Below are 121,896 nucleotides of genomic sequence, written 5' to 3' on the forward strand. Positions count from 1 at the left end.
TCTTTATGTTTTTAAAGTGGAGTCACGATCACTTTAAAGCCTCTTTGCAATGTTTTTTTTTCTTAATCTTTGCTTTGTGCTCTCGGCCTTGTGTTCATACTTATGTGCTAAGAGAAAGATGATATGTGTCTCCTTATTAGGATAGGAATTTCTGTTGGTTGTTGTGTGGGACTGTAGCCTATAAGTTTTTATATTGGTAATTATGAGACAATGAGTAACAACAACAACAACAACAACAACAACAACAACAACAACAACAACAACAACGCGAAAGTAATGTAACAAGTACTATAACAAATGACTTTCTCCTGGGAGTAATTAAGTAACATTCCTTTTAAGAAAAAATGTTTTGTGTAACATTTGTAATACATTATTACGTTTGGATAATTACACTGACCACACAGCGTGCAAATAATTTGCACAAATGTGATGTCTGATACACTAGTTCACAATGGTGGTGAACCCAATGAGAATTGATAATAGAATTGATTCAATTAGTGATATCTCGAACGGAATTCTTATTAATTCCCATTTCTAACTCATGCATAAGCTTGTATTAATATCAAGGCCCACAAGTGCGCATATATGAGCATCTGTGTGCACTTAGATTAGTACAACTCAGCCATGCAGTGTGCATGGGTATTGTGTGCAGAGCCAGAGTGTGCAACATGCAAGTTCATTTATTACAAAGGTAGTAAATTAACAACTTTAAATGCCTTAAATGATCCCTATAGAGCCAAACTCTGATGTTGTTGCTGGACAGTCCAAACATCAGGCTTGGTGAGAAAACATGACAATACAATTAAAATGCGTTTAGCTGCAGGACACACAGACCTCGAAATGAATGCTGGTGATTCTTATCTGTTAAAAAATAAAATTTTTGTACCATTCTTTTTGCATATTCCTAAAATGTGCGAGTTTTTTTGTCTTGTCCGTCAGCCTTATCACCAAAGCTGAATCATAGCCAAAATAAACTCAAAGTTTTCAGTACCTTGATATTAATCATCTCACACGTATTTAACAATTTTGTGGTGGAGGACTACAAGGAGACAAAAGATGAAGTGGGATTTCTGGGGCAAAAACTAAATTGCACGTGTGATAGTTGCTAATAAATGAGATATAAATAACTGCAGCCTTTAAAAAAGAGCTCTAAAACTAACCTAATTGCCTGCATGGCATTTCTAGCTACATCCAAGTGGCATTCGTCAACAAAGATAAAGTATTGTGTTATTTACTCAAGATTGTATAAACAAATTTTATATATGCACATAACTCTAAATTAACCTCCTAAGACCCGAACTCTTTCATGGAATGCATTTTTAATTTTTCTTTGCTATTTGGGTTGATTGGGACCTAAAGAATGTAAAAACAAAGATTTACCAGATTTTTTTTTTTTACCTCATTTTTGTTTTTTCAGAAAAACGAGATCCACATATGAGGACATTTGTTTCAAATTTTGATAGAACAGTGGCAGTATAATGTCCTCGTAAGTGGATATCAGGCCCTTGTAGAGAAAAATTAAGTATTTTGGTCTAGACGTCCCAAAACGTGATGTCCACATATGTGGACACCAGGTCCTAGGAGGTTAAAGCCAAACATTTCAGTACTTTGCAACCTTTGAAGTCTTTTAAGCACAACTTCCTTGGGTTAAATAAATCTTACAATGTGGTTATGTCTTTAACTTAAGTCTATTCTGGTAATACTACCTTTACAATATACACCATCTTCAACTGAGAACAAGAAGATTCAAAATAACATAGTAGAGAAAATGAGCAGATGTATTGCACATATCGACAGTTAGGTAACTACAAAAGAAAAAGGAAGTGTTAATGCTCTACGTGGCTGGAATTCACTCTCTCAGGGGAAAAAAGTCAAAGCAACTCCAGCTGCTGAGCAACAGCTGCTCACATAAAATCTATCTTAAAAACCATAAAAATGAAATAATTGAAACCAAGTTTAAAATATATGACGACTCAAATGAGTACTTATGTGCATTTAGTGCAATGCTTTATGGATCTCTGAAGTTTGGATAATCAACTTAAAAGATAACCAGACTGGCTTAAAACAGATGTCTTTACTGGCATTTACTATGTGACTCATGGCTGTGAGCCACATCTTGATAATTACCAGTTACAGGTTTGCTTCTCTCCAAAGCTGATGAAATGTAAAAATATGTGTTTACAGTCACTTTATTAGTTACACTGCCAGTCTTGGGTTGGATCCCCTTTTGCCTTCTCAGATTTAGTAAGGTGCTGGAAACATCCCTGACAGATTTTGGTGCATACTGACATGATAACATCACTAGTTGCTAGAAATTTCATGTAAATCTTACATGTGCAGCTTTGTTGCCACCACATCTCAAACGTGTCGTGCTGTACTGAGATCTGTGGAGGCCATTTAAGTACAGTGAACATACTGTCACATTCAAGATATCAGTTTTGACATGAGCTTTGTGATATGTTGTGTCAGTGAGTATAAAGAAATGGACGTGGTCATTAGTAATCTTCAGGTGGGCTGTGGTAGACATTGACAAAGCATTTTCATTTGCTTTTTCAGACATTTTTTTTTGTTGCCATATGCAGGAAAATTCCAGTAGCTCAGCGGTTTCTTTGTTCAGATTAGAGACCAAGGCATTCAGGAACCAAAAACCATTCCGGGTTCAAAGTCATTTAAAAAAGAAAGTCATCGTTCTTCCCCATTCTGATTCTTTGCTTTGAACTTCAGCAGATAATCTTAAGACTGCATACTTCCCAAAATTAACTGAGATGCCGTCATGTGCTGTAAAAATACAATGGCCACAGTAAAAAATGGCAAATAGTGTAATTCTCTAAATAAAACTGTACAGATTTTCCTAAGCAGTATGTTCTTCTTAGATGTTATCATGAACAGGAGCCTATCCCTGGAGCCTATTTCAGGTACCATAGAGAGGTGGGGTACACCCTGGACAGGCCACCAGTCTGTTGCAAGGCTAAGATATATAAACAGACAACCATTCACACCATGGGCAATTTAGAAGCACCAATTAACCTAACCCCACTAATTGCAATGTCTTCGGACTGTGGCAGGAAGCCGGAGAGAACCTGTGCAAACATGGGGAGACTATGCAAACTCTAGTTGGAGTTCAACTCAGAACCTTCTTGTTGGGAAGTAGCAGTGCTAATCACTACGCCACTGTACTACTCCAATCCCTATTCCAGCATTTGAATGCTAAAATTCACAAGGAAAGAAAGAAATTTGAAAGAAAACACTGCAAGGAAAACTTTAACTTTAACAACAAACTGGTGGCAACCAAATCTTTCACATAGTTCAAAAAGGATTTCCAAACCTTTTCACGTTTTGTGTATTTCAATATATAGTGACGTACGCTATTCCTTTCGGTGGAAGGCTAGCCGTTCTTTGTTTTATCCAGTTCATAACACATAGTCTATGAGTTTGTTGCCACATACTTCCCCATATTTGCTGGCCAAGTAAGCCATAAATTTGTTGGTGCAAGACCCCATTCTTGTCCACCTGCAATATCCCTTTACAACATATACATTTTCATGACATTATGAAGAAACAGATGCAGACTGATCGTTATTTTATTAGTGAAGAAATCGGAAATTTGTGCACTGCTACTGAATCAACATGAATGTTGGTTGATTAATATTTTTCATAAATGTTATATAACACACAATAATTGAAATGTTTCGTCTAATGAATTTCATATAATGAATATGTTTGTGCTGTTAGTGCATAGCAACGGGCTGTTTTTAATCAGGTCTAGCAGGTTGATATGTAAAGCGGGTTGCTGCAGTGAAAGGGCTCAGTCAGCAATCAGACCACACACACGCACATACATATGAACAGCAATCTGACTTCCTCTGTTCAGTCCACTATCTCTCTTGGCTTCCTGCGTATCTGACAAAATAAGTGAAAAACATTCACTTTCAACATACTTTCACTTCAGCTTCCTAAAATCTCTTGGGTGCTGAACAAGCTTGCACTATACAGAGAGAAAGAAAGATAGCATGGGAAAGAGGAATTAAAAAGAGATGGTTCATTATTACTCTGCAAAACCATATTCGGTATGCTCTGCACATCATTTACCCAGAGAAAAGTTCAGGCTGAAGATTTCCTTTAAATGGTAAATGGCCTCCACTTGTGTAGCGCTTCCTAATTGTACTGCTTCTTTATTCACCCATTCATGCTTAAATATTTAGTGGTGACTGAGCTGCAATAAAAGACATTGACCTGGCATTGGGTTTCAGTGTCTTGCCCAAGACCCTTTGGCAACTCAGTGATGTGACAACCTGCTTCACCACATAAACCATGGGTGCTCCATTTTAAAAGTTACATTCATGAACCAAAGAATCTTTTAAATGCAAACACATTTAAAAGCTAAAGTTATTGGAACTTTAATCTGGTAAATTTAGCATTTAATTGGGAAAGAAATTATGTGAATATGAAGTTGATTTCATAGATTTAGCAGTAGTGTTGCAAACATCAGCCAGACAATTTCATAAGCTATTGTGGTGAGACATACCTAAAATTCCTAATAGCAGACACCTTGTGTCTGTCTAGTGCTCACAGGTTTCCCTGTCATCATGTTCCAGTCTGACCAGACTCATGCCATTCTTTAAACCACTGAAAGATACAAAATAAAGTGTGTTGTTGGGGTTTCTACTTCAATGAACATGTATGAGAAGCACCAAGCATTATGACACATAAGTACTCTGTTCTAATTATTGTACATCTGTTCTTCTTACGCAAATGGCTTCTTTTATAAAATTCCTTATTAATCACTTGCACCCACGCCTCATTGGCGAATAAAGATATCTCACTGAAAAGTGTCTGCTTAATGTTACTGAATTCTGATTTGACTGTGTTGTTTTAGATCCCTTCTTTTGCAAAGTGCAGAGTACTACAGTGGCACGTGCAGCAGGGTGACAAGACCCCACACTGAGAACAAAATGACAGTGCACAGAATAAAATAAAGATAGGACTGGGCACACAACAAATATACATCACCGTTCGTAGCAGAGCGGTAAGTAAACAGTCAGGAAACAATAAAAGTGAAGCAATGACTGGACCGCTTTACCACACGGTTGTTATCACAATGGGATCCATATGACAGCGCTCTGATGGGCACATCAGTTACTGCAAGAGTTGCAAAAAGATGAAAGAAAGAAAAGTAATATCTTTGTTGTCCAAACTGTTTTTCAGCGTTCTGAAGGGGGACTGTGCTTTCACTTTCACTGTTAACACCAAACCTGCGACACAAATTGGAATTGATTTTGTCCAACAAATCAGCAATTTATTAAGAGGAATGTTGATAGAATTTTATGCAAATTACATGTGCAAAGAAGTTATTTTATCCAACGCGTCCCCAAACTCAACAGTCATATCACAAACACACCAGACTTGTCTGGAACTTTTGCTTTCGCTTCACTTTCTGCTTGGTTCAATTTAGGGACTGAAAAACTGTGATTTTTCTCTTATTCACACAATTTCTAAAAATCACCCATGGTTTATAATAAGAGCTTGTACGACCAGTCTGTGGGGAAACGCAGTCTGTTATCCAATGTGCAGTTAACAAGAAAACACAGAGCAATTTTTGGTTCATGCTGTTTTGTCCTCAGATCCTAGAAAATATCTAACCTACGATTGAACCCCCAAAAATAACTTGTATCATGCAATATGCAATATAACAGCTATGTAATTCTGAAATAACTGAACCTGTATTGTCTACTCTAGGCCTAATGTCAATTGAAAATAGTAGCTGTTCATTAAAATTAAAATTTGGCCATTATGTCGTCTTTAAATTTAGTAACTTTATTTATGAAGTTTTCACAACTCTAAACCTGCATTCAATAATGAACAGTTTTTCACAACACTGACTGAAAGTCGCAGATACATCTAATAGTGTGTGGAAGTGTTTGGCAAACATTATGCAGAAGAGTTTGAGTATAGCTGTGGCTGCAGGTTGACTAACCTTATGTTGAAAGTGAGTGAAGACACAGCAAAGGACAAAAGTTGGGTTCGTGTTTTGACATAACCAATTACACAAACATCATACGATGCCTTTCTGCTTCCTGCTCAGGACCCACAGGAAGTGGGTCAGTTGTTTGCTTTTGCGTGAGAAGAAAAGGGAACTTTTTTCGGTGACGTTATTCTCACGCAGACAAACTGAAATAACCCAACTTTTGGCTTTTTCTCTCTCAAACTCTCCATCCTCCCTAAACAGAAAAAAGCAGAAGTGTTTTAAAGAAGGTGTTGGTGACTCAATGTCTGTATGGTTAGCTCTGTCTAGCATTTTTGCTGCAATTAGTCAGTGGCCGTTATTATTTTCACATTTTTGCAGTTACTATGGAAAACTGTAAACCGCAGAAGGCAAAGAAGTTGTGCGAAAAAGCATTAGTAGCTCAGAAACTAACTACAGATACAGGTCTAGCATATTTAAATTCTAAATATTGTGTGGCAGTTGACATAACTGTATCTTGCGATTTTCCCCAAACAAATGCATCATCATAGGAAAATTCTTTGATAGTTTTGCTAACTGGACATAATGTTAACTTATGCTAATCTATATTTTATGACTCACTGATGCAGTTGATGCTTTGCTAAATGCTAATTAAGCTATATGCTAAATTGACGGTAATCCGTAGATGATGAGTCATTAGGGTAGCTTATGCTTTGCTAATTGCTAATTGAGCAAAATTCATGGTAATCCTCACAGAGCAGTGTAATGAGTCACTTCAAGATGTCTCACAGAGACGTTTAATCCATGGGAAGCAAATTAAGGAAATTCCTCTGCAGCTGCTTCATTCATCTTAATGTCTTTGTGTGTGTGCGTATGTAAGAGAGAGAGGGACAATTGTGAAATAATCGCAGATTACAGACGTGTGCTTGGTGATCATCATTTTCGCTCATAATCAGTTAAGTTGTCATCAGCTGTTAACACTGACGTAATGAAGTAGATGAGGCAGCTAAGCTTCTGTTAATTTCCCACCAGCTTAATTCATTTGAGCGTTCTGTTTTATGATTCACACATAGTTTAAGTCAATTTAAAGACCAAGAGTTGGCCTGTTTTTTAAACATTCCCAAAATTTTACATGTCATCATCAACAATTTAAATTCTAAAAAAATAGATGTCTGCACATTAGCAAGATCTTCAGGCAAGAAACAAACTTTCTTGGTGCCTGAGGCCTTTTGGTTTTAATGAACACTCATGTTTGATTAGTCTGGATGGAGAACAAAAAACAGATTACAATCTAAGACCTGCCAGCTGTTCTCTGACATTTAGCTATTATTCGTTTTTTATTAAAATTTGCCTGTATTTTTAAATAATCATCAGTGGTCAGAACAGAGGCCTGTAGTATGAAGCAGGATTTGGAATTATGCAGGTAACCTCAGGCTTAACTCTATGAAAGTGGTTCCCAGCGTACATCACCATGGTAACCTATACTGTGATGGAGCATCTTATGTTTGAGATTAGCAATAAACAGATATGAAATCCGTACCTAGTGACCACTCAAATCTCTAAAAATATTCCTGGAAAATCCCTTGAAACGTTGCGCATGTATTGTGAAAGCATATAAAATATTTGTCTTTCCTTGATTATCATCAACAGGAAATACAGATTCTTACATGCACTCTTATTCCTGCTGGCTGCAAATAATTTAACAACACTTTTATTGTTCTATAGATTGATATATGATCCTAAAATGGGAACATATTTTTGTGACCTTATAAATCTGTCCCTCTCAAATTTGCACATAGTCTAAGCCTACACTTGAATTCTGAAATCTTTACTCTCTGTGTCTTAAACATCATCAGGGATGCAACTAAAAAAAACCCTAAAACTTGTCCATCTAAATATTAATTTAATGGAATAACAGCTGTAATCCATCAGTGTCTTTATGGCAGAGCATTGATAGTCTGTTAACTTTAAATTATAGACATCTTTTATTCATGTTTCTGATTGGTCAGATGCTGCTAGTACTACCACTTACATCTGAACTCGGTCATTACTAGACTGGCAAAGCCTGGGTTGGCTTATGGAGTTAATAACCACCTTTGTGTTAATGCTTAGCCTGATTGCCGATGGTTACATTGAACTTGCTTCACAGTACAGGGCACTGGCTACACCAGAAAAAAAATTCCATTGCTATCACAGTTTGCAGACTGTGGGATCCTAGATTCTCATTGACTAAGTGACTGTAACAAATTAAACTGTTAAGTAGCTATATTTAGAAATTATAGTGTCAAGTTGGAAAACTGTTGTAAACAATTCTATACATTTTTATCTTTACATGTATAGCTTTTATTTTGTATCTTGAATGAGTTATTCATACTCTTAAGCTTAACTGTAAACACTTGACCTTTTTAAAATTTATATTATGGGTTAGACCATCGGTCCCCAACCCACGAGCCACGGACTGTGAGTCGTTTGGTACCGGGCCGCGAGAGTTGAGGCTCGGGTGTGAAATGTGTGGTTTTCAGGGTTTTTATCAGTTTTTAGCGTTATTTTCTTATCGTTTTTATCGTTAACTCGGTTTTCCTGGGTCTTTTCACATGTGTTATGAATAAATCTTCTTTTTTTCAGTACTGGTACTAGTTTTATTTTGTTGTATTTATCCGCGACACCTTAAAGGCCGGTCCGTGAAAATATTGTCGGGCATAAACCGGTCCGTGGCGGAAAAAAGGTTGGGAACCGCTGGGTTAGACCATGTCAGTAAACCCTATTTCATGTTGGCACATGCTGTTCTCAAATTATTTATTTCCTTATTTAGTCTATATTCAAATGACAGGTAACTGTCTTAAAATCTTTCATATGGGAACATTAGCCAGCCACTTTTTTGTAATGGCGCCAAGGTAATTTACTTTTTTAACACTGTAATGCACCACAAAAGTAACATTTTTAGCTTTAGTATTTTTGTGTATATTCTCTGTGCATGTTTTACTCAAACAGGACTAATCACAGAGAGTTTCTGTGTAAAAAAACTGGTACATGGAAAAATATTTGGCAGTCGGGATCTTATTTGTTTATTCAGGACACTTTGTCTTCTATGTCAAGCGTTGCATTAAACAATGGATGCTAGAATGAATGAGGCAAATATGACATGAAGATCTTAGTCCTTGTTTCTCTAAAAGTTGCCTGTATGAAATAAATCAACTGGTACTGCAGTGAGTCTGAATAGAGAATATTTTGTCATCAGCTTGTCTTAGTATGAGATTACTGCTAACAACAGGCAAACAGCGAACCATGTGAGAGTGATTTACCTCCACGCCAACTCGCACATGTTTGTGTCTGTTTTGTAATCTGCATTTTAAGACACGCAAAAAGGAACTTGACAGTATTGCCCACACCACATGTCACTCACTGCTTTCTCCGTTTTCGGCCTCTGCAAGCTTTTTTTTGGCAATTGTGGTCGCCAGATCTGAGGGGGAAAATCCCCCTTAAATGCAACCAGGCTATTGATGGTAAAATGTCTAACAGATCAGAGAAAAGGAAAGACATGGAGGAGAGGAAGCGACATGGAGCTCTTTGATGGCAGCGTCGAGGACAGCATCTGCGTGTGGCATGTATATATCTGTCTGTATATGTGTATATATGTTGCTCTTTGTGTGTGTGTGTCTGCATCAGTGTGGGTGAACGTGACCATATTGTATATATGTGACTTTGCACGGCTAGTTGTCTGTCATTCCGCCCGTGAGCAACCGCAGTTTAGATACACAAAGCTGAGCAGGGGTGGTATGGTGAGTGTGTGTGTGTTTGTGTTGGTGGGGAAGCAGGGGTGTTAGCAGTCATTGGGTTTCAGCGGTTAACCCCTAAACTTTTTATTTTTTCAGAGGAGTTTGGGATTAGTGGGGGGCATTTTAACATCAGCACTGGTGTGTGGGCACATTATGTTCTTTATGGGCCCAAAGCAAGCAGGAGGGGAGGAAGTGAAGGGAAAATGGAGTGGGAGGAGAACATATGAGGAAGTAACTGCCACCAGTCCCCCAATACCAAGCTTGTACCCCCACCCTCCATTCCCTCGCACCACCACTGGAGAGAGAGGAGAAGGCTGCTGGACCACAGACCACCCAGAGAGATGGAGACACACCGATACAGACAAAAAGACAGACAGACGATGAAGATGTAACATAGTCACAGAGAGACGAGAATCCATTGTGAACCTGAAAGAATCAGACCAAAAGCATTTGGTAAAGAAAAAGTAACTGATTTATAAATTTATTGAGACACAAGCAATCAATCAGTCAGGCAGTTAAAAAAGACCATTGATAAACCAATAATAAATAAATGAACAGAGAAGGAAGGAATGACAGAAGAAAAAAAGAGAGAATAAGTTCATTATGAAAGTCATGACTAAATCCTCATACCCATCCAATTAACACCAATCATAGTGCTGATATGGCTTGCCTGCTTCGATGTTGTGATAAAACACTAAAAAGAGAGAGATAAAGTTTAATCTGTTAAAAGCCAGGTATTGCAGTCAGCTGGTATAACGTAACAGTGAAAGAAACAACTAACTCCAGGAAAGTGTGATTAGAAGAACTAATACTGCTGGATTTAACCCACTGATCCTAATTTATAAACACACAGAAGATGTAAAAATAAGCAGTACGAAGAAAAATTGTAACGTTTCTAAATCAGATATCACCCCATGAAAACAATACATTTGCCAGCAATCATTTTAGGTAACGGAAGTAATTAAAATATTGCAAGAGGTGCTGGCAGAGCTCAAGGACAGACTGAAAGTGAGAAAACCCAGTTTAAATGCTGGTATGACAGGACACACACACATGCACACACTGCTGCACATTACTGCTGATGGAGAGACATACTGAAATAAATCCAAAGGATACATTAAGGCATTGATGCTGTTAAACTTTGGTGTGCAGGTGAAATTGACAGGAACAGTCATTTAGGAAATGAAAAGAGTGAGTTTAGGGGAGAAGCACAAATCATCCATCCATCCATCCATCCATTCGCTTATCCTTTTCAGGGTCGCGGGGGGCGCTGGAGCCTATCCCAGCTGTCATAGGGCGAGAGGCGGGGTACACCCTGGACAGGTTGCCAGTCTGTCGCAGGGCCAACACACAGGGACAATCAACCATTCGCACTCACTTGCATTCGCACATTCACACCTAGTGACAATTTGGATTATTCAATTAACCTATCCCCACAAGCTGCATGTCTTTGGACGGTGGGAGGAAGCCGGAGTACCCGGAGAGAACCCACGCAAACACGGGGAGAACATGCAAACTACACGCAGAAAGGCCGCAGCCTGATGTTGGAATTGAACTCAGGACCTTCTTGCTGTGCGGCTAACCACCGTGCCACCACTCAAGTACAAATGCTGGTGAAATAATATTTGTATTCATTAAAAAAAATAAATGAATACTCCAGAGGAAGATCCAGTTTTTGCACTCCAAATGAGTCAAACCAAGGCACAATTCTTAGGTTGAGCTGGGGCTTTCCCTGAGCTGAAAAAAAGCCCCACTCATTTCTACATGAAAGAAAGGAATGAAACAATTACACCATGGACAACAACTTAATGAATGCATTAAAAAAGAAAAATATGTGGGGAACCTAATATAAATGAAACAAAAGGTAACTAGAAAGAATTTTTACAGACTGTCACTCTTTAGGGAATCATTGCTGTGACTTTTGTTTTCATGTGCTTTTGGTCCCAGGAGTAAAGAAAAAAAAAACCCCTCTATGCTGTTGTCTTTTATTTCAAACATGTTCTGGAACAATAGAGGTCTGTCTATCCACCAGGCCTGTTTTCATTCTCCGCTCATTCTGGACAAGAGCTGCACTTCAGACAAGATACAGAATTTCAGGAAGACAGAAAGGTTGAGCAAAGGTCCACATTTATCCTCATGTTTCTTTCACATTACGTGCATTGCTGCAACAATGCTCTCACACACCAAGCTTCGTGTGTGTCCAATGCAAGGAATAAGCTCAAGGACAGATGATTTCAGTAATATGCAGTTTTCTTATGTCTTTGCAGCTCATCATACATGTATCACATACTAGAAAGCCCTTATGGTGTCTGAAGAAATCCACAAAGCTCTGGTTTGTATGCTGATGTCTCTGTTCTATATGTACTGTGAATATGTGTGCATGTGTGGGTAGATGACAGAGTTCTGAGTTCACCACATCAGTGTTAGCAGTGTGTTTGTGTGGTTTCCTCCACTTCACCGCTGCCTCCTCCACTAAGTGTCACTGCTCCTCTGTTTTCTCTCTTTCACCCCAATATTGTTAACATCATTAAAGCTTTTCTTTTGACCATTTTTTCATTTATTCCATATGGTCAACTGGCCAATGGAGAGTCTGAAAATGGTTTATTTACATTTGAAACTAAATCTGCCTAACTTGTACTACTGTTTATGGAGGTGTATGTGGTTTTTAGAGAGAGGACATCTTGAAAATTAATATATCATCCTTATTCTCAAAGGATTGCAACACACATGGGTCTTCTTGACAAAGCTCCTGGGAAGTAATAGGAGTACCCCTATGATTGCTAAAGCCCCATTGACGCAGTTCTAAAGATCGACCAGCGACATGCTAACAACCTAGTAGTTATTGAGTATTTGTAGACCAACATTAAAAACTACATCCAACTGGGGCAATCTGCTAGCAACCAAAGCAATCACTAACTAATCACTGACTTTCTGATTCTGCACCTTCTTTGTAACCAGTTTCACCAGATAGAGCTAGCAACCTCCACACACACTTTCACACACACATGCAAATTAGCTGCATATATGGCTCTTTTATAAGTATATTATGATGTGTCTACTCATTACAACAGCACCACTAATGGCCTGACTGATCATTTTATCGTCCATGTTTAATGATTAAAAAACACCGGATACTATTAGAGACAGAGATTTAGTTTTTACTTAAATAAACTCCCCAAACCCGTTTGTCACTGTGTTTCTCAGTGCATTCATAATTTTCCACATTACAAACGCTCCATTTTAGACCAATCGCTAAGCTGCCATTTTTGTCTAAGGTTCTCGAGTAAGTTAAGTTGTCCTCCACCAGTTATCCTCTTAGACACAAATAATATTCTGGATAAATATCAGTCTGGTTTCAGAGCATTCCACAGGACGGAGTCTGCTCTACTGAAGGTGTTCAATGATGTGCTTTTAGCTGCTGACTCTGGAAAAAGTAGAGTTTTAATTCTTTTAGACCTGAGTGCAGCATTTGACACTGCCGACCACACAATCCTATTAAGCTGTCTAAAGACGTGTCGGCATTCAAGGCTCTGCTCTAAAATGTGTTGCCTCTTACCTGGAGAGCTAATCCTACTCTGTGATGCTGGGTAACAAATACTCTTCCCCAGCTACACTCACTATTCTATTCTGGGCCCTGTCTTATTCTCCTTATATATACTATATATACACATGATCTCCTATCACTCTTATGCAGATGATACACAGTTCTACCTCTCTCTAAAACCAGGTGCTGATAGTACACTGCAGACAGTCTCAAAATGTCTTAGCGACATACATTGCTGGATGTCTCTGAACTTTCTCAAATTAAATCACAACAAAACAGACATTATAATTTTCGGTAAGCAGAACTCTCATAAGAAGCATTCAGAAGAATCTTGGTTTCATTTTTGATTCTACCCTCAAGCTGGACAAGCAAATAAATTCAGTTGTTCGTGGCAGTTTTTTCCAGCATCTTAGGAGCATTTCTAAACTCAAAAATATCCTGCCTTCTAAAGACCTGTAAACTGTTATCCATGCTTTCACATCATCACGTCTTGACTACTACAACTCTCTCTACTTGGGCATCTGTCACTCAAGCCTGTCCCGCCTGGAACTTGTTCCAAATGCAGCCGCAAGGCTCCTGACGGGTACTAGAAAGAGAGAGAGTATTACTCTGATACTCGCATCTCTACATTGGCTGCCAGTTAAATATAGAATTGATTTTAAGGTTTTATTATTTGTTTTTAAAGCTCTCCGTTGTTTGGCTCCAGGTTACATTTCAGATCTCCTTAGCCTGCACTTACCCACTTGAACTCTGCGCTTCTCCAGTCAGATGCTGTTATTAGTTCCACGCTCCCAGTTCAAATCTAGAGGTGACAGGGCTTCCTCCATTGCCACCCTAAAACTCTGGAACAGTCTTCCTCCTTTCATAAAATCCTCTTCGTCCCTGGAAGTCTTCAGATCAAATCTGAAGACCTACCTATTTTCCAAGGCTTTCGGATCTCTCTGACACCCCTTTTATTTTGGTTTTAGCTGTTCTGGTCTTTTATCTCATTGGATGATGTTTGCATATGTATACACATATACATGTATTTTATGTTCACGTATGTGTGCTTGTGTGTGAATGTGTACATTTTTGTATATTTATGTGCATGTTTGCATGTACACATATTTTTTTACAAACATGTATGGATGTGTTACAATGTTTCTATAATGTTTTCATCTTATCTATTTTAATTCTTTTTATTATATTTTCCTTCTGTTCAGCACTTTGGCCAACACTTGATGTCTTTTAAATGTGCTATATAAATAAAGATGACTTGACTTGACTCCATTATGAGGCAGTGTCAAGCAGCAAACCAGGAACTGAAAAATGTGAACTGAAAACATCACAAAACACTAATCGTGCAGTTTAGTGGAATATCACTGATTATCAGTTATAGCAGATTTTAATGTGAGAATTAATAATATAGATTTTTTGCAGTTGTATACACCTCCTCTGTCTAATCATTAGTCAGTCCTGCACAACCTTTCTTTCTAAACTGTCTAATTAACTCAATAGATTTCAGTGGATTTTATAAAAAATGGAAAATATGCTTGCAGTTTGTGAATATAGGTTACTGTGCAGAAACTAAAAATACTAATATAAAATCAATTCAATTGCTTGAAGTAAAGTATTTAATGGAATTAAAAAATGTTTAATGATGAATGCCAGAAAAAACAATTTAAACTTATTTTTACATCTGCTAAAATATTCATACACAAGAGAGAAGGCAGAGTAATGCATGCATATATCAAAGGTCTGTCTGAAAACCTGCATTCATCAATCCATTTTCTTCTGCTTATCCAATTCAGGGTCTTGGGGGGCTGGACCCTATCCCAGCCATAGGGCAAGAGGCAGGGTACACCCTTGACAGAGCTATCCAGGGAGACAGACAGCCATGCAGACCTATGGGCCTTTTAGAATCACCATTTAATCCAACCCCACTGTGGGAGGAAGCCAGACTGCCTGGAGAGAACCCATCCATGAAAGCTTTACACAGAAAGGCCTCGGCCAGGTGGTGGATTCAAACCCAGGACCTTGTTGCAGTGAGGCAACAGTGCTAACCACCGGGCTGTCCTTGTGTGAAAATCCTTTTCTCAGGGGAATTCTGGAAAATCGGGGAGTTCTACAAATGAGTCACATAACAAAAATAAAGCAGAATGTGCTAAATAAACGTTTTTGTACATTCATTTTATTTAATTGTTAAAAGACAAGAAAATCAACATGAACTGGAAAGAAACCGTATTTTTAGTCAAGAAAAACAAGTCATCGAAAATTTTTACAACCTGTCTCCCTTTTCTGCTAGCACCTTCTCCTAATTTTCTTCTCATTCTGCTTTCTAATTTAAAAAGCAGAAATTATTTACTGGTGTGTGTGCCTGTGTGTGTGGGGGTGGGAGTGGGGGGTATGAGGGAGAAGGAGGAGAGGTGGAAATTCCCTGTCTGGATCCAGGTCAGTTACTTCCACATGTCCATCTGTCTGTCTAACTGACTCACAATGCTATCATACAGTTGAGACATAAGTCAGGTGATACATACAGACGGTTACATACATATATGCATATATCCAAAGAATGTATGTAATTGTGCAATATTTCCTAGAAAGTCCCCTAACAGCGCATTAGTGATATTTAAGCTTTAACATGTGCAGGCATGTACAGAATTATATCCAGAAATCTTCATGTCCTTTGGCTCAAGAGGGAGAGAAGTTTGTTCACGAATCAAAGTGCTGCTGCTGTGGTCCACATTCTGCATTCTGATGTGTCGATAGGAAAGTACATTACAAGTGTAAAGAACAGATCGTTATGTGAATGTGAACAAAGGTTTGACTCTGAGTGGTCAGTTCACGAAGAAGCTGATAAACTATTTATTTTAATGACAATGAGACTCCTTTAGAAACTACTCAGTCTCAGTTGCACACACTGCAACTACAGTGTTGTTGTTGTGTCTGTTTTTGTATGTGTGCAAATATGCCTTTGTCTTTGTGTCTGTGTGTATACGTGCTTCCCTGTCTGCACTGCAAGCCCTGTGTGCAGACATGCTTTGTGTTTGAAGATGTGTGTATCCAAGGTTTTCTGTGTACAGATCAGGTTCTGGGTGTGTTTGTGCGTGTGTGTGTCTACAGTCACGTGTTTGTCTGTGGCTTTTCTGTGTGTGTGGGCTTCACTTTGCCGTAAGTAGTTGTTGCACATGATCTATGACAGCAGCGTTCAACCTCGCCTCTATCTTTCTCTTTCTCATTCTCTTTGTCTATCCTACTCTCCTTTATCTTTATAATTTAATTACACTTTCACTTACCAACAATAACTTATAAAACATTTGGTCTTTATTCTAGTTTGGGTTTTTTTCAGTGTGTTGCATGCTATGCTACAGTTTTGGTATTAAAGACAATGTGTTAACGGGAAGAAGATGCCGGCGATCCTGATGGACAGAGTGCGTGTCTTACTGAGCAGGAGAGACAAAAATCATACTTGAATACTTTAGATTATACGTACAAATTTAAATAATGTTAGTAGAAACAATCGCCAGTATTTCCTTAATGAAGATGGCTTTTCTGTCCTCATTATTCTTCCTACTCTGATGACCTCTCATCTCTGTGATATTTGATTTCTTCCCCATTCCTGATGCTATTACCGTTTGTCCACAGCTCGGTTTTGCATTTGTGCAATAAAACTCATTGGAATTTTTTTGTGTGTTAACAGGTCTGGTTTTCATGTGAGCTTTAAAATTTTCAAGTAATAAATTGAAACTCCCATCTGTGGTTAAGTTTAGGAAGATCATGGCTTTGATTAAATGTCACAGTCTTTCATGACCTTTCCTAACCGTAATCATAGTTTCAGTGCCTAAAAATAGCCATAAACCATGATGTTGGCGTCACCATGAAGCCAGATTTATGTTGTGTTCATTGCCAAGATATTCGGGTTTGCCAAAAATGTTTAATAATATTTTCTCATGACATTAAAATAAGTCACAATGAAGTTTACTTCAAAAGGTGGTTGCTGCTGCAGTTCAGCTGAACATAATTTGTAGATTTCTAGGAATTTGTTGCTCTAGTGCAATAATAATAATAATAATAATGGATTGGATTTATATAGCGCTTTTCAAGGCAGTGTGTGTGTGTGTGTGTGTAAGCCTGTCTTTGCTTGTCTATCAGTCTGTCTCTATCTGTTTTTCTCCTATGTTTGTAACGGCAACTGACACCTACTCAGGGTGTGTTAATGTGTGTGTTGCACTTTGTCAGTCTCTGCTCATTTCATTTTGTCTACCATAAGTGTGTGTGGAGACTGAAGATCAGGTTATTAGTTCTGAAATCCCTCTTGCTTTCGATTGTGTCTATCTTGTTGTGACTCACCGTGCTGCACTTTACCTGGTTAATCACCACAGCATTAAATGTGATTAGTTTTCATTGTTGCTCTGCTTTGGTAACAGACAGTGGTTTTGATAGGGAAAGGAGAGGCAGTCAGCCAGACAGTCTACTGTGGTGCTGAAGTCACAAAAAATGTGATTTTCAACCCCGTCTGACTTGCATTTTAGCGTTTCTCAATAAGGCTAGACTTGTTCTGTTGCCAGAAAGACAATGGGTGTTGTTGATACACACACAACAGGTGACACCAAATAATAACCTAATAATAATACTACAGTTTAACATCTATTAAGTCTTTCAGGATTTATTAAATGCATCATCCATCTTGTGGTGGTACTTATTTGACAGAAAAAGTATGATAAGGTCCTCAGAGCCTCAGTCCTCTTTAAAGTAAACCTGGCTGAAAATAAGCATTAAAAACTACGTTCACAAACCTTTTTAGGATTATTAGAGAGATAATTTCAAGAAATCTTAACAATACTTTCATTGCAGGTTTCGGAGCATGCGGCTGATCCTTCTGACACGTGTGTGCCCACAAACACATCAATGAACATCGCTGTCGTACGGTGTGGCATAAACACACTATTTTGATTATTTTCCATGTACACTTAGCTCCTACAATAAAAACCTACAAAATACTTCATACTGAGTCTTTTTTTATAATAATAATAATAATAATAATAATAATAATAATAATAATAATAATAATAATAATAATAATAATAATAATAATGAACAACAACCCCAAAACGCTATATACTGTATTATTGGTATTCATCTATAAAAATAGACATGTCTTCATTTTTAACTTCTGGACTCAGGTTAACAGAATGTTGGGAAGCCCATTTTTTATTTTGTGCAGCTATGAAAAGGTTTATTGTGTTGTCCAATTTGTTTTCTATTTAAATTTGTGACAGTGCAAACACAAGATTTCCATAAAATGAGAACCAGAGTCCAAATGCCAATATTTTTCTTCTCTGCTTTACCATTTTCGTCTGTTGATCTTGGTTCCAGCACCACAAATGAACTTTTTACTGACCCAGTCATTATTTATGATTTGATGGTCACCTCTGAACAATATTATAAGTAGACCAAACTGTGGAAAGCTCTAATTGGGTTTAGATGAGCGCAAACTGGACACAGGTGTTCAGACTTTAGTAGAAGTGGGCAAGCAGAAAAATCAGTTAACGAACAAAACCTCTTGTTTTGCAGTCTGTTTTTTTTTGTGGGATTTTCCCCTTTATTCTGACTTATGTCAAAACAAAGCATTATCTGGAATTGATAGTACAAGGGGTTAACCGTCTGTTTTTCTGAAGAAGGATTACAGGCACTGAAGTAAAAACTCAGGGATGAAGATGAGCAGTGATGCATGAGTTGCAAACAGGCTTGTTTGCGTTCTCGGGTTGATGCTGTTTGGTATCTTATAGCAACAACTGGGATTCAATCGGGTTGTTAACAAAGGGGAAATTTACCTGAGCTGAACTTCTGAAGAAAACCCACAGCACAGGTTGTGCATCAGAAAGATTAACTTGACCTTGATACACCTTCGATACCCAACACTGTAAAACTAGAGCAACATAGATTTGATAAGTACCTATCTCAGCTCTACTTGCATTTTAGTTGAGGTACTTTTAGGAATGAAACTTAATTGCTTTTAAGTAGAGTTACAGGCTAAATCCAGAGCTCAGTAAGCTCATCGTTTCTCAAGCACCACCACTTGTCTTTTGTTAAGCTTATTTCATTAAGTGCAGTGATAATACTAGCTGTGCTAGACAAGCAATAATTTTTCTCTTCCAAAGTATAGTGTGGCCGTTTTAAGAGACGTTAATAAGAAAGTAAACTGGAAACACTAGAAATTAAGGAACAAACATCGGATTTTGAAAAGCACAAGAACTGAACGGATTTACAGAGCAATACTTTATTTCCATCCTCAATTTTTTTTAATTAGATCTTTTATAGACGTTTTACTTCCCTTTCCTTCCTTTCTTGTTTCCTTTAATTCTGCTACTCTTCCACCCCACACCCAACTCCTGACCCCCTTTCTTCTCCCTCTCCGTCTGTGTTATGTCTTCCTGGTTTGTCCTTTTATCCTTCAGAGGACAGAGAAGAGGAGGACGATGAAGTTCCCTTTTGAAGTTGGCGTCTGTCCCAAAAACAGTGGGCACACCTGGAGGCCAAATTGGTGGTGTTGTCCTCTGGTGGCAAAAGTGTACACACACGCGCACGCACATGCACGCACACACACAAACACTAATGCACACGCAGTCCCCTACTCGTTTTCTCACAGACACTCTCTCTCACATTCACACACACATTTCCATCCTCACATCAAAGTCCCATGACTACAGGGCTTGGAAAGACTAAATACCGTTTACCTTCAGCTCCACTGACGGATCAGCTTCCTCTCCACTTACACACCACCGGAAACACATGTGTGCACACACATACACGCAGACTGTACACAGAAAACTTGATGACATTGTGTTTTTCAACTAAATAGCTCCTCCAAGCTATTAGAAATGAGTGCATCTTGTGTTTGTGTTTCAGTATGTGCGCGTGTCTGTTTATACTTGTCTCTGTGTCACCCTACACCTATATACGTTTCAGTGCCAGGTGTCCAGTTCTTGTGTCTGGTTGAGAGACCACTGTATGTGTGTCACCATTACCATTATAGCATGTCTACCCTGATAGTGCTCATCTTACATGTGTTTGCAGTGTCTGTGCTTTGGTGATCTTTCACTTGTAAGGTAGTTATTCAACCTGATTACAGAAACACACTTATGACTACAGTATTATATTAAATAATAAAAGTGAGATTTAATATTCTATGGATTTAAAATAACAATAAATGAATAAAATAAACTGTGTAAAATACGCCAAAGTTCTAATCAAAACTAAGAAAGGAAAACATAAAATCTTTTTTTAAACAATTGATTTCTAATTCACTAGACTCTAACAGGTTTACTATAAAAGGATTTAGACACACTGTAGTTAAAGCTGAATCCATATTCATATTTAAATATAAATGTAAATATTTTCTATAACTATTCTTAACATAATTTATTTAGGTAATGTCAAATAGGGACATAAAACATCCTGGCTTCTTCTGCCTGTGCTGACATGATGACAGACAATAGGGAAGCCAAAGAGATAGAGAGTGAGCACAGATTAAAAAGGAGAAGCTCAGCTTGAATAAAATATAGGCAAGAAAGTTACACTGACACATTACATAGTGTTTCATTACATAGTTTTCTAACTTAACTGGCTGGCTGTTGTACTTCATTCTAATGATACTTTTTTAAAAAATGTTCCTGCTAGAGTGAAAATGAGGAGGAGTCTGTTTAACAAAAAGCAGATTAGCCTACACTCTGGAAACACGGTACCTCAGGTAGTGTCTCAGACAGTGCGGTACTAACTGTGATTATTGCTTGAAAAAAACCCCCATCTTTAATTACCTTATAATCTTGTTTTTAAGGAAAATGTAATTTATTTCCAATCATTAAAGTGCTCCATTATTATGTTTTATTATATTTTAGGCATTATTATGTATAGATTGCTATATTATAAATCCATATTTTTTTTCCATGAAATTAAAATGTCTAGTTCCTTATATTTGTATCAGGACAGAAAACTCAGAAGACCCCTCAGATTAAAGAATCTTTGATACTAATTTAATACAGTGCGCTCTTTTGCACTGTTTTAAATAATGTGCTGTAAAGACAGATTCACCTGCCATAGAGGAATAAAGAGAAAGAGTTGATGACAACAGTCTGCTGTATTAAAGTCAAACTTGAATTGCAGAACCTTAAGCCCTCAGATTACTGATTTGCGCTCCAGTAATATGACTCATGTCATACTTGTAATAAATAGATTTCTAATATTTGCAATACACACTTATTAGTATTATATATCTTATTAAGAACATCTGATGAAAGGAGTTGTGCTTCTGTCACACAGGAACAGGATAGGCTGTCTGTAACTATTACGTATTTGTGTTTATGCCTTCTGTCATACAATAAACTCCTGTCAGATCCCAATGTGTAGGAGATATCCTGTCACAGCTCATCCTGCGTCTACTGTGTCAGTTCTCTTTTGTGTAACAGGCTTCAAATGTGTCAACATAAGGTCACGTGACAAGGATCCTCCTGACACGTGACAAGGATCCTCCTGAATATGAAGGCAAGACACTGTGATTCAAAAACTGTAAATAAATAAAGTACGGCAAATGAGTGAAAGGTGAAGCAGACTGGTCAAGTTAGTATCACAAACAGTAAAATGATCTCACGCTATCAATCCCACAGAGCAAATAAAACGAATGCAGCAGGTGCAAGCTCAAGTGACAGCAATCAACAGAAAGCCTCTCACAGGGTTTCACCACAGTATCATAAGCTCAAATCTAACTCATGACATATTTCACAAGTTATGCCTCACCCCATCTCTTTCTCTCCAATTTGAACAATGTGCATGCACCAATAATACACATACAACTAACAATGCATTACCTGATCATGTTCCTTTGTATATCTTTAGTTATTGAACACAAAATTAAGTCTTGACCTGATGCAGTCACACTTGTTTTTTCTGCATTTCATAAGTCTCAAACATAATTGTCTCAGAAGTTACCTTTTTTCTGAACAAATAGAAACAAAAAAGTCTGAGATGAACTCAAATATTAAACAATATTAGCCATATCATGTTAATAATTATGTTATTGTTCAATAAATGAGTAATTTGGGCCCGACTGGTTTTCATCACTGGTCAGTAAACTAACAAAGAGCTATCAGATGATGCGGCTCATCGAGATTAGGGACTCAGTTCTACAGTGCTGACCTGTTTCACTATATCCCATAATCTACTAAGGGATTTCTGTCTAAATTTGATTACAAAATCATATACATAGTTGTGAAATAATGATGAAATAAACATAGGCAGTCAAAGGGAGACAAAGATTTCTCACATGGGTAGGAGACACTGTTACCTAAGCTGAAAGGCAAGTATTAAGTATAAATTTTGCAAGTCACATGTTCAGATTTTAGTTCAAATGTCAGAGTGTGAATTTCCAATGGTGTCATGAGACAGTTGCTCCTGACATGAGATGTTTGTGTCTGCTGCGTGGTTTCACTCGCTCGCTCACACACACACACACACACACACACACACACACACACACACACACACACACACACACACACACACAAATTGAAAGCAGACAAGCCTGTAGGAAATGACTGGATGAATGCCTTTTATTTTGTCAACATGCTAATGTTCCACCAACCAATCAGAGTGCAGGTCAATCAAGCACAAAGATAAGGCAAACTTAGACGTACATAATGTACTGATACACAAATGATACACACGCACCTTCATGACCCAGACATAAATGCTTCAAGGGTTTCATGCACACCCACACACCATCAAATCTCTCGCTTCTCTCTTGAAATTAGAAACACATTAAAAACAGTTAGCCACCGGTTGTTTCCAGAAATCACACCCAATCACAGAGCGATGACAGGTGAGGCCCTCGGGACACACAACACACATCTCCTATGAATGCACATAAGCAAAGGGAAAACTACTGGTTTCAGTGATACAGTATAATTCACTTTAAATACATATGCATGTGCCCATTTACTGTATGTGACTTTCTCAAGCTGCTGATTATCATGTTTAATCACGCTATTTTCCTTTTTTCCCCCGTTAAGCAACACTTTAATGTTCAACTCATCCAGAAACATTGAGGGCTAGGAGTGTTTCTAATAACTGCCGGTAACATAAATTCTTACTTCAACACTGGCAGAGATGTAATTAGATATTTAAAAAGAAAAATGAAATAACAAAACAAAGCTGTAGGTGTTCACAAAGCAGGTTATTTTTTTTTCTTGTCACAGGAAATGTTGCAAATATCAGTAATGACTCATGGCTTTGAGGATGGATGTGCCACACACCCACATTTTCCAGAAGTTCCAGATATTCTGTAGTCATCAGTTGTTGCAGTTATAGGTGCAGACAATGAAAGAGCCTGTTCTTTTCATAAAACCTTCAGAAACCCCAAGAAACCCTATTTTGACCCTTCTGTTTGAAAAAGCTTCCAGAGTCAAAACTAAGGGCACCTAAAGGGTGGCTGTTTCTCATGCTTTAAATAATTTACTTAATGATTTTCACTGTCTTCACAGTTTCAATGTTCTGGATTTTGTATTATTGTACTATCACTTTAGATGCCAGCTCACCATGATATAAGTTCAGCCATCGTTATTCACATTAGGAGAGTAATCAGACTTTGTAATGCATCAGAATAACATGTTTTTAACCATTATCAGGATATTTATTTACATCAAAGGCAAACCCACATGTGAAAAACTAAATCATTAATCAATTAATCATATAAAACACATTTCTATCGGCTCCAAAATATCACCAATTTTTTACCTGTTTCAAAGCAAATAATCAAAACCTGGAACAATTTTAAACACAGTAAGCAAAAAGGATTATTGTGTATGCATATGTGGTACATAACAAGATCATATTACTTACCATATTCATGCTATTTAAGTGAGACACATGCACATGCATTGTTTGTGACCATCTCCAGTCAAATAGGTAACTGTACAGAAATGTGTTTCCTCACACTGTAGGACGATAAATAAATAAATAAAACCTCTGACATCCACAATGACAATCAGAACAGGAACTCATATCCTCTGTGTGTGCACACGTGTGTGGGTGTTTGTATGTGTGTGTGTGTATTTGCTGATGAGAAGGGACTGTCCTATTGCACCTGGAAATTACATGGACTGCTATGCGTGCCTGTGATGACAAACAGTTCACTTGTGAGTCATATGACAACATAAAGTATCTATTTAGTGGTTTCACCGTGCTGATTGAAAAGTCATCATAGTCATCATAATCTGATTCCAGTCTGTTCTATTTTTAGATCCTCTTATGATAGCAGAATTTAGATTTCTCTTTTTTCTATTTTGGTTTTACTTAGTGAGGTACTTACATACTGAGGTACATCATCGGTACTGTATATATTTTGACTTTTTAAAAATCATTCCTTCAAAATAACCAAACAATTTTGAGGAGTACTCTAAACTAGGTGGTGGATAGAAATCACAGTCAGATGTTGTAGGTGGGCTGCTGTGCTCAGAGTACAGCTCTTTCTTTTGAACTTTTGGTCAGAGAATTATTTATAAATTGCTCTAAGGTTCATACAGTCCTGATGCTTTACCATAATGAATCAAGCTACATGTCTGTGATATCTAAAAACTTCATTTCTAAGTCTGCATTCTGTATTTATAGTGGTGATTTAACAAAAGTTGCAGACACTGATCGTGACATATGGAAAAAACAAACGGAGAATGTAACATTACTTGTGGAGTGAGATGATAAAATGAATATAACACAAAAAATGGGATTTATAATAAATCTTTAAAAAACATAGAGATATTAATAAATGCTGCATATGTGATGATATATGTAGAATGTTTCTTCAGACTGGCCCACCTGTTAAGGAGGGTATGTATCTATCTATCTATCTATCTATCTATCTATCTATCTATCTATCTATCTATCTATATATATATATATATATATATATATATATATATATATATATATATATATATATATATATGCACGATCTGATATCGTTGTGTTGGTGTTGTTCCCAGATCATCATACTAAATGTTGTTCCAGGATCAACATTGCAAGTGACCAATCATATATATATGTATATATATATATATATATATATATATATATATATATATATATATATATAAACATACATTGTGAAAACCCCTTTAAAAAACAGAATTAACAGAGAGTGACTGTTGTCTCTTTAAAGGCCAACACAACACACTACATATGTGAAATTAATCCAAATATTTTGTGCATTAAAAATATTTACGTTAAACTTGTTTTGCAGGGCAAGTTTCCTTCATTATTTTTCAGATCAAGCTCAATTTTTCTCATGCAAATAAAGATCTCACCAATCAGACTACTGAATTTAGCAACAAGTGTGTTCATACCTCATAATGCTCCTTCTGCCAATAAAAACTCAGACCTCCCCTCTGACATCCTGAAGATGTACAGATGCGAAATCCTCCCTGCTTCTGCCTTACCTTAAGAATTGGCAGAAAAAAATCCCAGTTTTAGTCAGTTGGTTGGTAGTGCATTTTTTCACAAAATCAGAATGTTTTCAATGTTTATATACGTTACTCAAAAAAATTCACGTCTGAAAATAGTGTCACTTTTTCTCAACGCACTCAGTGTATGAAGGATTTACGTTGGCAGGTGTGTATGCTTTAACTGTGAGTGTGTTCATAATGTCACAGCAATGAATTACGCCTGCCTGTACTGTGTTGTATGTCAGTGTGTGTCCTTGAAGGTAGATGAGTTGTGAGAAAAAAGGGGGTTTTCAGCCCAAACCTGATCAGGGCTGGCAACCTTTAAATCACCCCACACTTTTGGCCCTGGGGTCACGGAAAAATCTGGGATGGCAGATTAGATGAAAACCCACTCTCTCTATCCATCTCTCTTTATCAGTGTCTGATTAGGCACTGACAGAACAGTGAAGGAGATGGATAAATGAGGAGAATAAAACCGTTGGGAGGTGGATGGAAAAATCAGGATAAAAAAGGACAAATCAGTGAGAGTAAGAAAAGATGGAAGGAGAAAATTAAAGGAGAGAGGGATGAGAAGAGAACACTGACATCCTAAGGCAAGAAGGCAGAAAGAAAAGGTGAAAGGAGGATTGAGAAAGAGAAAAGGGAGAAAAGAGTAAATAAAAAAGAGGGATTGTGTAACTATGACAGGAGCTCAGCAAATGAAAAGGATCAAGTTGTTGAGAAAAAAGTGGAAGACTGATTACACCCATAAAATAAATAATAGCTGCTCACTGGCACACACACACACACACACACACACACACACACACACACACACACACACACACACACACACACACACACACACACACACACGGTATGAAATATTGTTTTCAAAAGCCACAAAACCTTAATCATTTAACATGTGACAGGACATGTTATTTCATTCCTATGTGTCAGTATTTGCCAAAATGTATTGCTTTTATTTCTTTGTGCATGCAAATGGATCACACAACCTGATCAAGTGAAAGCAGTGCTGTTGTATCTGCAGCATTTTCCACTGGCTGAAATGTTCCATATTTCCTATGAAAAGGAGAACATTTATATTAAACTTAGATCAAACCACACCAAAAGTTGCATTTGGATCCAAGTTGTCAAGCTTCAATGCCTTGAACCAGATATTTTGTTGGGTACCTGTGTTCCAATCCTTTGGGTAAATTTAGATCAATGGCCAAGATGTGAAACCATTAGGGTATAATTTGTATTCCAGTAGGAATCTCATATTCTTGACTAAAGAAAACAATACCTGTACCAAGTCCCTTAAATGGCTCTTTTGAATTAGCTTCCAAGCACAATGAATAAATATAAATGTATGTGTCACTGTTGCATGCGTATATATTCTGTTTATAAACAACTGACTGAGTACAGTGGTAAAATAAGGATATTCAAAATAACAAGGTAAATTAACCATACATGATTTTCTGTACAGTACAGAGATATCTGGACCAGAGTAGTGGACCAAGTAGCATTCAACATATTTATTTTTTTGTTTGCTAAACAAATACATATCAAATATCAAATAATTTCAGACTAACAGCTATGAAATAAAACTCAGTCCTGATTTTTAGCTAGTGGAACATCCAATAGATCTACATTTCCGATACAGAAAAAGATTTTCGGCTTTCTACTTTCTTGTTTTCTCGACTCTCAGTTCTCCTGTTGGTGGCCTGTTTATATCTTTACTCCATTAGTTTCCAGGTGTGGCTATCAGGGAAAGCCCTGTTCATGCCACTAACCTGTGGTTCTCGATATCAGCTGTCAGACTGACTGACTCACTCACTCGATGCATGTCTGGTTATTAATGACTCACATTCAGTATACACATAGCGGCACCCACGCACCGGGAAATTTGCTAACTGCGGTATGGTGAAGGACAGACAAACACACAAACAAACACTCTAATATGCATGAACACATGCACATGCACACTTTCGTGTACACACACACCTTACTGACTTATGCTAATTTCCTAAAGACCTACTTGACTCTCAGCCTTACTTGTCCAAATTTAACCTAGAATACACATTACCATAATGTAACTGTGTAAATGAATTTAGGTCTGCACAACCCAAGTAGTACCTGGACCACACATACACATACACACACACACAAATTGAGGACATTCCCGTGTGTAGGTGACTCAGCGTCTGTGAGCGATAGACACAGACTGAGGAATGTAAACAGCAGTGATTGCTGGTTCAAATCCCTTCAGAAAGCAAGAGAACATGTTGTGGCTCTGGCTGCATGAACAAGACTGAAACCAGTTGCTGTTTACACTTTATTTACTCTTGGATGCTTTTGAGCATCATCGCACACTTTGACACCACCCTAATGCATTCTTTTGTAGCTGGGATCAGTGAGTAATTTTCTAAAAGACAGTTGAGAAATTAAGTCTGGTTCACAAAAACAAGCAATCATGTCTTTGACAACTTCCTTAACAGCTTCCTAGGAAGTTTCATGGTCATAATAAGCACATTATATAGTTTCGGAGGCAGTACTCATATCATGATCCTGTACAAAAAAAAGAGAAAGAAATTATGTAATTTGCCTTAAACATGAAGTAAAATGTGTCAATTTCCCCAAAGGCTTCACTGAAATATATTAAAATTGGACTTGATATGATAATAATGATCCATCTCAATATTTTGGACAGCATAAAACTACATATTTCTTACATTAAATGCTTGCGGTGCAGCAGCTGACTCCAACTGTACCAAATAAACACAAAAGTAGAGGTAAAAAGATGAAAGAGTAGTCAACTTACATTGTACATGTGGACTGGCCTTCACATTTCTGTGAATGTAAATCTGCAGCATGTAACTCCAATAAATGGCATTTATTACATTTACATCATTTTACAAACAGTATTTATAAGTGAGCCACAAGTTGGTAAAAAAAATACAATAAAACTAACACTAGCACACAGAAAGAAAGTATTATTGTATATACATATATATACATACTATTTTAAGTGAGGTGACATTAACATACATAACACAGTAGCTGATAGCCTCTCTAGTGAGCTGATAGCCTCTCTGGTGCTCATAACACTGGAAGTAATGGGACTTATCTTAAGTGTTAGAATAGGCTGTTCCTACTGTAGTTGTTGTCATGCATGTGGAGGTGACATTAAAGTTAATTGTTCTTTCCACTTCCTGTGTGTTCATGCACAAACAGTTGTATGGACATGTGTGTGCTCCCGTTCATTCATTCACTTGTTCATTCCCATCTGTACTGCTGCTGCTGCAGGTGCATTATTCAGGTCAGACCTTCATTCATAAAAACAGGCTGGGGGAGAAAAACAAAAGGAAGGATGTTGCACTTCAGCGCAGAAAAGAATGGACGCATTGTGTCGTCGCAATGCCACATCCACCACACATTTCTCACACTTTTCATTTTAATGTGGACTTGACGCTCAAGTTCACAATGTTGGGAAACAATGACTCTCTTTATTTCCACACTGCACATAGTTTTTTTTTTGGAAGGAGACAAATCCCAGGCCACAGCAGTTTTCACTCTCATTCACTAACCAATCTTTGTTGCAGTTTTGTTTTTAACTGTTAGTCAGCGGTTTTCCACCAGGTGTCCAGAAATACATTTAGGTAATAAACCTATCTATGGTGTGAAAAAGTATATTGTAAAAATAAACTACTAAAATATACTGACTTCACTGCAATTTCCAAAATTTTCAAAGCCATCCGAAAGCGAGATTGGATCCTTTGGTGTTTCAGTTATGGCCTACAGGTTGTATCCTTAACACCAGAGGGTTAAATCTAATTTTTTTTACTGTACTTGTGCCATTTTCTCATTCTAGAGCACAAAATATGTAAAGTACACATTCCCTCCCATCTCAATGGACCTAGTTCTGATAACATCCCCTATTGCTGGTCCTAAAACCCTCACAATGCTCTGTTCATCCACACCCCAACCTACTGAAGAAAGACATATTTATATTGTAGCAAGCCCTCTGAAAGGCTTACAGGTAAACAGCTGGACTTCAGCGCTGAAACATTTTGAAAATGACTCCACATTGAGCCACAGAGAGGCTGTGACTGACTCAGACAAACAAAATTGTAACAGTTACCTAATATCACCAAGTATATTCATTCTTGCCCTTCCTTTCTTTAGATATGACTCAAATATGTCCCAATCAGACTGTTTTCCTGATCCTAATAATTCCAACTCCCTTTCTCCACACCCTATGGACACTCATGACCACATCAGCCACCCTTTAACCCTAGCCTGAGTCACCTTGCCCAGTACCAACCAACGCTCTAGCCCCTGGCTCAGTGGCCTTGGCCTCTAGGATAACCAGTCCCGCAGCCACAGGCACTAGCTTAAGCTATTCTGAGTCAACAATACCCTTAAGGATTACTGTGTGATGAAACATTGGTTTGGAGAAGTATTAGTGTATTTTCCCCCTTTTCATTTTGATCCTCAAGGATTGTTTTTTTTGAATAGTTTCAACTTGCTAATGTGAAGGCTGACTGATGTGCGGTCAGACTGCATTGAAAGCAATGCTCGGAATTAGCTAACTTGGGTTTTGTTGTCGCTAGGTTGAGAGCTATGGTGTCATTTCTTCTTAAGTGACTGATGAGCTGTGTCAAACACAAACACATTCACTGACTAACACAAACTCATACACACAAAAATGAAAGAACTCTTGGATAATTACAGGAGCAGTACTTTTGAATCACACATGAGTTGCCGCACTTAAAAATATTTACTGTTGTCTTTTTTTATTCAGAATTTCTATATTTAGAAATTGTGGGATATTTATACTTAGAGCTTTTTGTATCTATTAGAGCAATTGTGGTATGTTTTGTAAAATATCAAAATTTGTAATTTTATTTTTTAATTTAGTTACTGTTTTTATTGTCTTGGAGCCACTGTGGACACATAATTTCCTCAGGGATTAATAAAATATTCTAATTCTGATGATTCTAAATGACACTGGGTGCTGGTTTAGCTCAGTCAGTGGAGTGAGTGACTGTATGCACAGGTTTGAGCCTGACCAATGGCCCTTTGCTGTGTGTCCCCCCCCCTCAATCTCTCCACTCAACCTCAACCATGCAATAAAATGATTAAAAAAAGCCCCCAAATTTTTAAAAAAAGAGATAAATATTATATATTAAATACATTTATATAGATATATACTAGATTTATAGATATGCAATAGATTTCTTATTAAGCTTATGTTTTCATAGTAGTCAGGTAATAGTCGTGTTAAATGCTGCTAATGATAGAATGCAAATTTTTAGATTTTTCAAAAATCTAAAAGAATTTAGAAATCAGAGTCACAGTCAATACTTGTTTGCATAGGTATTTGCCTATATAGAGCAGCACACAGCTCTGTGTGGATAACACCAAGCAAATGCTGACCTTTTGGAAAGTGGGCTGAAACAGGGAAGCGAGTGGCAGTGGAGTTTGCTATGACCAGAAAGACAGCCAAAGGACCCAAAAGACATGAAAAAATACAGCGTGAGAATCACAAAGTGGACACTTTTCATTGTTTTTAACATTTAGCATCACTTCAGTTCTTTGTAAGTTATAATTTCACTCTTCATCAACAAGCAACAGTAGTCTACAGAGATGTTATTTGTGAGGCTGCCCTCTGGTTAACATGAACAGCTACAACATGTAGATCACAGTGTGCAAAGCAGTCAGTAGGCTGTGCGTAGGACCACCATATTACCATGTGCAGTGATCAATACTGTAGACCACAATAAGATTAGAGCTAAGATTAGAGCGTGTTGTAGTTGGGGCTTCTTCTTCACATGCTAAGGGTAATTATGGAGCTCCAAAGGGTTCTGTGCTCTATATATGGTTTTGTCCCTTAGGCACCTTAGAAACACGATGTCTAACCAGATACATACTCTGGATGGCATTACCTTGCGCCTTCAGTAACGATGTGAGGAATCTTGGAGTCAATTTTGACCAGGATATGTTCTTCAAAATGCATATTAAACAAATATATTGGACTGCTTTCTAACAATTTTGCAATATTTCTAAAATTAGAAACTTGCTGTCTCAGAGTAATGCTGCAAAACTAGTTCATGCATTTATCACTTCTAGGCTAGACTACTGTAATTAGCCATTATCAGGATTTCCTAAAAGCTCCCCGAAAAGCCTTCATTTTTTATTAAAAATGTTGTATTGAGAGAAATGACTGGGACTACAAAGACAGCAAATTTCGCCCATACTGGCTTCTCTTCATTGGCTGCCTGTTAAAATCGCTGAATCAAATTTAAAATCCTTCTCTTCAAATGCAAGCTCTTGAATAATCAGGCCTCATCTTATCTTTAATACCTTATAGTACCTTATCACCCCAATAGAGCTCTTTAATCTCTGACTGCTGCCTTACTTTGGGGGTCTTACGATATTTAAAACAAGAATGGGAGGCAGAGACTTCATCCTCTTCATGCCCCTCTTCTGTGGAACCAGCTCCCAGTTGCAATTTGGGAAACAGCCACCCATTTTTTTTTTAAATTAAATTTGCACTTTCCTTTTTGATAAAGCATATATTTATAGCTAGATCGAATGATCCTGAACTCTCCCTTAGTTATGCTGCAGTAGGCGCGCTGGGGGCTTCCCATGATGAATGAATTGTTTCTTCTTTACCCACATCTTCTCACTTTCCTTGTGCTTATACACCACTTTGCATTCAGTCATTAGTTCCACTGGGTTGACACAGATGGCTGCCGCTTTCTGAGCTTGGTTCTGCCAGAGGTCTCTTCCTGTTAAAAGGGAGTTTTTCCTTCCCATTGTCACAGGGGGTCATTTGATTGTTGGGATCTTGAGGTGCTCGATATTGTTGTTTGATTTGACACTATATTAATAAAACTGAAAAGAATTTAACCAAAACGAATGAATGAATTCAATCAAAATAAGTTGATGATGATTAATGACTGAATATATGTGATGACTGTGTAACTTTTTTGGGATCACTCATTTTTTCAACGATTTGGAACAATTTATTTGAATGACAAAAGCATTACAATTGTAAGATTGCTTCTTAAATCGAAATGTAAAAACTTGGAGAAAGAATTAACTAAGAATAGATCAAACAAGAATACAAACCGATGCATTGAAGGATATAAACACACACATGCACACACACACAGCAGATCTGTGGTAATGATATAGCATTTGGTTGACGGTATCCGCTCTGTCCAGCCATCCTCCTCTATTGAGAGCTTTGACTCAGACTCACTGTGTGTGTGTGTGTGTGTGTGTGTGTGTGTGTGTACATGCGCCCTTGCCTGTCTTTCAGAGAACCCGTTAGAACTTCAGATCTTTTGAGTGATGACATTTTTAGAAAGTGATGACATTTCGTCCAGTCCTAACTTTTTCAAAGGGCTGTTTGAGGTTTGGTTGAGAAGACTTGGTTATAGGGTTACGGTTTAGATTTAGGTTTAAGGTTAAGGGCTATGATGTGTTTTGTCAATGAGAGTCTCCACAACTGCAGAGGTACAAATGCGCTGCCAAGTGTATGTGTGTGTGCGTCTGTGTGGGGGTGCAGGATGTCTGAATTTTCCTTTTTCCTTTTTGCTTTGAAGTTTCAGCAAAATCATCCCACTTCTCTGCTGCACCAACACACACAAACACAAACATGCAGATGTTGTGAACATAGTCATTCATCAGGACGATCAAAAGACACAAGCACACACGCTCACACATGTACATCCACACATGCACAAAATTCATCCATCACACTGTAGAAAGCACACACAGACACACAACAAAATCTGCGTGTGTGTCTCTAATACAAAGGCCTATAAATAACATGAGAAGATGAGACACACTACATTTCTGTTGTGGTTTCATGTTTTGTCGCTGGAGGATCCTGCAGACACACAAACATCCCCAAAAGTAATTACTGACTCCATGGACAATGTTGACTGATGAAACCCCCCCCCCCCCCCCCCCCCCCCACACACACACACACACACACACACTTGTGCAAATCGCAGGCCTAAGAGTGGATGAAAAAATTTCTAACGTTGCCTGCCGCAGGTGGGTCTACTATCTGTCAGAGTTTACGTGAATGTCAACTTAAAAAAAATCCTCGAAGTTAGTTAATACTTGTAAAGTTAATTTTGGTATCCATCAGTTAAATTACACACAACGCATGCAAGTTTTTCTTGACATGTTATCTTAACCTAACTTTCCCAGGAGAACTGGACATGCTCAAGATGATTATACTTATCACTAATTCACAAAAATCTTTACTATCAATTTCAGAAACATTAATGTAAAAAAAGTAAATCTAACACAATAGCATATACTGTTATGGTGAGAACTTAAACTTCTTCAAGCTTCTTCAGCTTAAACAGTTTCATATTTTGATAATCTGAAGGAACAAGGCCAAAGCTGTGTTAGTCCGCAGAGGTATGAGGGACAGAAATTCATGCAGGTGTACACGTGCAACCTAAAATTTGAGACCACACAGGGAGCACATTAAACACACCAACTGCCGCTTTCACCAAATCATATCGGTCTGCTAACACATCATCACATCAGCCTGGAAGGGGATGACTGATCTTAACGTAGGAGAGAGTGTCGATGGGATACAATGACCTGAGAAAGAGGGGGTTCTTTGTTTATATAGGTAAACAGGAAACACACATGCACTCGCACACAATGAAAGAAAAAATGAATTCCTTTGATTGTTAAGGGCTTGTGAGAAAAGCTGGCTTTAGAGCTTCGAGCTTTACGTGTCTGTGCTGGTATTGTTGCAATTAAGCACCTGCTGCTGTAAGTTATTAAGATGTAGTTTATGTTTTGATAGTTTGATATTTGCGAACACAGACACACATGAGCTACAAAGAGGAATGTATTTATATGTAGGGATGTGCATTTAATGTGTGTGTGTGTGAGGGGGCGAGAGAGAGTGTGTGTGCTCTGAGAATAGCTCCAAGCAGGAAGTCTAAATCTAGCCTGGACCAGGAAGAAAAGTGTGTGAGAGGAACAAACAAATCTGGATACCCTACTCCCCACCCCCCATCTATGCTGCACACACACACACACACACACACACACACACACACACACACACACACACACACACACACACACACACATACACACAAACAGTTATTAGTTTATTACATAAAGTAATATCTAATAACCTAATAATGTAGAATGGAAAGGTTTTTGTGATGAACATTTGTACATGTACGACAACTGTCACCAGATTGGATCTCCACAAAACGGGTAATACCTGGACCATGAATGAAACATAGTGAAACATGAAAAAGTCCAAGACAAGTTCATGGAATTTAGTGCTTGAGATCTTTGGATTTCTCAAGGTCAGTTGGAGATTTTGGGGGACTTTCCCTTTGTCCAACATCTGTGTTTTTTAGAATGATCAAGACAAAGCATATTTGCATAACAAATCAAAAGAAAGTTGCAGTGGAATGGCATGTGAATTTAAACCCAAAATTTCAGGTTCATGTTTGTTCTGGCATTTAAAATAACTGGTGAGTTCTGACATCAGTTACTACAGTGAGTGTGTGTGTTATTAAGTGCGCCAGCCTGATTTAGCCTCGTAGTTGTTTAATATGTAAATAAATTTGGAAAAACACATATCTGTAAAATGGCCTGTATTTGTATAGCGCTTTACTAGTCCCTAAGGACCCCAAAGCACTTTACACATCCAGTCATCCACTCAGTCACACACTGGTGATGGTAAGCTACATGTAGCCACAGCCACCCTGGGGCGCACTGACAGAGGTGAGGCCGCCGGACACTGGCACCACCGGGCCAGTAGGCAACGGGTGAAGTGTCTTGCCCAAGGACACAACGACCGAGCCTGTCCAAGCCGGGGCTTGAACCGGCAACCTTCCAATTACAAGGCGAACTCCCAACTCTTGAGCCACGATCGCCCCATCTGTATCTGTAACACTAGCCTGATATTTTTAAAAATTGTGTATGCAACTAAGCTTAATCCAAACACACACACATTCACACACACACATGCACACACAGGAGGAAGTAGGATTCAATTTTTCCCTGAGGAAGCCTGCATGTGTGTATGAGACAGGTTCTCAGGCTGGCCGGTACTTCCTCCTTCTCCTCCTCCTCCACCTCTTCTTCTTCTTTTGTCGTTTGTTCCACCTCCAGCTGGACCCCAGACAGGAAACAGATGCTGTCCCCCTCTCTTCCTTCTTTCTCCCTTTTCTCTTCCTCCTCTTTTAATCTCTCTTCCTCACTTTTTCTATCGTCCGTTTTTGTTACTTTTTTCCTAGCCATTATTTATTCTCTCTCCATTTCAAAATCCCTACATATTTTTCCCCATTTTTATTATATGTTGTCTCACACTCCTTTCACTCCTTTCCTCCATTTCTTCTATACTGCGTCTTGTTTTTCCTCTTTTCCTCCTCTTTCCCTTCCTCTAACTCTTTCCTTTCCTCATCCATTTCTCCTTTTAGCACTTTTCCCCAATTTTTCTGATCTGTTTGGTCATTTACACTTTTCACGCTAAAAATTGAGATTTAATTCAGTGCTATAAATCTATAGCATTAAATAAATGTACTGAAAATGAACCAATAAAACAAATAAAGTAAATTTAAAATACTTTATGATTTTGTATATGAGTCTTTGTGTGTGTTTGAGTGAGTATTTGTGTATGTGTGAAGTAGGGAGACAATGAGAGGTTTTGTGTTTATAACTGTGTGTCACCACCTAGTGTTCATTCTGTGTCTGCTCTGTTCAAAATATGAATTTTCCCTTTCAGAAATTTTGGATTATTTATAACATACCATCAAAGCAGTATCTTTCCAACAAACCATGCTTGTGAGCCAATATCTGTCATATCAGGACTGTGCAATGATAAAAAAAGAAAGAGATTAATGGATGCAGTTGTTCTTGATGACTTTATTGCAGTGCAATAGTGTAACCAAAAGTGAACATAGTTTAAGAAGATTCTTTCCTGGCCCTCCTTTTCTCTATCTATGTGCTGATCTTGTCATCTAAATGAACACACTTTTATATTTATACACATTTCTGGCAAATCTCGTGATATCACTTGGTTGAGCATGCAAAAAGAATATGATATGAATAGCATGCTTACACAATTCAGTTTTAATTAGTGTAAAATAAGATATTACTTTTTTAAAATTTTAGAAACTACTAATATGCTTGAGTTAGTTTATTCATGCACGCAAATATGTAAAACATTAATCTCTTGTTTCTCTCTTTTAGAGAGTGGATACATACACATACAGTTTCTCTACTTTTGCCTTTAAGACAACATCATTAATAATAAAGATCCAGCTCAACCTTTTTTTCACATCTGTTCAAAAATTTGTTTATTTGAATAAACTCAACTTTCTTATTTTTATAGGCACACAGGTCAGGCTCTCTACTGAGCTACGCTGAGGTCATACAACCTTTGTTTACAGACACAAGTTGCCTGAAGTGAACATAGAACACAGTATTGTGAGATGTGGGGGGTGTCTTCTGGTTTTATGATGCCATGTTACCCTTCCAGTAAAACCAGTCCACTGTAACTGCTGTAACTTCAATCTGAATGAATCAGAGTTTCCAAGCATCCTGCTCAAATGAACCCCTCCCCTTCTCTCAAAAGCACACACAGTCATGCCCTCTTCTTAAGCACCACAGCAGTGAGAGGAAGTAGCCTGTGGCTCATGGCTGTGGTGAATTATCATCTAGTGGTGACCATACTCTGTGGGATATTCTGATGGGATGCTTCTCTGTTGGTACCTTCTTTAACTTTCCTCTACCTTAATTAATTTTCTTCCTGTTCTTCCTGCCTCCTTCCCTTCTTTTTCCAACTAGTTTTTTCCACTGCACAAACACAAAAATGCTGCATGCATCAAACAAACCCTAGTGAATGTTTGTCAGTGGATGTAGTGCAGTCAAATTAGAGTAGAATAGAATAGAATAGCCTTTATTGTCATTGTACAGAGTACAACGAAATTGGAGTGCCACTCCCTTGGTGCAAGTTTCAATAATAAATATAAATTAAAATGGACACTATTATTCCATCAAGTGAATTTTTTCAGCTTGTTTTGTTCATTTAAATTTCAGTTTGCTTTCATATTGCCTGCATATATATAATACAATTTTAACTTAAGCGGGGTTATTTTCTTCGTGTATTTCACCTGATCTCATGGGTTAACTGCTGGTCAGGGGCTGATCACAGAACTCATACATCACGTCTTTATTTGGAGGAAGTCATTAGGTTTCTGTGTGGTGTCCCAGCCTTGACCCTGCTGAAGCTGCATTAAAATCCCAGACTTAGAGGTCAGGTCATGGGATCGTCAGACCATGCATCAGCCAATCGCATATGATCTGGAAAGACATCCAGTACTTTCCAAGTTTTTCTGTGCATGTCTATGTGACTTTGTGTCTATACATGTCTTCTAGCGCTGTTGAAGTTTGGCAGCCAAATCTTGCATTTCATCTGGCTTAGATATTCAAGTATTTGCAGTTACCAAAAATTACAGGACAGCCTGCTGAAGCACACTGAGTACATTCATTCAGTGACAGGAAAACCTTCCCAGGAAGCATTTATTCTTTCACTTTCACTGCCACAGTTCTGCTTGAATTGTGGGTAGTTCAATTCTAAGACTTTTAAAATGCTCTGCGTTCAGTTCATGATAACCTTTGATGGAAAGTTTGGCTGGGAACTGCTCAAGTCACATTTAAATCCTGTTCTTTACTAACAAGGAAAATGTCTGTTGAAAAACCTGCTGCACAAACACTGTACAAAAATACTGCAAATATTTTAAACTGGCCTTTGCCTATTATTCCTTTAAAGGTTCAGATTTCTTTGAGAAAATATTGGCTAGATAAATAACTAAATAACTGTGTGCTGAATGTGCTGAACGGTTTGTGTGTTGACAAGTTGCAAAATATACTCCTGATGATATATTCTGTCTAGACAGTCAACTAAATGTTCAACTTCTAAACTAAGCTGGTATAAAAAGATGGATGTAGCCACCATGACTTCACTCATCGGTTTTGGACATGTTGAAGCTTCAGTGTTAGTGTTTTATCTATACATGACTTTATATGAATGATGCAATGCCCTTTTATCGTCTAACGCTGCCTGGCTACGTTAGCTGCATGGGGGAAACACACACACATGCAAATAGGCTAATTAGTGCTAAATAACTGACTATTAAAATAGCAAAACTGAAGCAAAAACTAATTGGATGGTCTATCACACACAGCAAGTCTTAATATTAGCCATGTAATGGTGAGGAAGTCCAGTTAAGTTTTGCTTGAAGTATTGGATGAAGCCTAGTTGCCTAAATGTTAGGACAACCTGTGAATTAGTGCAGCCACATCCCTAAATCAGTTACATAGGGAATAAGGTACAAACAAAATTGGTCCAATGCAGAGTTGTTATGAAGAAGGAAGCTATCCACATAGGACAAAAGTGCATTTTGTACCCATCTGTAAATATATCTCCACTTATTCTTAATGCTTAACTCGTCAGCTCAAGAAACTGCCCCTTGCTTTTAACATGAATGCATCTATGATCTAATCAAATTTACAATGTAAGAAATGCCTTTGTGGAAATGCTTTTTTTCATTTTTATTTTATTTTACAATTAGTTTCTACGTGACCTGAAAAAAACATTTCGGGACAGTGACCTTTAAACTCCAGTGTATTTTTTTTTTAAAGCATCTTTTCTAAGGTTGGTGGTTCTCACTTTCAGTGGATGATCCCTCATGAGTGGGGCAGCAGTGGGTGTCTGTTTGACTGACAGGAGGTATAATGTGGCGCCTGGCGCCCCCTTAGCCTCCATCTCCCCTCTTCACCTCTCCCCTGAACTTCCTCTGTCCGGTTCCCCTTTCTGGTGGTCAAAGGCCATTCATTAGGATGCCCTCCATTTCTGATAATACACACACACACACACACACACACACACACACACACACACACACACACACACACACACACACACACACACACACACATATATATATATAATAATAAAAAATATTCTTTTGTGGTATACATATATATATATGGAGAGAGAGAGAGGAGAGAGAGACAGACACAGCTTGTGTGATAGTTATAACCAGCAGTGGACTCTGCCAGGGGTGGTGAGGGTAGCAAGGGGTGACAGCCACCATCAGTCTTTAAACAACTCTGCAAAACCAACTCTTTAACACACACACACACACACACACACACACACACACACACACACACACACACACACACACACACACACACACACACACACACACACACACACGGACTTCTCCCTGAGGGGTATTAGTGTCCTCACTTTGCCCTGACCAAGAGTTGTACTGACCGGTCACAACGATGACAGAAAACGTAATGGTCCTTTGGCTTGGTGCTGCTGCTTCAAACTGCAGAACAATTTTAAGCTTAACAGCTGTTTGGTAATGTTCTTCACCTTAAATACACACAATAAATTAAAATTGAGTCCTTTAGTTAACCAAAATTCACATTCAGTTAATTTGTTGCCACAGTTAGATTGGACTCACAGCATTTCAAATTAATAGCCAAAGGGTGACAGAAGCATACTTTGAAACAGGGTGGTGCTGCTGGAAACAAGTTCAGTGTTTGTCCACAGTGAGTCTTTGCTTATTAAACAAAAGTCAGGTATTGTATGTTTACAAAATCACTTTTTTCATTACATTAGAAAAGTTTTTACTGTTTGGTAATGTGTTGCTGTAGTTACTGATTTAGCACCCACTGGTGACTCTTGGTACTGGACAAACTGGAACTCAGTAAAGTCATGGCAATGTATTTATTTATCTGTAATTATTATCCACACAAAGGAGGACACTAAAGATTAGATTTGATATTTGTCAAACAAAAGCAACTTTTCATTTCTTCTCTTTTCTTCTTCTGGTCTCTGCCTTTTTGTTTGTTTGTTTGTTTGCTTGTTTGTTTTGTTTAAGAACTTTATTTTCCTTTGATTGGTTGCACTGATTTGTCCTATCTTTACAGTACTGTGGTGCATGTTCAGCATGTTTAACATTTTCTGTAAACTCTATAAATGAGCAATTTCCTATCACCTATACTTTCCAAACCAAAGGAAAATGACAAAAAAAATCTCCTGAACCCATAAAAAAGATCTTCCTTGTTTATAATCGAGTTTTCAGTTATTTGCAGATGTATTATAATCAACCATACCATACAGTACACAGTAGGTACTAATGTAAAGGAGCTAATAGTGTACATTCATAAGGGACTGCCAGTATTTGCACATGAAACTAACTAACTAACTAACTAACTAACTAACTAACTAACTAACTAACTAACTAACTAACTAACTAACTCCATACATAAATAAATACAAATAAATAATGAATGATGCCCTTCCAGTGACTGATGACTCTTGGATGGTCTGGGAAGGTCTGATAGTCAGGCTGGAAGAACACACTCACTATATAGCTGAAAATTTTCAGTCTTTCCAACTGGGGGAGTTTGAGAAAAGCAGGCTTTAGTGACATATCTCAAGAATATGTTTCTCGAGAAATGTCTCCAGCTGGGCTACATCCTAACACAGATTTGTAATGCAGAAGGCGAGTCTGGCTTAAATGAATCTTAAATAAGACTACACAAACCCTGGTTTGTCTCCATCATCTAGGGAATATTGCCTTTATTATGATGGATATATACAGTAAGTGTGATGTTTGCACATGAAAGTTAAATGATTTGTATTAAGGAAACATTAATTTGGTCCATTGGTTCTCACAATATAAAAGTGTAAACAGATTTATATCCAAACAAACTGATCAACTTCTGCATGTAAATTCATTCTGTTCTTTCTACACAAATGTGTTTGCAATTATGAAAACTGGCCCAGGTAGTGATTCAAGTTCTACAGAGCTTCCAGTTCTATGGAAATCCTACACACAACCTCTGTGGGTACAATTTCCATGAATTATCATGCATAATACTAGTGTAAAAGGTTTTATAAGGACTCAGTAGAGGAGGAACTGCTGCATTGTTAACCTAGAAATTTTTTTTGCATTTTCTTACCTGATTATTTAACAGTTTTACTAAAATCTTCTAACTAATTTGTCGTAAACTACTTCTTTACATGATGTGAGCCCCCAGCCAAGATACTAGTATATTGTTGCAGTCTGTTTATAAGCCGAATAAAGAAGAGAAAGTTCACACTGTTGACCTTAGCTGTTTTGAATACCATCAAATGACAACCTTCATGTCCTGCAGTCAGATATCAGGAGACAAAAAATATACATTCTGTAGTGCTAGTAGAGCTTAAATTACAAAGTATAAGTTAACCAGTCAAAACATTTCAGAGCAGCACATTACTGAGGACATTTCTAAAACGAAAATAGTTTAACATAATTGTAAATGCTAAAAGATATCTTGCTAACGCAAAGCCGGCCATGACCTAAAGGGTTGTGGCCAAGGAGGTGCGACAGTCATAAATGGCTGAAAGACTATTACAAGTACAGAAGCTATTCTTATTCAGGGTTTCATTTCAAAGCTGGAGGCAATTCTCAAAGAATTTACTTAAACTTAATAAACACCTACTAAAATAATAATGTATAAAGTTCACTAGTTGATCTAAGGGGTGGAAAATGTCACCTCGATGGACCTCCTCTACTTGATAGTCACTGTAAATACATTGGATTCAGGTGCACCATCGTTATTCAATTAGAGGAAATTAAAGTATTTATGTATGTAAACTTTCTGCAAACCCAAACGAGGCTAATATCTCTACTGCAAAGAGCTTCCTCTGTTTTTGTTTTGTGCAGTCTATACATTGACACATACAGTCTTACATGTTAATCACTGAGTGAGGGAAGCCTGTACATGCTTTCTCTTTGAGCAATTCTGAGTGACACACATCCGCCAATTTAAGTATAGTCTTCCTTTTGCTTCTGTGTTATCTTATTATTATTCTGGAGTTGGACAGTGCTGCGTGCATTGTCTTGGCTCAGCGTGACAGTTTGATGAGCCATTAGTCGACATAATTTATCTCTGTGTTCTCTCTAGCTGCAGACTCTCTGTCTGCTGTGGGATGGCATGCCTTTGTCCTGACTGCTGCATTGGCGAAGGCCAAGGTTTGTCACGCACACACACGGATCCATACACACAGAGTCACGACTGACGTAAAAAATATATTGCCATTTGGCGTGTCTGTCGACATGGTGACGTTGCAACCTATGAGTACTCAGTAGTCACAGGTATATGATTATCTGAGTACTCATAACTAAAGGGTTTTATGAAACACACCTTTAAACTTGGCCTTAATTTCGATCTTAGCAATGGATCTGTAGAGTTTTATGACTGTATCTCGCATAGTTGTGATACCGGTGTGGTGACAATATCTATCCATAGGAAAAATAAAGCCAGGTAGCCATAAAAAGATCTACTAAAGCTCTACCAAAGAATGGCTGCCTTTGTAGTTATTCCTGCAACCACAGAAGGATCACATTTTACCATCTCTCTCTCTCTCTCTCTCACACACACACACACACACACACACACACACACACACACACACACACACACACACACACACACACACACACACACACACAGTTAGAAAGAATACCATCTATGCTATTGTTCATTGTAAGAACACAGAGCAAAGACTTTGCAAACACTAAAAGAAGCAAACACTAATAAATTACCAGTCATAGTTAATAGCTACTTTCAGCTCCTCCTTGTCATAGGGGGTCAAAATGGCAGGTCACTCCACATGGTTGATTGGGAAGTCTAATATTCATGTTCATATGGTTCATATGAACATCACAGAACATAGTTTACATTAGAGTAATACATGTTTCTGGCCACCTCATGACTGCAACACACTCATCACCGCATCCTGGCTATTACCCCCAGCAGCTAATAAAAAATATCTAACTCCAGTAATCCCAAATTTGGATAATTTTCTGAGCAGTGGCAAATATGAGTGGTAATAACTGGATGCTGGTGGGCTTTGAGATCAAGCAGTTATCCAATTACAATAAATCTAATCTAAAATAATTTATGAAGTCCTGTCATTTTAGAACAACCTGTTTTCTTTTAGCTGTTTTCTTTTCTTTTGGTTTTCTCAATATATGTATGGATTTCTCTTTTGTACTAAAAAAGATAAGAAGTAAATGTTATGGATTAAGGTTAAACTCCCAGAAAAAGGTTAATAGTTGACAACACAATGCGCAATCTTTCAAGTTCATAATACACATTCTTCCACTGTGCCCTTTAGTCTGTTTTCCACCTGCCGTAGTTAAACATAAAATCACTGATATCTCCTGTTTTTGTGGTTTTGGTTCTCATATGTCTCACTGTGTTAGTGTTCTAATCACACTGTTGCTCAATAGTTGGACATGCAACGAAGAGAAGAGAGGAAAGGCTGAGGGTAGAGTCAAGGAGCTTTAAGCCTGGGTGGAGTGCAAACTTCCAGCCTGATAAGAAAGGTGAGAGGTAAACATTGACCTGAGTCATATCACTGCTTGTCCAAGTCCATCTTTTACTAGAGAAACTATGCAAACAGCAAGGATGCATTGATAATTCTCTTTCACTCCAAATAGTAAACTTTAAGTATGGTCTGATTATGAGAACTAGACCCCCAGAACCTACCTTTTTGTGTGTTTTATTATTAGGCATTCAATCAAAAAAAGTTTTGTTCAGATAAAGTGTTTCTGCTGGTGCTCTTCATGTTTCCATTTATGAATGCACAGGTGAGTAAATGGCTTGGGCTGCCAAGATACCTGAGCAGAATACAAATGTATGGGAATGGATCCTCCTCCTTTTCAATATCAAGTCCTGTGGAGGCATTTAACTGTACATAAGCACTGGAGGTGACACTCAAAGGATCCATAGATCTCTTCAGAAGAGATTTTGCACCAGCCCTGGTAACCTGGAGGAAAAGGGTTTCAGCTTTAACAGTAGTGGAATCAATGTTCCTTCAGACATCGCAAGTCCAACATGCCAGCAGAGGATTTTGGCAGGGAACAACAGTACCACCTAGCAAAGGGCCACACCAAGTGAACTAGACCATCTGGTGTGTTGATTGGACGAGGCATCAAGATGTGCCACAACAGTTTCTCAAGCCTGACATGGTTGCAGGGGCAAGTGAGAAGGAAAGGAGGCACTTTGATTATGAGTTCCTTTATCAGGGCTGTGTGTTATTTATGTGCAACTCCAAACCGTTTATGGTAGGTAGCAAAATGGTTCTAACAGAAAAAAAATTGGACCCTGGCTCACCTTGGAAATGGAGAAAGAGCATGCCAAACTCCATCTGAAAGAGGCCTACTGCAGTCAGCCAGAGATTGGGAAATGAGGGGTGATCTCAATAAAAACCTTACCTTTTCACCTGAAATCATAGTTACCAACCTCCACCCACATCTGGTGCTCTGGTTCATTTCCTGCTGGAGGAGGCATACGAAAGGATGAATACTGCAATTATAAGAGGTGAAGTAAGAAGACAGGCGAAAAAGACAGGCAAAGAAAAGTAAAAGTCTGTTCAGTGGAAATGGTCTGCAGGGGCTTTTTAGCCAGCTGTAAGGCTGCTGAAAGAGGTTGGTATCAGAGGGCATGTCCCACTGAAGGAAACAGGGTCAGCAGCTAATTTAACCCATCTAGAAGGCTTCCCCAATCCACTCAAGGCAAGTGCTGTGGTATACTGATAGGGATTGTAACATATAGATCGACTAATAAGCTGAAATAAAGTGAATGTTTCTCCTTAACTAAAAGGCACTAAAGTAAGTTGTGGTTGTTTGAATAATTTGAATAATAACCGCCCCTTTCCCTGACACAGGAAAATAATAGAGATATGGCTATGCTATATATTAAAGAGCTCATTACTGTTACTATAGCATCTATATATTATTATGACTGATTATTATGACTCATTAAAAAAGAGGGCTTCCAGTGTAATTATAAAGTCTTCCAGGTTAGAGCTGCTCCAGTGTGCAGTAAAAGGTAAGCAGCAAGCAGAGAGCACATGCAAACTAAAATGAGAGGTTGAGCAGTAAAACCAGGGGTTTACTTCAAACAAAAGAAGGAAGGTAATACAAGATGACCCAGTGTGTCTGTTAATAGGTAACTGGATCAGTACACACTCTGCCCTTCTTCATGAGCCCAATGCAAACTTGTAAGCAAATAAATGAATGTGCACATAAAAATACATTTGTACACAATTTTATCACCCAAAGAGTAAAACAGCCACAATGTAATTTTCCAATTACATGATTTACAACCAATATGTTAGGATGAATTTAGTGTTTCTGTGAAATCTCACCTTAGTTGATTTTTTTTCAGAGAATTGTGTTCAATCTAAATATTTCATTAGGTTCACTTTAGTAGTATTAGGTTGGACCACCTTTTGCATTCAGCACAGTCTTAAATCTTGTGGCATAGATTCAACAAGGTGCTAGAAACAATCCTCATAGAGTTTGGTCCATATTGACATGAAAGCTTCATGCAATTGCTGCATATTTGACATGGGTGCATATTCATGTTGTTCTATTCCAAGATATTCTAACAGTGCATACCTTGATTTTAATGAATGTTTATTTAAGTTATAAAACCCTTGTTTGCTCACATATACATAGAAATCCATTAGTTTTATGGAACTTTGTATTTATGTGTCTACACTGCTGCTGCACATATACAGCTCCTTAAATATGTTTTATTGCAACCTGATGTCAGAGAGCTAGCATTCATATATGCATGTGCAAACACTTTCTAACAACCATTGCTCCACATATGCAGTCAGGATATTGAATTTTCATTGACTCTTTCTGTTAATAACGCAGCACATTTCCTGTCTTTTTCAGTTGTAAACCTGCTAGTTGTGTATAATTTAATGGCACTTGAAACAAACTGGAAGTGAATAAAAATAGACGATTTACCTAAATGCTCTTACTGTGTGTTATTGTAATATCTCTTGGATTTTGTAAAATTAGAATGCGTCGGACCAATTACACAGCAAAACTGTATTCTGTGAACTTTCAATCAGTGACAATTTGGTAACAGCCCTGTGAGCAGAGCAGATCGTCATGAAGTCTTTGTCTCCATCTGCTGGTCCATCTGCAGGCTTTTTGGTTTTCCCCACTCAGTTTAAAAAGTACCCACAAAACAAACAAATTGTATTAAAATATAAGTAAATTAAAGTAAATATAATAAAAACAATATTAATAATATTAATGAATTGTCCACCTATACATTTTCTGCTCATTCAACAACAATACACAACTATATACTGACAGGTACCAATGGTCCAGAGGTTAGATGGTTGATACAAGTGGGTGTTTCAAAGGACAACATAACACCCTCTAAAACTGGTTTTGGTTTAGCTAAAGCAGACTAATGAAAGGTTGGAATAGCCTTCCCAAAGCCCTGACCTCATCTCTACTGAAAATGTGCGTGCTACAGCTAAAGGCCAGGTACAAGTAACCACAAAACAGGAAACCGATTTAAATGAAAACTTCTAATTTTTGCCAAGAACAGTGGTTTAATATCCAGGCAGAATTTTGCCAAAAGTGTCTGGTCAATGTGCAACTTCCCAAGAGACATTTAACCAAATATTAGTGAGGATGTATGTATATATTTGCGCCTGCATCTTTCTGACCCTATGTGGATTTGAAAACATGGTAAATACATTAAACTTCTGCACCCAATGCTTGTTTCTTCTTCTTTCAGTCATTAAAGACTGTGCAGTCATTCATAGAAAAAAAAAGGTAAAAGCCCTAAATGACCATGACATTAATGCCCATGATAAGTATAAACTTCTGACCTAACCTTTGGTTTCATATCTTTGTGGGGACATCTAATTGACACAATGCTTTCCCTAGCTGCTTGCCTTAACCCTAACAATCAAAAATGAATGGCTAAGCCTAACCATAATTGTAACCCCGACACTAAAACCACATTTTGAGTTTCAAAAATGCCTTCAAATTCATGGACAGGCATTTTGTCCACATAAGGACTCTTCGTTCCCACAGGTGTAGTGAAATTCCAATTTTTGGTCCCCACAAAGATATGTAAACATGGCACACACACACACACGCAAACTTCAGTCCACCAGGCTACCCATATTCTGGGTACTATTACTGACCATAATCTTTGCTGCTGCTTAAAGGTCCCAGTTGGCCTTTATAAAAATGCAACAGTAATCAGACTACTTGCTACAAGTCGTGAGTAGACCTAATCAGAAAAAACTAAGCTATATGGTAACAGATGAACCAGAACTGCTGAACAGAACAATGCTATAAATGATTATGTCACATGTAAAAAATTTACTCCAACAGTCACTAGGTGGTGCTCATGACTATCTTGCAGGGACGTTTTTTGTTTGAAACATTACTAATATTATCAAATTATTTTTAAAGACTTTTGTCAAATGAACCATTACATTTATTACATATACCAGTATCTTTGGGCCATAAAATGTTAGAGAACAGCTTTAGAAAGAGGATCGCTTTGAGACAATAACTTATTTCCCCTAGAAATAATGGCCCTACCTTTTAGTCAGCCTATTAGCCAGTTATAAGCAGGGCCATGCAGAGATAGTTGAAGGGGCAGGTGCTCAAAGTTAAGGGGCACTTAGAACCAGGCTGAATAACAACAACCCATATTCATCAAGAATCTAATATGTAATCGCATCATGCTATATCGTTGTTATAGGGTGAGGACAATGCAAAGCAAATGGAGCCTATGTTTTACTGATGGGGTGCAATGTTGCTGTTGAGGGGTTGCTGCTGCTCCTGCTGCTGTTAGTGCTGGAGGGCAGGGCTGTGTTGATCTGAGACTGTAGACATTAAAAAGTTCATAGGAGAGATAGTAGCTGATTAAGCAAGTATTATGAGATAATAATAAAATGCAAAGATTGGTAGCAGCGCTTGTAATCACAAGTCAAGCGATCAAATAAACTGACTCACTCTTTGCCTCTCTTCCTCCTTTCATCTCCTCATCTCATCTATTACTCTCCACTTGCTGTCCAACTGAGAACAAGGCACAATTTGCTATTGCATCAACCCCCTAGGACCTGGCGTCCATATATGTGGACATCACATTTTGGGTTATTTAGACCAAAATACTCAATTTTGCTCTACAAGGGCCTGATATCCACTTACGAGGACATTATACTGCTACTGTTCTATCAAAATTTTAAAATTCTGGCCTCACAGGCATGTCTGGCACACACATGCACATACAGTGACATTGTATACCTTCTCCAGAATACTGTATATACTGTGGTGCTGATCCAGAGCCCTATATATATATGTATATATATATATATATATATATATATATATATATATATATATATATATATATATATATATATATATATATATATATATATATATAGATATAGATATAGATATAGATATAGATATATATATATCTATATCTACCCAGGGACGCCTATCCAGCTGCATTGGCGTCCCTGGTTAGACTACACGCCTTTGGAACAGAGGATCGCAAGTTCGATTCCTGCCTGGGGCGTCTGTATCGAGTAAGGGTCCTAAGGCTAGACCCCCTATGCTAAGCGAGCCTACCGCAGACATGAGCGAGACAAATAAATATGAAGGCATGCCGGCTCGGACGTCGCCCGGATCAACAAGGTCCGCGTCAGGTGTTGAGGAACCAGGGCACCCTGACGAAAAGTGGGCTACTGGAACAAGAAGGCATCGGTGGGCAAGAGACGAAAACAGGGCGTTGTTGGAATGCTACTACGCAAGTAACCCCGGCGGAAGGGGCTACATGAATAGGATGAGGGACCTATGGATTCTTCGATACCCAACATCCACAATGACGGCGAAACAACAAGTAGCTCACTGTTCCAACATTCGAAAGAAGGGACTGCTCTCACAGCTAGAGATTGACGAGGTACAACACAAATGCTACGGCAAGGAGGAGTCAGGACGCCAGGTCAGGGGGGCGATACCATCACCCCCACCCGAGATTGGGTACATAGCCCCAAGTGCGATAGGAGAAGGATCGTTGAGTGCGAGAGGAACTGACCTGAAAAATAGGATCATGGCCAAGCCTGAAACCTGTATCTCCCGTAGCCGGTTACCAAGATTACGTGAAGTACCCTCAGAAGGTCTGCTAGATGATGTTAATGCAGCACTACGGGCAATACCTACAACCACGATTACCGACACTAACAAGCTGATCTACAATACGGCAGCAGTGATCAGTGAGATGCTTGGCTACAAGTTGAACAGCAACAAGGGGCAGTACCCTCCATGGAGAAGGAGGCTAGAGGGCAAGATCAAAGTAGCACGGAGGGAGGTTAGCCAACTAACGGAGTTGCAGAAAGGTGCGACAAATAAGGTGCCTAAGAAATACAGCAAGCTGTCCATACCTGAGGCCTTGGAAACTGCCAAGCAAAGACTCACAGCCTTGGCCAGCCGCTTGAGGAGGTACACCAGAGAGATAGAAGGCAGGAGAATAAACCAGCTGTTCTCCACAGAACCAGCAAAGGTGTACTCTCAGTGGCAAGGGAACAATAAGAGAACAGCACCACCAAGGCTGGAGACGGAGCAATACTGGAAGAGCATATGGGAGAAGGATGCAACCCATAACGGCAATGCTCAGTGGCTAGAGGATCTGAGGGCAGACCACAGCGACCTCCCTGAACAGGGTCCAGTAACCATCACAGTGGCAGATATCCAAGAAAGGGTCTCCAGTATGAAGAGTTGGACAGCACCAGGGCCCGACATGGTTCACGCCTACTGGCTGAAGAAGCTGACTGCACTCCACGAGCGTCTGGCAGCACAAATGAACCAGCTGCTAGTTAACGAGAGACACCCGGAATGGCTAACTGAAGGCCGGACGGTCCTGATCCCCAAGGACCCCAAGAAGGGACCGGTCCCCTCCAACTACCGACCAATAACCTGCCTCAGTACTACATGGAAGCTCCTGTCAGGCATCATATCGGCTAAGATGAACAGGCACATGGGTCAATACATGAGCGGGACACAGAAAGGAATTGGCAAGAATACCAGAGGCGCAAAACACCAGCTACTGGTAGACAGAACAATCAGCCGAGACTGCAAGACCAGACTGACCAACCTGTGCACTGCCTGGATTGATTACAAGAAGGCCTATGACTCAATGCCCCACAGCTGGATACTGGAATGCCTAGAATTGTACAAGATCAATGGGACCCTAAGAGCCTTCATCAGGAACTCAATGGGGATGTGGCGTACAACACTAGAGGCCAACTCCAAGCCCATAGCACAAGTCACCATCAAGTGCGGGATCTACCAAGGAGATGCTCTGTCCCCACTGCTGTTCTGCATAGGCCTGAACCCCCTCAGTGAGATCATTAACAAGACTGGCTACGGATACCGACTACGGAACGGAGCAGTTGTCAGCCACCTCCTGTACATGGATGACATCAAGCTGTATGCCAAGAGTGAACGAGACATCGATTCACTGATCCACACTACCAGGCTATACAGCAATGACATTGGAATGTCGTTCGGACTGGAGAAGTGTAGTCGGATGGTATCAAAGAGAGGGAAGGTAGTCAGAACTGAGGGGATTGAACTACCAGAAGGCAACATTGCAGACATAGAGGACAGTTACAAGTACCTGGGGATCCCGCAGGCAAATGGGAACCATGAAGAGGCCGCTAGAAAGGCTGCAACCACCAAGTACCTGCAGAGGGTCAGGCAAGTCCTGAGGAGTCAGCTGAATGGTAAGAACAAGATCCGGGCCATCAACACGTACGCCCTGCCCGTGATCAGGTACCCTGCTGGGGTAATAGGCTGGCCAAAGGAGGAGATAGAAGCCACTGACATAAAGACAAGAAAGCTCCTTACCATGCATGGAGGGTTTCACCCCAAGTCCAGCACCCTGAGGCTGTACGCTAAGCGGAAGGAAGGGGGCCGGGGACTGGTGAGTGTCAGCACCACAGTCCAGGATGAGACAACGAACATCCAAGAATACATTGGATGGCCCCAACTGACCGAGTGCTCAGTGAATACCTCAGGCAGCAGAAACCCAAGAAAGAGGAGGGAAACGAGGAACCATCATGGAAGGACAGGCCCCTGCACGGTATGTACCACCGGCAGATAGAGGAGGTGGCTGATATCCAGAAATCCTACCAGTGGCTGGACAAAGCTGGACTGAAAGACAGCACAGAGGCACTAATCATGGCAGCACAAGAACAAGCTCTGAGCACAAGATCCATAGAGGCTGGGGTCTATCACACCAGGCAAGACCCCAGGTGCAGGCTGTGTAAAGATGCCCCAGAGACAATCCAGCACATAACAGCAGGGTGCAAGATGCTAGCAGGCAAGGCATACATGGAACGCCATAACCAAGTGGCCGGCATAGTGTACAGGAACATCTGTGCCGAGTATAACCTGGAAGTCCCGAGGTCAAAATGGGAGATGCCCCCAAGGGTGGTGGAGAATGACCGAGCTAAGATCCTGTGGGACTTCCAGATACAGACGGACAAAATGGTGGTGGCTAACCAACCGGACATAGTGGTGGTAGACAAACAGAAGAAGACGGCCGTAGTGATCGATGTAGCGGTTCCGAATGACAGCAATATCAGGAAGAAGGAACACGAGTAGCTGGAGAAATACCAAGGGCTCAGAGAAGAGCTCGAGAGGATGTGGAGGGTGAAGGTAATGGTGGTCCCCGTGGTAATCGGAGCACTAGGTGCGGTGACTCCCAAGCTAGGCGAGTGGCTCCAGCAGATCCCGGGAATAACATCGGAGATCTCTGTCCAGAAGAGCGCAGTCCTGGGAACAGCTAAGATACTGCGCAGGACCCTCAAGCTCCCAGGCCTCTGGTAGAGGACCCGAGCTTGAAGGATAAACCGCCCGCAGGGGTGTGCTGGGTGTTTTATATATATATATATATAGTTATTATTATTATTATTATTATTATTATTATTATTTTATTTATTTATTTATTATTATTATTATTATTATTATTTTCATTTCACATTTCATTGCAATAAAGCGGAAACTGAAATTACAGTTTGGGAATTCTGCTGCATTCACTGTTTCAGAACACTGTATAGAAAGGGTGGGTAGATTGTGTGAAATTATATCTTGACATTTTCCAAAAAATTTGTTTAGCTTCATCAGTTATGAAGCTGCATTTGTAGCTTAATCCACTGCCACCACGTGGCAGCAGGGTGGACCTTGACAGTATAGACAAACCTGCCTTGTCTGCTAGCAGCAGTGTCATGAAACTCGAGCTTGTGCTTCCGAGGAGAATGTCAGTTAACCAACCTGCTCTTACAATATAAATGAAGCTTTACAGCTTTATAAGGAGCTGTATTGAGTTTCTTTAGACTTCATTGTGTGCAGTTTCATTGTGTTTAACCTTAAATGGTTGTCTGACCTACTTGTGTCAGTGTGAACAAAGGAGGCAAAGCTAGCTTTGCTAGGATAGGCAGGGCAAAGCAAAGCTTCTTTTTTGAGGAAAATCAGATTTAATTGTTCAGATTTACCTAAAAACGTAGGTCTATTGATCTGTATACATTTTTGGCTACGTGTCAGGCTAAACAAATCACTCAATTTATTTAAATTGAATAACATAAAAATGAAGCAATCTTGAAAGCAATTTCTTGATTCATGCTTGAAAAGAAATTTCTAGTGGAACACTGCTGTGCTGAGCCAAAGTGAAGCAGTGATTGTTTTTCTATCAAAGGGTATTATGCTAATTCAAACACTTTTTTCTGTGTGAATTTTTTTTTCTACATGTTTAGTGCTTCAGCTGCAGAAGTGAGGACAAAGTCAGATTTTAGGAGTCAAACACCCATTAACCTTGCACCTGTTCAGGGACACACATGCATTCATGGATAGCACACCTTGACTTTTTGCCTAGATGAATGTTTATCAGTTTCACAATCTTCCTCATTTGAAAAGGCATGCAGCCATGTAATGAAAAGCCCCCTGGAATAATGCCATTTACTATCCCTGATCCGGATAATCCTTTCAGAACAAAAAGAGACCAGCGCTTGTAAGCCCATAGTTAAGGGCACTAAACACAAAACGGATTAAATAAACTAGAGTCAGTGTTGAGGCTAAAAACAGCAGTGTTGTTTTACGCTAAATTATCATTGGTAACTAGAGCCGCATTCCTATTGGTTTAAGTACAAGTAAGTCATGGCAGCTATCACGACCTGCCCCCCCCATTTACTAAACTGCACAACCTCAACTCCCCATCTCGCGTGTTTGTTGCTCCTATGATGATGAAGCGAAGAAGAGACATGAGAGTATTAAAGTACGAACCAAGATAACCTGTCATTTAGAAGCTATAACAGTTCAGTATGACATGTAACACCGCTTCATTCCAAGTAGTGTCTTTATAGTCCACTTTTGGCTCAGGTGTAACAATGCTCTTGGTGTGTTTTATAAGGCCACTTTACATTCACAACATGATACAGCATCTCTTTATTCACAGAAACCTGAGCTGAGGTTACGCACAAATTTCCCCGCTGGGGGATCTATGAAGTCCAAATTAAAGGGCAGAAGATTGATAATCTAAATGAAAGATGTGAATGAGAAGGACATGCTGTTAAGGAGCCCCCCTTCCCTCACAGTTCGTAGGTTTCTTTGTATTGAAGGTAGAAATACTTCTGTGCATCCTCGATAGTGCAGATTTTAGGATGAGACGCACATGAAATGCTTACCCTACTGAGATGGATTCCAGATATCAGAGAGTGGAGGATAGACCCCGCCCAACACTCCAATTTAAAAGATGATAAAGCCCATTGTGGCACAGCCATTATAAGTTTTTAAACCCTGTCATAATTTCTTTCCAGGCTATTTTTTTTATTTTTAAATATGGGAGAGATACAAAAGCCAACTTTAAAATTACTTTCTAGGACCAACGCTTTTCCTAGCCAAGATTTAGCCATTAGGTGGTGCTTGAAGTTGCTAGAAAGCTCATGAAGCCAATTAAACCTGTTGAAAGGTTTTATTATACTTAAATTATGTGGGTAAACTTATTGAGCCATTACAAATGCTTCCCAAGGACAACACACACACACACACACACACACACACACACACACACACATTTAATTACTTTTATTGGATGGAAGCATTTCCAAGGACAGAACAAAAACATTTATTAGCAGTAGTGGATCTTCTGCAACATTCTAGTGTCCAAAATGATTGAACCCTCCGAACCCCTGACCAACTCTGCCGTAAAAGTTATTTAGTAATAAGCATTTATTTCCCCCCTTTTTAAGAGGAATCACTTTTAAAGAATTCATTGCAGGCGACAGTCAGCGCAGCGACCAGACCAACAAACTCCTGGAAATCCACCACACCATCCTTATTGTCATCCAGTTCACGCATAATCTTCTCCACCACGCAAGCATCATTGGGGCCCTAAAAGGGGAGCAACAAGTTTAGTTTCCCCAAGTGCAAATCTTAATGATGGAGCTGGTCGTCTTTAATTTGCATAGTCTGGAAATAACTTCTACTTTAGACAGAGGCATGTTCTCCTCATTTGCCCAGGTATCAACTTGTTGGCCAACATTATAGAGTTAAAAAAAGCAAATAAAATACTTTTTCCTCAAAATATAGCTGAAACTGAGAAACCATCAGGTTCTTTTGGAAATTACCATGGTGATTTACCTTTGTTAAAACTTAAAATACATTAAAATTATACATTATTCAGGTCAGCTTCAGAAGGAGAAAAAAAAAATTGATTAAGCAACAGATACTTACTTCCAGAAACTCTCCAAGTTCATTCTTCAACAAATTCTTCAGCTCCAATTTAGTGAGCGTGTACTTGTCACCTTCTTTTCCAGAATACTTGTGGAACACATCAATGAGGTCCACCATTGCTCCTTTCAGATTGGCACTCATTTTGCAATTCTAAAAATCAGAAAGGGAAGGATAAATTAACCACAAAAGAGATTTATTCCAAACATGGAATATACCATTTAGATCAGGGTGACCAGCATCATTTGATATACAGATACAAAGAGGGACTAAAAGTCATTCAGTTTCTATAAAAGCTTAAGAGAAACCTTTCATTACAATTGTTTTAATACACTGGCACACAGATTGGGATGAGTCTAGCAAAACCAAATTAGAAAAGGAATGAGGATGCAAAACTGTTTCCCACACTTACCATGTAATCATAGAAAAACTCAGGTTACATGACAGTGTTTCACTTCCCTCCCTGCATTTTTATTTCTCAATGACAGAAAGATTGGCGCTGATGGTGGTATGGACAGTTTTTGGCAGAGCATGGCTTACGGTTATTTGTACAGTGGACTATAGCCAGAATCAGATTACATTTTGTAGATTAAAGGGCAAGTACTCACTTTTGCTCACTTTTCTCAAGACATTTAAATAATAATTAAAAACAAAACAAGGTAAAACACACGCGATGAGGGACCACTTCTTGGTTAGGCGTGTTGATTCTATATAATATGGCACTGCCGGGGAAGCATGTTGTCTCATGAAACAAATAGATTTCAATTGCTGAAGCCTGCTAATAATGGTGCCAAACAGAATACATAGAGGAGAATGCAGCATGGTAACCAGACAGGTCTAGTGTCTAACCTTATACCAGCCTTTCACTATCAGACACCTGAGAAGCCTATACAAGAGAGCAGTTTCATTTCACACACCCCTCCTCACAAACCAGTAGAAGACAAGAGCCAGACCCCCTCCAGGACAGGTCGCACATACAGTAAGATAAGTATAGATTTTGCTCTTTGTTGCATTACATTATATAAATACCCTTTAACCTCAGATTAATTTTAGAGTATGGTCTTATTTCCATCAAAGCTATTAGATGATAGTTTAGCCTATATGAAGAGCAACATGTATCTAATGATCTATAGTGTATGTGAGAGATTGTGTGAATATCTACAGTTTGCAAAATCACTTCTCCAAATGATGTGGCATCAGATTCCCCTAATTATTCTCAATGATTGCTGTTAATCATTTATTCCCAGCGTGATCAGGGAGCTAATTAAGTCTTTGAATGTCAAATGAGAAGCTGGTGTTAATTAACTGTGACTCCAACTACAGCACAAGTAGTTCTACAAAAAAAAAAAAAAAAAAAAAAAAAAAAAATCCTTCACACTACCACTGCACATCAAAACAATGGAGGGAAAAAGAAAAGCAAAAGATCAGTAACTCACCTGGACAGTGACACCTAACCGGTTCTGTTGAAAGTAGATCAAATTGAGCTCTCACCACAGCTCTCACCTCATTACTTATAGCGACTCTCACCTGTGTGCAAATGAACCTTAATCAGATAGGCACCTCCCTCTGAACGGCATCATCAGCGCTTTCACCATTGAACTGGATTGCCATTAAAGGCAACAACCTCAGCTCTTAGAACTTTGCAGGACAAACACCACTCACTCTTTTTCCTAACCTTATATAGTTATGTTGCAACAGGGATTAGTTACAAATTAAGTAGATACTCAGATGGTTAGTGAGGGTACATGTGTTTATATGTAATTCAGGGTATGCTACATTATATATACCAGTTATGTATTAATGTTGCATTAGAAGCACAAATATTACTCGAGTGCAACTTGAAAAATCTATAGAAAAGGTTTTTCAATTTCCATTTTAAAGTGCCTACAAATATCCCTGATTTCAGCCTAAAAGCTGAAAATTTGTTAATCTGAAACAACCAAAATTAAAATCAGCAACATAAAGAATAAAGCAAATTGGCTGAAGTATTCCTCCTCTTTTCCTCTCCGAGGTCTTGTGTAAGCTTATCAAGCATGACTAATGCTTTTTTAAATATCATTTGCAAGTCAGATATTGATTGTATTTGAATGACAGCTCGACTTTTGCAGAAATACAAATTAAATGCGGGTCAGGTTGTTAAGAGTTGATTTGCATCAGTATCTCCTGGTAGCCTGTGTAATGCCAATGCTTTTTGCATGCTAGTTAAAAATTTACCAAACCGACTTGCATTTGGTATCTACAGCAACAGTTTTTTAAAAAAATGTCCTCTCTGGTCTGAGACAGCAGGTGAGACCAGACTGGCCTTTTATTTTTGGTGTGGGGAACATACTTGGAGATTAAACACTCTGTGTTTCGTGTGGGGGAATAAAACCATCCATTGTCGATTACTCATAAAAGCTGTTCTAAACAATGTGCCTATGGTGATCACTCTTTTGCCAAATGAAACTAAATATGTTTTTATTCATTCATTTCAACATCTGCACAGTATGAATTATGAATGACCAGCATTATACAAGACAATAAAATAAGGCACTGCATTATTTTAGAGAATGTATAATATGACTCTTCATGAAAAACAAACATGTCCTTCATTTGCGGTTTAATACAAAAACACTTGAAGTCTATAGACTGCATGTTAACATTACTTATACACATATGCAGAGGGAAGTAAAATATATGAGCTTACTCCCCTTACTACCAAAAACTGGTAAATGGGTGCACATCACACCTTAGCTGTGTGGTGTCACATTTCTGCCTAAGTTCAAGGGTGTCATCTACTGGCCATTTTCAAACTTTGTTATTGCCCACATATGTAAGTAAGCAAGGCTGCACACTTACCATTAATAGCAAAACCCATATCAGTTAAGTCATTTTTTAAATAAAAGTTAAATTAATTAAAAAAAACAGTTTTAAAAAAGTTAAATTTAAAATGGCCCAACATGAATCAAGTCAGAGCACAGCAAAAAGAAATAACGCTGCTTTTTTTTTTTTTATCAAAGTATTACATTACTGAATCCAAATGATTAAAAATAGTAGTAAGGTAGACATAATGACTCAATATGTAACAAACGTACATTCACATTTATCAACTGGCAAAACCATTTTTCTTAATCATACAACAGCTTTTATTTTATTTAAAGCATGTGTAAAGACAACTAAATCTAACTTCATTCAGGCACTGGACATGTATCTGCTATCTGTCTGTATAACTCATTCTAATTCCCTTAGTTATATTATACCTGGTGACAATGATAACACTGAAAACTGAACAAATATTTGATAAACATTAACTATTATATGAAACAGTGATTCATAGAGGACCCAGTGAAAGTATGACATGTGTCAAGTGAGCAATCTCTGTGAGTGTGCTTTTGCAATGTATGCCAACAGCAAAGCTAATAGTAACTCATGAGGGATGGCTTTAGGAATAAACAAACAGCAAGCACACAAGTTCAGACTGACATTTGGCAGTAACTTAAATTGGTGACTACCTGTGTGCAGTATTCACTAAAATAGGAATAGTATTCAGCTTGAAACACATTGAATATTGCACCGAAAACTTCAAAATGACTAGTGCTGATACAAACACTGATTGATGGAGCATTACCATTCTCCAGTTTCTAAGCTTTTGCTCTACAACTTGATATCGCTTGTATTGTTACTATATGGTTTCATTTGACTCGGCTTGATCTGAGTTTGAACATTCATGATCTCATACCTCTGAGGGCCAAGAATGTAACAGTGCACAGTCCTTTCACAGTGTGGCACCTGTCACCATGGTTTGCTGGGACCTTGCTTGTTATCCAGAGTGCAACATGGGAGATCTCATGTGAGCCGGCCTTTCAGCGCCTGTCAGCAGGGCACCTGGCCTGAGACACTGAGGGAAAGTGAAGCAGAGGCCATCAGCTCAGCTGTCAGGGATGACATGACAGACTGCCTTGGGCAGACAGATTGTTGGGCAGGGGTTGTTTGTTTTTCTTTGTTATCACAATGAGATGCTGTATTTTGCTCCCTTGTTGGCATAGCCTAAACAAAAAGGTTACTTGAGGGGAGGTCTTTACTGAGAAAATACTGAGAAAGGCATTTGTTTAATAGTTCTTTTTAATTTAATGGCTAAAATGCCACCAGTGGTATCTGATTTAATGGCTCTTCATTTGCTTCGTTTGTGGGTTCTGCTTCTTTTTCCACAGTCATCTTATCTTCTTCTGGCACCCTTTCCTCAATAGGGGGACCAATCACAGATATTCTTCCCGCAGATAGGGTTCTTCTCTTAACACTGTTTGCCCGCTCTTGGGTTGTTGGCTTTCCCAGGACACTCCTCAGCTGTGCCCAGAAAAATGCCTGCTGGTTAACCTGCTGGGGCCACTCCAGGTATGTCTTTGTACTCAGCATCTTCTTGAGCTTGCAATACTTGCTGGGTAAGGAGTTTGGATCAATAGGCTCCTTAACCACTAAGATGACATCACTGAAGGTTTTTCCCATTGCTCTCTGCTGAGCAAAGTACAGCTCATAGTTGCACCACTCACTGTTAACGAAGTGCCGTGAGAGAATAAACATTACCTAGGAATAAAGAAAACAACAGAAAGGAAATTATTATAGGGTCTCTACCTTATGCTTTCCTACCAATTTCCAAACAACAATGATGAGATGCTGAATAACAGGGCAACTATATTCATCAACCATTTAGCATAACTCATATCACCATTACTTACTTTTTTAGACTTTTAAGACTCGGTATTCCAACAGTCAACAAATTGTCAGGCAAGTTTTGAGATGATGTTTTCATCATTTATAATTGCAATGTAGTTTAAAAAATGAGAAGTGCCAAGAAGAAGTGGCATCTACTGAACCAGGTGACTATAAGCTATTTTGTTTTGCCTTTGAATGAACAAAATTATGTGAAAATGACACACACTTCCACTGAGTGACGTTGCTATAGATCAACTGACTAAAACTGTAGCTCCTAAAAAAAATTTACTGTAACTTTTAATGTGCTGGTGTATAGTGGGGTGCTTTTACTACATAATACATTTTAGTACCTTACGACTGCTTTCAATATTCTCAATGATGTTATCAATGATCCACTTTCCAGGCATGAAGTCCCTCTCATGAATGCATAGACGATAGGGGTTCGTGTTGTTCTCCAAACAGGGTAAGAGCTGGTGCCTCACCCAGTCAGCATCTGAGTGACTGTAGGATATGAAGGCATGGTAGGTAAAAGTTTCCAGATCACCAGCTGCTTTCTCCTTGTGAGCTCTGTATTTAGCCCTGATGATCTGGTATGTTGCTTTAGTGTACCATGGGAGGTCAAAAATATAGCAAATCAGCATAAGTATTAAGATCACTGCTGTGGTGGTTGCAACACAGATAATGATAACCAGTCTGATGTCACATGCTACATGACCCGGAAAGTATTTGGCTATGACTGTGTTGAGCAAAGCCTCTGGGTGGTAACACTTGTAGTTCTCAGGCCAGTTTGTGAGGTTTACCTTTCCTTTTGAAATTGTGTCCTGGATGAAAGCATGAAGCTCACATGTGCAATGATAAGGATTGTTCCCTGCCTGAAGTTGAGACAACTGAGGCATATCTTCAAAGGATTTTTTGCTAATTAGGCCAAATGAATTCCCATCCAAAGCTAGCGATTGCAGTGATGCACTTTCCCATTTAGATGGGATGAATTTAATTTTATTCCCACTCAGTAGAAGGGTTTTGAGGTTGGTGGTTTTCTCAAAGTAGTTCATGTCCAGCTGGTCCAGATCACAGTAGGACAGATCCAAGTACTGTACTGTGGTTGGTAGACAACTGAGAGCTTCACCTACAAAGTTATTATGGTGAGCAATAAACTTGGTGATATTTTGTTTCCAGACACAATTTTGGCTATCTTTAGCAGATCCTAATTTGTTGTAGCTGAAATCCAAAACCTTTAGCTCCTGGAATTCTTTTGTGAGGGATGATAAGTCTTTTAAGCTGGTCAACTCATTGTTGCTTGTGTTGAATGTATGAAGATTCGGCATGGTGTTCTTGTAATCGCATCGCTGGTTGAATACAAACTCATTTTTTAGTCGATTATTGGAGACATCTAGTAATTCCACACCGTTCATCTCAACCCATGAATCACAGGGTGCAGAGTTGAAATACACATGTTGAATAGACAGTTGCTTAACTTTCTTGAACCAGGTGAAACGCCAATCAAATCGTAGCACATCAGGATTGCTGATGTACCTACAAGAAACAGAGATATTTAGTTTGCGTATTTTTATATGACCTTAGTAGTGAGCTTCACATTCATGTAATTTCACTTTGTAACAAGGTATTGAATTATAACTATAACAAAATACTTGTCAAACCCACTATTTCATAGCATCATCTTCTTGTGCAGCTCTACCGTATTTAGTGCAGCTGCTGTTTTTGGATCATTAATTTAAAGCCCTGGTATGTTCCTTTATAGTCATGCCCTATGTTGCGCTGCACAACCTTGTGACTAAAATTGCTTGTTTAAGTATAACCATAATTTACAAGATGAAAATCACAAAATCACATTTTACGGTCCATTAGAATAGAATAGAATTCAACTTTATTGTCATTGCACATGTCACACGTACAAGGCAACGAAATGCAGTTTGCATTCATCCAGAAAGTGCTTAGTAATAAAATACATATATTACAAAAATGGGTCTATTATGGGTATGTTGCAATGTACACGGTATGAAGGTATGTTATGAATATGCTATAACTATAAGTATGTACAGGCTGTAGACTCAAACACAGCTGTTATCCAACTGCAATAACACATCTGAATACTACAAAAAAATGTCCATCACGCCACTCTTGTGTTAATCTATGCACGGTCTGAAGCATGTGTGTGGGAATGTATGTGAATGTTTTACTGTTATATCTTATTAGTATTTTAAGTATTCTATCTATTTTATTTATTGAATTTTATTGTTTTATTTATATGTTGATATTGCTAGGGATGATGCAATGATCGGGGACCATTCTTAATTTCGTTGTTCTCATGACAATGACAATAAAGTTTCTGATTCTGATTCTGATTAGTGAGTGTACAAGCTATGTACAGGCTACGAACAGGATATAAATATGAAACTATACAGAAATATGAACTATACAAGTTATAAACAGTTGTTAACAGTTGTAGAACTATAGTTATTATTGTACAGAATTATTCAGTAGTGCAGTTTAGATCAGTGAGATGTGTAAACTACTGTTAGAGCAATCTTGTAGGACACCAAAATACTCACCAAAGATCCAGTTTATCCAGTACAAGATCTGTGATGCTGGAACTTGCACCACTATCAACAAATGTTGGCGAACGGGCAAAGTCAATGTACTGAAGTCTTAATCTTTTGATGCTGGTTGCTTGTAAATTGATTAAAGCCATCCTTATAAGGTTCTCATTGAATTTTCCTCTGTGAAAGATGAGTTGCTTGGCTTTAATGTGTTTTAAACCCTGAAAAATGTCCTCCTGTCCCATGTAGTATGTGAATTCAAAGAGGTTACGAAATTGAATGACTGTGAATGTTTTGTTAGCTAGGTCCTGTAGCATATGAACAAGAGCATTTGGGTGTTGGTCTATAGCCATGTCAAAGCCCATCTGACTTGTCTGAATGACTTCTAAACTTCCAGGCTCATAGTAATGGAGGTGGGAGGAACATTTAATAGCAAATCCTTGGAGCTTAAGGTTCTTCAGGGGTTGGAAATCTTTTTTTTTTAGGCCCATCACCAAAGGGCCGCCCATGGAGAGAACCTGGAGTCTGGAAAGTTTGGAGAAGCAGTCAGCCAAAGTTGCATTTATATAAAGGTTATTAGACATGTAGAGCTCTTTTAGATTAACGAGAGGTGTCAGAGCTCTGGCAGGAATTTCCTGCAGGGAGTTATTGAAGATGTCAAGATACTCCAAGAGTGTGTTGTTTCTGAAGGCATCATTGTCAATGTATGAAATGTTATTGTACTGAAGCTTGAGGATACGAAGCTTAGGGAGGTGGAAAAGGTCATCAGCATAAACAGCTTGAAGTTTATTATAGGAGAGGTCTATTTCTTCAAGTGTGGGTGGAAATTGTCTCCATGGGATACTGTCAAGCTGTCTTCCCAGACAATCTGCAGATCGGTCAGAGTTGTAGATCTGACAGGGTCTTTCCTCAGTGTTGGTAGTGGGGAGTGAAGATGGAGTTGGGAGTGTGAGAGCTCCAAGAAAGACACCACTGAAATGGATCAACTTCCAAATCATTGTTTTAGACCTGGAAATGAACAAGATCAGGCAAGATTATCAAAACATTTTATTGATTTTTGTAGACAGTAAATGCCAGATACACGTAATAGTTTGATTAACATTTCATTAAACATTAACATTAATGCTCATTCAGATTTTATTCTGTGTTTGAGTGCTCTTTTAGGCTCCCTGCTTTCCCTCAATCCCCTTTCCTGTATTTCTTAGACTTCTTCTGTACTTTAAAAAAAAATCTATTTCATGGCTTCAGATCTCTTTGCAATTTTCCTTGTGTTCACTTAACTGAATTGAGGGCATAAAAAATACAAGTAAACTGAATCCAAAAATTTTAGATGTGATTGAGTAGTAAGCATAACAAAAATGCCGTCAAACTCGTGGGGACAACCGTTTCTCCCCATAAGTGAATGTTGGTCCCGACAAGTACAGTGGCATGCCAATTTTTCTGTCCTCACAAAGACGTCTAAACATTTACACACACACATGCAAGTATATAAATCAGAGAAAAATGTGTACTTTTGAAATTGCATTATCAATGTTGGGCAAAATTGTGACACGTAACAGTACACCACTTCTACAAAACAGTAAACAAAACCAATGTTTAATTCCTGTAAGATGCATGAATGCAACACTTTTTTCTGATATATTTAATTTCATAATTTCCTGTTGGGTTATAAGTGTGTCTGGTAGTCACTGATTTCTAGCTTCTTTTCAGGTTAAGTTGACCTAGAAACCGCACACATCACCGCATTTATTGAATGCACTCAGGCAGTAAACCTGCATTTAAAAAGACATTAGTTTCATCCATTTACAATATACATTTCCACTGGTCCCTCAGTAAACATCAACAACGGCAACTTTGTCATTACACAGCACTTACCCTGTGAAGTCTACCTTTCTGCTAAGGGCTGGTAATGCAGACACTTTCAAATTCTCCTCCCCTTTTATAGTAGTAGCTCAAGGTTACACATTGTTTGTGCCCTTACGTGAAAGCTTTATAACGCTCATAAAACAATGTTGTTTTATCTATTCCAGAATTGATGTGAGTCGAATAAACAATTCTGCATGGATATGGCTAGAGTAGAAAAACATTGTTGCCCTGTTTATTTTAGATAATTGTAGGTCATTATACTGTATTAGAGCACTGTCTGTTCATTTGTGACAGTCTGGATAGGAAAAAAATATATATATCATCATCCTGTCAAACATAATTTTTGTTTAATTCATTGACTCAGCTACATCTAACAGATTGATGGTACATGATAAACTGATGTGTTAATTTCTGAATTATAATTCAGAAACATAAATAAAAAATACATAAATAAATAAAAAATACAAATATATAATTTATCCACAAATATATTCATTGGGGAAATGTAATTTCTCATAACATTCCACTGACATTTGAGTCAGTTACTCATCATTTCTAATTATTCATGTGAATGAGTGAATTAACGTATTGTTCTAGGGGAAAAAGTGTCACATGACAGATGAGTTCTTTGAATCAATATCTGTGTTTGTTACTTTGGCAATCTTCTTCCTTATTTGTCAGTTAAACATTGTATGGGAAGTAACACAACAGTAATACTGTTTAGCTATATGACTTGGGCCTCAGTGGACAGCTGTTCCTGGAAATTGACAGTAGATTAGAAAAACATCAATAACATTTACTTAGTAAGACACGTCACATAAAGGCACTGTTGTAAAGTAATGTTTTCCATGTAAAGCAGCTGTGGTACTTTGCATTATCAATATTATACTAATATTATAACTAGAGATGGACCGGCTGCTACTTCAATCATGAAACTGCTTAATGATCAGCTGATCGGCTTTTCTGTCGCGAGTCCGTGTCTCTTGTTTGCTTTTGGCCCACTTTGCACCAGACAGAGGAAACCAGCGGCTGAACAACAGCAGCACGTTTAAGCTTGATCAGCTGTTGTTAGAATGTATTTAATATTACTTTCTACTCGAGGATCTTTTTCTACGTAGCTGACGCTGGTAACTGTGCAGGGGCGCATCTAGCAAAGTTTAGCCAGGGGGGCCGATAGGGCATTAACAGGGAAAAGGGGGCACAAAGACATACTTTTCTTTCTTATTCTCATTTAAAATGTCTAGCTTTTAATTATTTAATATTTATCCGAATCTTACACCCAAAGTTTTAATCTGATGTAAAATGTATAGAAGTCCATTATTGTATATAGTGACTATTAAGTCTAATATATATACCCTAGTAAGCTATAGTACTTTTTACTTTGGGAAGGTACCATCTGTACAGTCTGCAATTTTGTTGAAGAAAGATGTTGAATCTATTTAATATTTCTTGAAAAATAATTGATTTCTGTGCATTTATTTTTTCACACTGCATCAAATTAAGGTTGATTACGTCGATTAAGCATCATGAGGTGGCGCGTGAGGGGTGGTTCCCTATTTTTTATTTATTTATTTTTGTTGTTGCTGGGAGTTGGAACCCTGTTAGTTAGGTTGCTTAATATTTACGCTAAGTACTCTTTAAAATACCAGAATAGGGAGGATGGTGTAGGTTTAAGTTTATTAGATTGATCAGTATTGCTGAACTATGAAATTTTTTTTGCATATAGGTATAACAGAATAGCTTTAGTGTAGTTGTTGTTTTAAACTTGAGTATGAACATATACAAAATGCAGCAAGATATTTAAAAAAAAAACAGTTTTGTTGATTAAAAAACACTATATCGGATTCATATCGGTATCGGCAGATATCCAAATTTATGATATCGGTATCGGTATCGGACATAAAAAAGGTATCGTGCCATCTCTAATTATAACAATGCTAATTTTGTCTTAAATGATTTGAAATGCAATTATATTTCAAGCCACGAGACAATGTTTTCATTTTCCATTTATTTTGGTCATTTTAGTGCCAAGTTCAAGTTTAACCCCAAGTTGGCACCAAGTCTTTCAGATCATTTGCCAGATATCACTAAAAAATATTGATAGTGTTAACATTTTCATTTCAATTTTGATCTTAATAGTGTTAAATTGTGAAATACAATTTTTACTTTAAGTGGACATGGTTAATGAATACCCATTCATGGTATGTGAACATGAAAGACCTGCCTGTTGCAGGACTATTAATAGGTAACTGTTTAACCCTGCACGGCACTGCAGACCACGCCACACCACACGGACCATGCAAGATCTTTCTTTGATCCCATGTGTTGTCTTGTGATAACTCCATCAGGGTTCAGAAGCACCTATCTGCATTCCTCTTGCTTTTTCTCTTTACATTTATATTTTGGTTTGTAGGCCTGCCTGTGTGATACATAAGTGGTGAATAGTAATGCTAAAATGTGAAAACAATGCTAATCCAGACAAAACAAACTCATGTCATTCACCAGCTGCTCTTGTATATAATGGAGCAAAAACAAATTTTGACTGTACATGCAATTTAGTTTAGTTTAGTTACACTGGCCATACTTTATATTGATTGCCTAGATGCAGATATAGAACACAGCAGCAGAAGTCATGAGTAGATCTGATGAATCATTTCTATTGCTTATTGTAAGTTGACCTTTCAAGTTGTGGGACTGATGTTTTGTTGGTGGCAAAAATTTCATTTACACATAGCAGCAATTTAAGTCTGATTGTTACCAAATATAATCTGGCTGGTGTGACTGTGTGCCAAGCATTAGGTTAAGAATTGCCCTTCCTCAGATTACTCATCCGGATACAGATCAGTGCACCAGTTGTAAAAGGGGATAAGTTTGCAAAAACATTAGAGTAGTCAGCAACTCCCACAGTGTAGTCTCAGATAGCTTTATCTTGTGGTTGTTAGGCATAAATCTAAACAACAACAGGTCATTTTGCAGTCAATAGGATGGTTTAATAAAGTTTTTTTTTAATTAGAAAAACTTAAAGGTCAAGACTTTTTGATCTGTGTGACCTGTTGTACTGTGATCTTCACACATTGCTTTGCATCATTTTCTCCCTCACAAACCTGATAAATTCACTGCTTCTTTAAGCATTTTCTTTTGGTTTCTGTCACTTCCGTAGCTATTCTGCTGTCTCCTACAGAACACTTCTGCTTTGTAAAGTTTTATTTTTTTTCTACTGCTGTTGTGTTTTATTCAGCTTCCTTTGCTTTTTATTCAACATCTATTACATTTTGTGTGCCTTTGCAGCATTTTTCTTTTTGTTAGTGTTTCCTCAAGTTCCACTGCATTTGATCTCTCAGGGCCACCACAGAAAACTAAAACCTTTTACCTCAGGCAAATTCCTCATTAATGTTTCCAACAGAGGTAAGCCAAATTGCCACATTCCTGCAAACACTGAGAGCTTTTAAGTTATGTCTATCAGATTTTATATTAACCAGCAGGTTATGAGCTTCTGTGTTTAACTCCTCTTATGAACCGTACTTTTGTTCTCTGTGACCTCTTGCTGAATTTTTTGTGGTTCTCATGAATGTACAATTCCCACAAGAGAAATGTTTTCTGTTCTGCGGTGTACAGTCTTATCGGTTAAAGGAATCTGCACAAACATGTTGGCAAAGCTGCAGACTTCTCTGTTCAAATTTTTAGTATTATTTTCATTTGTTTAACAAAGTCATGTGGTGTGTCAAAATAGAGTTGTACGTAGTGCAGTCAAAACACCTACACATAATCTCTTTTGTGTACACAGTATACTATACAAAATCTTTTCAGAGTTAATTATTCTCCCCAGGCTGGCTGACTGCCAAATTCATATAAGACAAGCTGGAATCTCCCCAAGCATGTGAGAAAAAAAAAGAAAGATAATTTGTTATCACTGTTTGTGTCACGTTTAAATTTTACAACTATGACACTGTTTGCATTCTAACTATGACCAAGTGGAAGTGCTCAAATTATCATGGATAACCAAATAAGAAATAAGATGAGTGAATGCTTTTTTCTTTTTTTTTCTTTGCTTTTGCTCCATAATTGCTGATAGAGGACACCATGTAGCTGCACTGGCTCATCCGGTATCTAAAACAGGTAACAACAGATAAGAGCATAACAAGGACAAGGTTTCCATTTGTTGTTACAAGAAGAGCAAAATTTGAATGGTCTACTTTTTAAAAGATCTTTTGGAAATACTTTAAAGACTAGGATCCAATTGTGTACAGTAATTGAAAGGAGAAATGAGGTTAGTATAAAACTCCTGGAAGAATAAAACCAACAGAAAATACACAAAGATGTGCTCACAACACGCCAAACAACTCTATTTAGGACTTGATTGATGATATAGAGGGCCTCACATCAGATGGTTGCTTCAGTGGGGTAAATAAATTTCTGATTATTAAGGTTGAGAAGCAGATCAGATATGATTGATATATATATATATATATATATATATATATATATATATATATATATATATATATATATATATATATATATATATATATATTAGGGGTGCAACGATATTCGTATCGATATTGAACCGTTCGATACAGTGCTTTCGGTTCGGTACGCATATGTATCGAACAATACAACATTTGTAATTTATTTTATCAATTTTCCTTCTGACGATGCTGTCTGTGTTGAGCGCTCAGTGAATCTGTGTTCGACTACTCCGCCTAGGCTGCACTGTCGAGCGCAGATCCACTGAGCGCTCAACACAGACAGCATAGTCAGAAGGAAGAGCGCAGGGCAAGCTAGCGAGACAGAAGTTAAGCTCTCCTTGCAACAGGCAAATTGAACCTCATTCAGATCTGGCGTTTGGAATTATTTTGGTTTTCATGTGACGTATGACCCTGAAGGTAAGCGAGTCATGGACTAAAGTAAAACAGTATGTTGGATGTGCCATGCAATGCTCAATTACATTGGTGTGAACTAGTGTGTTAGCGCAGTTAGTTCGTTAACGTGTTGGCCGTCTAGCCCCATGCACGGAGCGATCGGCGGTAGCTCGTTAACGGAGATTTGCCGTGTTGTGGCGTTAAGGTCATTTCAACGAGATTAACCTGAAAGCACTAGTGGGAACACAACAAATATGACTGCACATTTACGCCGACATCATCCTAGTGCAAAAACAAGTGGAAGCAGACAAAAAAAAGCAAGCATGCTACTAACTTTAGCCGAGTCATTTAGACAGCTGTTAGCACATGATTCTCCTTATATGTTTAATATGCTGCTGAGAATATAGCCCAGAAGAAGCGGATAGTATAGCTTTTATTTTGGAAAGAGCCATTTCTCTGTAATAAACTCTCTTTTCCAAAGATGAGTGATTCCTCAATCAGATACAGGGCTCGCAATATCGCTAGCCCGACGTCCCGGAGCTAGCGATTTTTTCAGTCGGGCTACCAAAATCTCTCTTCCCTGCCCGTCGGGCTATTGTAGGAAAAATATATGTCAATGCTTTTGCATTCTTTCGGAAATGTAGCTGGGTAATTATGTCATTGGCATCGGTGAGCCACTGTCAATATGTGACATATTGAAGTCGCGTTTGAATTTGCGCTTGTTTTTTTGCTTTCACTTTGCAATCATGCGAACTGCGTATAGAGAGCGACAGTACTGATCTGTGAGTGATGATAATTTGCGCACCAATTCCTCTGACATCGTCTTATTAATCGTTAGCTTACTATGCAAACATGACAAGTGAAATCTCCCGCAGCAAGCTTAAACATGTGAGAGGTTGATCGCGCAGAGAATCGCTGAGCTTATGTGAGTGCATGTGTAAAAGCATTTCAGTTCTGCTGAGCCAAATAAGACAGGTCAGGGTGAAGAAGTGACAGCCAAAGAAAAGCTTACCACAAAACGGAGAAGTTATGACAAATCAACCATGGTGACATATTCTGGGCAGATAGCACCCACTCCACTGGTTACTCCACTATAAGGCAAAAAGAAAGTGCAGCTTTATGGTTTATATGGACAAAATAATTTCTGTGGCTGCAATATGATGAGCTATATAAACCAGGGCTGCACATAAGTGGTCCAGAGGTGCGCATTCGCTGTCAAAATAAAAAACACGCACAAGGGTTAGGGTTAAATTTAAAAACTGTACTTTTGAGTTAAAATATATATTTCTAATTTTAATAAATGACAAATTAAAAATGCATGAACATTTTTTTGTATCGAAAAAATATCGAACCGTGACACAAAAGTATCGAACCGAACCGAACCGTGAATTTTGTGTATCGTTGCACCCCTAATATATATGTATATGTATATATATATGTATATGTATATGTGTGTGTATATATATATATATATGTGTATATATATATATATATATATATATATATATATATATATGTATAGATATATATATATATATATATATATATATATATATATATATATATATATATATATATATATATATCAACAAGTCAGTCTTCTCCTGGTAATATATAATTTCTACAATACAATGTAAGTTTTTGACAAGGGTAGCTATGCACTAAATTAGTAACCAGGTTGTGAAAGACACAGCAAACAGTTCTATCATTCATTAAGTCGCGATATCTCTCTGATATGCATGGAAAGCGTCATCCAGTAAGTGTAAAGATCTATTACTGCATCTGATATTTACCCAGCAGTCAATAGTTGGTGGCAAACAGTTCTTTCATTGACATGTGTTGGCAGTGCTGGGCCCACTGCCCTGATATGACAAATGTATCTGGCAGCAGACTTTTTTCACTAATGAGTGTTCTTTACTCTGGTTTAATGAGGCTGTTTACATGCTATGCACAAACACAGCTGCACTTGGTTGATGATTCTGTTTAAGTTATCATGTTCATCCTCCGCAGGGACAGATGCTACACATGTTTATGCGCACAGGTTGTTTTTCTATCATATATCAAACGTTCTTTACCAGCACTGTTGCTGTATAGACAAAGAGCAGTAAGATAAATACAGTAAATGAAATTAAGTTGCTGTTATCTAAACTATCATCAAAAGCACTTGCTTATCGTCTTCTCGCTTTGACTCTGACAGTTACTTTTTTAAAGAAACCGCTTACTGTGAAAGTTGTTTTCAAGAATCACGACTTTCCTGTAAGAATTTCCAATAAAAGCCTTCTACCATAAGGGAGACAGATAGGAAAACTTGAACAAATACCAGCAAAAACAGCTTACTAACTAGACACTTCTAGAGGGAGAAATGCCAAAGAAGGGTGAGCTGAAGAACTAAATCACAAATTATACAAACAGTGAAAAACATCCAATCCATTAACAGATGACTGGGTATAAAAATGGCAGGAATGACTCTTTCTGAAGGGAAATGTCAAGTTAAATCACAAAGCCTTTGTATATTCCCATCAGCATCCCTCAAACTAGGAAAAGAAAAGTAATAACAACAATTATTCAAACTTAATACAGCTTTGTTACAACAGACATTTAGATTTAGAAGAACAGAAAAAGCATTCTAGTAAATGTTAAATATTTGATAGTCACAATTTGATAGAAGTAACACCTGTGCTTGATGAGACAAATTCTTTCTATTACCACATGACAAGTAAAGAAAAGAAAGAGTGTGATACTATATTGGGGCGTTAGAGCAAAACAGAACAAAAGTATTCTGGAGAGTCTTGAATAATTACTAAATCATTACAGTCTGCTCTGTTCAAATCAATACTCTGGTCAGGAAAGCATTAAAGAAAACAATACGAACTTTAAATTCTGCTTCCACTGCTAGTGCTCTCCAGTTGCACATGCTCGCTCAATGTTGTGGTAAAATACTACATTCAAGTGGAACATAACAATTGCAGATGTCATTAGTCACACCCAACAAATCAAAGCATCCACCACGTAAAAGCTCTATTAAACAGGATAGTGTGGGTAGATTTGTGTTTTGTTTAAGTGCTTTGGTTTCAGGCATTTTAAGGAGGAGTTTACAAACAAAGAGCAAGAGGGATTTAAAATGAATTCTGTCTTATTGCAAAACCCAAAAGGAAAAACTACTCAGCAAAGAGAAATGTGTGCTGTCTCAGTGGCACTTGACTCCACCTATAAGCCCTTGTTTTGTGTCCTATTAATGCTGCCAGAGAATGAGTAATCAATGAATGGTCATATTCAGTGACTGACTAAAACCAGGCACTGAATATGACATGAAACATATGAAAAAAATATCAAAGTAATGTCACTAACTAGCAAAGGACTGATGAAAATCTTATTATTTACTAAAGAAGCTTCCTTTTAACTGAAGTAGCCCTAGAGTGATCCAGCACTCTGGGGATTCAGGGGTTCACTTTAGTTCATTGAGCAGCCTCCATTGTTGCTTTCTAAAGCCATAAATGTGTGTATATGTATGTGTGTGACAACAACACACAAGCACAGAAGGCTGCTTTGTAGTAAATGTTCCCTGTTGAGAAACATGATAATTGTGTTCTTGTCAAACATCTTGATCATATCTTTATATAAGTCATAAAATATGCAATAACATTTTAGATATTGCCATGAAAATTGACATTAATTATAAAGATAAAATAGTAGCTATGTGATAATTTTACTTTCCCCCATAGAGATAAAATCTGATTACAATGAAAAACTAATTAGATACAGTGGGAAAAGGGAGGCAGCTGCAGTAGGGCAGAGCTGCAGCACTCACATGTACTGCATTCATCGTCTCTAAGCTGCTGCAGTATCAGTGGGCACAGGTCCACTACTGCATCAACTATTATATCTGCTCAGGATGAGCTTCTCTGGACATCTTCTCAGTTAAAAGATAAGAAGATTAACTGGGTTGGCTTCTGAGCATTCAGCATTACAGTTAAATAATAACCGAAGGTTCAACATAAGTTGAAGCATTAAAGAACTAAAATAAATCACACAGGGAAAAGTGAAACTGTTTGAAAAACATTTAAGAGGGCAGAGCAGCAGGAGACATCCAGTGAGTTCAGTATACAAACAAATCCCTGAATAATCACCACATCCTGGACACTCCTTCTACTTTCTCTAAATATACCTTAAAACCTGTAATCTCAAAATGACTAAGCCGCTCAGATCTTTAGAGAAGACTTTACATACACCATCAGGCAGGCAACATAGACACCAGCAGCTGTTCAAATCTCCCCAATGTTAGCTTATTTACCACAGGGGCTTCACAGGTGCCAGCAATTAAGGAGGCTGCTTGCCTTAGGAGTGTCTCTAAGCATACAGTAAACCTGAAATCTTTATCTTTTTATAATTATCAACACAACTCATTAAAAGATGAAAAACGGATATAAGCAGAGATACTCCAAGCCATCTTACCTGTAGCCTGTGTAGTGAAAGCTGAAATAGTGAATGCCTCCAGGCCAACATACTCCAGATGTCTCAAAAACTTAATTTTCATTGTGATGAACAATTGTTCCACCCAAGAAAGTATTTTGTGATTTAAATATCCTATTTGTTACAAAACAAGATGCTCTGTGTTATATCACTTCCTTCCTAACACAAGAGCTTATACACCTTTCATAGCACTGAAATACCCTTTTCATTCCTTTCTAACACAGCTGAGGTATTGGAAAGAGGGATTTTCAGTGTTTTTCTATGCTCAGTGAATAACTGGATAAATACATCTCTTTAGGATCTTTAGCCATGCTACCAGCTGTGTGAGGCTGTACATAAAAACAATAGAGGAAGTGAAAAATGCACACCTTCCTGCTTTCCTATACTAAGGAAACCTTAAGCAATGCAACCTTTAAAAAGGAAAGAAAACTCAGTTTCCAACTCCAGCATGTCGGTCTGGGTGAACAACCTGTCACATGACTTAAACAGGCTCTTCCACACTTATCTTATTCATAATGTGGTTTAAAACAATGAACATTACAGCAAACACATGGATTTTCCTGTTTGAATGCAGCTAGCCATCAAACATTAGAGCCAATTATTGCTTGACATAAAACTTATTGTTGCAGCCAGGGGCAGCCCAAAAGTGATCCCTTTAGACTGGTTTTTGGTTTTAGTGTCCTGATTTTCCTCAGAGTTATCCATTCTGTCACTAGCAAACATAAACATACTGACAGAAGATGGCACTAAACATGTTTAAAAACTTGTTTAAACGTGTTTAAAAAATTCACAGACAGTGTTACATCTATGTCAGTTTGAGTTTCATTTCCTCTTTAACCCCCATTTATCCAGGGAAGCTACTGCATGACCACTGGAAGAGATTGTTTTTGTTAGTTAGTTATTTTTGTTTGATTTATTTATTTATTTTTTGTAGTAAAGTAAAAAGTGTGCGTGTTAGTCCCCATGGGGAAATAGTTCCTCTGCATTTAACCCATTCACCCAGTGAAGCAGTGGGCAGCCACCAATGCAGCGCCCGGGGAGCAGTGTGTAGGGACGGTACCTTGCTCAGGGGTACCTCAGGGTAGCCGTTCAGTGGAGTCGAACCCCCGACCTTCCGATCATGGGGCCACTACTCTACCTACTGAACTATCCCTGAACTAGTGGACAACTACAGCTGTGTCTGGGCTCAAATATTTAAGCCAAGATAGAGTCAATATGTCAAATGACCTACAAAATGTTACTACTGGGCATTGAAACCTGCCACTTTTCCCACTTCCTGTCTAACTGGTGTACTGTTAAATGATAAGTATGGGACGCTATTTTGTCTGGAACACTGTATTGAATTAGAATTACTATCAAGTAGAGGAAGTCCATCAAGTTAACATTTTCCACCCCTTAGATCAACTAGTGAATTTTATGTGCCTCCACAATAAACTACATCTCTTTAGGATCTTGAGCCATGCTACCATTCTAATATATTCTAATTCAAATATAGCAATTAGAATTATTATTCAACATTTAGAATGTGCTGAAAGATTGGAACTACAAGTGATCCAGGTAGATTGTTTTAAATGTTAAGAGACAAAACAAGCTTGAAATAGACATGAAAACAATATGTTTACACTCACCTCATGTTGGACAGGCTCAGGTCTTCCTTAGCTGGACTTTTCATAACACATTCTAACCTGTTCTGTTGTCAGTGCTTAGTGAGAAGTGACTCACCACTGGATCTGTAAGCTTATGGGCACTCTGTTAGCTCTGCTAGTCTGTATGTGTTTTTGGCCCTCCCTCTCTGTCTGATTCTTTTTCTCTCTCACTCACTCTTCAGTCTTTGTGCATGAGCACGTGTGTGTGTGTGTGTGTGTGTGTGTGTGTGTGTGTGTGTGTGTGTCGCTCAGGAATGTGGAAAGTAGTTTTTTTTTTTGCCTCAGAGGCTCCACATATTTTTAATCATGTTTGCTATTCTGTAACACAAACATTAGAGCCAGAACTGTTGGGAAATATCAGTTTCATCATAGCCATTACTCTGGTCATGCAGATACATTTGATTTTATTTTGTTAAAACCTTGAGATATTGTTTTGTTTTTTTTTGTTTTTTTTTTTAAATCTAACCCAATAAAACCCACTTAAAAATAAAGGTTGAGTATGTGCTAAGACTATTTTGATAGCAAAAACAAAAAAGTTAAAAATAACAACTGCTGAAAAAAGAAGAAGCATGTCCACGCTGTTCCAAGTTTCAGTGAACACCTCTGCCAAAAACTGCCTGTGTAATTAGACAGGCCCATGAAGATAATCTGTTGGGTGGAGGAATTTCAGTTCATCTCTGCCCTCGGGCCATTTTCACAGTTTGGTTGTCTTATTCATTTGTATATTTTATTAGTTATTATGTCATTTCCTTTGTGGGTTTACATCCCTATAAAACTATGAGTGAGGTTTTGTCTCTAAATACATCAACAAACTGAGAAATATAGGAAATTAGAGCGTGTCCAGAAAGTATTCACAGCACATCACTTATTCCACATCATGTTAAAGCCTTGTTCCAGAATGGAAGTCACCGCACCTAGTGCTCCGATTACCATAGGGACCACCGTCACCTTCACCCTCCACATCTTTTCGAGCTCTTCTCTGAGCCCTTGGTATTTCTCGAGCTTCTCGTGTTCCTTCTTCCTGATGTTGCTGTCATTCGGAACTGCTACATCGATCACTACATCTGTCTTCTCATGTTTGTCTACCACCACTATGTCCGGTTGGTTAGCCACCACCATTTTGTCCGTCTGTATCTGGAAGTCCCACAGGATCTTAGCTCGGTCATTCTCCACCACCCTTGGGGGCGTCTCCCATTTTGACCTCGGCACTTCCAGACCATATTCGGCACAGATGTTTCTGAATACCATGCTGGCCACTTGGTTATGGCGTTCCACGTATGCCCTGCCTGCTAGCATCTTGCACCCTGCTGTTATGTGCTGGATTGTCTCTGGGGCATCTTTACACAGCCTGCACCTGGGGTCTTGCCTGGTGTGATAGACCCCAGCCTCTATGGATCTTGTACTCAGAGCTTGTTCTTGTGCTGCCATGATTAGTGCCTCTGTGCTGTCTTTCAGTCCAGCTTTGTCCAGCCACTGGTAGGATTTCTGGATATCAGCCACCTCCTCTATCTGCCGGTGGTACATACCGTGCAGGGGCCTGTCCTTCCATGATGGTTCCTTGCCTTCCTCCACTTTCTTGGGTTTCTGCTGCCTGAGGTATTCACTGAGCACGCTGTCAGTTAAAGGAGGAATCCAGGCAGTGAAGAAGGAACAGTGAGGATTGAGCAAGTGAGCAGGCTGGCAATGTCACCTGAGAGGAGGAAGAGTGGGGTTGTTATTTTCTTTTCCAGTGGTAAACGATCCAGAGATGGTAAGAGATAGCTGGGCAGAGACCGACTGACTAACACAATGAGTAATAATAAAACAAGTGCTAACTCAATCACTAAGCATGGAAGATTTTTACCACAAATATGGCAGCAGTGGTGAAAAATGGATGCTATGACAAAGCCTTAAATACGCTGCAAACTAGTGAGCTGGGTAGCAGGTGCACCTGTTAGAAACCTTGTTGAGACTGGTATGCAGCCACACCTTCCAGGGATCTAGGAAGGTGGTAAGAACCTGCTTACTAAAAATCAGTGGAAAGAACAGGAAGAATAGAGAAGGAAAAGAGAGAAAAAGGTGGACCTCAGAAGGACTGCAGACCATGACAGACTTATGTTTTATTTAATGGCTATTTGTGGCTATTAATGACTATTGGTTTTCCTTGTTTTATGAAATTAGAGCTTTTTATGAAAATAGGTTGTCGATGGAGAAAGATTTGCATAGCGAGTTTCTGGAATAAGACAGCAATTCATATTCAAGATTCTTGATGATAGTGTCTCTTTGTTCTCAAGTGGAAAGTCTAAAAACTAATTGACCTGTGGGAAAAAGAAAGTCCCCTTTTAGCTGTGGAAGATCTCAAGTGGTTTATATTCATTTTAAAAAGAAGACCGAAGCATGAGCCAAATTATTGCTAAAATCAAAGGTGTGCCCTTAAGGCTGCCTTAAAGGGTCTTCGGTTGAGGAGACATATGCTCATTTTACTGCACACTTAGGCCCATTATCTTTTATTATTTCACATAGCTAAGCAAGAAAAATAACTTCAGGTCAAAGGGGGTTCTGCAAAGCTTTACTCCAGCATAGGCATAGACATTATTACAAAGAATTCACCAGGGAATTCCTACAAAATTTGATGGCAATCCATCCAGTAATTGCTGAGATTCACAAAGGAAATGCCACAGTGGAAAGTTAGATAATCAAAGTCAACACCATAATTCCTCCGTGGAAGATAAATGTCTGTACACAATTTTATTGCAGTCCATCCAACATTATTTCTCTCTCGATTACAATAATGAGCTGATTGATCAGCTGATTGATGATGAGTCCTTCTTGAGCCATTCTGCTGCAGGTGTGACTTAATGTGGCACAGCTGGTTTGACAGTATTGTGTTTGGTATTAAAGCTACTTTAAAGGTATTTCCAGTAGATGCCATTTATTATGCTTTTTTAATAGCTTTGTTCATTTACTGTGCTTCCTCTCCTTTTACAAGGTCACTGCTGTATGCTGACTCATTTGCTTTCATTGTAATACCTTCTGTTTTATGGTATGACTCAGACATTGCAGACATTTTCCAGAGGTTTCAGTGAGACTGATTCAGCCCTGCTTTTGCTCTCATCATACACTACCAACTGTAGTACTGTCTGCCTGTTCAGCTCACTGAGGCTGTGCTTAGTCACAGGTTTTCTGAGCCTTTTGTGAGTTTAATGGTTTGAAGTCTGTGATGATGCACATTCCAAAAGTAATCTGGATTTGTTTGTAATGGAAAGCTCAGCTTCTCTACTGACCTAATTTTTGTTTTATAGTTAGTTTTGGCCATGGGAGGGAGTTTACTGCTTATAAAAACCTTAATTTTTGCCTTTATGTACATGCTTTAGTTAGACTTACTGTTCCTTAATGATTGCAGTCTATTAGAGAATGCAGTGTTGGAGACAATTCATCGGTGGCCTTCAGTGAGAAACCTTCGGTGAACATTTTATTTTCATCTTTCAGCACTAGACATTTATTTTTTTATCCCCTTTCCCCTCTAATATTTGTAGTAGTTCAAATATGGAGTTTAAAGCTGTATAGTAATGTAAAAGTTATATATAATGACATGTACATTTATTTTTCATAAGTCAGACTCAGAGGTCTTGAAAATTAACAATGAAACGTCATTATTTATGTGTGCCTATCATGCACATGCCAAGGTGTTAATGCAGCGCAACATCGCCTCACTGTTCATTGTTTGTTTACATAATGGCCCACTGTGATGAGGAAATGAAGTTATGAGAAATCAAAACAAAGCCTCTGTGCTCTTTTCCGTCAAATACTTTACTTCCTGACTCACCTAAATACCAGCCCACACAAACAATGAAGCACTTGAGGTTTTTATGGGAGAAATGACCTGTTTCATTGCTGATTACTGCCGAAGTCAGGTTTGACCTGCAGATTATTGTTTTGTTGATTTAAGGATTTTAGCTGAATGCTTTGAAGGTACATGGAAGCAACCTAATAAAATTAAACGGCATGGAAACAAAAAACAAAGAAGGAAATAAATACTATAGACTGGTTTTATGAATCCTTTAGGGCTGTAAAGCCTTTGTAATACTCTTGTCAATATGCCAAATATTGGGCAACAGATGACAAAACCTGCTTGTCTTGACAGGCAAATCCAAATGAGTGGCAACCTCTTGTGAACTGTAAAATGTGGTGTAAACAACAAGTAGATTTTGAATGAACTTGAACAAAATGCAAACATCTATCAAATAAGTAGTAATGGTAGCATAAAACAATTAAGACCTTTGTAAAAGAAATGTATAAAATATATGTAAAAATAATTATTATGCTTCCTACATCAATTATTTATATTTATACTTGTTGCTTTCGAATAAAAACAATACATCATTTATTTATACTTATATTTTATTAATGTTCACCACACATGTTCAGGGAAACACATGTCAAATATGGATTTGTTACATGAATATCTATTGTACTATAGATATCATTTATTTAAAAATACATGTTATGAGATGACGTTATGTAGACTGGCATGGCACCAATATAAATCTCTTTTTTATATAATAGAGTTTGGCATGTTACTTTTAAAATTAGATATATTAAGACACAGAATCATGGGCACACATCATGTACAGTACAGTGTACTCAAAACCCCAGAGCAGACAAAACAGCGACCCGCCTCGCTCATTTACAGCAAACAGCATGATCTAACCAAAAATGGTTTCCTGACGCAAATCAAGTGCTTGATTTGAAGGATATTAGCCTTGATCAAACTGGCTCCAATGACAGTTATGAGTGTGAAATAACCTAATTTCAGCATTTGTATGAGCATCCATATTAAAGCAAGACCTAAAATAAACTGCAGATGTCGTCTCAAGATGCTATTTGGGTTTAAATGCTGTACTACCTTCATTGTGGATATTTGAATAAAGGAAGCCTGAAGAGGGGAATCAGCTCCATTGAACAACAAATCACTAACCATATTTAACACAGCGTAACAAGGTAATCACTCCTGCTAGGTAAGTGAACCCTGTGTCCCAAATCCATACAAAAGCAAAGTTGTGAGCAGTCTAGTATACTCTAGAAAAACTAAAGGCTGAGAATGAGAGACTTAACAACCTCTCAGACTTGAACATAAAAGTGTGGTCAACAATCTCTTGACTTTTTTCTTTTTATCCTATTCTCAGATGCAATGATTATATATACTGAATTCCTATGTAGTCACAATTGTAGTCACCAGTCTATCAGAAGAAGTCATTGGTTAGGTAAGTAACTATTGTGAATGCATCTACTGCAGTACTGTATTTATTTTTGAGTTATTATGCTCGTTTAGAAACTGTTGTTACAATTTACCTAGCAAACTATGAGGAAAAATATCACTGCAGGATCAAAAGCTTGTATACAAGGTTTGCACCTGACTACAACAATACGAATAAAAGAAGAATACATTTAACAAAGTAGATTTTAACAGTAAAAGAGCTAGCAGTTACACATAAACCAGTCTTCACTAAGAAGATTAAAAAATTTTCATTCTCATAACGATTTTTCAGAAGTTTAATTTGACACTTTTCATCCACAACTTCCTCTGAAAATGATATCTGCCACCTTAGATCTTCACATTCATCTTAAAATTAACCACTTCTTCGCTCTCACAGTGACATGAACCATATGCCATGCTCTAGTAGCAATGTAATGCTACGTCAGTCTATGCTACTTGTAAAGGAAAGCAATTATCCATAAGGTAAGGTAAATTTGAGAATATAAACTGATTCTTAAGCATCAGAACAAATGACTAAAGCTTTTCTTTATCTGTTGCTTTCAGTAAGTAGATTGTATGGACAAGGGGCGCAGTGATGAAGCTTAAGATATCAGGATCATTTGGCTTGTTAGAACTGGACAGAATAGGCAATTCTTCTTAAAGTGTCCTGCAAAACAACTATCTGGATGAAATTACATCGACCCATACAGTACTTATTAGTCGAAATATAGATAAGGTTATCGAGGAAATTATTTTAACACATCTTTGTATGCCGAGTTAGTTTGATGCCAAAATTCTCTGGCAGGATAAAAGTTGTTAACAGCCTCTACTAACAGTTTACCAGGCTGGTGGCTGGTGTTATATTCCAAACCTGGTGTTAACACAGAGACACAACTAATATGCATGTTAGACCTGCAGTATATCTGTGTATGTTGTTTGGCTGAGAGGAAGACCGATGTTGTACATGTGCTCAGGGTTTGTCTGACAGGAAACATTATGCATGGTATGGAGCACGGGACTTCACAAATAAGCATAAGAGGAAGCGGTAAGTGCCAGGCGGATGAGGCTCAACACAGCTTTGTTTTTTTTCAATTGTTTTTTTTCCTTTTTAGCACAGTCAATAGGCTGCATCAGTGCAAGGCATAAAATAAGCAGATCCCTGAGCAGCAACACACAACCAAGAAAAGTGAGAAATGTAAGTCTGTCTCACAATTTTCACATTTGGGAACATGTCTGCTGGCCCTATCCCTCATGATATAAAATGAGTTCTTTAATACAGGACATGACAAGCCAGCTCTATTGTCTAATTAGCTATTAATGACATTTCTGCCACTGTGGAAAGCTCGGCATGGCTAGATTTATGTACCATTAGTGAATGATAATTCTCAGAGCTCTGGAGGACATGCTAATCCACTGCATAATTCATTACCACACAAGTCTACTTCTTTAGTCAGCTGATCAGTATTCATAAGGTTGGGCATAGTTTTGGGCACTTCAGTACCGCTCAACTGCAGCTACATTGACAAATCATTCATTTTGCATTTGGCTTTAATTTGTTTTCCTTATAATTCCACCCCAATGTTATCAGAAAAAATTAAAAGACGATGCACTAGGTGCATTTCAAGTGAGACGTTTTGTTCTAAGCCCATTGTTCTCACCCCTGGTAGTGGTTGCTGCTGTACATTAGTAAAGAATACTTTTTGAATATGTCCAATAAGCCTTTTGTTTCACAGCATACAAGTGTGGAAAAATAACAGTTGTCTTGTCTGTTTGCTCTGATGTCCCTTGGAAAGAGGTAAAGCAATCAATGGTCACATTTCACATTCTAACTATGGTATAAAAACCCAAACCATCAAGACAAATTATCACATATGTAGGCAGCAATGGTAGAAATCAGCATTTGCAGAACAATAAAATATAGAACATATATCTCACATCTAAGTACAAGCCTTTATTTCTGCTGAAAAACAACTGAATGCAACTCTGTTATGCTTTCCTTTTAGCTTCATCTGCCCCTATGATAATGTAAGTATGTCATTCTTAAAGTTGCAATACTGTAACACCTTGTTCACATCTTTACACATTGCCAGGCTGGAAGATGTTGTATTTAATGTGCAGCACATTAGCTTGATTTTAGAAGAAATAGCTCTGTTTCCAAAAACCTAATGGACACAGGAGACTAATGACCTCCAGACAGCATACCCAAAACCAGCTCAATGATGATTGTTAACATAACTTTCACACAGCTTTTAGTTATTTATGCAGCTTTGCAGAGATTAATGTCTTTACTGAATACTTATATTTAAGATTTAAGATTTTTCGGTTAAAAGCTTGTAAATTGCAGTTTGCTTTGCAGTTCTCACAAAGTAACCCTTGTATGCTAGAAACAATGTTGTGATACTTCTCACATTCTGATGTTTAGGGCATCAAAAGAAAACAAACCAAAAAATGGACAAAGCTGTGAACAAGGCGTAATAATGTCTGATAAAATCTTCTTAAAAGATGCAAGAACTGCTTTGTCAGAAGAGGAGGTGCAGAGACACAGTGATGTTCGAGGGTGAGCTCGTGCTCACCCGCCTACTTCCTGTCAAAAAGCTGACACTTCCTCCCAGCAATGCTGTTAGACTCAGCTGCACTAATTATAGCGCCAAGTCCAACTGAGTCTGCAGTATTCTGCCTCAACTGCAAAATTGTGCTTAGGAGTTATGTCCCAGAAGTGTTAAGGCTTTTGAAATCTCAATACCAGACATTTTTCTAAGTACTAATGAGCTATACCAATGTATAGCTCATTACAAGTATAACAAGATGAATGATTAGATGCAAGAGCAGTATTAAAGGTTTACACATTCACAAATAAGCACAATCAATCAATTTCAAAATAAGTAGATAAATGGTAGAAAGAAGTGGCCTGGTATTGGTGTTTTTTGCCAAACTTATAAGATATGTTTATCTTTATTTGTCAGAGAGGAAAGGTTCGCAAAGCACTTTATGGTTGAATTACGTTTAAACTTGCAAAACATGTGAGTTCATGGACACTAACTCCTAATCACTTTATTTTAAATGGCATTGTATCCGTCTTCTATTTTTGATCTGATTAAGACAGCTAAAGCTGCGGCTATTTTGTTTTATTCTAAAAAATATAGAATAAACCCCGTATTCACTGATATTTTCTGGACCCTCTCTAAAAACCGAAATAGAAAACGGCAAATTGCCGCTGTACAACGCAACTGTGCACTTTAATGCTCTGCGAACCTCATCTCTGAGCAATGGCTCCTTGTCTTTCCTGTCATTGGGAGCCAGTAAGGATGAGGAGTTAGCATTAGTTTTAGCTGCAGTTAATGAAGCCACAGGGTAGCCATGGCGAGCAGGAGTGATGGCCCCAAGGTGAAGGCAAGGGAGGCAGCCAGAAGCCTCCCATCGTTTACCAGCCTGAAGGAAATGACCTCCACCTTGAATCCGTCTTCGGTAGCCATGCAGCGAAAGACACCTTCCTTTAGGGGTGTGTCAACAACTGGCCCCAGGACACAGAAGTCTCCAGAAAAAATGCAGGGGTAGTTCTTAATGCAGTTGTCCTTTTCCCAGCGATAAGTGGCATGGAAGGAGTGCACAGGGCAAGGGAGAAAGACTGATGTGTTAGACTGCACGAATACTTCTCTAGGGGAAGTTCGACGCAGCTTCAGAGCTGTCAAGGAAGAGAGATAAGGAATTTTATACCTGAAATTCACAATTTAACATTACAGCTGTAAATGCTGAGTGAAGATCTCTCCGTGGACACCTGGTAACCGAACCCACGTAACGCTTTTTCATCTTTCATATTTCCAGCTCTGAACCTTTAGCATTGTTTTATAAATTGTTGCTGAGGCAGAATAAAAAAGCAACAACAGTAAAAAAAAATCTGACAATTGTCAAATGTTCAGGCACCCAAAAATCTGAAGTCTGCATATTCATTATGCCTCCTGTTTGTTTATAATTATTTAAAATCAAGTGCAAATTTGATTGGGAACTTTTACACAGCACAATATTATTATAATTTTGGAGCCCAAGGCTAATTCTATATTATTTCCTGTCTCTTCAAGTATTCAAAATGGACCCACAGATCATTTTTGGGCTGAGGCCTCTGGTGAGTTCATCTAATAATAACTTTGCAAAAGTTCAGTTACAGTAAGCAGAATAAAATGCGACTGGTTCAACAGAAGTAAAAACCAAAAGATCTTGAAATACACATCATATTCAAGACCAATAAGTACTGGAAAATACCAAATATAGAACTCACATTACTCACATAACATCATCCAGCTTCTGGTGGTTATCAGATTTCAATATTCACTATTTTCTAATTTTTTCTTGTTGACTTGTATAATTCCATATTCAATATTTCTTACTGTTTTCCACTACACAATTCACAGTTAAAACAATTATAATGTAACCAACTGTCCAAGAAGTCACTGAAAATGATAACAAACCCCCTCATCTGAATTTTTCAACCTACTCATAAAGATGAAGGAAGCAAGGCTGCTTTGTCTTAAGACCAGAAACTAGATCTGCATTTTGAATATTATCACTGTAAACAGCATGCCCTTTGAGGCGAGAAAGCCTGGCAGGCAGTAGCGTGCTATGAGATTTGGCACTGGTTTGCATTACTGCTGTTTCTTAGATTAATCCTGACATGAGTTTAAAGGCGTTTGCTTCTCATAATCTTTGTATACTGTTTTTCAAGAAAATAGATCAACCTCTTACTGTGTTTATAGGAAGGTCATTTGACACCAGTGGCACAACTTGGAATAAATGCAATGCTAAGGTCAGATCACTTGAGTAGATTGCTTTCTCTTGAGAGACTACAAACTGCAATCATTTTATGAGGTCATAACTGGATTTGAACTCTGAAACAGGGCAAGCTATAATATGCTAAAAAAAATCTGTCCCTTTGGGTTTTTGGAATCTGCTCAATTATATGATAATCATCTTTTTTACTGTAGCTGCTCAGAAAGGTTCCTATTTTGGTTTAATTAAGATGGAGAGAAAGTGGGAGAAAGTTGATAAAGGCTCACCAGCAGCTTCCTCGCAAACTGAGGAGTTTGAATCGTCCAAATTCTGAATGATTCCCCTGTTGGAAAATAAGACAGAGGACAAATTTCTTATTAGTGCCACAAATGGTTTATGAGCCACTGCATTGTTAAAAATTAAAACATGCAGACAAATGACTCCAAAATGTGGCAGAGGAAGGACAAAGGAGTTAAAGGTTTAAAACTCTATACAATTAACTTGTAATTTGTTTTCTAACTGAAAATAAACAACATGTATTAAACCAAGTGAAAACTTATTAATCATGTCAAACAGTGGAAGTAGCAGTAGCATGTCATGCCCCCCCAAAACTGAAGCTACTTTGTATTTGCAGCCATTTTTACTGTCAATCAAAATATATGAAATGTAATTTTTCTGCTGGAATTGATGCTGTGTTGTTAAGATTGCTAATGAAAGCCTGTTGTCTGCTCAAATAAAAACCAACAATAGCAGTAACATCACATCTAATCATACCCAGTTGAGGAATTGTACGCGGGTGGGATGGCGACGCACTTCCTCCTGGACTTGTCCCAGCCACAGTATGGATCCCGGGAAAGGATGCACTCTCTGCAGGTGTCACCATAGCGACTGCAGTCAGCCAGAGGCAGTCGCTGGACCTCCATCGCTGTAGCAACATACAGGTGTCCCTTTGGAGGATGATGCAATATAGTAGCATCAATATTAAAGCCATAAATAGCAGACAGAGCTATCTTTATACTTAAACCACTGCAAGTAGTCATCTTGATTGACAATGAAACTAATACCCAAATTAACATAATTTCATGGGACAAACTAAGGACAAATGACTATTTAATATTAACAATTTAAGCCTCAATTATATCAAATTACAATAAGATAGCAAATAGAGAATGTATTTGTAGATTAATTATGCTTAGAAAATGAAAAAAAAGGCAATTGACATGTGGGAAACTTATTCAGGGAACAATTTTAAATGAACTATTCCTCATTGTTATTATTATAGCTCTTGTTGCATAATATCCACCCAAAAAAATCCCCCATGGAAATAAAAATGCTGATGGTGGGAAGATGTCCTTGCTATCTCTAGAAGTTTTCTGCACTGCATAGCTGATGAGGTGGCACATATATATAAATGTATTCCAGTGCGTCTTTAATCATCTTGGAGAAAAGGATGATTAATTTGTTCAACATGTATTGTATTATATATATTGTTCAAGCTACATTACATACATTACATACATAATAAAAAAAAGGATTGTGAGCTGCACAAAGCTTATATAATAATATAATATCCCAAATCTCTCAGTGTAATACACTCATTGACCACTTCAGTAGATACATCTATTCAACAGATTCTTAATTCAAATATCTAATTAGCCAATCACAATGGTGCCACTCCTGCCAGCTTAGAATAGAAAACTGAGGGTACATTTCACATGGACTCGCCAGAATTGGTCAATAGAAGATTGGAAAAAAATTACCTAGTCTGACGAGTCTCAATTTCTTCTGCAACATTTAAAAAGCAGGCTCATAATTTGGCATAAACTTTATGAAAGCATGTTTCCACCCTGGCTTGTAAAAATGGTCCCTGCTGGTTGGGGTTTAATGGTGTGTTGGATATTTCCTTTGCACACGTTGAGTACCTTAGTACTAACTGCATTGTTTGAATGCCACAGGCTACATGTTTATTGTTGCTAACTATGTTCATCCCTGTATGATCATAGCGTACCCATCGTCCGATGGCCATATCCAGAAGGATAATGCACAATTTTAAAAAGTTAAAAAAGTGGTTTATTGAACATGACCATGAGTTCACTGTATTCAAATGGACTCCAAAGTCACCAGATCTCAATTCAGTACAGGACATTTGCAGCTGACAAATCTGCAGCAGCTGTGTGATCATGTCAATATGGACCAAAATCTTTGAAGAATATTTTCAGTTACTTGTTGATCAAGTTAGTTCTGAAGGCAAACAGGATGCCCCACCCACTACTCATAATGTAGTATTCACATTTACCATGATTCTCTGAAAAAACAAACAAACAAACAAACAAAAACCCTTAAATGCAATTTCAAAGAGAAACTAGATCCATCTTAACATACTGGGGACTGTAAATCATGTAATTTCTAAATTACTACTAGAGAGGTGTACCTAATGAAGTAGCTTGTGTGCTGTGGCAAGGATAACCAGCTCTAGTACAATTAATTTTCTTTGAATGTTTCACAGGCTGTGGCCGTTCCTAGCATAGCCCAAGCCCTAATGCATATTTATAATGACAAATGTAGCTAAAATCACATTCTACCACACAAATCAACATAATTACTCATACCTTTTGGGTATCAATAGCCATGTTTAGAACAGGGCCTTCATTGTGAAACAGAGAGTATTGAGATATGATAAAGACATCCTCACTGGTATGAAGAACTTTGAGAATTTTGCCTTGTTCTGTATAAGACAAAGGAGAAAAGAGGAAACGATTACATATGAAAAAGCCACACATTCTTTGTGGTATTTTCTTTTTCAATTTCTTTGTTAAAACTGAGTTCCAGCCCCTGTTATGCTTCTGTTGAGGTTTTATGACAGATAGGTGGTCCAAATACAAAATGGCAGATAAGAATTTCAGCTCAAAAATAGCTTTTCTTTAGTTGAACTGTGCAAAATGATTACCTGGAAAAATAACGTAATACAGGAAGTCATGTTACCAATGGTGATGTAACCTTAAATGTCTGAGTTCTATGGGCAGCAGGGGAAATCAACCCAGAGGTTTGGATTCTGAATGAATTTTGGATCGGTTTCATAACTTAGGCACTTTGTTTTGTTCTTCATAAAAATGTCACAGCTTTTAGTAACCGAGAACATTTAGTATCCCCTCTGGATACTAAATGTTCAAAAGCAAAGGATGCAGTTTCGCTTTAAAAGTACATTTCTTGCAAACTGAGCTGAAACATTTTGGCCATAACACAGACTTATGGTAAATCTCAATTCATTGCCCCGGGTTTGCACAAATCAGGTTCCAAATGGTCTGTCCTTATTAATTAAACACATTACATCAACATGCATCAGTAGAACACAATGCCATTTGGCATTAATAAGGTCTTAAAAGGGCCACATGTCAACATTTTGTTTGAAGACTTGCATTATTTCAACTTTATTCTTACATATCTCATCATGCATATCTCATCCTCTATGAAACTACCACTCAGCAATCCTCATGCCAGATAGTATTCCAACATCAAAAAGAACATGGATTAAAAACAGCCAGTGGCTGTCGGAAGATTAATCCTCCAATATATAATAATAATTACTGCAAGTTTAATGAGTTCAAGAATGAGACAAGAAGTCATACTTTTAAGCAACTTTCAAATTTGAGCTTTTAGTGTGAAAATGCTTCTGCAAGCCTCGATTTATTATTGTTCTATTACTATGAGCCACCGAATTTGCTGCAAAACAACTTACTTCTACTAAACATCTGTTTTTCTCATTACTGCTGCGTACAATAACACAGAGCTCGAGTGAAAATGCACTGAATGTGTTTTTTGTATTTCATTAACTGTATCCTTGCTACTAACTGTTAGCTGCTCTCTCTTCTTTTGGATTGTCTGCATTTGTGTTTCCAACATGGAAAGGGGATTTTTATTGCTGCACAAATGAGCAAAGTCATGTTCACAGCACATCGTCCATGTAAATACTTGATCCAACTGTCACTTAGAGCGAAGGAAGTAAGCCCTATTTGGAGGATTTAGTACACCATTCTTTAGCTTTGCTAATTTATGTTGGTTAATAATGTTGCTTTGCATTCAGCTTGAGTTTGAAAACTGACAAGTCACTATTCTAGCTTTGAGCCACTTTGATTTGTACAATCAGGTTACACTACTAAACAGCCAAGTTTTTCATAATCTCTTCTGCATATTTTCCTTGTTTTTAGTTCTTTTTTTGCTGCAAACTGTTTCATAAAAATTGAAATGTAAATGTTCTACCCTCAGTGCAGTACATGCACTTCGATGGGCCTTTGTTGATGCCAGAAAACAAAACAGTTCAAACTTGTTTTATTCTTTTGTTGCATCTTTTTTTCCTCTCTCAATGTTTTTTCTCCCTACTGTGAAAATGTGATTACTGTGATACCTTATTTTTTTTTCTCACATCCTCATTTCCTGAATGCTCCTTCTGTGAGGCTCTTTCTCATTTATAATTAGACAGGCAGGTTCTTGCTGCCGCTTGGACTTCCTTTGTCCTCAAACTGCCTCGTCTCTTTTTCATAAACTTCAAATCTTTTATCCCCTGTTGTCAAAGATAACATTTCATATTTTATCTAATTTATTCTTATGTGGTTCTTTAATCCCGTCAAATGCTATTTTCAGCTCCTTTATCTAAACAGTGTATATCAGCACAAAGACAGCCGCAAGATATTCTGAGGGGGAAAAGGGTGACAGTGCTGAACTCAGTGGCATCTGCTGAGTAAATCAGTTTTTTTCTTGTTATATTTAGCTTTTTCAGATGAGGTTTGCTGACACATCATACTCATTTACTGTAAATTCTTATCCCAGTACCCTTTTAAAACTTTGCAGTTATGTGCACCTATTATATAAAAGCTTTCCAGGTATGATAACGATAATTAAAATGGGCCTGTTTTTGGTAACAAGATTGAACTCTCTTCTCTCTAAGTTACAATACATTCAGTACATTCACTTCCCCAGATTGTTTTTCTAGTCAGATAGCTCATTGGTCTGTGTCTTACCTTTAAGTTACTGACACATCGTGTGCCACTGTCTTAACAGAAAATAACATAAAGTCATCTTGAAACAGATGACATTTCTTCCATCCCTCAAGGGAGATTTCTGCTATATCACCTCGATGACTGAAATGGTCCAGGCAGTTCTGCATCTTGTAGTGTTCACTATGTCACTGAGGTAAAGCAGGAAAACAAATCTTTCACTACTGTCCTTTAGCTTTGCTCCATTTCAAGTAGTCCCCTGTAACAAAGGCTAAATGCTCCACTTTTTCCACTGCCTCTCAAAGGTTGCGATCTATTTTTCCTTTGTTGCTTTTTTGGGCTATTGAACTTCAGGGGCCAATTGCAGCTCACTTTTCCTTCTCTCCCCTTTGTATACATGAATAACACTGAGTCTATATGTCTTTATAGATATCAGAATATCTCAGGAATGTTTTTCATATTGAAGAAACTTCTACGGTTTTTAGGCGTGATAAAACAAAGAGAGTTCTTTGTGAACAAATGATTCTTGGGGTAGTAATCACATCCATCATAAGCTTCCCTTGCCATAACTACAGTCTTTCTTAAACATTAACATCTTTGAATTCCCTCATTTAAAACTCATCCAAAACTGCTAACTTTTATTGTCTGCTTACATGAGCAGAAAAGGTACAGAGAGAATACTTTAAAACACTGGGCTTGGAGAGTGAAACCCGTGTTCATTCATCATTTTTCTGAATCAATTATGCAATTCGGGCATCATGGTGGAACAGTAGTTGTTGCCTCACAGCAAGAACGTCCTGGGTTCAAAACCACCAACTCTCCACGTGTTTTTGGATTAATTGGTGATTCTAAATTCCCAATAGGTGTGAATATGAGTGTGAATGATCGGGAATGATCTATCTCTCTGTGTTAGCCCTGTGACAGACTGGCAACCTGTTTAGGATGTATCCTACCTCTCGCCCTATTGGAGCTGGAATAGTTTTCAGCCCTCTTTTCCACCCTGAATTGGAGAAGTGGAAGTGTCCATCACAGAGAGAGAGAGAGACAACCATTCATTCTCACATTCACACCTTCAGCTAATTTAGAATCACCAATTAACCTTACATGCATGTCTGTGGATTATGGGAGGAAGCTGGAGTACCTAGAGAGAACCCAGAAAGGCACAGGGAGAACATCGAACTCTGCACAGAAAGGTCCCAGCTGGCAGCTTAGTTTGAACTGTGAACTTTCCTGCTGTGAGGTGACAGTGATAACTGTCCCAGTGTGTCTTAAAACGGTGCTATTGAATCTTACAGTGGATTCGACAGAATTTCTTTGTGTCAGTTTTCACATTTAAACTCTGGCCTTAATGTGTTTCCTTCTAAGGTGTTAGTGTTCGTGCCTTTATTAGTTTCTTTTGCCTTGTTTTCGGTTCAGAGTGTTAGTTTTCTATCATGTTTTGTTTTAGTTCCGCTTCCTACATTTCTCTGTCTGACTTCGTGTCTATTTTCATATTGACTGAGTATTTTGTTCTTCTGTGTCTTAGATTAAGTTACAATTTTTGGTTTAGTAAACAGCTTTTGCTTGACTCCTCCGCATTCTGCATTCTGGGTCTACTGTTTTACTCTCCACACAGCTATGTTGAGACAGTTTTTCTGCTGAAGGGGTTATTTGATCTCTCCTTTTACGCCTGATGCCTCAGCAACTTTCAAAGAGTCAGTTTCCTGCCACCTTAGCTTTGTTTCATTCAGATTGGGATCAGGCTGCAGCTGCCCTTGGCCAAGACTTTGACTTTTATCTTAAATGTAGCCCTGGCTCTTGGTTTCTTCTCTACATGTAGCTAAGACTGTGGGATACATTTTTTAAATTCCATCAATTAGGTTACTACTAAAATGGCATCCAAATCCACACACAGGAGCTAGAGACAACATTTTGTCTATTCCAAGTAATTTTCGTCCTTGTGAAAACCCAGCACCTACTGTACATTATCAAACTCAACCCCTGGCTGAGATTTGGGTACATTATCTATACCACTCTAGCACTACAATAACTCTGCTGTATGAAAGCAGATTTGCAGCAGCTTGCAGAAAATATCCTGTTACAGTTATTGAAGTAGCCAGTTATTATATGCATAAATTTTGTTGAAATATTTGTTGGCTAGAGATCAAAAGACTAAGAAACTCACTCTGTCAAAAACTGTTGTGTTTTGTCAGTTTATATCTTATAGTGTAGTCCCACTGAGACTAGTTACATGGGTTTAAAAAGCAAAATATACAGTGCACTATTTAGCTAATTAGGAGTTGGGCACCACCCTGTCAGCTTGTTCTAGGTCAACATGTTAAAGGGAGTTCAATTAGCCTTCAAATACATCACTTTGGCAAAGAGCTGTGACTAGAATAAACAAGAGGTTGGTGCAGAAATTAGATGAGAGGAAGTTGAGTAAGTGATGTTTTCCACTTCCATAGAAACTGCCATCAAATTGGTGTTTTGCATAACAGCAACAAGAGTCTTGTCGTTCTACTTGAGCCTTTAAGTGTGAGTGGGAGTGCTAAATCCCTCCCTCTCTTCACTTTAATTCCCATGGTCTTTTAAACCCTAATTTTTGTTTCTGACCTATTGCCAACAACCTAACTGGTTGTTATTTTGTTGCTGTTGTTGCAATGTTTTCTTTTGATTGCTTCTGTACAATTTCTCTTTGTATAATTAAAAAAAACAAAAAACAAAAACTTTTCATCAGACGATCCTTTTTCTAAATACTTTAGCATATGTCTGTGTTCTCAGTCATGTCATTTTAGATTGAATCAAAGTGGTTGTTTGGTCTGCTTTGGACTTTGAATTGCAGCATTCTTATCAAACTAAATGAATTTGTCCAAACAATAGCAAATACAACATAACAGATTTAAAGCAAACTAACAAAGTGTACAACAAAGTGTAAACGCCAGCTTCAGCTGGTCTTCCGCTCACTCCTTACTGGGAGTAATTATATTGAACATTGCAGCACTCGTGGTGTTTTTTGTCCTGCCTACTAATTATTGCTTTGCTTTTCTTTTTGTTTTTTAAGCTCAGCTTTGTAAGATATTTTTAATTTAAATGATTTTTTCATTTAAGAAGAACTTTGCACATAATTAAATTAAAGCAAGGTAAATGAGGCAGAATAAGTTAAATAAGACTTACCAGGGTTTTTACCAAGAAAGACTAATGTCTGAAGAAAATGCCTCTCTATGATTCCATTGTCTGTGGTTTCGAGGTGGACATGCGCTCATCACTTGTACCCCTTTTATTAAATTAAGACTGTAACAATGCAACTACCCAACTATGCATGAGCTGCCTGTCTTCTTCACTCACTAAAGACTGAATTATTTTAAGAAGGCAGCTTCTCACCATCATTTACACAGATACAAGAGCATGTATGAAATAATTTATGCAGACTGATGAGCTTGACGGGATACACAGAATGAATATTTATCCAGCACTCTGAGGTGGAGGTGATGCAATATTAAACAGAAGGGAAAATGAACGCTCTTAAACGACAATTCAGAAGTGATCACAAAGGGAATCTGAAAATTGTAAAAGCTGAACTGTAACATATAACCTGTGTTGTAATGGATAACACAAGCTCTGTTCTGCATGCCAATTACTGTCCCTGAAAGTAAAAACAAGAAACAGGAAATATTTTGTCAGTAGGAAACAGCAGTACAATGTGTTCCCACAGCCTCAGATACCAGTGTGACTCAAACTGCTCTACTTTCTTTTTAGGCCACCATAGAGACCCATTGCTGCTCATAGCTCACCATCCTTTCCCTCCTATTACTGGCACAGTTTGTAGAGCTCATAGTGAGAGGAAATCAATCTGCCTTTTTTAATACCACCAGAAAAGCTTTATGAATGACAAGCACATATACACTGCAGCAGTCACAATTTGCACTTTGAAAGATGACACTCACTCATCTTTGGTGAACTTGAGTGGTGAGACACTCATGGACACACGAGCATATGACTTGTGATGGTTGCCATAGTGATCTCCCTTAGGCACAACACAATTTTTCCAGTAACTGCTATGGGAAGCAGCAGCTCAGAATTGCTGCTTTGATCAAATAGAAATAGTCTTGTGAAGGCTATGGATTGTTTGACTAGATTTTGAGAAGAAAATATTTTGACAGTTTGTCAGTTTTTCACATTTAATATTCACAGCTTGTATTGAGAATTTAAGAATATCTTAGCGGTAATTTTTTTTAAATCATATTTTAGTCTGTGTTTGTTTTTCGTTTCTAATCTAGTGTTGCATGTTGAACCGGGACAGTAGAGAGTGGCTAATATGCAAATGCTGCTCATCAGAAGCAGTATTTGAAGTGAAGCGCAGAATATTATATTGTAAAGAAAAACAATTCTTAAGGAAAGGACTGCAGAGGTAAATGTAAATACTACTGATGTGGGGACAGTGCAGCTAAAGAACAGAAAATAGCTACTCATTAGTTGCTTTCAGATAGCTAACAAAACCCTTTAGCATGACAAGAGACATTGTAAGCTAACAACACACATAACAACACACAAGCACATGTGCTTGTACATAAACACACACTCAGACACACACCTGTTCCAAGGTAAAGAACGCTGTAGTGTTCATCGTTAACTGCCCGTACGATGTCCGCCACTGTATGTGTGATTTGGTCATCTGAGGGCAGGTCAAGTGGAGCCACACCAACAGGCCGGATCACATCCTCAATTTCTGGGTGGTATCTCATCACCCCAAGAGTTTTCACATTGTTTTGATTCTCCGCTGCTCCGGGGGTTTTGCGGAGACACTAAGGGAAAAAGTGACGAACTCTATTCCGATGGACTCCAAATAATTTATTTTGTATTGAGTCATTCCTTTATAAATAACACCTGAATTATATTTAAAAATATGAATTAACTCATTACATTTTTTGCACTGGGCTTTAATTAAAAAAATAGCAGGATTGATGGTTGTTAGGTTTTACTTACAGTCCCAGGGCGTGTGCCAGTGAGTTGACCGCTGTAGCCCTTCAGCTTAGATGTGGAGAAGGCCTGTTCAGTATCTTCAATGGAGTAGGCACAGATCACTGTTCTGCCCCTGAACAAAAGCAAGGAAGGAGTAATTACAACCACAATAAAGGCATGGAAAATGGCTTTTAAGTAGAAGACAAGAAGTTTGAGTCTGTGTCTGAGGTCAATGTATTATAGATACAACATTTCAAGTAATTATATTAATTGTACAAAGACTTAAAATTGCTACAGTTTATGTTTTCCGACTTTTCTCCTTTGTCTCCTTTGTCTTCAGTGAATCCACATTCACTGAATTTGATAATATTTGTCACTACCACATAGTCAGTAACTGCTCCCCTATAATACCTTCCAACTCTAACTCTTTTGTTTTAAATATTGCTGTAAGTGAGCTTTAATCACGGCTATACAAATATACACACATTCAGCGCAGACTTGGGTTGAGCTTAAACTTAAGTTTGTGTTTGTTACCAAATTATTGTGTTGATGTTGTAATTAAACCTGGAACAAAAGAGGGTATTTGTGTTTGCACCTAGCTCATGGCTGTACAGGGAGTGCAGAATTATTAGGCAGGTTGTATTTTTGAGGAATAATTTTATTATTGAACAACAACCATGTTCACAATGAACCCAAAAAACTCATTAATATCAAAGCTGAATGTTTTTGAAAGTAGTTTGTAGTTTGTTTTTAGTTTTAGCTATTTTAGGGGGATATCTGTGTGTGCAGGTGACTATTACTGTGCATAATTATTAGGCAACTTAACAAAAAACAAATATATACCCATTTCAATTATTTATTTTTACCAGTGAAACCAATATAACATCTCCACATTCACAAATATACATTTCTGACATTCAAAAACAAAACAAAAACAAATCAGCGACCAATATAGCCACCTTTCTTTGCAAGGACACTCAAAAGCCTGCCATCCATGGATTCTGTCAGTGTTTTGATCTGTTCACCATCAACATTGCGTGCAGCAGCAACCACAGCCTCCCAGACACTGTTCAGAGAGGTGTACTGTTTTCCCTCCTTGTAAATCTCACATTTGATGATGGACCACAGGTTCTCAATGGGGTTCAGATCAGGTGAACAAGGTGGCCATGTCATTAGTTTTTCTTCTTTTATACCCTTTCTTGCCAGCCACGCTGTGGAGTACTTGGACGCGTGTGATGGAGCATTGTCCTGCATGGAAATCATGTTTTTCTTGAAGGATGCAGACTTCTTCCTGTACCACTGCTTGAAGAAGGTGTCTTCCAGAAACTGGCAGTAGGACTGGGAGTTGAGCTTGACTCCATCCTCAACCCGAAAAGGCCCCACAAGCTCATCTTTGATGATACCAGCCCAAACCAGTACTCCACCTCCACCTTGCTGGCGTCTGAGTCGGACTGGAGCTCTCTGCCCTTTACCAATCCAGCCACGGGCCCATCCATCTGGCCCATCAAGACTCACTCTCATTTCATCAGTCCATAAAACCTTAGAAAAACCAGTCCTGAGATATTTCTTGGCCCAGTCTTGACGTTTCAGCTTGTGTGTCTTGTTCAGTGGTGGTCGTCTTTCAGCCTTTCTTACCTTGGCCATGTCTCTGAGTATTGCACACCTTGTGCTTTTGGGCACTCCAGTGATGTTGCAGCTCTGAAATATGGCCAAACTGGTGGCAAGTGGCATCTTGGCAGCTGCACGCTTGACTTTTCTCAGTTCATGGGCAGTTATTTTGCGCCTTGGTTTTTCCACACGCTTCTTGCGACCCTGTTGACTATTTTGAATGAAACGCTTGATTGTTCGATGATCACGCTTCAGAAGCTTTGCAATTTTGAGACTGCTGCATCCCTCTGCAAGTTATCTCACTATTTTTGACTTTTCTGAGCCTGTCAAGTCCTTCTTTTGACCCATTTTGCCAAAGGAAAGGAAGTTGCCTAATAATTATGCACACCTAATATAGGGTGTTGATGTCATTAGACCACACCCCTTCTCATTACAGAGATACACATCACCTAATATGCTTAATTGGTAGTAGGCTTTCGAGCCTATACAGCTTGGAGTAAGACAACATGCATGAAGAGGATGATGTGGACAAAATACTCATTTGCCTAATAATTCTGCACTCCCTGTATAGATCGGTTGTTCAGTATTATAGCCCAATCCTCACAAAGAGCTTTGTATTTCATTAGAGTGTTTAATCTAATACAGGGCATTTGTCAATTAACGATTTGATTAAATGCTTATCACATTTACACTGAGCAAGCCTATACAACTACACTTTTTATAATTAAGGTTGTAAAATGTCTATAATACTGTAAATAAGGGCAGTCACTATATATTGTTCATGTTTAGCTGATATATGGATCCATATACGTTACAGTTTGCAAACTTGTGTGTATTATTTTGGAATTTCCTTTGCACTAAATTTAATATGAGCAACAATTAATGTATGCCTCCAGCGGTTTATGATATTGTTTTGTGTATGGCAACTGATATCTCTGGAATGGAATATGCATTTACCGAAAACTATTTAACGGACTTGGAATCCAACACAAATTTTCTGTTGAAGTTAAAAGGAAAGAAAATGTTCTCTGGCAAGAACATTTCTTGCAAATGTGTGGTATGTGGTGTGTACTGTGTGGGTGGAGAAATGTAGGTTACTTTGTTATGTTATACATCTGCTTCATTTTATTTTCCCTTCATTTTTATTTTATTTTCATTTTTATTTTCCTAAAAGCTTGATCAGTACGTGATCACACGATCTTCCTCTTTTCATGGATGTATGGATGTAATAAAGGAGGACATGCAAAGGAGTGGTGTGACAGAGGATGCTAGGGATGGGTGAGATGGAGGCAGATGATCTGCTGTGGCAAACCCTAAAGAAAGCAGTGAGGAGAAGGAGGCAGAGGAGGAGGAGAAGATGATGAAGACAATCACAAAGATGAAGGAGATGATGATGCTGATGATGATTATGACTGGTCCGATACTGACCAAAAAAGCTGGATCAAATATCGGTGACAATAAGCTGATCCATAAGCTAACATCAGAGCGACAGCAGTTTGGATTACTTCATGCTGCTACACCAGCAGCTTCTATTTGTATGTTTATTTATTTATTTATTTATTACTTAACTGTAAACTGTGGTCAAAGTGAGCTGGCAAGAATAAAAAAGATCCAGTGCTGTCTCTCAAGAGCTCTTTCATTTTCACTCTATGTTCAATCAGCGAGCTTATATAAGAAGCCAGAAGGATGTTGGTTTGATATAACACTTGTTAGTTAAGATTTTAAGTTACATATGCTAACATAGGGTTCTTATCAACACCACGTTATGTAACTATTTCACTTCTGCTATCTCCTTTGATGTTATTCTACAGTGGATTCAATTGTTACATTTTATTTTATAAGATGGGAAAATTGAGCTTAATATTTCTTTGCACTTGAAAGATAAATTCCCATCTCTTCCTCACAGTGAGGGATATGCCAGATCTGGAATCAGAAAAAAGCAGGATCGGGTAATTCATACTTACCATGCATTGGAAAAGAGGCCATACAGAACCCCAGCCCTTTTATCCTGAGCAGTCAGTACTACTGCCTGCTTCAAGTTGTTGTACTGTTGCTGAGTGTTTCCTGCACCGCACATCACCCGTGCCTTCAAGAAGGTGGTCCAAGAGTCTGCCATCAGATTTTTGACACCCCCTTCATCAACCTTGAAATATAAATAAAGACGGTCATAACAATGTCCTGAAGGTGATTTTTTTCCTTTGAATTTTGGTCTGAAACCAGAACAAAATTAAAGTGTCCTCTGCAAAGATATTGTCCTCTAATCCAGGCCACCAGCAATCCTTTTCTCTTCTCTCTGTCAGTTTGGGAAAGAGTAATTTTGCTTGAATATACAGGATGGTCCTGTAACCTATAGTACACAGTACACAGGTGGGCACATCAAATCTAACTTTTTAAAACTTGCCCTCTAACAGATTTCTTTTAACTGAATTATGTGCATTCGGCAAAGTGGGACACAAGACAGAGCCACTGAACAAGCAGTCAGCAAACACATTAATGCTGTTTATTGTAACTGAACATGCACACCAACTGATGGAGAAGGGTGGACTAGCTCTCCTAAAAGTCACCTCCACAATATTCTAAAGCTGTCTGTGGAAGGATATGACTTAATTATGAATTACTAAGCACTTGGCAGGAGTCTTTGAGCCTTTGAGTTAAAGTTTCTGCTCAGTAAAGAGAGACTGGTCAGGACTTATTATGATGTTCTAGTTTGACACACTTTCCTAACTCCTAATTGCAACGGTAATCAATGAAAGCCTCAATGTTTTTCTTTAACCATCAATAATTTCATTAAGGATTATTTATTTTGAAATTCATTTAACAATCAATTGAGTGAGTCAGTCAGGAATCACATAGGAGAGCAGAAAATTTCCAAAAACGAGCAGGATGTTTACCATGCATATTCGGCCTATGCGAGCCCTGTATGGCTCCTCGTCCACTCTGGCTGTCTTGTTGAATTCACTGAAGAAAAAGTAGATTTCCTCCTTGTATTTTTCTGAGGAGGGGATTATAGATGCTCCAGCAAACTGTGGATCTGATAATGAGGCAGATAAGCAACACTTGATTATTTTACATAATAACATATTTTATTAGTGAAAAAAAAGAATTGGGAGAATCAGTAGCTGTGTAAACGGTTAATCACAGTAGTTAGATTTCTGAGAGTGAATACACCTACATGTTTTTTCCCAAGGGAATAATAGTAGATGATTTACAGACAGAACCACCCACCATCTCCATATGCATTAGTCTAAACCTGTACGGTTTCTGCGTGACTTCCCTCCTCCTACTCACTTAACAGCCAAACGTTCTCTGTCTTCAGGAGTTTCTGGGAGCCAAACGTACGCCGTATCGAGCCGGAATGACCTTCTACCGACGACATAGCAGAATACAGACTCCCATCTGAGATGGCGAGGAAGAAAAATGGACAAGAAAATAGAGGGTGAACAGTGGGTAAAAAAAATAGAAGGCATACTGCGAGCTTGATGGATTTGTACAAGGCTCAAGGGGAGAGGAAGAGAGATTGGAGTGACACAAGAAAAAGAGTGACTGAGAAAGATACAGAGAAGAGAACATTAAACAGAAAGCAGGGGAGTCGAGAAAAAAAAGAGGATCAGGGGACAAAGACAGAATTTTTAAAAAAAAACCAGGGGAGAGAAAGAATAGCCAGAGCAAAGAAGACATCAAGCCAGAATAGCTCACTGCACTGATGAGCAGCTACCAATCACCAAACCCCAGTTAGAGCTCCGTCTCCATAGCAATGCAGAGGGGAGCATTTGAAATCATGGCACTAACATCTTAATTAGGATTGATCTTTATTTGAATGCTGCTCAGCTCAAGCAAAGGGCCGGCTCGTTGCTTCCACAATCGATCCCAATCTGAAAGAGCATCCTGCAGTGCGACCTCTCACTGATTTGAGTGTTTCTTCAAACAACCCCTCTGAAGAGTGCGGTTTAACAGATAGTGTCTCTCATCAGGCAGTATGACCAATAAAATGTTAGTTTAATTAGAAACATCTCTATTATGTTAATGTGATCCCAAATAACCGCACAACCAGGAGCTCTATTTGTTGGGGAATGAAGCGGGGCATTTAGGTCTTGTAAATCAGTCTCATGAAACGGGTGAATTATATCACCGAAATTTGCCTTTGATTTAGGAGAAATACAAATTAAGAGCATTACAGTTCATTAGCAGATCTGCATTTTCACCAAATATGAACTGGGATTGCCACTCAAGAGGGTATGTAGAAATCCATCATCGCTGCTATGAACAGAGATGAGATAATTGGAGAAAAACAATAAATAAATAAATTCACTCACATAACAGACACTCACTGGTCTGTGGATGTTTAATTATGTGCATGATCTATTAAGGCACAGGAATACACATTAAACTCTCCATTTTCAAACAATTTTGAAACCTTTTGAGCATAGTTGGTGGTAGCAAGAAGACATGAGCTTTTCAGGGTGTCAGATGCAGCACTTTACATCAATGCTTTAGTGTTTGTGTCCTCTTTTACGTGCACCTAAATGCTATAGGTATTATTGTGTAAGTAAACTCATTAAGTGATTGATGTGGTGAATGCCATGTTCATTCAACTGCCTTCCACTAAGCGTTACTTTTAACTATATAAAATTGATTGAAATGACTTATGTTGCTCAACTGTGATGGATAAAAACATACAAAAAACATTTAACAGCTTTAAGTGCTGGAGGCATTAAATTAATAAATCATTACTTTCATTACTTCCTTTATTGATTTGTCATTAATTCTTTAATTAATGGATGACATATATTCTAAGGCTGGCTAATTAGTTTTACTTTTATAACCTCAAAACCAATATACTGGCCTATGGCTCCTGTCCACATATAGCATTTTATTAATGACTGGCACATGGTGACAGTGATAAATTGCACAGTAAGCTTTATATAATACATTATGTGGTTGCACAAGTGGGTCTGTACTTGTTAGATTGGAGTCATTAGAAATGAGTCATGATTTATTTTTGTTCAAAAGTGTTATGCTGAAGAAACTATTTAAAATCTGAACAATAAGGAATTAACCCAGATGGTAATTATTCATTCTTAAAGTACAATAATAGTTTCAAACCTATTTGCATTTACGTCATTTTGATGGCGCAAACTGAACAGAAGACTCAGATTTAATCCAGACACCATGTGCTCTAGAAAAGTAACACATTGGCTTTTAAAATCTGTAAACACATCAGTCCTGTAAAGCACTGACTCTTTAAAACACTGTGAGGTACTTCAGATAAAAGCATTCACTCATTTGCATTACATGAATAGAGGTTGATAATAAGAGACAGATGGCTCCTGGGAGTCAGAGGCACACAAGTGTCACACTGCTGCTCCTGTCGCAAATGAGCAAAGTTAATATAAAGATTTGAAGGTGGCTTTGTTCTAAAATAAGATCTTTGGCAAAGCTGTCACTTTGCCATAGAAAGTAAGAGTCCCTCGTACAAAAATGAACCGAGTGAGATTTGAGAAAAAAAACAAAAAACAATAACATTAATTCATCATTACTACCAGTTTCTTCTTTTATTATCCCAAAAGAATGATCACTGGGGATAAGCAGTGAAGTTGCGCACCCATAGTTGTTTTAACCTTTTATTATGGTTTTTGCTGTTCTGCTCATGTTTTATGCCTTTTATTCATTTTGTTAGTTGAATTTATACCTCATGTGAGCTGGTATGTCATTGTTTTTTTGTTTTTTAAATACATCTTTCATTTATTCTTCTGTACAGCACTTAGTGGTCGTGGTTGTTTTAAAGGCATTTCTAAAATCAGTTGTCAGCCACAGCCACAGCCAGGCTATTCTACTTTTAAAAAACAAAACCAAACCCAAAACAACCCACAATCTCGTTGTACATGTACAATGACAATAAAGGGCTATTCTATTCTATTCTATTCTCAAAACCAGAAGCCTCAAGATGCCCAAAGGCCAAATGATTAATCCCAAGGTCAACTTGTGATGTAAGCTATATCGAATTTTCATGAATAGCTGCCGGATGTCAATAATTATTAACAGGTCACATTTATTCTTCAGATCTTTATTAAAATTGGATTGTATTATCTTTAGGCCAACCCTCAGTGAAATTATAAGATGGATTCAAGATTTTCAAAGCCATTTGTTTCCTACTGCCAATGAAATTTGGCAGCAAAACTACCAGACAGAAAGTGAGATCAAATTTCAGCAACTGTTTGTTGGTACCAAACTTGGTCCACAGATGCAGCACTGTTCCCTGACATTCGAGATTTCTTGGGAAGCGCTGCAATGAACACAAAAATGCATTTTCTTTCTTATCACGTGCTTGCAGACACACGTTTAACAAGATCACATGAGTTGCCATGGTGACTGAACCCTGTTGAACCCCCTGCCCTCTTATTGCTGCTTGCAGATGAGTTTTTCTGTATTTCACTGTTGGTAACCATCACACCTGTAATCATCATTCAGTCTCATTCTGATTACAGGCTTCGCTGTAGCACAATTAATTTTGAGCTTTGATTGCTTTCATAAGATGCTAGTTTGATGTCCAGTTCTAACATCAATACTGACAGTAAAATGAATTGAACAGGATAGATTTTTTTACATAACTAAACTAAACGCCAGTATATTTGATTGACTGCCTTCAAAATTTGAAGATGTATTTTATTTTACAGCTATATAAATTATTTTCGTTACCTTTGCACCATTCTCAAGTCACATGCTCTTATGGGCTCAGTAATTCACAAATGTCACATGTAGTTTTGCTCTTTAAAATATAGGTGGGATTGTAGTATCATAGTAAGACACATGGAGTATATAACACCTGCGCTTCCTGTAGCCTTTGCCTATATTCTCTATGTTGATGCAGTTGAACCAAGCTCATCATAGTAAACTGTGTTAAGTGAATCCCAAGACTTTACTGTGATTTAACTAAATAAAAGACAGAACGAAATGAAGCAACAAATCCTAATTGAGGGCTAAGTTTGGATTGTGGATTTAGTTGTTAGTGTAGTTAATAGCTACCACCACTGTACTAATATTCTTATAGTTGTAAATTATATTCTTTTTGTTGCTGGTGTGGATGAGGGTCATTCTCTTCAGATCAAACCATCAAAAACTACCACAAACTCTCCTTTGGTTTGAACACTTAAGCCACATTGGACGCCAGTATGCTGTATGTTGCCTATAGCTGAGATCTGTTGGGTCTACTGAGTCTGCTTTGTCAGGCATATTTTATTGCAGTGCCTTCATTTGCTAGTATCAAAACAGTATTCTTTTCTATCATATACACATGAACTTACACTACTGCAGGTCTTTTTTGTGTTACCTGCAGGCAAGCTGATGGCCCTATGGGAAGGGAATTGCGGTGATATGTGAGAGGCTGAAGATATCTGCCCAGCACCCTGTACATCAGTCAGCACTGTGTCATTAACCTGCAGAAAGAAGGCAAAGACAATCAAGCCCAGTGGAGGTGTAGCTTTTAAACTCTATTCATTTCATTTTGTGTCTAAATGTATTACACCCAGCACCCACTTATCTTTCTACTACAACACAGAGTTTAGAACATTTCAACTTAGCCATGGGGTAACATATTCATCACGAAGTGAAAATGCTCTCTGTGGAAAGAAAAACTCCCAGCCCTTATCTAACCAACTAAGGAAATAAGAAAGAAGATAAATAAATTCTAATTACAATTGATCCATGGATTACTTAGACTCTAAGTGAAGCACTCACATCACTACAAAGGGAAGCACACGTACTTAAAGAAATCTCTTACCAGCATCCAGCACCTGGGGTTTCCAGCATTTGTCCCACATACTATGAATGTGTCATTTACTTTCTGAATGACTGTGATGAAATTATCACACTCCAGCTGTTAGAGAAAAAGGCACATGAGTGAGATAAACAGACATAGACAAAGGCAGAAAATGATTCAGAAGCAAGATGAAAATGGGAAGAAGTGCAGATAGGTAGAGGGATTACAGATTAAAATGAGAAAGGGAAAACAGAGGAGAGTATGTGAAAAAGAGATTAGAGAGAAAGGTACAGCACAAAGGGAGAAAGACAACAAAAAAACACACCAAGGGACTGAAAAAGCAAACAGGGAAAGAGCCCAATGTGGAATAGAGGGCTTGAGAGACAAAGCAAGAGCACAACACACGGCAGATTATGAGAGAAAGAGTGGATTACCAAAAGAGATTTAAGAAAAATTGGAAGCCATTCATGCGCCAAACATTTTTGGCAGACAGCACTCAGGAGGCTTAAACCTGCAGTACATCACTGCAATATTCCATATGCATGACTTATTTACTAAGCACAAAAAACAGACTCCTATCCCAAATCCACTGCTAGATGGAAGATGAAAATATATTCCTAGTATCCTCACAATTAATAGATGTTTGTTGGAATGTGCGTTTAATAAAAAATGAGATGTGTATTTTTTTCGTAAGCAATCTATCACAAATCCAAATGGGTCTCTGGAGACAGTGAAGGTGCATCGCAAAATCCAAAGACTGGGGCCAGAGCTTGTGTGAGTGTGAGTAGGTGGATATGTAGGTGGTTGGGTAGGCAATAGTGTGGGCTGACATTTATTTATTTATTTATGTTTGGTTTTCACTGAGCGTATGCAAGTTTCTATTCTTCTGAGAACTACTTTCGGCAGTGATTTTCAGTTGTTCAGGCTAAAATGCAGGAGTGAAGTCAAAGTAAGTGAGTTTAAATGTCAAGTTACATGCCTGAAATGCTATAAGCTATCTGGCGGAGGAACAAGCAAGTTTTTGTTCCTCAAGAAGCAAGCAAGAGGTACTTTTGAGTAAACTACCAACCATTCTTCACATATCAGAGTCCCCAAGCCATGCTATACTAACTGATGGGAAGTGAGTCATTTCTTCAGAACTAACAAAGCTCCTCCAGAGGCACAAACCACATCATTAAACTACTTTATGGAATGAGTGGCTGTCCTTGGGTTTGGTAGATTCAAGTTTAAAATCAGAACATTTCAACATGCAGAAAATTTCTTTGTAGCTGTCCCATTCAGAACAGTGTCAAAAAAGAGTTTTAGTTTCTTCTTGTTGTGTTCAATATGGTTTGTTTCTGTTGTTGTGTGTATTTATTGTGCATAGCTTTTGTAAAATGACTGTGCTGATGACTGATGTTGAAGTGGACAGACTCTTTAAAACCTTCTCGGATATGCGATCAGTCTGTGAAATTACACTCAGTCTGCTACCTACGGATAACTTTCAACCTTCATCTCACTTGTTTTTCACACACTCAGTGGTTGTGAATTACTGAAAATTTGGCCTCTTGTCCTTCATGGGACAAGGTTTTGCTGTATTTCATTCTCCACCATCTGTCATTATCAGACTTTCTGTAAGCTTTAGCTCTGGTTGCCCTTTCTTCTGTGCCATAACTTCAGCTACATCTTTTTGTTATCGGTTTTTGCCTTGTGATATGAAGGGTAATTTTTTGCTTTAGTAGAATTCTAGGCTGACTAAATGTTACCATCACATACATTCAGAAGTGCATTTTTGCACAGAGTAATCACTATAGAATTTGTAATTTACCTTCTATTTATCTCATCTAGGGAAAGAATGTAAGAGGTGCTGAACCAAAGCGCTTGTTGTGATTTCTTTGGTTGTTAGCAGATTGCTGGGGTCACAAATGGTTTGCATGGAAAACACTGACTCGTCTGTAAATATTGGCCATTTATTTTCTGGGCTATAGTGAAGCTTCTTTAAGTTTCACTTACAGCTTCACTACAGAAATCAGAAGTGGAGCACATTTGCCTTCAAACTTAACAGTGTGCCTTGCCACTGCAACCAACACGTTTCAAAAACTTTTTGAAGCCAGTAGATCTCTAGCTTGAGTCACACTTTTCACAGTTTCACTGGAACCTGGTGAGTAATTTGGCAGTGTTTGCAGACATGTAAACTTCTCCCATCTATAGTAAGGGCATCTGCAGCAATCTGCTACTGCACAAAGCTAGTGCAAGGACATTTTTGGTGCAACAATTTATATCTCGTTGTGACAAGTTTTAAACTAGCAACTGCCAGCAACCCCTACCAACCAATCACCAACCACCTATGTAATACACGCTTTTCCCTAGTGATTGCTTAAAGTGTGTCACTGATTGGTTTATAGGCCTGTGTGAATGGGGCTTTAGCAGTTGATTTCACAGAGACTGCCAGTTACCTCCTGCAACCAGTTGCAATGGGTTTTCACTGAACTGGTGGGTGCTTCTCTCTAGACCTCTTTGACCGGGGCCTTAGTTATGCTACTGTAGGCTCAGGCTTCTGGTGACTTCCAGTGAATACTGAGCATTTCTTTTCTATTCCTCCTTTTCAGCATCTTAACATTTGCACACCACCACTGCATGGCAGCTTACTTCTCACCACTCACAAGTGGTTGCTCATAAGTGGTGTTGTGAATGTATACTTCATAAACACAACTGCATTGAACTGAATTCACAACTTATTTAATTATTGTTCCATAAAATATTGAATTGAGAGACTTCCTCTGTCTGCTCTGGTATTATAGTGCTTCCATGCAGCAGGAATTGAATTATTTCTTTGTACAGCACATGGACTCTTGTGGCATCATAGTCCCAAAACTATACGTTGACCTTTACATTGCCTGCATAATGAAAGCTGGTAGGTGTAGGTGGTAAGTATTCAACTTAAGGTTTATAATCCCCTTATTTCCTTTACTTAACAAATGCAGATTTTGACCCTCAGTATTTAATGGAACGTATTGTGTCTTATTCTCAGAGTATTTAAACTCTCAATTGAAGATTTATCTTGCCACTTTTTTGTTTTAATACTGCTTTTCTCTCATTTTCTCTGTGGAGTCACAAATTATTCAATGTAATTATCCACTGCTCACTCAGCTGCACAGTGTTTGTTTATCGAGGTGACAGTGTCTCCTGTGTAATTTTATCTCATCTGCATGGATTATCATTTTCTATGCTGTTGTTTGTTAGTGCATGTTTTTACAATGCTCATTTGAATTATTTGGTGTCTTAAGTTCTTAAGATTTAACATAAGCTTTATGTGAATAATTGAATTGAAAAGTCAGACGTGAACATTCTGACATTGGACACAAACCTTGCTGCGGATGATAATAATGATGATGGTATAAGAAAGAGGATGATATCAATTATGGATGAGGGGTGTTGCTGAAGTGATGGAGGTGCTGACGGTGAAGAGGACTTTCTACCTCGAGTGGTGCAGCCTTTGCCTTGCAGGTATCAATTGCAGTCTGATCCGATACCACTGGGATCTGTGGGAGGAGTGATTGTTTAGTTTGTGCCAACTTACTTCAATATTCTCTGTTTCAGCATGCACTGAGCTGGCTGGAGCTTCTAAAATACAATACACACAATATTATATGACACTACGGCTTTTCAGTGCCTTCAAGAGTCACTTTATTACTTGACAGCTTCACTTTGGAGTCCTCGTCTTCCTTACCTTGCTTCCACATTTTCACAGAATATCCTTCAACAGCCCTACAGAAATGGCCATGAATTTGAAAGGAACATTCTCAGGGTAAAGTACACTGTTTTACAACAATGAAAATGTTTTAGCTCAATTCTCTGCTTTGAATTGGCAATTTGTGGACCATCTAAAACGATACCAGTGCATATTTTATATGCATTAATTTAAACAATTTACAATCGCTACACTTACTGTACATTGTAAGTCATACTAACCTTATTGGACAAATGACCAACAGTCAACTTCCGGTATGCATGGTGATTGTTGAATATTCCCTGACTAATTTGGAGTTACGCTCTACAGAAGAATCCAGGAATAGTGCGGAGGTCGACTGTGTAGTGTAATTCCTCCACTCTTACCTGGGACAGTCCTTCCACGAATGAGCAGTGTTAAGTTGCATAGCAAAATTATCCTTTTGAAAAAAATGCTTGTGCATTGTATCTGTCAAACAAGCTTTGGTTCTTCATTGCAAAGTAAATAACTGGGTTTTTTGACCTTTTACCACAAATGTCTGACTCTACAAGTGTTGAATCTCAATAAACAATCCCTCACTGTTTCATTCTGTGTCAGTGATATTAAGATTTGATGTATAATGCTCTTAGGCATTTATTTTCTTCTGTCTATACTCCTTGTCACCATTTAGTTTTCCATCCCTGTTTCCTGTTTTATTGTGTTAGGTTTTTGTCTGTGTGCATTATGTTCATTTCTGCTTCCTGTGTTATTAGTCAGACTTAGTTCAGTTGTGTTCTCACCTGTTTTTTATCATCAGTGTATTTAAGCCCTCAGTTTCCCTCTGTTCATTGTCTTGTCATCGTCAATCTCTTGCGTGCTTCCAGGTCAGCTCATCTCACTCACTCACTCACTCACCACTCACTCACTCACTCACTCACTCAGTGTCTTATGTTCTGTTTTTCTCGTGTTTGTAATAAACACCGTCCGCATCCTTCACCAGCCTGCATTTGGGTCCTCTCTTCTCTCTCTCCACACACTGACATGACAACTCCTCTAAGCTGCACTGCACGTAACTCATCCTGTCAAACTGTCACTTGCTGTGAAAATAAACGTAGAAACACACCATTTCACTTGAAAGCATCTCCTAATTGCCAAATACATCACCTCTCTCTGAGTCACAACCACCAAATAAGCCTTCGATCATTCCAAAAAGTAGGACATATTTATTTTTAGCAAACTATTTGAGTTTACAGTCAATTTCAATTTGCTTGGCTAGTCAGTGTTTATGCTGTAGTGCACACAGTGTAATCTCGTGCCTACAGTATCCTCACCTTATTAGCTCAGTGAATTATGTTTTCTATCCTCATAGAAAGAAATGAATGTATGCCTGACCTAACTGCCTTGGTCTTGACTAGATTTGCTTTAATGGGCCAGCAGCAGACTAGTGATCTCTCTCTCTCTCTGCCCTCTTTGGCTCTCTGTGTCGTCCTCACAGCAGGATAGCAGCTATATTTGTTTTCATCCCACAGCTCATATCAAACAGTAAGAGGGTTAGCCATACTTTCAAAAGCAAGAGACTTTTGTGAATTAAAATGCATTTACAGGGTGTCTATTTTCAGCAGGTATAGGAATTCTGGTTACATTTAATTCCCAGTGCCAAATACAGTTCATTTTCCAAGAAACACAATAAACACATCATCTAATGCTTACTAGTACCACAAACAGATTTCTTCAACAAATCTCATATGCTACCTTATAAAATAATACCATGCAATAATGTCCACCTCCTGACAACTTTGGTAAAGCAGTTCATTAATTAGACCTTCATTCATTCCAAAAAATTGAAACCAGGGATTTTAAGAATAAATACACAGTTGTCCATTAAGAATTTATCATAAAAAAGGTCAGACACCCCTGTTTTCCACTTCTTGAGTCTTTATGCAAAGTTAAGCTCACTATCTGCTAGAGTAGATGTGTAAAGAAAATGTTCCAAAGTGACTAAACAAATTTTAATAGCTCACTCCTATTCTATCCAGAGTAGACTGGCAGGTCTGTGCTAACATTGACTTCCCTGTTCACACCTGGAGGCTGCCCACTAACTGGTGCAGAATGTCTCTAATTTTTGGCTGTGGAAAAAAAATGATTCTTCATTTGGCTTAAAGGTCTGGATAGAGGTATTTAGAATCAGTCTCCCTAATTAAATCTCTACTTAGATCAATATTCTGCTGTGAGTCATACAACTTTTAATGACATCACGTCCAAACTCAGTTGCTGAAGTTGCTTATGAAGGTGGTGGACAGGGTCAAGGTTTGGAAGTATTTATGTGGCAGTTTGTCTTATCATTTATATTTACTTTACAGTTCCATATCTAAAATAAAATAGATAAATAAAATATACATAATAATACACCATCCTAAAAGAACCACTTTATTTAATCACCTGGGTATAAGTCAGAAAAATCAGCTAAAAGCAAACAGTACCTGCAGGTCACGAACCCCTCTGTATGTGAACGTCAACATGTAGAGCATTGCCTTGCCGCCTACGTAAAGGGTGTCACTCCCTTCCTGGTGGTACATGCTGATATAGTTCTCTGGTCTGTTGAAATGGAACCTGGAGGGCTCTGAGGGACAAATAAAAGGGATGAGCCAACAAATGAGAGCTTTGTCAGAGTACATTGTTGTTTTTGTTATGAAAATTTATGTTTTAACATGTACAATTAAAATGCTCCCTGTGGTAAAAGATTAAAAAAAAAAAAAAACAATGACAGCAGCAAACATTTCAGTTTTTAATAAAATCCGTTCCTACTGCTATAAACATATTTGTCAAGCTTTTGAATTCTTATTACTGCTGTCCATCATTTCCTCTCCTTTCTTGCTTGGTTAATGCTTGGTTATTATTCAGTAGTACAGTTTTGTGCACCTCTTGTTTACCCGTTGTATTTCCTTTTACCTTCAAAGGAAGGCCTTAATTCATCATAGCGTATATGGGCACACTGTGGTCATAAAGGGATAGACAATAGTCGGGTAATAGGCAAATTTGAAATAACATCTAATTCTACTGAGCCTGTCAAATTTGTTGCCTCAGTTTTTGGGTTTAGCTGAGAACAGGGAACCCAGTGTCACTCTGCTTTATTGTGTATTTAACTATGTTCGTCTGTATACCTTGGCTGTAACGAGTGGTTACTTGAGTTAATGTTACCTTCCTTTCAGCTTTGAGCAGTCTAACCATTCTCCTCTGACAACAGCAAGACAACACCATAAAACTGCTGCTCACTGGGTATTTTCTCCCTCACACCATTCTCTGTAAACCCCTAGAGAAATAAGGTTCAACTGTATCAGCAGTTTCTGAAAAAGTCAAACCAACCCATCTGGCACAAACACCCACGCCACATTCAAAGTTTCTTCCCCTTTCTGTTTTCTTTGCAGAACTCTTATAAGGTTGATTTCATGTTTTTCTTGGATTTTTGTGTGAAAACATTCAACTTTTAATTCTGGACCTTCCTCCTTATGTGTGTCTTTTTACCTGTGAACTATTAAAATACCACAGCTACTACAAAATAATTAAGAATAAAAAAGAGAAGTAAGGAGATGTAGATTTTTCAAATCATACTTTAAAAGCTGTTTCCAATTCATAAGAAATCAATAGAAAAATATATTATTGTAAGGTCAAAAACAGCAACAAAAGCTCAAGAAAGTAGTTTAGAAAGTACTGTCTAAGAATGCTTTGATTTATCAAAGCACTTGATCCAGTAGTACTGCCCTTTGTGGTTTTACATTAAACAGTGAGTCAACCCTGCTTATGTGTCAGAGGAAAAGGGCATCTGGTGGGAGCACAGAAATCTCCAGAATAATCATGTGGGCAAATCCTATCACAGATTGTTGGTTGAATCAAAAGTACATTTGGGCATCTCTGAATCACAGATCCAATCAGACTCACACTTACCTACACTGCAACTGTGCCTGTGTTTAGAAATAGATTAAAACCGCACCCACTAGTTAAAAGACAAATTTAAATAAAGAATGGCACCAAATGATTTTCCGGAGTTCTTAAAAGCTGTGTCTGATAGTGAATGCTATGGAACCAAAATATTAGAGTATAAAACATCTCATGCAGCCATCCTTTTTCATTTTGATTAGTCTTTGCTCCAGGAGATATTTCAACATTTTATTTGCTTAAAAGATACTTCAGAAAAACCTCTGAAAGCTTTACATCAAAAACTATCATGCCCCCATAAATGCTTCTGAGAGACTAGATGTTCTTTTTATCCCTGAAGTGAAAAAGACATCGAGTTTGATAGCAGGAACCAGGATGCAGTAGTGGTGAGTGGTAGCAATACAGGTTGCTGGCAAGTTTCTATGGAAACAGCGGCCGCTTTTATTGGCAGTAATCTACTTGATGAGCCTGGTACTTCACAAGGAAGTGAGAAACATACAAAGAAGTGGGCTATAGAGAAACTAGAGTATAGTTTCACAGTGATAGTCTTAAGGCAGACATAAGAGCGTGCAGATTTGAATAAACACAATAGATTTGTATGAATATTTGCTTTAGCAGTTAACAGAAGCAAAACGGGTTCCTAAGGCTATGTTACTTCACTCTTTTTTCGAAAGAGGAAAAAACAGTTAAGCTTCTTGGATTGGACAACAGCAAACATTTAAAAAAAAAAAAATCAGAATAAAATTGAAAGGTGTTCACCCAAATACAGCTTTACCACATGCAGTGGCCCTAATCCTCTTCTCTAATATGGGGACTTCCAAAAATGTAAAATTAGGAACCTTTGGTCCACATCTGAGACACTGTTTCAGTAAACCCAGCTTTCTCTACTCAGCACAACAATTTTATTATTTTATTTTGTTTTTTATGAAAGCCACCAGTCAGATGATGTCATTTCCTATTAGCAGCGTAGCCGTTGTTGTTGAAGGTCACTTTGCACCCCACAAGAATAAAGAGTGTAGAAGATCTAAAACAATAATTAATCTCTCAGAGTTGTTTTCCTCCTGATTATTACGTGGCATAATCTGAATATACCATAAAACAGAACAGTAGCTTTATCAGTTTTCAGTTAAGTGTGGTTTTCCTTAGCTAATGGTCTAAAATGCTTCCCCTGAGAGTACAGTGCTAAAACTGTGGGCACGTCTTTGCTTGATTAAAAAAATAAATAAGTAATTGGACCTTATATATAATCATGCATTACAATACATCAGAGCAGTGTTTCTAAGGTTTTTGAAGTGTTTTTTTTTTAATACCATATGACAAATAATATTTACACAGGCTGGATCTGTTTTATGGATTTAACCAGTCACAAATCCAGTGACCCTCACAGATCTGAATGTGTTAATCTTCTCTTTGCTGTATTGGATTGATGTACAAAAATATACATATATATTTTAAATATTATCATAAGAATATGCAATATTTATTATTACATGTTATGTTCCATCTAATAACAAGGCTTAAGTCCCAGTTTAAACCACATACTATCCACACTATCTTATTGGGTTCATATTATGTGAAGCGCTAAGAATTATGGTGTTATATTTAAATCTTTCAATATAAAGCGCCTTGAGGTGACTGTTGTTGTGATTTGTGTTGTATAAATAAAATTGAATTGAATTGAATTTAAATGACATCCACCAAGTCCAATCCAATAAAGCACCTTTTGGATGTAGTGGAATTGGATATTTGCATCATGGATGTGGAGATGACAAGTCTGCAGCAATTGTGTAATACCATCATGTCAATATGGTGAACAAATATCTGAGGAATGTTTCCATGTTAAAACTATACTACGAATCATTAAGGCAGTTCTGAAGGAAAAAGGGGGCCCAGCAAGGTACTAGCAAGGTAAACCTAATGAAGTGGCCAGTAAGTGTAGTAGTAATGGCTTGTTTGTAAAAGCCAAAATAAAATATATGATTTAGCCTTGCACATTGTACTTTTTGGGTCTCCAAATGATAATGAAAAAGATTTATTTTTAATCTTAAGTTTTTGTCCGTACAGTTGGGAATCACTTGAGAAAGTTTTGGTCTGCTTTTCTACTAATTGGGGAGATTCTGCAAAAATATGCTGACAGTCAGAGGAAAGATTTGGACATTTAGTCACAAAGTAAAAGACATTTTCCAAGTTGAAAAGAAAAATACTTGTGAATTCCATGGTTGTTCTGAGTGTAAGTATTGTTTATATGCTCAGATGATGCCTATGCTCTCCAAAGTTTGACTGTACGTAACAAAGTATAATTTCCAATAGTAAATGGAGAAAAGTGATTATTACTGTTTTATAGGTAATATATGAAGTCAGTTGAATAGTGAAATTATGCAGAAAATTACTTAAGCAGTAGTTACTTAGGCTGCTATGATATTTAAAATAATTTAAAGTACAATTTGCATCTCTTGTTGAGGATTCTTTTTTTTTCTGAGATAAAAGTGGGAGGTAGTCTCAATTCAGTCTTTAAGTATTTATTTGCCTCAAGCAGATAAATACTTAAACATGTACATGGATTCCCCCTCTGGCAGAAAACCACAGTCTACAAGCAGTTAGCTGTAGCCGACTTCCTGAAAGTGAAAACCTAACTTATCATTACACAGGATTATATATTGAATTGTGGGTTCATCTAATTGGTAAAAACTTTGGGGAGAGGCCGTGGTTAAGACTTGGCCTTCCCTTGTTGGTGGACGGGCTGGTCACAACCTCTTGTCATTCCACTTCCCATGGTCAGACGAGGTCGCATCTGGGATACTAACATCCCTCTCCTATTTCTGTATAATGACTTTTACCCTGGTTACGTGTCTACATCTCTGCACTCAATCTGACCTTCACCTTTTTTTTTCTCCTAATCTAGACAGTCTAAAGATGCATGGCCCTCAGAGATGTAGGTGTGAAATCTAACTGTGTACTTGCAGAATTAAACTAAGAGCAACGGTAACAGCGGCCTGCCCAATTTGGGCTTCATCACTGCCAACCAAGCTGCAGGCAAAATCACAAAAAATGCACATAAAGTAAGATTTATAAAAATGCTCAACCTCACACTCTTTCCCTGTAAAATACCTGGAAATTAGACAAGATTAAGTGACTCCGTAGTAAGGCCTGAACCCCAGAAAATGCATGTTACTTACAGTGTAATTGTATCCTGCAAAAACCTCAATTGTTGCCTGCAAATTACACATAAGTACGTTGTACTAGCGCCTTGTTGCCTGCAAATTTCATGCACCTTAGTCGCTCTCGAACACGTCCCACACCCCAGAAAGAACAGGGTACTTACAGTGTACTTGTTTCATTGTGTCTTGCAAAAACCTGATTTGTGGCCTGCAAATCGCACATAAGTACAGGTTACTTGCACCTTGTTGCTCGCAAATTGCATGCAAGTAGGGTATTTGCGCCTTTATTGTAGGTTTTACAGTGTAATTGTTTCACTGTTTCATGCAAAAACCTGAGTTTTTGCCTGGAAAATGCATGTAAGTACAGGGTACTTGCACCTTATTCGTTGGTTGTGTTATAACATTTGATGGAGATATTGTCACACAAAAAGTTCTTTGGAAGGCAAATATACAAAGTATATAATAATTGAGAACATGAATTTGCACCATATTCACTACACTTAGCTTCTTTTTTTCTGTTTATTGAATAAAATTGTATTGTACAATTTTTTTAATTACACTAATGATGCAGACGTCTCAAAAGCCCACCAAAACTAATGTATTAAACACGATACACTAGACATTAAGGGGTTAACATAATTATACTACAGGTAGTCTCCTCCCCCACCTATCCTTTATTAGAAAACATTTTTGAATATGAGTGTCTGTGGCCTGCCTCGAGAGCAAAAGCAGAGCGTAGGAACATATTGTGCATTCATATTAACAGCATCTTTTTCCATGTCTCCACAGAATTTTTCAAAGAGCCAGACACATCTGGGTGTAATCTGAGCTCCTAAATGTTCTCTGCTGTTCTGTGTCAGTGTGTATCTTTCCTTTTTCTTTACTCAGACACTTAATCATTACTACTGGTTGGAAGTCGTGAATTTTCAAAAGGTCAGCTTTCAAGGAACTAAGAAAAACAACCTTTTTAGCTGGTTGCTTAAAAAAAGCTTCATTAAACTCAGTGGCTGAAGACTTAACTTCTTGGAGGAGCATGTAATACTTTTTTTTCATATTAGTGAGTCACTTTTAAAGAAGCTAAGTTCTATTTGCACTAAAATGTGCACATTAAAGAAGAGTAGAACACAGTTGTTTATTTAACAGCGTCTTAAAATTAGCAAGACAGATAGCAGCAGAGTCAAGGTAAGGGATCTTTTGAAGCTTTTCTGTTTGCTGCTTTTTGTTTGTTTGTTTGTTTGTTTTTACTTGCATAAAAGCTTTTAATTCAGTTTTTTTTAAAAGGTGGATCTCAACGTCTCACATTATTAACATGACAAGAGAATATCCATAAGACTCATAGTTCAAGAGTATTTTGTATTGATGTGTTTAAGTCTCCAAGAGAAAGGTCAACACAAAAGATCGCTGAACTTCTGGGAAATTGTCTGATATTTAAGATGCTGTACATGTCAAATTATATTTGAGAGGAGGAGCTGTTCCTCTCTCTCAGGGTGTTTCTTTAAAATTATCTTTCTGTGTTCACTCTCTTTTGCTGCTGGCTGTCTTCCTCTCTCTTGATTTCTCTGTTTGTCCTACTTTGCCAATATATGCATTTTATGTAATTGCCAAATGTGACTGTCACTCATTAGGTATGTACACACAATATAAAGGAAAGCATGGCTTAAGCTTGCTTTAAAAAAAACAACAACTATTGTTAACCTTATTCCAAATCCTTATTATGTTTCAGTCCCTTAAGGAAGTGAGGAGAACAGAACAGTTTTTCCCCAATTAAACAAAAAAGTGCAAACAAAACAGTGGGTGAATATTGATGGTTTCTGCTTTACTGATATGATATTAAAGCTGCTGTTATGACTATTCTACATAAATATCTGGCTTAAATCTCTATGTGTAATGTGCTGTACACTCACTAGTGCATTACACACTAATGAGTGGGTACACCTGTTCACTGCTCATAATCCAATCAGCCAATCACATGGCAGTGACTCAATGCACATGGCCACGATGCCTGCTGAAGCTGAGCATCATAATTGGGAAGAACATGGCATTTTTGTTTATCCCAGATGCGCTGGTCTAAATATCTAAGAAAATTCTGATCTACTGGGACTTTCCCACACAACCATCTCTAGGGTTTATAGAGAAAGGTCCAAAAAAGAAGAAAATATCCAGTGAGCTGCAGTTCTCTGGACAAAGATTCCTTTTTAATGTCAGAGGAGGATGGTCAGAATGCAGGAAGGTAACAGGAAGTTAAACTAACAGCTATCATGAAGTGTGGAATTGGGACCCAAATAGTGACATTTGATAAGGTAGTTGAAAAAGTCCAAAAAAATACAAAATCTGCAAGGGAAAATAGAATCCAGAGTTTACAGGGAGCACACAAGTGCAGGTTAAGTGCAGACAAAAAATTAGCAAAAAGAGAGCAGTTAAGGAAAGTGAACACAGCTGGGTTATGAGACGCAGGTGTTAATAATGAAAGACAATGAGACATGAGGGGAATTAACCCAACAAAAGACACTAGAAACAAGGAACAACCAAAATAAAACAGAAAGTGAGAACCATAACCAAACATAGGGGAGATGACAAGATGTTACAAGAAATACTGAGGACAAAAAATAAACTCTAATATAATTTGGAAATAATGGTTTGAGGCTCAAAAGAACAAAGAAATACACAAGATGGAAACTTCAACAATAAGCAAACTAAGAATGAAACAGAACATATTTATCAATAAACAGAAATGACACAGTAAATTAGTTCAAAATAATAGGCAATGATGCAGGACCATGACAGGGTCAGAATTTGGCATAAACAACATGAAACCTTAAAAGTACCATTACACCACAACCACCATCATCCTGTCTAATATTAACATTTGAGGCTGCTGATGGTGGTGTCACTTTCTTGAGCATATGTTCTTGGTGCACCTTGGACCCCTTACAATCTATTTAGAATCATTTAAAGGCAACAGCCTTCCTATTGTTCCTTTGCATGTCCAGGAATGTTTCCAACACCTTGTTGAATCTATGCTTAGAGAAAACAGTGTCCAACCCTGTACGAGCAAGGTCTACCTAATAAACTGTAGTTTTTATGTACAGCTCACAAAGCATTATCATGCTACTCTGCAATTTCCCTCTGCTTTGTTTTTTGGCATATTTCAGCCAGCTGCTTTGGTTAAACTGGCCTTTAATTTGATCATTTTAACTTGTTAGTAGTTGTTGTTAAAAACAGAGGAAAACATAGAGTGACTCCTCAATTTAGAATCATCAGCTAGTCAGAAAGACCACTCTTAAGTAAAAAAGCAATCCAATTATTTTTCACACAGTTGGCATATTAACATCTTACAGCACTCTGCAAAAAAACATGTAAGTTATACTATAATTGCACTGGATATGATGATTTATTAGTCGTTTAATTCTCTGTATCATCCTTGGTAGTCCACACATCCACACAAAAAAGAGAAAGAGAACAATGGAGAACATATCGACTGACTGATTTTAGTGACTATTCTAAAGAGGTGTTTCTTAACTTTACTTAAGAGTGTGTGGATGTGTGTGTGAATGGGTGAATGACTGAATGTAGTGTGAAGCGCTTTGGGGTCCTTAGGGACTAGAAAAGCGCTATTCAAATGCAGGCCATTTACCATTTATTTACCATTCTTCGGCCCAAAGATCCTTCTGGGTGCTGTATTTTATTGGGCAGTAGCATTGCTTTGATTCATACTGAGATATGGATATCGAAAATGTGTAGCCAAATTAAATTAATTAGGGTCAAGACTCTAAAAACCACAACTTAAAATTATGACCACCATAAAATTCAAATGTATTGTACCTGCATCCTCTTTGTCATTTGGGGGGGGGGAAGATATTTACAGTTTGGATGAAAGCTTGCTGTGCTTAGCTTGAATGCACTTATTGTAATGGACTTGGACAAAGGTGTAGTCTATACCAAATGAATGCAAAGTAATTCCAACCCTTGCTTCTATAATATCGTAATCAAAAGCACCAGCTCCTATCTTAACCACTAAAGGAAATACTATTTTAATCTATAAAAAAAAAGAAGAAAAAGAAAGATTATAACCTTCAAACAACTCTGTGAAGGTATGAAACCCTGTTTAATGTCCTCATTTGGCAAACGCCTACAAAATGAGAATATTTTCACCATTAGAGCACCTCGGAGCTGTCCGAGGTGCTGAAGCTTCAGACTGCGCCTTTGATGGATTTCCTCTGACAGTGTTCCATGTGTAATTGTGTGTGTCTCTGGATTTGTGTGTCCTAAGGATAGGCGTTCATTGCTAACCCTGAAATTGCGTAACAATGAATTTGATTGATATGACACGCACGTCCAGGCCGTCATCTTGTGCGTTTTGTACATCCGCGGGGAGGGTTAGAGATACCAATACCTTGACACACAGCACCCATCTCTATTGATTGTTGAATATATTAGAGGACTGTGTGAGGTGTAAAAAGGCGTGAGTGGAATAGATAACAAGGAGGCGGGTTGGAATTTTCCATTCGTTGCTCCACACTCCCTGTCCTCATCTTGGCTTTTCTGTACATGTGTACACATATAGGATATATTTATTTATTTTGTCTGCTACACTAAAGCAGTTCTCTTTTTCACTGAATAGGACCCTTCCTCTGCAGTGTGAAGCAGCTGCCGTGTCCCGCATTGCAGCTCCGCAAGGACGCGGGAGGCACAGTGACTGTGCCAACCTCCAAAGAGTCATATTTCACAGTAATGATGTTTTTCGGCGGCGGCAGACGGGTGTTTAAAGGGTACAGCCTTGACGTGCGTTAGGGGGGGAAAGGCGCCATGTTCCCCCTCTTGGCAGAGGAAATATTGCTTTTAAGCACTTGTGGTTTTATTCCGCTCTGTGCGTCCGGAAGATGTGAAGATATGGAGGGACAGCCACTACAATAAGAGTCTATGCAAACTAGACACGAACACACCGCTAACTTGTAATGCTCTGAGATAAACGGAACACACAAGTTGGCAAAAAGACGGATAGAAAGGCACGAGTTGCACAAATTATATCCAATTTATACAGATTGGACAGACCGTGCTCACGGAGAAACCTGAAAAAATGGTAACACAAAGAAACTGATTTCAGTAGGCCTACATTAGATTAACAGTTGTTAAAACTGAGATTTATACAGGAAAAAAAATCGCTTTCTTCTTGGTGCTCGTCTTATTATAGCCCGGGGACATGTGTGCAGGGCCTGAACGGCGGAGCGCGTAATTTACTACTTGGACATCGGGGGGGAGGGGGTGTTTTCAGAGATTAATCCAGAGGTAGCCCTGTTTTTATTGGCTTTATGTGTGCAGGGTTTTTTTTTTTTTTTCAATTAAAGGAAAACAAAAGATAATAGGAAGTACTGAAAAACGGGTGCATTACCCCATGACATAACTCACATCTGCTCATCCCTCCATCCACTCATCCGTCCATCTCTCCAGCAGTGCAAGTATTCACTCATTCATTCCGTACACAAAATAAGAACACAAAACATTCTTGACTCCTAAAAATAATTTGCTGCATGTATTAGAACATCACGATATATGAAGGTTACAGCAGTTACTTACCACGCAGAACAAATTTCAGCCGAGGTGACTTTCCGACGATAACCGTGGCGAAAAGCGACAGCAGTACGAAATAATTCATCTTTCCCGTCACTCTGTAGCGTGAAGTCGATTGTGAAATTAACTAAACCGTACGAAGCGCTCCCCCAAACCCTTCTTCTTCCTTGCAGCCGCCTGACCCCCCAGATATGCCACGTCCCAGAGCCGTGAGAACGACTGCTGGTTCCGGTCCTGTCTTGTCCGTCTGTTTCGCCGGCAATTCAGTTTGGTAAAGTCGGGGTATCAGGCTCCACCTCAGAAACAAAAGGCACAGGGGGGAGCGCAGCCTTTCAGCAGGGGCGCTGGAATGAAAACTCGGAGTGCAAAAACGAGCGCAAACACGTCGCTTTTGCTTTACAGCTGGCGCGTGTAGGCATTACACATTATACCTGTTGCTGATAAAAAATGATTTTCATAGATATTTTGAATCGTACACGGTATCTCTTAAAGGTATAATGCACATTTGTGTCATCGTACAGCCTTGAAAATGTTCTAATGCCAATTAAATATATGGCAAACTAAATTATTCAAACGTCCTTAATCATAAGCAACCTAATTTTAATTCCAGTCTATTATGCACCTATAGGCATTGTAACATGATCATTACATGTCTGCAGAGGATTTCCTTGAGGTTGATAATTCTGCAAAAGAGTCAGCATTTTCACTTAATGAGTT

At 38.1% G+C, this 121,896-nt stretch overlaps 2 protein-coding genes across 2 annotated transcripts; both read right to left on the minus strand.

Annotated features, from left to right (window-relative positions):
- Window positions 1–54,794: 54,794 nt before the first annotated feature.
- On the minus strand, window positions 54,795–75,611 carry tlr18 (toll-like receptor 18). The gene is made up of 7 exons (XM_026184826.1): window positions 75,525–75,611; window positions 62,714–63,709; window positions 60,494–61,676; window positions 59,569–60,014; window positions 58,946–58,961; window positions 55,458–55,607; window positions 54,795–55,115 (listed from the first exon to the last, which is right to left on the minus strand). The coding sequence occupies exons 1-7, from the start codon at window positions 75,566–75,568 to the stop codon at window positions 54,969–54,971; spliced, it is 2,982 nt and encodes a 993-aa protein (XP_026040611.1). The 5' UTR covers window positions 75,569–75,611; the 3' UTR covers window positions 54,795–54,968.
- A 4,309-nt stretch (window positions 75,612–79,920) lies between these two features.
- Window positions 79,921–121,607, minus strand: LOC113031438 (semaphorin-7A). Its single transcript, XM_026183511.1, has 14 exons — window positions 121,186–121,607; window positions 111,001–111,140; window positions 108,291–108,353; window positions 104,854–104,949; window positions 104,404–104,509; window positions 100,365–100,472; window positions 99,968–100,107; window positions 99,041–99,219; window positions 95,493–95,601; window positions 95,101–95,311; window positions 88,149–88,264; window positions 86,314–86,486; window positions 85,827–85,882; window positions 79,921–84,460 (listed from the first exon to the last, which is right to left on the minus strand). Exons 1-14 carry the CDS (start codon window positions 121,262–121,264, stop codon window positions 84,114–84,116), a joined length of 1,923 nt encoding a protein of 640 aa, XP_026039296.1. The 5' UTR covers window positions 121,265–121,607; the 3' UTR covers window positions 79,921–84,113.
- Between the last annotated feature and the right edge of the window lie 289 nt (window positions 121,608–121,896).

This window comes from Astatotilapia calliptera, chromosome 11 (assembly GCF_900246225.1).
Source record: "Astatotilapia calliptera chromosome 11, fAstCal1.2, whole genome shotgun sequence".
Taxonomy (NCBI): Eukaryota; Metazoa; Chordata; class Actinopteri; order Cichliformes; family Cichlidae; genus Astatotilapia; species Astatotilapia calliptera.

What these genes read in the sequence shown, in the direction of transcription:
- tlr18 (XM_026184826.1), bottom strand. Translation starts at nt 75,568, where the DNA reads ATGAAAAGTCCAGCTAAGGAAGACCTGAGCCTGTCCAACATGAG. An exon ending in CTGGATAAACTGGATCTTTG is followed by an intron (nt 61,677 to 62,713) that starts GTGAGTATTTTG and finishes TGTTTCTTGTAG; the next exon opens with GTACATCAGCAATCCTGATG. An exon ending in ATATTGAAAGCAGTCGTAAG is followed by an intron (nt 60,015 to 60,493) that starts GTACTAAAATGT and finishes CTTTATTCCTAG; the next exon opens with GTAATGTTTATTCTCTCACG.
- LOC113031438 (XM_026183511.1), bottom strand. Translation starts at nt 121,264, where the DNA reads ATGAATTATTTCGTACTGCTGTCGCTTTTCGCCACGGTTATCGTCGGA. An exon ending in GCATAGGCCGAATATGCATG is followed by an intron (nt 99,220 to 99,967) that starts GTAAACATCCTG and finishes TTATATTTCAAG; the next exon opens with GTTGATGAAGGGGGTGTCAA. An exon ending in GGCCTCTTTTCCAATGCATG is followed by an intron (nt 95,602 to 99,040) that starts GTAAGTATGAAT and finishes GCTTTTGTTCAG; the next exon opens with GGGCAGAACAGTGATCTGTG.